The sequence below is a fragment of the Brachyistius frenatus genome, unplaced genomic scaffold (genome assembly GCF_029030835.1).
Source record: "Brachyistius frenatus isolate BFR_SWC_R1_liver_20210118 unplaced genomic scaffold, ASM2903083v1 Contig_22, whole genome shotgun sequence".
NCBI classification, from domain to species: Eukaryota; Metazoa; Chordata; class Actinopteri; family Embiotocidae; genus Brachyistius; species Brachyistius frenatus.
In genome coordinates, this window is record NW_027210621.1 from 4787580 (window position 1) to 4889311 (window position 101732).

Below are 101732 nucleotides of genomic sequence, written 5' to 3' on the forward strand. Positions count from 1 at the left end.
AGTGGTACCAGTGGTGGATGATTCAGTTGCATAAAGGTTATCAGTTCCCGCAATCAGGGAGTTACTTTTATTGTCTGTCCCTCACTTCATCACAACAGTGACATATTAAGCATATAAAATGCTGTGAATCATTTTCCACTTACTTTCATTGTCAACATATTTGTTATATATTACAGAAAAACAGTCATGCTCTAAGAAGGCCTTCTTTTGATCAATTATCTTTCTCACCCCCACTAAGATGTTGTTTACTGTCCTTACAATTATATTATTGTGATACCATTGTGAGATCATAATAACATTAACATTTGTAACACAGAAGACATGTGTGATGGTCCGTATTAATGTACTGATACTGGATGTGTGCTTTTAAAATGTGACTATCTTGAATGTCAAATTAAGGTAACACTGACTGAATGCTCAGACAGTGTGATATACAGTACGTGTGAAGTAGCTTCTGCGGAGAAGCAGGCCTCGCTGTTTAGTTCAAATAACGTTGTTAAGCAGCACGTCGTTGCCAATAAGTTATTATTTGTACACAGAGAACAAACACAAGACATCTGCTGTTTCCCATTACTTGATATGACTTCACAGAAACTCGTATCACTGATTTTGCTTCTGTGATGTGCAACCAATTAAACCTAATTACCTTAGCACACAATCTGCAGCTCATGAGCTGTTTCTATTGGGACTTGTTGAATAAGACTGAACAGCATGTTTCGTGTGTGAACCATGTAGATGTTCATGGACACTTTAGACTTGGGAGAATCAAGGGTTTTTTACAGAATAAATGTACAGTAAAGTAAAGATATTAAATTGGTCTTGATGGAAAGTGAAATAAGTTATAAATGTGTAAGTGTGTTGAATAATTTTGGGGCTGTGTGTTTTATATTCTGAATCTTGCTAAGGGCCCCAAAATACAGCTTCTTCCTGCCAAAGTGATCAGTGCCTTACAGCCCAAATAGCAACCAAGTGTGTTTTAATGGTGCTAAAATTTGTGCTACATATGGTTCACAAGTAACAACCAGAAACAGGAGCGGAGGTGCAGTGGAGGGGGAGCTTTGTGCTCCCTAAAAGAAAAATGGTGCACCGTCATGTTACAGTGGCTCCTTGTGAACATGGGGAATACATCTCGCTGAGAGTCGAGTGTTTGTTGCACACCGTGAGGCCAAACATGCTAACGAGGCTTTATCGATTCAGTAATGACATTCTTGTCCACTCTATCTCCACAGGGTGCCCCACCCTAACTCAATCCAGATGAGCTCCATCATGTCATACTTGGAGGGGAACCAATCTTACATGACAGAAGTGGGTGGGTATTTCTGTACTTCTGATAAAAATGGGGAGAGTAGGAAAAACATTTCTAAAGGGACACTCTATTAAAGAAAAGGCATGAGGCCTTTTCCACAGCTGTTTTGCACATTGGCCTGAGTGGAGCAGCTTGGCTGGTAATGGAGTGATAGGCAGTGTGGAGGCTCGCTCCACTGAGGGCCATTTTATGGCTTTCAGGGTGTTGAAGAAGTACACGAGGAGGACCGCACACACTCGCACAGCTTTTTCTGTTTGTTTCACACACAAACACACAAAGAGTGCCGAAGTGTTCATAGTTAAATAATTAAGACATTATGAAATTAATAATCATATGAATACATACTAACATAAAACATAACCATGACTTTGTGTAATGAAACAGTCAGCTCATTATTGTAACATTTTATTTCATCATGCTTATTTTCACAATGATAATAATATATTGCTGATCTCTTTTTATTCAACTCCAGCAGTTTTATGTCAAACTGTCATTTTTCTCAACGTGCTTTGATTTCACATTGCCACTTTTCATCACAATGAATTAGTCTGTCAGTCAACATCAGATTGTGGGATGTGACCAAATTGGCAGATCCTTTGATATCAATTAGTTTTCCTGAATTGTGTGAATCAAGACCTCTTCTGTTGACTGCCAGCTTTCACATACTAGGTCAAGAAGACTCAAAAAGAGCTGGCAGACTGGAATGAGCTCCATACACCTCATAGACAAACTGCTGTACTAACTTTTCTCAACCTGAATGACAGGCGGGTCGCTGCTGAAAGTCAAGTGAGCCCAGAGCACCAATGGAAAGGTAAACCAGCCGATATCAGGTGTTAACTAGCACCTACAACTGATTTTTACATCAGAGTAATGACATCTTAACAGTAATTTAATAAAGTAGTTGCCTGGCCATCTTGCTGTGTCGATGGGACCATCAGGTGGCAGAGGCATCCTGTGACTTGACAAAACACAAAACACATTTGTGGCTGAACTTGAGAATTAATTAGCTAATTAGGACAAAATTACAAACAAATGTCAAATAGGATGAAAGGATTGAGACATTTTATTACCATAAAGTCATAGGTCAACTTCCCTCAGGAACAGAAGGAGAGATTGTGACCATATTTCACATTTGGTTCTCATACTGGATACTGAACTGGTAGTCTCGCATAGCCACACCAGTCTCCCTATCTCTGGGATTAAAATGGCTAAATCACTGCAAAACACCAAAAACAACCAAGAAGCACTGCCTTATTCATCAAAATCATTGTCTCAAAAAATAACTTGTAGTCCCTGTCGATTCAAAAAGGGGCTTTGCTTGTTACTTCTCTTAAAAAGCTGTAAATTCGACAACATTAATTCGCAGTTGTGTTGATGACCACCAGACAAAAGTCCAATATTCTTTTTCTTGAAGCTCTGCTTTCCTCTCCACCAGCTGCTAAATGCTAAACTATGTTCATCAGATATTTCCTACTTTGTCTGACATTTGATGCTGAGCAGGAAGTGTACAATGACTTTTTAGGGTTTTTTGGCTGAAAACAGTCAGGAGATGATTCTTTTAGGCTTCATTCCTTCAAGCGGATTCTCTAACGTTGCGCATTGTTACATGATCTGTTGTTAATATTAAAAAAATAACGATCACAGTTGTTGTAAGTTCAGCCTTTAAGATCACTTTTGGTCTAAAGTCAGAGATGTAAACTGAAGCAGAGAGTTGAAAATGACACAATTACAACAAGAACCTCATGTTTACGGCTGACAATAAAAAAAACAATGTTATTCGGGGAGCCAGCTGTTGTGACTGTCATCACTGTTCAGAGATCAGGAACAGTTTTCTTTTCCAGTAACGAAGCAGCACGCCTCGAACAGCTCAAACACCTCAGACAGCCGGCCGCGTCAACTCTCTCTGTCCACCAGTTCCCACAATTTAACTGCCTGGCATGCAAGAAAACTCATTACACAAATGTGCACTTCAAAGTTCATTTGGATTCGTGAGCTTCATGCGCACTGATTGCCTCACTCGTACATTTGAGTCAAGAGCAATACTAAAACAGGCTGTAAAATTACAATGTGACTGTAATGTTTAATGCCGTTTCTGATGTTTGTGGTGCAGCACAAGACTTAATGTTTCCTTTCCCCACAGCCAAGCTTTATTTCAGTGCATGCTCCAGTAATCACTTTGCATTTACACTCAGCAGTGCTTCAGTCCAAATACAGACAGAATCATCTGCGTCGCGTGTGATTAAGTGAGCAGATGGAGGCAGACAATGTAAAATTTGTACCAAAACTATAAAGAGATGAAAGCAGGGAAATGGGAAAATCAATCAACAACATATAAAAGGGCCCAGGCTAAAGCAACAGAGCTGCTGACTTTACCCCAGGATCCCAGTAAACCTTTGTTGGCACTTCACCAAATTCTGCAGCTGACATTTCTCTCTGAATGAACTAAAATATTTGCTTGTCTCTCTCTGACTGTCTATGTTGTTTGTTTTGCTCAAAGCTCTCTCTCTTCTTCTTCACTCTTGTTACAGGGTCTATAGTGTTAAAACAAATATATAGTTTTTCCCTCTTAAAAGAACAAAGTTGAGAGATCAGTGTCATGTGATCATACAATCCTGATGAAGGCTACAACCCAGAACATATTGGATTCACACCAAGGTTGGTCATTAATTCTTCATACTACAACTGTTGCAGGAGTTTTCTCCCTTCAAGGCCCAAACTGTGTTGTGTTCATTTGAATATCGAGAAGGTGTACATCCTCTTCCTGTTGTGCACTTTTATCTCAAAGGGTTATGACTTATAAAACTGAACACCTTTACAGCCCAAAGCCCAGAACCTCAACTAGCCCACCATGACCATGATCATAAGCTTTATTAATGGTAAATAAATATTTATTCATGTTTTATAGCGCAACAATTTTTGTGTAGCCAGATTGTGGACAACTTTCAGCCAGCATGACACCATCCTTGTATTTTAGTTAACTCTCTAATTAATTAGAAATACCACTTAAGTAGACTCAGTAGGCTACATTAAGCTAAATAAATGATAAGTTGTTGATAAATTTATTTTTCTAGCCTAACAGTTAACTTAAGAGGTCTCTTCAGTGGATGAGTTCATTGAAAGGGCAAACCAAGTGTCACACAGGAAGAGGATGTTCCACAACCTGGCAACCAAGAGGTTGTTTTGAGAAACTGTTGATCTACAAAAAATGACTTTAAGTAATTTATTGACTATCAATAATGTAATTTGATACAGCTCATAAAACCTTTATAAAGGGAACTTTATCAGAAAGTAGCACTAAAAATATATATTTATCATCTGGAGCATTTAAAATGGTTGGAAACTGGTTTTGTCCCTCGGAAAACAATGAGTCTGTCAATTAAATCAAAGGTGTAAAATCATACCAACTGGACAAAGAAGGTTTATAGTATATTCATGGAGAAGCTTTTCTTACTATCTCTCTCTTTCTCTCTCTGTGTCTCCTCTGTTGTTTCCAGGACATTAAATTCTGCTGTTTTATCAAAGCTGTTGGCGTCGGAGAGATACGGTTACCTTCAGTCTTTGGCACTGTGACGAGCCAGGTTGAAGAAGGAAGTCATGGGACGAAGTACAAAGGGTGATAAAGTCCGTGAATGGAGGAGTCTGGATGGAACAAATGCAGAACTTTTAGCCGGGAGACGAGTGTTCGAGTCCAGGAGAAAGCAAACATCAACGTGGGTTTATTTTAAGTAACACAAATTACTTACATTACGTAACGTATTTAATTTCCGCATCATATATAACATTACTCACATTAAATGACTTATTTCAACTCAAACCATATTTTTTTTAATAAACCTAACCAAGTAGTTTTTGTTGCCTAAACCTAAGGTACCTCATGCGTATACGAGACAGCAGCGGCAGTATTTGATGCCCTGAGATTAGAACAGGTTGATTTCATTTTCTCAGACACACACGCACACACACACACACACACACGCACACGCACACGCACACACACACACACACACACACACACACACACACACACACACACACACACACACACACACACAGACAGGTTCACACAAATCCAACAATAAAAACAGCATGTATCTGAGGTTTCTTATTGTCTTTGTATTCACCTCTTGGTGATGGAGGGTTTGAACAACTGTGGGTATTTAATTTGACTTTATGGAGTCTGTGGGACCACTTACAGTCAATTAATATACGGAACAATAAACGGCTTCACACATGTATTTAAAAGAAGTCTACGCCAATGCCCTTCCTCAGTCCAGCACATAAAATACCTAAACAGTAGGTTTCATAAACCTGTGACTTCTCCTGAGTAAAAGCAAAATCCCAGACAATTATCTTTTTAAAGTCCAAGGATTCACTTCCAGCTTTCTCTGCTGCCAAACACTAAGACCCTATTAGTTCACACCTTGTAGTGCAATGAAACATGCTTGTGCTAGTTTTATGGGTTTTGGCCAGTGGTGTTTGTATCCGCACTGACCAGTAAAAACCTCAGCGTGCACAGTGGAAAGTTAAGGTAGTTGGCCTGCGTGTGCAATCAGACAAAGACAGTCAGGATGGGAGAGATACAGGCCCTTGCGGCTTACACAATAATGTCACAGAGTGGAGAAATGAATCCATGGAAAAGACACATAATCCTCATTACAAAGGGTTTGGCGTCTCTTTTTATGACACATGTGACTGGAGAACAATTATGTATTCTCTAATCCCATCAACCAGTCAGCAGCCAGCCTTCTGGAGGCTTAACCTTTGCAGTTATAATGGAATCCCCCGATCAAAACAGGAATATGTCAGGTTCCTCTCTCTTTCTCCCTCTCACACTTCCACACTCCTCCTTATGTTACACCAAGTACCAGCCGGACAAATTTGCACATGCATAGACCAGTATGAGGGGAACAACTCATGCGTCTATCTAAATGCACTTGAACAGGATAATAGTTTGGAAATATTTAGTTTGAGGTTGTCTTGCAGCTGTTTTTATTATTTTTGGGGTTTCCATGGCCACAGATTATTTGAGATATTACTTGTAACAAGGCTCTCTGCTTTGTTGTAAGTTGGAGGAGGAGTGAAGAAGTGTAGTGGAAAGAATACGCGGTAAACAATAACACACTGATGAGCTTCTCTACTCTGCACATGTACATGTAGCAAATATAATCAGTACCAAAATACATGAGCGCGCGCATGAGGTGCACGAGGTGCATGCGTGAGTTGTCTTCCAGAGTCATAGGGGATGGGGTTCGCTCGGTGACCCCGTGCGGGGCTCCTCCAGCAGCTTGTCAGGGTTGGCGGCTCCTTCGGACCACTGGCTCTCTTATCCAAATTGCAGTCAAGCTTCAAAAATAAAGAGCCCCTGAGACCCATTCGCCAGAGCAGGCAAACCCTGCACCGACAATGCGTCACGAACTCCACATTGACACTTTCATGGCCGATTCTTTTCTCCCTTTGTTCATTTTTCTTTCTCATGTATATATATATATATATATATATATATATATATACATATATACAGTGTATATCTACACCAGTGCTTTGACCTTTGGAGAATTTTCACAATTGTTTCCTGTCTCATTCCCTGTTTTCTTCTGCTACATTTCCCCCCATTATAGTTTTTTTTCTCCTCCTTGTCTGTTGTGTTGTTTTTCTGTTTTTCACTCCTGATTTCTATGGTGACAGTGCACTTCCCAGGAATAATGGAGGCTGGGGGATTAGGAGGCGTGAAGGCGGATGGATGGCTTTCTCATAAATAGGTAGGAAACTCCAGGAGCCGGGTGGATGGGATCAGCAGATGTGTGACTTGAGCTCAGGATCTAATTGGAGACTTTTCAATCACTTGGAGGTACAGCGAACCAGGAAATATGTGTACAGGGGAAAGACAGACACCCACTTGTACAGACCTTCATCTCATCTAAACTGAGGGGCCACTCTGAAACACCACTTAATCCCTGCCATAACCACACATGAGGCGTGCACACGCCACACGCACATACTGTAGGCACACGTGTAAATACACATCTCCTGTGCTCCGACAAGGTAATGACATCATCAGATGCCACTTGCAGACTTCATCACAGCGAGGCTCCATGCTGACAGGATCCCATCCAGTGGAGCTCTGAATGGCATGAGAACCACACACACACACACACACACACACACACACACACACACACACACACACACACACACACACACACACACACACACACACACACACTGCAAGCGCCTCAAGTCAAAACACATCAAACATACAGAAGGGCAGCAGGACGGGAGGTCGAACAGAAACAAGCTCCGTGTGTTTACAGAAGGTTCGTAGTGGATGTTTCGCTGCAGCGTGCAGTAATTGTAACACAGCGTAATGAGGGAGTTGAATTTCATCAACTGGTTATGTCAAAGGAAATGCCAACCTCTGTGGTGCAGTACTCCTGGCCTTTAGAGAGAGAGAGACACAGAGAGTGAAGTAGCTGGGTGTGTGTGTGTGTGTGTGTGTGTGTGTGTGTGTGTGTGTGTGTGTGTGTGTGTGTGTGTGTGTGTGTGTGTGTGTGTGTGTGTGTGTGTGTGTGTGTGTGTGTGTGTGTGTGTGTGTGTGTGTGTTTCTTAGAGAGTGTGTTAGAGAGTCTAAAACATCCAGTGGCTGCTGCACTCCATATTTGCCTGACCGCACTAACCACAGGCGAGCCACAGCTAAGCCTCCAAAGCCAATTAAAATGTTATGAAGTGGAGTTTGCTTTATTTATTTATTTATTCCTCCTGGCTGGGAATAGCCAGACAGTTACTGTAACTACACAAAACTGTCTGCGAGTGTCAGGTCTCCTCCTCCTCCTCCTCCTGCTGCTGTCTGTGGGAAACCTGTGAGTGGAGGTCCCTCTGAGCCCAGGCGGGACAGACTGAACCTCCAGATTTTTTGAACAAGCCTCCCGACAGGCTGACAGCAGAGGGGAGAAGGCGTGCGAGCCGGTTTGCCATGAAGCAGACATCAGACAGAGGCTACAGGAAAGGCCCCGTCGCTGCACTGAGACTGGCCTACTCGCCGCATACCGAACATATTGCGCAGTGACGCATGGTGCACTGACCACATAACCCTGCGCCATCAGAGCTAAAGCCTGTAAGCACCTGTGTGTGCGCGCGCGCGTGTGTGTGTGTGTGGATTGTGCAGGAGTGGGATCGCCTCCCTTACAAAAACATCCTGCAGGTCCAGCTGAACACACACCGCAGTCCCCAGCAGCCCTCAGCTCCACACACTGTGCCGCATGGCAAACACCCCAGGAACACTTCTTCAGGCCTCACAGACACATCCCCACCCGCATCCCCAGCTTCCCCAAGGGTGCCACAACCATGCTTTTCCCAGGCTGTGCTCATATTGTGTGTCACACGTGTTTAAGTACAAAAAAAAAAAAGAGAGAGAGAGAGAGAGAGAGAGAGAGAGAGAGAGAGAGAGAGAGAGAGAGAGAGAGAGAGAGAGAGAGAGAGAGAGAGAGAGAGAGAGAGAGAGAGAGAGAGAGAGAGAGAGAGAGAGAGAGAGAAACAGCGGCGAAGCTTCGGAAATACTCCTGCTGCAGACGCTGTGGCAGGCGTGAGAGAACACGCTTGATATTGCCTTGGCAACATGTTTATTTCTTTGCTGTTTTGCCTTCGCCCCGACAAAATCACTGCATAAGTCCATGCACAATGCCAACACCCTGCAGATGACAAGGCATCACCTGAAGTAATACCCAACTCCTGATGTAATCCACCTGGCCTCGCTCTGCAGAACAAGTGTGCCTCTGCTCCTTGTGTTAGTATGTGTGTGTGAAGAGGAAGAGGTCTCTCTTATTTCTTACCCTTTGGTTGACTGTGTGTGTGTGTGTGTGTGTGTGTGTGTGTGTGTGTGTGTGTGTGTGTGTGTGTGTGTGTGTGTGTGTGTGTGTGTGTGTGTGTGTGTGTGTGTGTGTGTGTGTGTGTGTGTGTGTGTGTGTGTGTGTAATCTTGCACTGCAAAAGGGAGGATTACAGCAGATTCTGTCCACCGTCTTGTTGAGGAAAACTGCCATGAAATGACTCCTTTGTCTTACTGGTTCCTCTCTCTCTTTCTCTTACAGACACACACACACACACACACACACACACACACACACACACACACACACACACACACACACACACACACACACACACACACACACACACACACACACACACACACACACACACAATCCTTCAGGGCACCTCCACCTCCTGATTGAGGAATGTTTTTCTCGCTCAGCCATCAACATAGGGGGAAATTGTTTGTGCATGCGCGTGTGTGCCGGGTTCAGGAGAGACAGCTCATAGAATACCTGTGAGTAGTAAGACAATATCTCATGTCTTAGCAGGTTGAGGAGACAAAGTAAACAGCAAGCAAGCACAGAAGGAACATGACAGGCTGTTCCTGAATCAGGCGGAAAGTTCCACTGCACACATTGTTTTCCATCAATTCATTTCTATTTTGCTATCAAAGGAGATCAAAATTTTTGTAATTACTATTCATAGTGATATGGAAGATGTGTAGCATTGAAAGACAGAATTACTGCCTCACAGTTGTACACCTCTGCCAACCAGTCAGGCTGCTGTTTTGATCAACGTCTTTCCAGATTCATAAAATGCATGTAGTGAAGACTTAAAAGGAATTCGGCCAATAAAGAAGAAGCCATGTTGTTAGACGATGCTTCAAATAAGGATGTCGCCACGAAAAAAGTTGCAAATTCTAAAACATAGATCAACCTTCATGCTTCAACCTGACAGCATGAACGTCTATACATTCAGCACAGATCAGTGTCACCAATTCAGTATCTGACCAAATGCAAAATATGGACACAATCTCCTCCTCTGTTCCTCAATTATGGCTTTGAATAATGGCTAGAAAAGTGTTTTTTAGACAATAATTGGGTCACAGTAAAGTTGACCTTTGAACTTTTGGGTATAAAATGTCATCACTTCCTCATTTTATCCTATTAGGCTTTTTTGTGAAATTTCATGTGGTAATATGGTACTTTATATTCATAATTACCATATGAATTCTTGAGTTATGGCCACAAACATGTTGTGTGCAGGTCACAATGACCTTTAACCTTTGACCACCAAAATCCAATTGATTTATTGTTGAGTCCAAAAAGGCATTTGTGCCAAATTTGAAGAAATTCCCTCAAGGCGCTCATGACATATCACGGTCACGAGTCCAGAACAGGCAACCCGAAAACATCATGACTGAAGCTACGACTGTCGCGGCTCGTCGTGTCATGATCAGCTACAAACCAAATTTCAGTGCAACAGAAAATATTTATTCCACATAACTGCTGAAAAGACATCTTTCACCTTTTCAGTTTCATATGGAAGTGTGTTTTCTGGTAAACACAAGTGGCTGCAGTTATCCCTGAGGGACAAATAAATAACAAACACCCATGGATGAGGTTCTAGGATGCTGTGAAAGGAATGCAGGAATTCAGTTTGCATGTTCTAGAGAGAGAAATTAAACTTGAGTGAGATGCTCTGTCTGCCACGAGATGAAGAATGACGACGTTAATGGTGCTCTTGTGGGATGATGAATGTGTGAAGACTTGTGTTTCTCCGGGGCCTTCGAGTTGTGCTACCTCACTCTCCAGATCCTCCCCATCCCTTTGATATCACGACTTCCCTGCAGCGTGGTCGACTCTGGCAACAACACCAACACTTATCCTCCCCTCTGGAAAGAGTGGGAATATTTGTATTCGTCAAAAATGGCTTAAAAAAATGTAAACCAGAGATTTTGACCACAGATCTGAGGTGCAACATAAAAGAAACAGATTTGCAACAGCTAAAACCAGAGTGGATGACTGAATACTAATGGCCCACAAACGACGTATACAGTATTTGAATATCAAAGAAGATGAAAAACTGTGTCAAGAAAAAGTCAGAAAAATCCTGATGCTTGAAAAAGGAGGGAGTTTTTCAGACGTTGGGAGAAATTCTAAGAGACTCAAGTCCTCCAAAAACAGCTAACAGTAAGATCCAGGAAATACCGCAAAGACATAAAGTTGTGTGAGGAGCTGAAAGGCTTCATGTATAATTTGCTCTGGCTGTCAATGTTCAACTTTTGATTTAAAGTTGTTGGACATGCACTGCATTTAAAACAGCAAGCAGCTTTTTTTAAATTTTAATATGGAGCTGAACCTTACACCTGAACTTTGACTTATTTTCCGTAAACAAACACAAATACCTGTGAAAGGCAAGTAGCTCAGTTCAGATTTATTTGCAGACTGCACCGGGGAACAGGCGGTCTAATTCCTTTCGAAGCGACGCATGCATACCATCTCATATCACAAAACCTCTTTCATCTCCCTCGGTAAAAGAAGAGAGGAAGAGAGTTTTTTTTCCTTTTCTCGAGAAAACAAACAGTGGCATTCTTTCCAATCGACTCCGCTGTATGTGCCGGCGCATATTTGTTTTCCCTTTTCACCCTTTTTTTTTTTCTCCCTATAATTCCAATCAATTCCTGATGGAATTACTGCATTATTCCATGGAAACTGCCTAACATGAGCAGGTGTTTCAGGCTCGCGAGCTGATTGCCAGACGGAGCCGGCCGGGGTGCAGCTGACTGTTAGGACTAATGTGAAGTGACAGGGCCTCCGAAGCAGGGAAGAACAGAGGATCAGTCTACTTTCCAGAGCCGCTTTCAGAGTTATCAGGTTAACTGCAGGTTAAACACAAATCAGAGAAAAATACTTAGATCCAACATTAATTGTTTTGTTGCTTGACGAGTTCAACTATCAAGCAATGTATTTAAAGAGAACTGACTTTCAGTGCTAAATGTACTTCAAACACATGATGCTGTGCTAAATCATAAGCAGATAAAAGCTCATTTTTTGGGGGGATAAGACTACCATAATAAAGCAATAACATACATTCATGATATTTCATCTTTGAGTACACTGAAGTGAATAATTTGTCAAGATGACACTTTTTATAGAGCATAAGTGATGGATGCTGCTCCTACTTTGATTATAATGTAGCCTCTACAGCACGCATTTATCTGTTTTATGAGAATTAGAAAATATCTATATATAAATTATGTCAACCCAAGTTATTTTTCATTTCAAAGGCTTCCCCATTATTTATTTTCAGTTTCAGAGAGGATCGACTTTGATTTGACATCCACCCCAACGCAGCAGGTGTTATGAAGGCAGAGACACACTCCATAAATCCAATGAAGAACATGTTCACAGGCAAACAAAATGTCATCAATCCCACCGACTACCAGCTTTTCGATCGAAAACAGAAACCAGCAGGAATCTTGCTCACATCTGTTTCTTGTGACGCCAACAGACAAAAGTCATGAAATCACTCACTCGCGAGGCGGGGAGGGATGGAGGGACGAAACAGAGAGAGAGAGAGAGAGAGAGAGAGAGAAACAAGAGTCAAGGTGGTTCCAATAAGAGAGCTATAGATAACCCTTCATTTATCTGAGACTTGGCCTTGAAGAACAAACGCTAAATTCACACCATTGGTGATTAGAGTCTTCTTTAATGAAAGCAGATACCGCTATCAGTCCTGGACATCATCATCTGCTGGCTGTTTTTAGCTAGTATCCAGCCGTGCTGACAGCATGAAAGGTAAACACTGGGGAGGGCGCACGCAAGGCCCGAACCTGTACTCCCTGAGCTGAACCTCTGACTGAGAATAACTGAACAACTGCCACGGCAGCCTGGACGAGGAACAGAGAGAGGAGCACATCTGTTAGGCTCATGACTGGGCCGGTCCACACCGAGTCTGTGCCCCTACGCCAGAGTCACAGCCACCATCAGACTTCTTCTACACCTCGCCCCCTCAGCACAGCCCGTCCAGCTCAAATAAACCTGCATTCATCCCCCAAAACATGATATCCCCCAATAAAGAACATGCTGTTTTTGAATCTCACTGTCCTCACAATAGCACCTAATACGGCACCACAGAGCAGCCTGCAAGAAGATGACAGCACCACTCAGTTTAACTTCTTGTCAACGTTTTAATATTGCAAGGCGGAGGACATGTGAGTGAAACCTTATGGGCCAGGTGCATCCGCAGAACAGCGTCAGACTCTGATTGAGGCACAGAGAGGAGGCAGACAAAAGACGGGCTTTGTGAGGACAATGAAAAAGCCATGTGTCCGTGGGTAGTTTCAGATCCCCTGGTCAGAGATGTAAAGTTTCATAATGCAGTGATCACTCTGCAAAACCTAAACAAGCCTGTGATTTTAATATTTCTGCTCTCCACCTCCTCTGGAAAATGGCTCATGTCTGGCCCTCTGGAATGTGTTTATGGATGTCTGTCCACCTGACAAAACCATCGCCAGATATATGAACTACTGTCACAACTCACTTCAAAGGTTATGCTCATATCTTCCAAAGAAGCTGCCGCTGTGTGTGTTCTGTCTCCATCATCCCAATATTAAATTCAACAGACGGAAATGTACTTATTATCACAAATAGAAACCACCAGGCCTACCGCCCTTGTTTCCCACAACATGGTCAAATGACCCACTGCCAGGACTTCTCTTTCATGCAAACTCTCTTGTGGTTTAATTCCTCTGCTGAACAGCAAATGTCCAACTGTAGCTTATCAACTGCAACAAGCCCCAGCAGGCCTTTCAAGGTTCAAATCTGTGCATACAGTGGACTTATGTTCACGTCACTGTATCGGAGAGCTGCCATCTTTGTTCCAGAAGTAAAGCCGGACCTGGACGACAAATTCAGCCCGATTTTGAGACAATTTAAGTCATCCGCGACCAAGTTCCAGTGTCAGGCCCGAATATCAACGTCGACAAACAGGCCCTGTAGCGTGACAATGATGAGTGTGAAATGATAAAAAGTCAACCAGTTACAAACTCATTAGCGGAATGAGCTAGCTAGCTAAAGCTGATAACATCTGCCTGTGAAAACTAGGAAAGACAAAAGAAGTGGAAAAATTTGTCACCATCATCACTGTGATCCACTGTGATGCACTGAGGTCTGGTTAGGTCCCTTGTCCTGCACAGATAAGAAGATGTTAAAGAAACATCCATTTGGATGTTGATGCGATGTTTCTTCTTTGAGCCACTTCAGCTCGCTGATGAAATGGCAGTCTGTGAGCACCACATCACTCTGAGGCGCAAAGGTCTATTTCTGTCCCTCTCTTTACATACAAAGCGGCCTGCAAGTCCTCTATGAAATGCAGCTGCTGCCTTTACTAGAGCTGAGAGACCATGATAATTAATAACCTCACTTGTGCCTCACACGCAAAAGCCAATACTGAAAGTTTAAAGCCAAAAGACACACAATGCCACGACAAATAGATCCACATCTACATGTTGCTGTTTTGGTCTGTGCTGGCCAGCAGAGTCTCAGATCCAGTCTGCTGGGATTGGCAAGTGAGTCGATGTTGTGTACTGTATTGATTTGTTCTGAGTTTTTGGGAACGCAAAATGAAGTCGATGATATCAGAGGATGATTTAAGAGGGATGTTGTCAGACTTTCAGAACGTGAAAAGGGCGGAGAGACATTAAACCACTTGCGGACTTGAGTGTCTTTTTCAAGTTTAGGAAAAACAAATAGGCGCACATACATGCAAGGAAACACAAAAAGCAGAAAACATGCAGATGTACCTCTCTGTGCCTTAAATTAGAGTGTGTTCAAAGAAGCTGGCTGCTGTCTTTTCCCACTGACAGGTTTGAACCTGCGGCCCCTGAAACCTCAGAGGGCATTCGGAGTGACGGTTTGATTCCAGCTCTGGATTGTAAAATAGAATAAGATGTGAACAAAGACTCTTTTAACAGCAGAGAGGAGGCCAAGAGGGCAGCGCTGTTTAAAACAGGCACTCAGCACTTCACAGTCTAAAATAGTTGCCCACCAGAGTCACATCATGTCACAGTTTAGTTGTTTTTTTTAAAATTACACTTACCAAGAGTTAAATGAAAAGATCATTGGCATTCTCACACTTGGTTATCTTAGCTTAGCATAAAAACTGGAACCGCAGGGAAACAGCTGGCCCTGCTTTTGTTCAAAGGTAGCACTTATCTTGTTTTTGTGAAGGCATTGATCGAAATCTATTTTGGGATATACCTGTATTCGCTCCCTGGCAAAAAGTCAGATGAAAAGATGGTCTAACATCTGTGCAGTAAAATTTAATACAGTGAGCAACCGGTTAGCTTAGCTTAGACTGGAAGAAGGGGCAAATGGCTCTATCCAAAATGAAAGAAAACCACCTTCCAGCATCTTGAAAGCTCACAGATTACACTTTCTCCTGCAAAACCACACTAAACTTCGCCTGGCCGTTCATATTTATCAGACAGGTATCAAAGTGACACTGATTTTCTCAGCTAACTGTTAAAGTATATTTGAGTTCCCAAAATAACGACCTATTCCTTTGAAAACATTAAAAAAAAAGTGATGATTGCAAATTCTTCTTACTATTGTCATGGATTTATGTATATTTTTGTGCGATGCCCTGACAACAACAAGTGCTCCAGCTCATACGACCGTATAGGACGCTTGTTCCGACCCGTAGATACAACCCACAGGAGTGGTTCCTAAATTAGCACCCCTGGTTGAGGTTTAGCACAGAAACCACTTGGTTAGGGAAAGACAACAGTTTGGGGTAAAACGATCACTTAAAACGTATTCTGCGTTAAAGTTAACGCTTCCAAGGTATGCAATCTTTATCGTCGCGGTAACAGTAAATGCACTACTATGAATCGTAGTTTAAAACAGGAAGCGAACGTCATTCTCCTGCGTCGAAGTCCGCTGCTTTATCAAACTAAAAACTCACATGATGTTGACATAAACCTCTCAAGCTCACATTCGTGTGGCTACTACAACGAGGTGCCTTTTCATTGGCATAGTTTCTGTGGGTCTTGTCACAGGTTATTTTAGAAACCAGATTGTCGTTATCAAACGTCAAAGTCATATTAAGCTGCTTGCTTATGGGGTCGTTGTTTGGAGGACAATCTCCTTGATAATCTCATTTTGTTTTGGTTTTATCTCACAAAAGGGTATTTTTCTAGTTCTGCTATCTTCAGAAGTAAATTGACTACTTTGGAAAAGATTTATTAATAGTTTTTTTTTTTAACTCCTCATGTCTTCCTTCCTAAATTCCATCAACAAATCTAAACATCTTGAACCGTCAACCAAATAGAAGGTTCACCATTAAGACATTGTTCAAAGTGAAATGGAAAATCTGAATGAACCAAAGAGGCTTTGTTCCACCACCATGTGTCTGATAACTACTTTTATCTTTGCCCACATTTTTCCCCTTTCTAATCCCCTGCACGTCGACTCAAACAAGGAAATGAAAACTACTATTTGATTCCATAAATCCATTTGGCACGTAAACAAAGCCCCCTCTCAGTGTGTGTGATCCCAAAGATAGGCAGCGCCTCATCAAATTACCACAGCTATTCATATCTGCCTCCGCTCTACTGGAAAGACTTAGGTAGAAACCAATCCCATCTTTCCTCAGCAATCTTCAGTCTCTCTTAATTGTTCACTGTTTAACGAATGGATTAAATAGCATCAGACATACAGCCAGTGATAGCGAGATGAGGCTCTCTTGGAGTAAATTAACTTAACATAAAATGTATTTTAAATTTTCTTTTTCTACAAAGGACTAACTGCATGCTTTAAATTTGAAACTTTTGTTTTCATCTCTGATTTGCTGCCTAATTCTTATCGCTGTTGTTTTGCAGTTGCGTTGTATGAAAACTTGTTTAGGCCAGTCACAAGTAAGGAAAATGTATTTGTATCTCAATGTACGAAGTTTAACTGTGGTTTACAACCGGCTGTTTGCTGAGATAAATGTTTCTGATGAAAGCAGAAGATTTAAACTTATAATATCATTTTCCAAATGACAATTTTCGAATCTTTAAGGTACCCCAAACTCATTGTGACATTTACAAAGTGTATGTAATCAATGTTGTTCCATTTAAACCAAACAAAAGATCAAATTTGGGTTAAGTTAGTTCATCTTGAATGAATCAATTGAATTGCCGTCCTTCACAAGCTGACAAAATTTAGCTGCTGCTCCTCCGTGTAGAAACCCGATCAGCCTCTGTTGTCCACAGATAATCAATAAAATGACTAAACATTTCTTATAACAGTAAGCAGTGGGACAGGTACAACTCTACAGCATCTCTGCTGCATTTCAGTTTGCCTGGTGACTCAGAAATATACTTCCCACTTTGTTACGACATTGTTTCCAACACAAATGGGGTCAAACGGGTCCGTTCAGTTTAAATATATAAATTAATAAAAATTCGCTTTTGGTGGCTATTTTTCTCAGTTCTGACACGTCCGCAGCTCCACAGCAGGGACGGAGGAGCCTGAAGGTTTTGGAAAAGTCCTTTTCTCTGGGAGTTGGACAACGTCCCTGAGAGTCTAAGGGCAGCAAGTACATTCTGGTGTCCTGCAGGGCTGAAGTTTCCTCTTTATTTATTACCTTACAAGAGGCAACATGCAGCTTAACACTGCATTACTGTCTTATTCAGACTGACAGAGCATGGAAAATCATATCTGGTTCAAAATGCATTACAGCCTGACAGTGACAACTGGTTGTAATCAGTGCTTTTGCATCCAGTCGCATCAACTGGCCATGTGCAGAACATATTTTTTTGTTTGTTTTTAATCACATGAAGTTTAACAAACTGAATGCAAAATTGCATTGGTGTTTGTTTGACTACAAACACCTAGATTGATTAAGCCTTTGACTGAGAGTCGAACAACAGGTGTCTTTATGCGTAGAAGGCTGCAGCGAGTGGAGAACGGCCAGCGCTTAGGGTTTCATTCTTTGAAAGTGATATGGGTGAGCTGCTTTTCTCAGGCCTAACCCCAGATCTGCCGTTGATGGACAGACCACCCAACTCTCAGCTCTTATAGGCACACAGTGGGGCCGCTCGCTGCAAAGGCAGTCCCCTGTCATTCTCCTTTGGGAAGGAAATGGATCAGCCGACTGTTTGTCAAGTACGCTGTCAGGGTCTCCCTCAGAATCAAACGGTCAGTGTTACACTAATGGATAACACTGGAACGCATTCAGTGCTTTACCAACCCCTTTACATTAGTCTCTCGACATGGTTGAAAATGTGACGGCAGAAAGGAGTTCACTCTTTCGCTTTGAAAAAAGGTATCTTGTAGGAAAAAGCGGAAAGTGTGATCAAGTAGAATCCCCAAAGATAAATGACATTTTTATGGTGATCTGTCCCCTTCGCTCTGCAGCACAGTCCACGGCTTCTCCGTTTCCCTTTATTGTGGGAATTTATGGGAGGTTTCTTTCTGCCCCGTATTCTGATCAGAGTAAAGATCCCCTCGGGACGTCGCTGTGCCAGAGCAGAGGATGCCAGAGCCATTGGTCAGAGGCGGAGGGCCGGGGCTCGGCCTCCCTGGGCTGCTCAACTGACAGCATGTTGTGGCCAAGAGTGGACTCAGACTGAGACAAAAGATTCACACCCATCCTCTCCCCTCCAGAAACATCTCTTCCCTTCAGCCGTCCTGATCTGCCACAAGGCGAACAAAGCCACTAAAACACCCTTCATTCTTTATTCTCTGTGATCCTGAAATATCTTACATTTGCAGCCAATGGTCACAAGATTGACTGAGGCACAATTTTTTATTATTATGCTGGAGGTGGGAACTCGGTTCTTCTTCCCCCAATAACAAAAGGAAAAGCCTGAGAACAGCCAAATGTTGCGTCAAATCTTGAGCCAGAACGAGCTGCTCTCCCTCTTGTCCTGGCACATCAGGCCACACTATCTCCTTAGACACAACCCCGCCATCTATCTTCCTCCCAGATCTTTTTTCTGTCGGAGGACATGTTCATAAATACATACTCGCACTGAGCGCCCAGTCAGCGAAAAGATACAAGTTGTGTTTGGCTGGCGAAGGGGGCAACCCTGTAATTCCAAATCCTAAACACATGTCCCCCCCCAGCCTCCGCGCTGTATAAGATCTGAGATACTGATAATTACTTTCATGGCTTTTCTGGGGTGAGCTCTTATGAGGGAACCCCTCCCCAATTAAACTGGGGCCCCATGTGTCTCTCCAATGAATAAAATGCGAACTGGATTGAAAAGTTTGGCCAACAAACAACACTATGTGAGCCACACAAATTAAAACCTACCCTCACAAGGAGAAAAAAAACAAAAAAAAACCCAATAGTTGGCCTTTGTCCGATGCGGTTTATGTCAACATAAGTATATAATCCATATGCTTATGAAAGCGTGAAATGTTACAAATATTTCAAGAACTTGAGCTGAGCTTTCAATTGGTGACTTGCCTGCAGTAATCCAGCGTCCTGCCCTGAAATAAATCAATCTACTGCCACATAAATCATAACAGCATATTAAACAACGGGGTTGAGAATAAATTAAGGCCGTGATTAATTTTTCTTTGGACATTTTTGTCAAAACGCTTACTTCATCCTATACTTTATTCATTACTCAAACACATCTGGCTGACAGGTGCCCCATCTGCTAAAAGTTGAGTAATTTCATTCCAGCAAAGAGGAGCAAATGGAGAGCAGTGGAGGATAAGGTACTCTATCTTCTATCTGTGATGACATCAGGGCTCTGAGAGCTTGTTAGAGATGGAGAGCTACAGCGGCGTTGCTCGGTTTTTATAGACAGTAATCCAGCCCACCGCTGTCAGTGCCCTTTCAAAGCACTGATTACTCCATTTCCAAGGGCCTAATCTCTGTAAACAATCTCTGTTTTCATTATCTTTTAAACTGATTAGCCCGATGAATATAACTTTCCAGCGCTGGGCTCAGACAGAAAAAAGCCTTGCCATATTGATGCCAGCTGTAGCTGCATGACCTTACAAGAGAAACAAAGCTGTGATACAAACACAGATAGAGGAGTGGACGGGGGAGGAACACACGTGACTAAGACATGCTTGAAAAGTATGACAGACGCCGGATAAAAAAAGATTTCCTGAGGGAAAATCCTTAACCTGCTTGTGGTTTTGCACAATTTGCAGCTGGATATTATAGTCAAACCTGGGAGTAAACACAGTCTCAACCATTTTCTCTCACACTTGATTGACAGCTAAAATGCCAGCGCATAAAAAAATGTTGTGCTCACTCTGACTGTTACAGGTATTCAGCTGCAATGCTTGGACAGGCGTATATTAAAATAAAATTTTGATTGATTTCTCTGTTATCTTCCCCCTTTGTTTCCATCTCCACGTTCTTCGTGCCATTGGAAATTAAAAGTTCCTTTCCACCCCATCCTTTTTCTCTCCCCTCTTTCTGGACAAAGTGAGGTAACGTTTGCCAGCACATGTCTCCATCTGTTAACAAACACTTCCAATATGTTGAGAACAACATCTTGGCCCTCAGTCTCCTCCATCAGGATGTGATGAACGTGGTGCACCTGTCTCAGCCTCCAGCCTTGTTTCTGGCAGCGGAGAGACTGTCTCAACCGAACAACTATTCGCCCCCATAACATCAAAGACAGAGACATTGAAGACTTCGGATGAAAACAGTGGGATTCTTTGCTTTCTTTTTCATTTTAACCTCCATAAGCAAATCATCAACAGTGAACCCACAGCCCCTATTAGTTCCTTCAGCGTTTTCTCATTTGCCAAAAAAACACTTAAAGTCAATTAAAATGTCTCTGCGACAGGAACGGTTTAATGTCTACGAGCACGCAAAAGACATGTCTCTGTTAATCTTATCAGGTAAACAAGCTATGCGTTCTCAGGCACGTGCAGGCAAACACAATCACCCTGAACTGTAAATCACTCGGAACAGTAAATTACCTCCACTAATATACCAGATCAGTGTGTTCACTTGAGTCAACAACCAGCCCAACAACAGAGGGGAGAATAACAGCAAAACGACGTCAGAAGCTGAAGCGGCCTTGATTACAGAAACTGAGAGAACTCAACCAATCACGCCAGGAGAGTCAGAGAGTTGGACTCGGTTCTGCTTCTGCATCATGACATGGAGGAATGTTTAAGAATGAAAGCAAAATAAAAGGAAAAAAAAAAAAAAAGATATGACCTGCGTCACCTCACACTGAACTCCCCACTTTAATTAACTAATGTATCTCCATTTGTCATAGCGTGACATTGCATGATTCTGAGGCAATCTGAGATGTTGGCTGGACTCTGGAAGGGGAAAACATCAGCACCCTCTACTGACGAGCCGGCCAGCTTCAGGGCCCCAGTGGACTTTGATTTCATTTCCTTTCATTTACATGAAGGTTGCTTGTCTAATTATCATCTTATGATAATGCTGCCACTGAGCTGCCTGCTAATGAGGACCAGATCCATCACGGAGTTACAAAACTCTGTGCTGTTTTGCGTCATTTAAATCATTGTGACTGTTATTAAACCTGAAGGATTATGAAAATGACAATAATGCCGTTAAATGTCAGAACCACACGAGGGAAACACGCTCAGGAATTGGTCCCAAATACATGAATAAACAGAATCTATCCACACTTATTTCACCGTTTCTAGCGACCGCAGTTTGGCCGTAGAATCATGGGAAAGGAGGGAGTTATGCATCTGTTATAGTGTAATTTCTTGGACAACAGGAGAAGGCTTTTTAACTTGTTCTTATCACAGTTTTGAGTTTATTTTATTCTCCTCTTGATGTGTTGATGCAAAAGGTCATTTGGCCTTCTGACAACACTGCTGTCAAAATGTTTACCTGTTGCAAAAATTACTATTCTATTGACATATTTATCTAGGTTTTACCATCCATCCATCATCTATACCCGCTTTATCCTGAACAGGGTCACAGGGGAGCTGGAGCCTATCTCAGCTCACTCTGGGCGAAGGCAGGGTACACCCTGGACAGGTCGGGTTTCACCATTCTATATTCCTAATTTACTTTAGCTATTAATGATGGAAATACCTGTATTGTTTTGCACTATTATTATTATTGTTATTTTAGATATTGAGTTTGTTGTAATGTTTCTCTTAATCAAGGGGAAGGGTCCAAAGAAAGAGTTATTAACGCTGGTGATTGACTGTTTTTTTTATACAGGGAAACACAAGGTTCAGCCCGTACTGCAATAATTTTTGCACACAACTGTGGACGTTATAGATGAGTTGTATAAAACTGAATAACTCACTTTACAAATGGCACCGCGAAGGCCATGCCGGCTAAAACAGAAGTGGAAGGCATTTTATATCACCTCAGAAGATTAGTGAGAAAGAAAATCGAAAGTTTGATTCCAGGACTGATTATCATTATAAATCCTCCTCTCCAACATCTGCTCAGACTAGACGGGACAATAAGTCATCGGAGCAGGTAGAAATTTTGGAGAAATATTTGGCTTTTCTGTGAAGGGGACTGACTAAATATAAAGTGCGGGGTAAAGGTTTGCGTCACCTCCGAGATATTCTGAGATACGGGACGCCTGGCCTTTTTCATCTCTGTGTAACTGAACCTGCATCAGTATGTCACTGTCTCCCCAGCTAAACAAATTAGTGTGTTTGATTGATCAAAGTTTATGAGAGCAGGTATTTGATTTCAAACAGTTAGGGGGAGAGAAGGAAGGAGGGCATGGACACAGAGAGGCAATGTAAATGTATAGACGCAGGCAGAGTGGGGGGGGGAGCAAAGCAGGGGTGAAAGACGGAGAGAAGAAGAAGAAGAAAAAGAGAGAGACTGAGCAGCTGGATTGCCATGTAAATAGCTCCGCAGATAGGTAGGGTTGGGCTGCGTGCCAAAGGCTCTACAAAGGGCTCCTAACATCTGTTTGAGGGTAGATTCCTGCTCTGTGTTGTAGTAAGAATAATAGTCTCGCTCTGAGGGCCTGTTCCCTCATCAGACAGGATCATGATCACGCATATTCACTCTCTAACATCAGACCTCAGCCCTGTAGAGCTGAGAAACAGTTGAGCTGTTATTACTGTTGCTCTACTGCACCTCGGCCCGCAGCAGGGATGGACAGGTGGAACATCACTTTGAGGGCTTAAAGCAGGAGGAGACTAATGTGAGACCTTAATTAGTATGAGTCGCCAGCCCACATCACTGCCATAAATGTCCATTTATTGCTCAATCAGTGGTTGTTGTTTTTTGTTTTTTTTAAAGTGACCAGAAGAATTGAGGCGAAGAGCATCCAAGAATCATGAAAGAAAAAAGTTTAAAAACCGCAGTTAAGTAGGAAGTTTACACCGTGAAATACGGCTTTCAGAGTTCCAGCTTATATTAAAGTCAGCCGTCTATTGAAAACAGCAAAACCACAGGTTTGGAGTATGGATAATTAACTGCTAAACCAAAATATTGGAGACAAAGTTAAAATATTCCTACCATGGTTTTCCCTTTGAGTTAAATAATAATAATTTTTTTTTAAATAGCGGGACATCTCTGTTGGTGTCATGACAAGGATCTTTTTTCCTCTCCCAGGAACATATGCAAGCAATTTGTACAACAAATGTTGGTTTTAGACTGTGTTCCTTGCATACTAGTGGCTTCTCAAAACCTAGAGGGCTCCATTCGTTAGTGCTTTAAAGCAAAGCAAACAAATTAATTAACACTATCTTTACATGGGTTGGCCAGGGAAAGCAGGCGCTGAAATGTTACACCATTACCTAAATTCGCATGCATCTGTCTGTCTGTCTCTCCCTCCCCCTCTCACCCCCCCCCCCCCTCCTGCCTACCCTCCCAACCCTGCCCCAGCGCACACAGCGCCCTTGAACAAGGCCGAAGGACCACCTGCGTGAAAGAGGAGACCCTCTCTGTTATGTCTCTGCTAGGGAATGAAATAACATGGAATCCAGCTCTGCAAATAACTCACAGTGAAGATCATTTTCCACATGCTGCTTGACAAAAGGTAAAATAAGAACAGATGATATCCTCGCTCTCGAGGAGTTTGTAGTTCTGCTCTGCAGCTACACTCAGCAGTCTTTACACTTAGCTGTGCAGCTCTGCTAGCAGGCAGACATGAGGGTGGGTGGGGGGGGTTGACCCCTTTAGTGGCCTTGTTAACAGTTGTACGAGATGCAAGCCCTCGTTCCTCGTAGCCGCTGACACCGAGTCAGACATTTTTTTCATACCCTCGCTGGGTTGAGGTTAAGAGGGGTTTGAGGAACCTGATCACAGATCTGATGATTTTGTGAGCCGGCAGGAGCAGCAGGAGGTCTGCTCCTAAACTGGGCATCCATCACAGGAAAGAGAGAGGCCGCAAACAGATAATCAGGAAGAAAGGAGCGGGACAGAGGCCGGCAGGAAGGTAGCGGCTTCGGCCAAGAAATAGTGTTGCATAAAACCTTTGTGTTGTTTTTAAACTTAGCTTTCAGGAAGAAAGAAAAAAAAAAAAGATATATAAGGCGGACAGGGCCAGGCGAGCTGCTTTTCCCTGTTTCCAGCTAACCAGCTGCTGACTCTACCTTCATATTTACTGTACAGACATGAGAACTGAATCAATCTTCATACCTAACTCTTGGCAAGAAAGCGCATTTCCCAAAATGTTAAGCTGTTTCTTTAACTTCAACCACGAAATACAGACAAGCAACTCTGACGTGTTTTTTTTTTTTTTATCATCGAATCAAACACCAGTCTGTACCACATACTGGCTTTATTTGTCCAAGAAGACCTTTGCTCACCCCTCTGAGGAGGACACATATGAAGTTTGTGTAATCCAAATAAACAGGTGAGGCACTTATTAGCCCCCAGTTCCCAACGCAAGTGTAACTTCATTTTCAATTTCGACTCTCGCTGTGACTCTTGGGAGAGCAACTTCAAAGCTGCAGCCCTGCACTTGAGGTCATTATCTTCATTTCTATATCCTCTGCAGGTTCTCAGCATATGGGAACATTTTAACTCTGGATTTTTTTTTTTTTTTTTGTCTGCAGCCATAAATCTGCCATGTCAACTATAAAATATGGCTGACCAGCAACAGATGTAGCTCTAATAGCTACCAAAAAAAAAAAAAAAAAAAAAAAAAAAAAAAAAAGATATCAAAATTTACCACCATGAGATTTTTATTCTAACACAAGATTGATTTCAGTTTTGTGTAGAGCGGATGGACGGTGAGCGAAAGTCAAAACAAGCTCTCAAGGAGGGAAGAAAAGAGGATTGGGTGTTTCCTTTCCATTTTACTCAGTTTCACTTGCTCCATCTCTTTCTTCCTCCTCTCCTCTCCTCTCCTCTCCTCCCTTTAATCCCTCTCCTTCCACCCTTTAGCTGAGACGAATTCTCCTTTCATCCTCTTCTGCAGCGAGGGCCCTGATGTCTGTTCACACAAAGCCCGGCCATCAGTGACTCCTCGTCAACCCCTTGCCCAATTCATCAAGCAAGAGGCCCATGGGCATTCATCACCCCCACCACCTTTCATATCCCGCACCAGCTGAAAGCCACTGTCCCTCCTCTGACTTCAATGCAGCCGTGACACACCCGTAAGATTTATAGTGGCATAATTAGTAGCAGTGAAAAAGGCCCTCGTGCTTTGGAAGGTCAATCATACTGTATCCCACTCGGAGCAACTCTCAAAGCCAGCAACATCTGCTTCAAAATAAATTGCGCCATCACCACAAAAGTTGATAAATTAGCCAAAAACAAGAAGCCAAGAAATTCATCTAAAAGCCTGACGGTGACATCAAAACAATCATGCACACTTTGGGTAATTTCAACACACTATTTGTCGCCATTCGTTGGGAGCGAGACGCTGTCATGAATCCCATTTCCCTGCAGGAAAGCTGCTGCTTGCTGCCTGTGATGAGCAGCTCTGAGGTGAGAACTCCCCCTCAGGACGGGGCTTTCTCAAAGCAGCTCGAAGGAGGTCTAAAATAACATGCCTAATAGTTAAATGGTGTTATTGATGTAATCATGCCCTCCCCTCCCAACCATCCCGCTGTCACTGATATCTCAAGAACAGTGAACTAATTAAAACACTCCTGGAGTTTGTTTTCATTTCGGTCTTCACACAGAAATAAAGTCCTCACCAAACAGCTGTGTTTTTTTTCTTTCTTTTTTTTCCTGCAGCAGCCACGAGTTGGGACCTGCTGTCCCATTGTGCACAGAAAAGATGCAAAATCCCCATTCAGTCATAAGTTACATTTATTATTCATTAGTCCTGTTGTGGCTTTCTCTGTTTGATCTGTGCCATCAAGCACAGATCAGAACATATTGTACTTCTGCTCCACTGGATGTATTTGACAGCTGTATTTATTGGTTACTTTTCAGATTAGGATTTCACAAATAAAACATGTGGTTGTACTTAAAACTCATATAAACAAACGGCACCATCCCGACTAAGTACAACAAAAACAATAATGTGCAATAATTTAAGTCACGTTTCCTACTACTTTAGTAAAACTTATAACAGTATTTTTACAAGAGTATTGGCACTTTTACTTAAACAAAAGCTGTGAATATGTATTCCTTCACTGCACTGATGCTAATTCAGTGTGAATATATATATTTTTGGTATAAATTATGAGGGTAAAATAGTCAGTTTAATCTCGGAGAATTAAAAAAACATCTAAAACATTTTTTTTTATCTCATTCCCTCTGATCACTCCACATCTTCATCTCTGCACCAGTGCACCAGTCAGATTGAATACTACACGTCATCAACATTTGGATTTTCCTTTTTTTTTCCTTCCTTGCCAGTAGTACAAGTGGTTAAGCTGCTGGTTTGCTGGAGCACATTGCAAACGTTTTGCAGAAGGGCGAGGAAGCACCTGCTTCCAACAGGGAGGTGGAGAAAATGCTCTCATGAAAAGCTCCAAGTGCAGTGGTTGGCACTGAAACTTGTGCATGAAGGTTGGATTACTCTGCGATTATACACAGGTTATTTTGATAATCTTGTGTGGTACATTTTGCTTTGCGGTTTTCCTTTTTTCTTTCCAGGAGTCTGTGGTGTGACCAAAAACCAGCCAGTGTACATTATGGATTGGCTTTGTGGTGAAGTGCTTGTTACAGTTTAGTTTTTCGGCTTTATGTCAGCTGACATTTGAGTTTTAACAATGACGGTCTTTGCTGCATCTGCGTCGCATTTCAATGCACTACAAACTGTTGCCAGAGTTCCCTGCCCTAGGATAGGCAATGCGGTTTTATCAGACAGCCACGGACCGCAAACAGGAGCACGGGAGCAATGCGAAGACACCTCTGGACTTGGATTTATTTGATCGGAAGATAGATAGAGCTTTCTGAGAGAGCAGTGACATAAACGTGTAAGACAGCGGCAGCATCAGTGGTGAAAGTTGGACTGAAAGTGCACATTAAGCAAAGCAAACTGATGCGCGTAAGAAGGGATGCCAGCCAGGCGTGGCTTGTGTCTGAGTATCCAATGTGAGAATGCGTGGGGAGTATGTATATAATAGAGTCGTGTCGTTTGATAAACAGAGTTATCAAACTCATGTCTTTAGCAAAGGACTATCAATAAACTGAGAGGACTCCGCTGATTTGGAGGAGCACGGCGCGCTGGGTTCGCTTTTGGCGTGCATGGACCGGACTTGTGTGTAAACTTTTCTCCCTCCTTAACTCACCGCGCATCCTAAATGCCTTCGCTTAATTTGACAGCTGTGCACACAATGGCAGAGGTCGGGAGTTTTCTGGGGACGATCGACTTGGATTTACAAACCTTTCCTGCACTGGGGAATATGCCCTTACCAGAGTCTCCGGTCGGCTTGAATGAGCGGCTGGGGCAGATTGAAGGCAGGCTACAGCGGGGGTCGCCGACAGACTTCGGGCACCTCAAAGGGATCCTGAGGCGGCGGCAGCTCTACTGCAGGACCGGCTTTCAGCTGGAGATATTCCCCAATGGCACAGTGCACGGGACAAGACAGGACCACAGCAGATTTGGTGAGCATGTTTCTTTATCCTTTAACTTTTTGCAGCTAGAAACGGAAAATATTTCAGATTTGGATCATTTCTGTCTTAGTTAACGGCCTGCTCTTTGATTTACTGCCACCAGTTCGCATAATGACAGAGAAGCCCCAATGAAAGAGGATGAACTTTGACCTGCCGTAATTCTTGAAGCATGCGCAATTGTCAATATTATCACATTTTATTTAATGTGTTGATTTACGAGGTTTCTGTTTTGTATTATGTCATCTGGTAAATTTTCCTGTGCTGTAGGCCTAAACTTTAAAACGGGGAGAACTGAGTTTAATTAATAGGCTTTTTTTTTTTTTTTCCTGTCGCGCATCCCTAGTGAATTCTTATTCGTGCGTCACCGTCACCTGGTGCGCAGGAAAGCACAGCGACACACCTTTTTCTGGCAATCCCCGCTGCGCGTGGGGCCCAGGTGTCTCGGCCGAAAACAAGCGGCGCGTGCGCGTCTGGCGGCCATAGCAATAAACAACGAGTTCGCACATGCACGTGCGTCCGTCTGAAGTTTAATGGGCCCTTTTTTTTTTTTTTTTTTCACTTGTTGGCCTGTCACAGCAGGAACGGCACGTGTGAAACTGATTAAAATGGCTTTTGATTTAATTCAGGTGAGCTAGTATCACTTGTCTTTCGTGAGCCGAAGCTGCGAGAAAGCTTCGCGATACACGGAGCGATGTGCGGCTCGTGGGAGAACGACAGGCCAAACAAACGGGGTCAAAGGGCAACCACGGAAATGTCTCGCGCCTCATATCCATGCAGTCATGTCACAGGTGCAGCCCGGCCGGATCGCTCGCTCGCTGCGGAAAAAGCGAAATAACTCCAACTTAAAGCGTGACCACTGCGGAATTCAGAGAAGGTTTAATGTTCAAGTCCACAGCCAAAACAAGCCAGTTTACAGGGATGGGTGGTCCGCGTGTTTGTTCTCTGGCTTCACTAAAAATGCAAGGTCTTTTGTCAAGAGCTGAGAGGAAGACGTGGCTTTGATTAGAGGGATATGAAACACACTCTTCACCCCACAAAAAAATTAGAGGGATCTTCTCTGTCATCCTCTGGCATCGGATAAGGAAGATGGGGACCAGGTGGCTGGAAGCTGGCCTCTCTGCCAGTCAGCACATGGCCAGCTGGATCCTCTCTGACTAACCCCTGCATCACAACAGCCACTGGCTTTTAATTTGACCAGTTGTTTGCCTAACTTTGAAGTTCACTTTATTGTAACTTCCTGTAAGTCAGCGGTTCACTGAACAAGTTCCCCACATCCCAGCTTCATAAGTTTGAGTGTTTATTAGTAGTCAGTGGGGAACTCCCAAAGACAGGATGAACACATTTATAGACGACCACAAGTCATTATGATAGACTAGAATGATGTGTGTTACCAGGCAGATAAAAGGGAACATGTTCCTCTCCTTGTTCAGTCGGCATTATTGTTATATGTTATTTGGTGTCCTTAAAACATCCAGGAAGAAGAGGTAACTTGTGTAGCTGTGCTCCGGCTGTTCCCTCTGAGGGTGTTTACAGCGTGTATGTGGGCTTCCCTGACCGGTTTGTGTGTTTGACTTCAGGTATCCTGGAGTTCATCAGTCTGGCGGTGGGCCTGGTCAGCATCAGAGGGGTGGACGCAGGACTCTACCTCGGCATGAATGAGAAAGGAGAGCTCTTTGGGTCGGTGAGTCAAAAAAAAAAAAAAAAAAAAAAAACTCCTTTCATTTTACGACCCCGCCTTCATCGTCAGGGTCTCATTCACAACAAGTCCGGCACTTTATACGCACGACTTGTTTTAAAGTATGCACCATCTCCTTGTCTTTTTTTTTTTTACATCAGCAGTGAGCTATCAAAAAGTGTTATCAAGGTTCCCGTACACGGCAGATGGGAAAACCAAAGTGAGACAAAACAACTCATGTGTTTCCTAATCTTTCCACTTGTTTTCGGTGTGAGGGGGTTCAAGGAAAAGCAGCTTTCAGAGAGACAGGCAGCCTCTTCATTCAGTGTTGAGATGTGCAGAAATATTGACATATATTCCCAAAGTGAATGCAGGAAAGTTTTAAGTCACTTTGGTAAGCTATTGATCGAGATTGGGCCTTTTTGCATTCAATTTAAACTGCAGTGATTATATATATATATATATATGCATATATACACAAACTTTGCTTTTCCTCAGCCAGTGTAGTTTCTAGAGAACATTTTCTCACATGTGGTGGGTACCTGGAGACGGAGAGAGAGAGAGAGGAAAGGGAAGAGATAAGACAATGAAGGGGAAGTATGTGAGGGTTACCTGTATCAGGTGTCCCAGGGCATTACCTGAGGGCCTCTTCCAGCCCGGACCCCATCCCCCCCACCCCCCCGGGCTCTGAACATTTTGAACAGAGGCTACTTTTAAGTCATTATGTTGAAAGTGCAGATATTGTTACCGCATGCTATCAGAGTCTGGCATCCTGGAGCTTTGACCTCTGGGGGAAGTGGGCGGATGGTGGTGGGAGGCAGTGATTTTTGGGAGCGTGGGGGTAATTGCACACCTGATTCAGTCACCTGACCGACAGAAGGAGCGATGTAGACACGTCTGTCTGAGTCTGAGAGGCCAGGAGGTGGAGGGGGGAGGATAACAGGTAGAAGGGTGCTTCCATCCCACAATCACCAGACCGTGACCAGCTTCTTTTTTTTCTTCTTTTTTTTTTTATCCGATGAGGTGTGTGAGAGAGAGAGAGAGAGAGAGAGAGAGAGAGAGAATGGAGCTCGCCCAGTCATGTGCCCTTCAGGCTGTGTTTACAGACAACAGCTTCACCACACAGCCGCAGCCAAGCGCAGCCTGACAGCCAATCAACAAAATTGCTTCTGGAATTAAAACACAACATTCTTACACAAACACTTGCTCGAGCTGTAAAGTGTGTTGAAGGTAGAGATTGACACACACACACACACACACACACACACACACACACACACACACACACACACACACACACATTTTTATCTTGTTGTGTAGATGTCTTCTTTGCCAAAAAAAAAATAAGAGAGTGAGGGTAGGAGGGAGAGCGTCGGATAGCGACTGTCTGGGACACCCTTTAAAAGCGGTTTTCATCTGGGCTCTCGGGCTTCGGTAATACCCTGATACTTGACCCGGGGTTCGGCCCTCTGGCAGAGCAGCAGAGGCTGACTGGTCTTGGCAGGAAAGTAGCTCGAACCCTGATGTGTCTTATTGTTCCCACACGCTCACTCAGCCAGCAACGCTCTCACCTGCTGAACCCGCAGCCATCGCTCATGCTGTTCTGTCAGTGAAGGCTGAGGCTTTGAGAGCTTCTCTCTCTCTGTGTGTGTGTGTGTGTGTGTGTGTGTGTGTGTGTGTGTGTGTGTGTGTGTGTGTGTGTGTGTGTGTGTGTGTGTGTCAGAGGGAGAGGTGGGGGGGGGGGGGTGAAGACGGTATGCCCACTTACTGTTCTTGTTGCATCACAGGGAGGGAAATAATTCTTCATGCACGACGAGAGGCTAACAGGTCTGAGGAGGGAGTGTGGAGCGTAAAGTGAAAAGCCGCCCGTAATGACTTCCCCTCTTTTGTCATAATGAGCACCTGCCTCAATGAGTTTCTACTGGTTCATTTCAGCTTTTAACTGCGGTCCAAAACAGTTAATGACAGACATAAGCTATTACATGTGGGCCGGCATCATCAATCTTGGCTGCATTTTTTTCTCCCCCCCCCCATTTCTTTTATCTGATCGCTTGTTGTGTGTGTGTTTGTGGTTTTTTTTCTCAGACCAATATGTTGTTTTCTCTCCCGCAGAAGAAGCTGACAGCAGAATGCGTGTTCAGGGAGCAGTTCGAGGAGAACTGGTACAACACCTACGCTTCAACCCTGTACAAGCACACGGACACGGGACGCTTCTACTACGTGGCTTTAAACAAGGACGGCTCGCCCAGGGAAGGGGCCAGGACTAAAAAACACCAGAAACTCACCCACTTCTTACCCCGGCCGGTGGAGATTGAAAAGATCCCTCAGGCGTACAGGGACTTATTCCAGTACAGGTGACCAGTGCTGACACTGGGAGAACTGGTTACACTCGGATGCACAGAAATAAACAAAGAGGAGGGGGGTGGGAGGGGGGGGGGGGGGTGGATTGGACCTGGTACAGAACCGTTTACCCTCGTCTCCCCCCGCCCCCCTCCCCGCCCTCCCCGAGGTCACTGCGTTTGCACCTCCGCCCGCCGCCGAGCACGTACAGCAGCGACACAGACGATGTGCCGTGTTCCCGGATGTCGCCTCTTTGCCTCTGCAGAGGACTCGCGACATCCGCAAGGAGGGAAAGCTTTCTCCTGCTAAACCACTGTGGACACGGACGAAAGGAGGCCCTCATGACTGCCCAGCTCGCAAGGTCGATCAGGAAAATCAAATCAGGTGCCGTGTTTTTCTCGCCAGCCGCTCTTTAGAGGTTACTGTGCAGATACCGAAGTGTCATTCGACGACCGATGGGACTCGTGTCTCTGCGGTTTTGAGCAACACTTAAGTTGTCGGGGAACAGCGAACGGTTCGACGTCACGACAACGCCAAGGAGAGACTTTAAGGAGCTCCGAAATGACAGAAAGCAATGCGGACGTCATACGATGCATTTGTCACGCACTACACAGTTGTGGTACCATTTTAAATGTACGAGAGAGCACATCCCACATGGATAGGTAGGTAGAAGGTAAAAGGGTCAGGAACTATGTGTACACGTGCATGAAGTGGTGGTTTGGGGATTGTCAGGTACTACTGTACAGAAGAAAGGCGAGGATGAACTGGTAGAAGAAAAAAAAAGTTCTCTTCAAAATAAAAGAGGAAAGAGGAGAATAATATCTCTAGAGTGACTGTGGGATCGATGACAGAGCACTTACTACACATCCCGACTCCCAGCTGTCGGCTCACTTGGTCTAAACATCACATTCATCACATTTAAATAAAATATCGAGCAGCATCTTGTAGGAATTATATGCAGGACAAGCGACTATTCTCGGGATGACTGTAGCCGTAAAGAATTAGCGATGGGCTTTTTTTTTGTTGTTAAAAAAGGATGGTGACTTGTAATGTTCAGAGTGTCAGGAACATTATTAAAAATGCAAGCAGCTGAAGTGTACATATGGGTGATCCTATTTATGAGATGTACAATATATTTATTTTCTACATATTAAGTATAAATGTAAATCTATATATTTATTTATTGCAAAGACTTTATTTTGTAATGAACTTGAAGTTATCTGGACTGCAGATTCTACTGAAATGACACCAAAAAAAAAAAAAAAAAAAAATAAAAATGAAGAACTGCAATGAACATGACAATAAAATTGTCCTGCTATTGAGAACTCATTGTGAGAGACTATTTTTGCTTGGATTAAAGTCTGATGTACTAATTAAAACCAGATATGTAATATATGTGAATGTTGCACGTCTTTCCTTTTATTTTCAGCCAATGCCAGTGGCGTGGTGATATAAGTCGCAACGAGTTAAGACTAAAATATGTCACGGATTGATGAATTTTCATGACATTTTTGTGCGGACGTCCCTGGTCCCCACAGGACTGTGGTGATCCGCTGAATTAGCAGACCATAAAAAGCACCCTTCCTTCGTCCGGACAAAAATGATTCTGGCTTTGATGACGTAAGACGGCAATTCTGAAAAACTATTGTTATGCAGCATGTTTGTTTATATTAAAACAACAACAAAAAAACAACCTCAAATGTCTTTAAAAGCGGTGACCACGTGGCATTTCGTCAGGCTTTCCAAAACAAGAGGGGAAAGTTAGATAAAACGTTACAGCGGATTCTTTCCCAGAGGAGAACACCCATACAATACCGTGCTAATTTGCTCTCATAAACCCCTTACCAAGTACGGGTTACATTATCAAGTAATGTGCGCAGGCTCTCTGTCTCCACGAGGTCTTAGTCTGCCTACATCCACCGTACAAAATCAGATTCCTTATGCAACTGGATCCCGACTTCTAATTGGCTTTACACACCAGCATGGATTAGGAGCGGTGATTGGCTGTTCACTGCGGGGGCCCTCACAGACTCTATAGTGTAGTCTGCAGCGGGTCCTTTCAATGGACAGAAACAGCTGCCCGGTGCACAGAGAACCAGCGGGGATGTGCTGCAAACCTGGAGTGGTGGTAATCTGGGGCTAAGAGGGGATGGGATCAACATTTCAACATCTGCAATAGTTGTAATGTTTCTCCACTGGCAGATATCTGTAAGCTGTGAGAGCAAGCTCCCCTGGGGGGAGGGAATGGAAAAGTCAAAGACATGCAGGGGGAAAACCCTGGCAGACTGAGAAATGAAAACAATACCGGGAGAGGGAAAAATAGATGAAAGATTGAAGGGAGAAGAAGAGTGTGGGACAAAAAGGCACTTAGTGCTGCGGGTGTGAAAAAGCAGGGACGCTGCAGCGGGATGGATCAACTGTCTGTTTCTGTCTCTTAAAGGAACAGTCGGAAATTTGAGGAAACACGGATATTTCCGTTCTCGCGAAGAAAGATTGGCTTTATTAGAATGTTTAAAAAAAAAAAAAAAAGAAAAGAAGAAGCCGCCTCAAAATATGCGAAAAACGAACTGGTTTATTGAGGCTGGCCGTTTCCCTCCGTTTCTTGGCTTTTTGCTAAGCTTTGCTAACCAACCGCTCGCTGTAGGTTACTTTTTTTTTTTTTTTTTTTTTTAACCGTGGAGACATGCAGAGCTTGAAGTGGAAAAACATAAAGCACCAGAAACCCCCCCTCCCCCCGTAACTCAGGTCGGCGTGTGCACTAGCTGGTATCGGCAAATCACTACGTAACATTCTGATTCCCCACGATGAATAAAAGATAGCAGGAGATACATTTCTTTAATGAATCAAGGGGACAGTCATTTCACTTACTGGAGACCGTGGACCGTGTAAAGAAACACCGGAGGGCTTTTAATTTGAAACAGATACAGGAAGTTGCAACATTCAATCCACCGAAGGCGACTTCAGCCGTTTTCTCGCACGAAGTGGTTATGTTATGATTTAACGAACAACACTATTATTCAGAACGAGAAAGCTTGGGTTGGGAAGGATTCGACTTTTGAAGTTGCGCTCTTTCATTGTCCCGACTGTTCAAGCGCTCTCTGGTGGAGCCGGGGCCAACGTTGTCGTACGGTTAATGCTGACGTTACTCGGTGAGCATGACAGAGTGCACCCTGGGTAATGGAAGTCCCACTCAGGGCAATTATAAATCACACAGATAACTTGATACGGAGAGGGCAGAAAAGAGAACCGGTCACTTGTGAGAGGTGCCGATTCAGGGAGGAGAAGTCGTGGTATACCAAAGAGCACCGTTTTGAACTGCTGGGTAGCGGAGAGGACAGGAGACATCGTAGTGTCAATTCTCTCATCCAACTCTTGGCATAAAAGCAAAGATTGACAAAAATGTACAACTAGTCCCTTAACTGTACGCAAGCTATTTTCCCTTTTATGGCTCGTGGGGAATTCCTCGCATGTTATCACTCCGTTTCCATTTCTTTTCAGTTATCTGTCTAATAAAGGCATAAAAACTCATTCAGAAAGATTTCAGCAGAAGGACCGAAGGTCCTACCAACCAACAATCTGCTTCAGGAGTTCAGTCGGTGCAAAGAGAGGTTCATCATCGGTCCGTATTTCACTCCCTAACAAATGACTCAAACACAGAAGTTGCTCATCCTTTTGGTCACTTTATTAAATGTTATATTAAATACTTATCAAGATAATAGCAGATCAGATTCATGGCAAATCAAGTCGGTGTATTTGCTAACATAAGAACATTCTTGGAGGAGGGCAAAAAAAACAACAACTTTCTCTACGTTTATGAAATACACCTTGTGCAAACACAGGAGTCAACCAGAGACAACTCTGTGAGAAATGTTCCTATTCCTCATGTTTGACAGCAACACCAGTTTAAGCATTTAGAAGCAAGAATGTGCCAAAGTAGAATACAAGTAGTCTGGGGGCCTGTCTGGTGAGACAGCAAGTGTCCAGGAGAGAATTTCTCACAGAGCAGAGGACGCAAATCAGCCGGATGCGATACGATTTCCAGCCTTTACGCTTTCTGTCGGCTTTCAAGCGGTGAAAGGCGAGAAAAAGGGTGAAGTTTTGGGCCCCGTGACACCTGGCTGAAGTGGCTGTGCTCTGGGAGACCCAGTCCCTCACCCAGGCTTGGGATCAACACAAGTGGAATATAAACAATGAACAGGACGCACAGTGCTATGCTAGACGACACGTGACGAAGAGAATGATGTTACAAAAAGGTCATAGGAACCGGCAGGCAGTTTTGAACAACACAAGCATTCTATTACCATGGTCAGCGACAACTAATGTAAACACTTGAAAGCATATTAGAAAAGATTCTCAACAATCTCAAATCTTTACAGATCGTGGTTTGTTTTTTTTAGGAAATAAGATAAGGCCATATTTTTTTTTGAATATTTTTTTCTGTTTTTTTGTTGACTAACCCGTTCCCTATATCTCCCAAAAAGAGCAGGACTTTGCAGCACCAACCGTCTGCTTTGCTAGATAGTGGTGGAGGAATCTACTGGGGCTAATAATCATGTGGAGCTTTACATTAGAGAGTCCTGTCATCAATGATACTGGTCCCACTCAGGTGTAGTTAGGAATTTAAAACAGTATAAAAGTTGAGTCTAAATAATAAGGAAACCCTTTTTTAAGGGGAAAACGATACAATGCTATAGAGCATCGGGGGTAAAACTTGTCTTTAAATACATGAAAAAATGAAGATATAGAACTTGAATAACATTAAGGCGGTATATACATTTTTTTTTTTTTTTTTTTTTCCTGTTGAAATTCCTAACAGACCTTTCACACAGTCATTTATACATTATATTCCACCTTCTCTCAGCGAACTACGGAGTAAAGGACTGAGAGTCTATCCCACTTGAGGCCTCAGTGGGCAGCAGTCTAGTCTACTCTACCCTCTGCTTGGTGCACCGGTGTGTTTTGGGCTCTGAGGGGTTATCACAGTGCCTTTGTTACAGAGGGCTGGGCCTCGCTTGGACTGGGCCACTGGGAGCCGGCTAGCTGAGTGGGAGGGGTGAGAAGGAGTCCGTCTGACCTACAGGCCCTGGGAGGGACCCGGATTCTTGCCCATGCCCTGATGGCCGCCCATGCCGTGGAGCTGCTGGTAGATCCCGAGCAGGTCCATCTGGCTGAGGCCGCCGCCTCCCATCATGCCATTCTGCAGGGCCAGCTGGTTCAGGTAGCCGACCTGGTTAGCCATGGCCCGCTGCTGCTCCTGCACCTTCCTGTTGGTGATCAGCTTCTGCACGTACATCATCAGCTGGGCAGACACAAACACAGACATATTTAAAACTACGTATTTATCGAACAGCTTAACGTTTAAGACGTCACGTGTCCCAAAGTACGCGTGAAGAAAACAAGACAAAAAGATCAAATTCATCACCAAGAAATAAGTCATTAGAAGATGAAATCAGATTTAAGTGGGATGTAAAGAGAAGTTGATAAACACTGCAATAACTTGGGATACTGAAAAAATGTGAAATTACATGCAACTGTTATTACCCAGATTTCTCCCGAGTTCCACACAATATTTCTGTTCATGTTTTTTTCCTGTGGTCTGGATTCTCCTCTTTCAGTTTCAGTTTTAGTCAGACACCTAATCATTCCTCTCCCTGTGCAGGGCAGCAAGCCGGCACTACAGCTGACGTTAGAGGTCACGTATTGTGGTGTCTCAGAGATGCAATCAAGGTTAAATCACAGCTTGTAGGGAGGTCAGACTGAGCTGCATGCTTCCATAACTACTGATGGAAAACACTGATACCGCTGCCACAGTGGCACATTTTTTTAATTTTTTTTTTTATAGAAGCTTTTACTGGTAAACTGATCCAGTTTGGACATGACGATACAGAGTGGATATCTGCCATATCTTGGGTCTGACTGCATTAAATTTGGATTAAACAACTTTCGGACTCTCCTGAAGAGGGAAGAGAACGCTTTCTATCTGCTTGGTCATGATATTCACATTACCGGTACAAATGATCACGTAATTCAATAATGTGTACATTATCTCCTTTGAGGACCACAAGTACAAAATTGTCATTGAAAGATACACTGATGATCGATTTTGTCAGTTTGGCTCAGTTTAGTTTACATAATAAAACAAAGCCAAGTTTCTAAGTAAAACGGTGATTAGATATGTTTTTTTTATGATCAGTCAGGGTGGTTTGTACACAGAACACTTCTTACCGTCTGCTGCCTGGTGAGAACGTCCCTGTAAACGGCTTCCCTGCGCTTGAGCTCAAGTTCCACGCTGGCCTGTTGCCCCAGAGCCATCGCCTGGACCTGGCTCTCTGTGAGTGCCGGGTTCTCCTTCCACTGTGAAGAGGTCACAGTTCACACTTTAACTAAAAGTTCTTCCTCTCGAAGAAAAACTATTCTTGTTCATGCAGCGTATCGTCACGATCTGAAGACTGGTTTAGAAGCCGTGTTGACACTCACCACTCTGGCGATTATGTCTTCCAGTGACTCCCGTGATAAAGTTTTCAAAGCATTTGTGGCTTCAATGACTTTCTGCCGTCCCTGGTTTATGAGGTCCTGAAGAAAAAAAAGATGACAAGAGAACATGAAAGAAGAGGCTAAAAAAAAAAAAAATCTAATAAAATCACAGATAGTGACAAACCCACAGTGAATTATCTCCACCTGCGCAGCCCTACAGACTTTCTTGTAGCTCATTATTTACTTTTTACAGGCTGCATATTTACCGTATTGTTCAGTCCCACCACTTCCAGCAACTACCAACAAAAAAAAGCTGTGACTGATTAACTCTGCTCGGAACAAATAGCAGACAGATTATGTTGGCGACGAGTTGATGGAGGAGTAGGTGAGCTAAAAGGACTTTAAATAGGAGATTTTCACCAGGTGTTCAAAGACATGAGTCCAAATGAACGCTCTCCGCGTGAGCTGGATGTGGAAGCGGACGACGTGTGAGCACTTTGATTTTTACCTCCAAGATCTGCTGTCTGCCAGAGCCTGTCTGCTGACAAAAGATATTGTGGCAACAACATAAAATCTCACACATAATAACACGGAAAGTATGCAGTACTCCTACACTCATCTCATTGTAAAACACTAACTGCCTTTTGTACCGTCTGTCCTCTCCCTCAGTCACATGGAGTATTTGCTTGGTGGAGGACGGGGCGAGCCGGGCTCGTCCACTACTAGACTGTTGTCACAATTAGCAGTGGGGTCTGAGGAATGTGGGGCGCCATGCCGTGGGGGAAGGAGGGGGAGGAGTGCGAGGAAGGAGAGGGGCATGTGGAGCTCATTACTTACCTCCAGCTGCTGGTTGTTCATGGAGGCCAAAGCCGCCATGTTGAATGAGAAGTAGCTGGAGTTGCCCATGTCCACATGGGCGTACGACGACTGGTAGTTGTTCCTCATGGACAGACCCTGAGAGATGAAAGACAGAGGAGGGAGAGGCCAATTAGGCAGGTGTTAAGAGCCACCGAGGGCATCATGGGAGAGACTGTAAACAATCACCGTGGTTGAACAGAGACACGACAGTTCCCTTCACACGGTGACTGGACCAGCTATTTACTTCATGTCCTGTCACCTTGACAACAAGGCCTTGCACATATAGATTGTTTCATTCTGCAAGAGCAACAAGTCGTCCGGTATCAGTTTGTTGTACCGTGTGTGCGTTTGTGTGTGTGTGTGAGAGAGTTGTGACCTGAAGTAAACAGTCTTCTCCCAGTAAAGGGCAGCAGGATGCCGATGTTTGTATGTAATTGAGTCTCTGCTGCAGATGGTTTTCCCGTGCCCTGTAATCTGGCCATTCGGTGTGTGTGTGTGTGTGTGTGTGTGTGTGTGTGTGTGTGTGTGTGTGTGTGTGTGTGTGTGTGTGTGTGTGTGTGTGTGTGTGTGTGTGTGTGTGTGTGTGTGTGTGTGTGTGTGCGTGTGCGTGCGTGTGTGCTGGAGCGCCAGGGGATGTCTTTGGACCAGGTCAGAGACAGGTGTGCAAACCTAAACAGCACAAAACCTCCAAACAACCACAACGCCACAATGCAGACACGCATTCCTCACTTTTGCTATTAACAAGCCGTCACTCTTGAACTTCAGCTGCATCCTCAGATGCTCTGCAGCTTTCTCACACGATCAGACACAAAATATAGACTTTTGACTTCATTTCCAAAACTAAGCGTCTGAAATCAAAATTTATGACATGGGCCTTGCTAAAAGCTTTGTACCGAGCTGAAGTCATCCCAGTGAGACCGAAGGCTCTTGGGTTCTATTTGGTTTCGGGCACCTGATCACGGTCTCAGTTTTTCCCATTTCCCCGAGTTGCAAATCTGATATTCATACACAGCTTTGCCTGGGCCAGCCCTTAAGTTGTGAAGACATTAGCAGAGGTTGGGTTACGTTCCAGTTGTTTCTCCTACAAAGCACAAAGTATACAATATGATGCTGAAAGGCCTCTTCTGGGTGAAAGAGGCTATTTTTGCATCTTTACGGAAAGACAGGTTGCAGTGATGTGAACACAGTTGAAATCCCCACATTTGACCTCGGCGCTGCTGTTTTTCCTGCGACTGGGAACCCTCTGTTCTCTTGAAAAGCAGAAGAGCTTGGAGGGAAAAGCCGCTTAAGATACAGAGGGCAGGGGAGGGAGAGTGTGTTGGAAAAATAATCATTAGAGTGAATTAGAATCTAGGATTACACGGGAGGGAGAGGGGGGATGGGGGGGGGAAGAGAAGACCTGCTCCTGCTCTCTTACAACACCCTGCCCCTTTCTCTCCATACACTTCTCCAAATAAACCCCACTAATTGCCCGATAAGAAATAAAGAGGGAAAAGGCGGTGATAATTATGTGTGCGCAGAAGAGGAGTCCCTAACCCTCCGGGGACCCACACTTGCAGTAAGTGGCCGGGACACTGCTCAAGACAGCCTCGGTGATTCGAATAGCAGAGCACCAGTCTGATGGCGGGCCAAAATGACCATCACTGCAGTCGGAGGGAAGCCCAGTCATCTGCTTACTCTTAAGATTCTACAGATCCCGCTGTAACTCGCACATCTTGACAAACAAACGCGGGACCTCGCTCAGCTCCGCTTGCACTTTGATGTCACAGAGTTTTGGAGAATGATGGACGCAAGTGCAAAGTGCTGCACACGTGTGCTTTCGATTTTGGATCCGGTAGATGTGCCAGTGCGTAGCAGTCGTGCCCGTGTTTTTCTTCTTGCCTACCTTCTTCTCTGCTTCGTATTCGGCCCAAGCCGCCTTGCGATCCTCTTCGCTCAGGGCTTCCTCCTCCTTGTGGTCCAGCAAGGAGTCGTGTTCATGGTAGCACACAATCTGGTCCTTGTTGTTCTGTAGGATCTCAGCCAGGATGGGATCCTAAAAAAATAATAAAATAAAAATAAAAAAAAGTTAGAGAGGGTCAGAGTGGGTTTCATGTCATCGGTAGAGGGGAGAGGAGGAGTTCTCTAGAGGAGCTGAAGGAGGAGCTGCTGGACTCCTCAGTAGTAAAGGTTGCTCTTTATTCAGAGTACCACAAACTCTTTTTCTGGCGTATTCACATGGAAAGTAGATTGCATTTCAAAACATTTCATTCACTGAAAAGCATGCAGCAAAAATACTTATAAACAGAGATAGAGCTTTACTGGATCAAAACTATGCTGTGAGCTGCAGCAAACAGAATTATTAAGAATTTTAACCAAAAACTATTATTGGCAGCTTTTTGAATTCACCTGATCCACAAGGCCATTCATAACCTTCTTACATTTGAAACTGATTTTAGCTGAATACAAAGGTGGAGTGAAATCCAATTCAAGACATATGCCACAGTAGTTTTTAGAGGGTTTTTTTTTGGGCAGTTTTGCATTTATGTAGAAATCACCAGCAGAGATGACAGAACCATTTGGCCACCAAGATGCCCCTAAATTATTAAAACGCAACAACTAACACAAACATTGACTTGAAAGCGAAGTTACTTTGCTTGCAACAAAAGTAGTAACAGAGGATCTACACTGACGAGGCTTTATTTTGAAGAGCAACAGGATACATCATCATAGCCTGCAGCTTGCCATTCTGTATTCATACGGGGAAACCACAGCCTCAGTTAGCATGTGACCACATGTCAAAACAATACAAATGGGTCAATGAGACCTGCACACACACACACACACACACACACACACACACACACACACACACACACACACACACACACACACACACACACACACACACACACACACACACACACACACAATTTCAACCACATCTTCGTCAGAAACGATGTGGACAGACACTTCTAACAATAAAATTAATGCATAAATATATTAGGCTTCTTTGAGACTCTGGTTTCCATGGCTACATTGTTATTGAAAACAATACCTGAGTAAAATTAAGAGAGCTGGGCCAGGCTTCACTCACACAAACATGGTTTAAATTACTCTCTCTGCAGCACGTTTGCTTTTCTTTGTCTCGACTTAGCTTTACATTAAACTGGAACTTTGCAATCTGGAAACAACGTCATACAGCAGTTGCATCATTTACGTCCACAGGGGCCAATTCACAGAGGGGCTCTGCTCTCCAGCCCCGTCTCACTTTGAACAGTGACAACGGGTGTGAAGGTGCAAACAAAATTAATCATAGATGTCATTGGCATTAAGGATAGGGGGAAAAAAAACAAACAGAAACATCAAACTATGAAATTAGGCAGTGATTGCAAACCTGTATTGAATAAACTGAAAATAAACACCAGACCAGACGCAGTGAAACTGGATCCATCAAAAGGGGAAGAAGTGAGCTGCATGAAAACTACACAAGAACTATTTTTCAGGCTTTTACAACTGCAGACAGTGACAGACGAGGTGGCTGAAACAGGTAGGAAGCGAACAAGACACGGAGCTCTTCACCCGCACACACCACAGCCGCTGATACTTGGACCCTGAACCCAATTGTGCTCCTCACTGACATGTGTTTATGTTTCCCAGCCATCACACTCAATCAGGACAAAACCAGGCCACCCCTGAACAACCAGACGTTTCAGAGCAGCGGCACAGCCAGCGATTCAACCGCTGCTTTACTCTCTAATTAGGACATAAAAGCACAGAAGAGCCTGTTGGCCTGACTCGGATAAAAGGCACCCATTGGAGTTTGTTCTGCCAAAGTAGGTGAGCACCAGGTCAAATAAAGGTCACAGTCAATGCCACCACAGGCTCTTTCGTTTGGATGGCAGGTACTTCTTACTATGACACAAAAACAAAAGTAGTCCTCTGATTTGTTTTATGATGACAATTCAACTCAATATTTTGCACAGCTTGCTGCTGATTTCCAAACAATCAGCTTGATCAGGATTTTATTTAAAAGTCTAATATTGTATAGATCCATATTTCCAATTTTTCAGATTATAAAGGAGGTCTGGTTGCTGTATAAATACTGTGAGAGCGTCAAAACGCTCACGCCCAAAGAAACGCGAGCAGTCTATGTTCTGCAACTTCTGTGATGTCACAAACAGTTATGTCATGTGTCCTCCATCAGCATGGACCGCTGTCGAGCCTTTTATGTGGAAGAAAACACTGTGCAGTCACGCCATCGCAGAAAGCTACAAGACCAAGACGAGCAAGCTATTATGGTTGGCCTGGGCATGCACAACTCAGAAAAGAGGAAACTAATCAGATGAGAGAGTCACTTCTATCAACACACCCTGAAGACACAGACACAAAACAGTCTGTGGTTGGTAGAGCTCCACAGAGAAGGTTGGGAGACAATGTTTTATAGTTTTTAAAACCTCAAACAATATGTTTATGGATGTCAAGACTGCAGATAAAACACGAGAGAAGTGGAAAGCATGGGACCTTTCAGATGATGACAACTACAGCAAACGGACACAAAATCCACAGCAGCAGCTTCTTGTGTACTGGATAAAACACCCAACTGTATAAAAACAACTGTGCTAAACAAATATCAGAATTAGTTTTTGTTTATGGTTACTAGTGTATTCTAGTTTACTATTTAAGCTTCAGCAAATTCTGGGGGGGGGAAAGCAGCAATCTGTTGAGTATTTAGGAGTTGTGTGGTATTTTTATTCAAATGCCTGAAAGAGGAGCATTTCTGACTGTCGACCGGGTAACGGGTCAGTAGAGCTGCAGGTCAAATGACAGCACAGACGTTCCCACTAGAGCAGAGTGCATTCTGGGATACCCAAGTAATCCCCACCAGCAATGGCTCTGGGGTGGTCCGGTCCATCTCCCATCCTGGTGTGGTGTGTGTGTGTGTGTGTGTGTGTGTGTGTGTGTGTGTGTGTGTGTGTGTGTGTGTGTGTGTGTGTGTGTGTGTGTGTGTGTGTGTGTGTGTGTGTCCTAAGGCAGCACTAATGATTGTAGGTAACCTGACCTACGCTATTGTCATCCTTATGGAGCTGCATGGGGAAGCCTATCACTTTACTGCAGGGGAAAAGAGAAAGGAAAAGACGCTGGGTGGGCAGATGCTCAGAGAGAATGCAGTAAACCACCCAACTCAACTCGTCTTGTACAGTTTTTGCCTTCGAGAACAAATATGGGGAGCGCGGTGAGGTGGCGGGCCATGTCTGAGGACAACCTTAAGACTTTCTTCAGATCAGACAAAACGACCTCAACAGTCTCAAGAAGAGCCTAATCATCTACCTTTTTTTTTATACTTCTCAAACAAGGCATCAAACATGCACTACATTTACTTCTATACAAAATCCTTCCTGTTTGTTTCTAATGAGAACAATTTATGCACCCTTTAAGCCAATTTTTTACAGATGAATATATTATGGCTATCCCGCCAGCAGTCCATGATATAAAGCAGTTTCCAATCTCAGCAGCTCTCGCATCACAAAGATGAAAACCACACAAAAAGTGGGCCTCATGCAGTTTATTACTTGGCACAAGCTCCTACATGTACTTCACCAATAGATTTTAGGTGGCGCTTAACTGTAAAAGGTATGATGCAGTTAAACACCCGCCTGCATTAATAGGCAGGATTTTTTTTGGCCACGTCTTCAGATACTTTCCCGAACCGTGAACATTCTCAACCATGTTAACCCAATTTCCTGCACCTTAAACGGCCAAAGAAAGTGTTGAGAATGTGTTAACCATGCTTCGACAGTCTCAGTTTTATTTTATTTCTGTCATTGCCACAACAGTAAACCTCCACTTAACAGAGAAACACATCACACAGGAGGCAATAAATGTGGAGGGAGACAGATGAAAGTTGGGAAAACAGACTTGTCATTGCCTGCCACTGCCCCCCAAAAAAAAAAACCCCAACAACTTTGAAGCGACAAAGTGACAGAACTTCTTAGTTGTTCGATGACAGTAACTGTTTTCAAGTTGTCTGTTTTTTTTGTGTGTTTGAAATGTAATCAAATGGCAGAAACCACTTTTGACACACAGGTGCGTTAACCATAGCAACCAAGGGAGGCCAGGACAGGATCCCGACAGCAGGAATGCAAGCATCCGAGATATTTGTAATATCTAACCATATCTAGTCAAAACTCTCTCTGCCCCAGCTGCACACCAATGATACACATAACTCTAGTGGCCTGCTCTAAACAGTCCCTCTGCAGAAATGCACTTAACAACGGGCGCTGTGCCTGACGTCAGGAGGCCACCCCGGCCCTCACAACCACGTTGTCTTTACACCCTGCAGGACCGGCGTACAAGTCAAAGGGTTTATCTAGCTGTCAGTCAATTAACAAAGAAACAAAATCATGCATGTCACAAAGGGCTAAAACAAGACAATAAACATACCACATTCCTATAAAAACAAGCCTCAGCTAGCAGCGGTAGGGGGGTCTATTTCTACACGAGTTAGCCAGCCGGAGCTGGGGGAAGGTCAGGAGGGATTCACAAGGAGTCCGTGAGAGTTTGATGGCAGAACTGTACTGTAGTTTCTGGTCAGTGCAGCTTTTGTAGCTCGGTTATAAAGTGGGCATGTGGAGCGGCGGCAAAGTGTCGCACACATTGAACAGATTCATTGGCTTTAAAAGGACCGGTTAGAGGAATATACTTCAATCAAACTGCTTGTCGGACAGTTGAACAGCTTCGGTAACCCCCACACCTTTTGGAAAGTCGCGACTGCATGTGACAATTTCACTGAAAGCAACTAATGCTAACTTTAACGCAGCGACTGGCCGACTGTGTGGCGGTGAGAAAGTAAGCAGGGTTGGACCTTCGCTCTCGAGCCGTCTTTACTTTTACAACTATTTCTGTCCCTTTTTGCGCATACAACCAAGTACAACTCTATGAATTATTTTGAGGAGTCTAAAAAGGTGCAGCCTGATTCTCATATTTCCATGATTATCAGTAGTTTGCCTTTAAATCTGTCGACAGCCAGTGTCTTATGAGTCCGTTTTTTATTTTTTTTTATCTGGTCATAGGTTTTGTACCCACTGATTGCCAATGTAGCATCAATGCCGCACTAAAACACAAACCATCAGTTGTACATGTAAGCTTTTCAGTGTTGTCACCAACCTGTAGTAAAGACTCGTGTCTCAACCCCTCAACCATAGAGAGAGATTCATTATAGAAGAGGTGGTACATCAGTGTCTCCACAGACCAGAGTGTAACTAATGAGGGTTAAGGCCCGTCGATGCCTATTGTCTTTTCTCACCTGCGATGACTGGGTTTCCTGCCATTACTATCATTAGAGCTCTCTCCACCTGCATTACAACAAGCTTAGGCATGTTTTCTGAAAGCTGGCAAAAAACACTTACCCACGTAGAACTAGACGGGGCTAGCTGACGGTGGGTACACGAAAAAATGATTTACAACACCACCCTGACAGACTTACTCCTGTAATCTGCTGATCGCTGATAAAATGTTTAGAGAGGATTTTCCTTTAAAGGTCAAAGTGACTTACTACCCCTAATGAGACAAGCATGGTCTGTTTTATTGCTCCAGTCTGCTCCTGTCTATACTGTTGTTCGAGTGCAGCCTGCTCACAGCCGTTCAGGGTTCCTGTCAGAGCCTAATGACCACTGCAGCCATCACCTGCTGAGAGCAAAACACACGAGGCACGCCCACAGTGCGCCTGCCTGACCGACGCAGCACAACACAGGAACATTTGCAGAGAGCGCTGTAGAGTTGTATAAAACTGTCCACAGACTTCCACCACAACTTCTAATTGTACAAGTGGCAACATGTCAGATGGAGGAGTGTGATGAACAGGAAGTAGGTAAGAGTATCTCAGGATGGGTGGGTGGGGAGTCAAAATCTCATGTCTGGGCTGCGAGGCCCTTCTTTGTCATTAGCGGGAAGTGCGCCTGCTTCCTTTGTCTCCAATTAGTTTTTCTGAAGAGCAGAGAGACATCTTTAAGAGAGGGGTTTAAATAATGACCCTTCATCATGCAGCGGAGGCCAGAGGGAGGAAAAGAAAAACAACTTTACTGAGTGCGCTTTGAACATTTGGAGGCAGAGTGGCGAGTCATGGCAACAGATGGTGGCGATGATGGCAGGGAAAAGACGGAGTGGGGTGATGGTGGTCGGGTGAGAGAGTGGGAAAAGTAAGGAAAAGCAGGAGGAAAGTGAAACTAAAGGTAGAATATGAGAGGGAGGGCGGTGCAGAAATAAGCATAGAGAGATCATGACAAAGAGGAGGACAGCAGAGAAAAAGCAAATCTGTAGTCACAAATGCAAAAAATGGGACAAAAATAAGGTGCCTAGGCACAAATATCGACCTCTGTGACCTGAGTTTCGGATCAATATGCCTCTCTGGCTGAGAAAACTTCTCGGTGAAGATTGAGGAGTAGACGTACAAACCTCAAATCTATCTCTCCTTCTGTGCAAAGCGTTGTTGGCTGAGAGTGATGGAGGGTTTCTGACTCATCTTCACATCATTCCAGACGGCAAATTCCTTCCATAATACAGCAGTCCTGCTGCCACATCATAGTTAACCCCCTGGCCAAACAGGTCGGCTTGTTAAAGAGCTTGTCAGCCTCTCCGTCTTTAATACTGTGTCACATAAATGTCACTGGGCTCATTAAAGATCATACAAGACTAACAGGCCGCAGCTCAATGAACACATCTTTCCTCTTCAAATCTCCAACTGTGCTCCGCTACTAACGCTTTAGAGAAAGATGGAGAGTGAGAGCAATGATATCAGCTGTCTCGTGAGTGGGTTCACACAGCGCTCCTACCTGTTAATACCCACGAGGGGAATAGCAACATCTTTTGACGGCATGAATTAAAAGCAGATTTTTCCATAAAGGTGCACTGAAAGGTCTCTTGATTGTCCAATGAAACAGCAAGCAAGCTGCATATACAGTGTTTCTTTTCTCCAGTCTGTTTACCGATTTCTGCAGGTCAAACCAAAACAAAGAGCTAAAAACACTTAAGAAACAGATCTGAATAAACCCAGAGACTGCAGGAGTGGGAAAGATCAACAGAGAAGAGAAAGATAGAAAGGAATAAATGAAAAAAAGAAGCTTGCAGGTTTATAGCAGGGCAGCAGCAGTGTTGCAATGAGAAGACTATTTAGTAAATAGCTGTAAACAGAGAGATCTGTGCAGCTGTGCTGGGTTGGATGGCCCATCTAAGGGCTGTGTGTTCTTATTAAACCCCGGTTGGCCCAAATAGTGACACAGCACCTGCATTAAGAGGAGAGGAGGCGAGTGCAGGATTATGAAAGGAAACGAGAAGAAATAGAAAGACCCTGGAAAGGCTAAACAGGATACAAGCTGGCATTGGATCTAAATAGTTTATCACTAATGTGCTAAACTTCAAAAGGAAGAATATACTACTCGCTGCAAGTCAGGAAAAACAAGTTTGGCATTTAAAATGGCTTTGTGTGCCATGTTTGTTGGAGGACAGAAAAAAGAGAGACTATTTTACTACCGTTAATAGGTTTCAGCTTGATTTTCTACATTTCCTTCAGGGATTGGTCTAAAGAAAACCATGAAATCTCAGTCAATGGTTCTTCAAAGCCCAATTACATGTCTGAGTTCATCTAAATTTAATTTCTAAAAAGCTGCTTAGCTCGGCATTTAAGTTAAGTTTATGTTAAAAATCTAAATGCATACATACAGTATAAGCATGTTTACCTTAGGGAGCATGGGTGTGGCTTTCTTGCTCTTCTTTTCTGAAGGATCATCCAGCATGTCGGGCTCAAAGGTGTAGAGCTCGGCCAGCTCGTTCATTGTAAAGTGCCTCTCAATCTGCTGCTGGTCCACAACACGGAATGACAGAGACTGCTTGGTTACCTGCCGCTCGTAAATCTTCTCCTCCATTGTACCCTGAAAGAAGAGAATGAAATAAGGAGATCAAATTACACGGTTACATGAAGTTCCTCTCGTGGCATTGATGAAGCCACTAAAAACTCTCTGCCCGTCAAAATTACATATTTTTTTTACAAACAAAACAACAATAAAAAAACACAGCTCAGATGTAACTCTTCACATTTGCCTTCATTCAGTACGTGCGGATCTATGAATATGCAACTAGTACCCTCCCCTTGTCTCACAGCGATGTGAGAATGCTGACCAAACATCATAATTGTTAGACATCTACTTTATGTCAATAAAAACAGGTATTACAGTTTAGTGTGGAAGTTGCTGGTATATTGAATAATTGAGGTGGGCCACAACTTATATCAAGCAGTTCATTGACATCCACTTACTTATTATATCTATTTGCTGGTCATTAGTGGCCAGTCAAATTGTAAAGTTACACACACAAAGACACGTGCACAAAGACTAAAGCTCACCTGGGCCAGGAACCGGTAGACATAGACAGTCTTAACCTGGCCAAAGCGGTACACCCTGAAGATACTCTGGACGTCGTAGGACGGGTTCCAGGACGCGTCAAAGATGATGACCCTGTTGGATGCCACCAGGTTGATGCCGAGTGAACCAGCTCGTGTTGAAATGAGAAACAAGCGACCTCTGTGTTGGAAAGTGGCAGAGGGAGGGAAGCAACTTTAAGTACTATTTATGTCCAACAATATTTGTACTTGAAGACGTATTAGGAAACCATTTAAACTTGAGATGTTTGAGAAACTTGGTCTCGTAGTGTTGTATTTTATTGAAGAGAGTGAAGGCAGTTCACCTTATGTTAGTAGTGTCGTTAAACTCCTCAGCCCACTTCTTCCTGGTGGTGGCATTGGTGGAGCCGTCCAGGCGATAGTAGTCGATGTTCCTGAACCACTTGCCTTCACCTTCACAAACACATCACAGTTAAGAAATCTGTTTTGACTATTTGTCACCATCTATGCCCCACAAAATCTTCAAAAGCACACGTGTCACCATCAACTGGACCTTTTCCTTGCCATAAGGACTTACTTTGGGTATTATCAGACAGCAGATAGATGGCTGTGTTGGTTACAGGCCAGCCGTGTATAGCCTTCAAGATGGTAACCCCCCCCCCCACCAGCCTTTTCATAACCAACATTTCAGTATGTTTCCAATTATGGCACTGTGATCTTTTCTTTACAAATTACAAACCCTTGAGCAAACATTTTTTGTGGAATAAAAAGTCAAGGTCTAATCATTTTCAAAATGAAAGCAAAAACAGCTGCTGAAGTTTAATTAGGAACATGACCTTACACCAGCGGCAATGTGTATGTGTGTGTCTGTGTGTGTTTAAGGGTAATAAGCACACTAGCGTGTACAAGAATACATGTTGCATGTGGGCTGTGTTACGAGTCTGAAACTTGCATCTCTGTCAAAACACGTCAGCCTTCTCCAAAGTTACTCTTAACATTTTTTTTTTTTGTTGCTCTCACACAGTTCGGTCAGTTTAAAGATACAATGCAAAACCAGAAAAATGAACCTTGAGACGACAACACGGCTCCTTAGCTCTGTGAGGGGACGGGTTAAATTATTGTACATTGCTCGGCAATTTTAGGATAACATGAAACCAAGAGCCGACTTTGAAATCCTAACATTAAGAAGGAAGCTGTTCAAAGACGCACAAAAGGTCAACACAGTTAGAGCGTCCTCAATAAAAGAATGAAAAACATACCTTTGTACAGAGAAGGTTTGTCTTCCTCTTTAGCTCTGGAAGCCAGCTCCAGGAAATCCTCAATCAGGTCCAGAGAGATGAGGGACTGACTGAACACCAACCTGAGGACAAACATAAAGATACAGTCATGTCAGTCTGATTAATCCCAAACACTTTCCAGTAAAACTGCAAACCGAGAGAGAAAGGTTCTACTTGCAGAAAGTACGGTCACACTTACACTTTGTCATCTATTTCCTCGGCCATGCGCAGGATCTCAAACAGGAGCATTATCTTGCTGGAGTGCTCCAGGATCTCTGCATCTGCGTCGGTGACAAAGTCCCGGTGCCAGTCAGCCCCGGGACTCCCGGGTGCAGAGCTAGAGGCCCGAGCTGTTTGAGATGCACAAAAGGTACAGATTAGTGTTCATAGTCTCACAACGTCGAGCCTGTGAAAAAAAAATACATCAAGCCTCACTATTAAATGATTATCTGCTACATCACAGCAACAGTGTGCAAAAATGTCATAAAATGTGTTTTTCCTGTGTCCATATGCTCAATCAAAATCCTGATCCTTGATAATCTATTTATTGAATTACATTTTTTCCTCAACTTATATTAACATAATAATACAATGACATCTAACATACAGCGACCCCTGAAGCATCACAAAGTCAGCTCAGGTTTGTTTTGCTTTACTTTAGTGGGTGATTATTGCACACAACCCAAAAACACTTTTCCATTGACTGAATCACCTTTAACCAATCAGTTAGAACCACAAAAACTGAATACTGTACTGAGTTCAAACTATGCTGCTTAAGTTGCTATCTAATGCCAGCCATCCAAATCTGCAAGATCTGTCCAATTTCCAGCTGCTAGTATCAGTCAACACTAACTCGATGTTTTTCAGACAATTCAGGAACAAAAACGGAGCTACAAGGCTACTAACATTCAGAATAACATGTGGAAATAAGTGGTAAAGAGCACCATTGGTTTTTTCAAAAACGGGTGTAACTAGTCTTGTGTTTCAGTGCCAAAAACAGTCCAGATATTCCCACATACAGCTCTAGTCCCTCTTTCATCCAGCCAACGACCCAAAATGCCCACGTGACAAACTTACGTTCCTCAACAACCTCAGGTCTGCTTCGACCTTCTCCGTTCTTGCCACGAGAGCTGCTGTTCCACTCCTTGATGACCTCCACATCATCACTGTCCGAGTCATCGGAGCCCTTCTTTTTTCCTTTACCTTTCTTCTTTTTCCTATCAGGACGGAGGAACGCAGTAGAAGACGGGATCAGTGACAGTAACATATGCAGGAGAGAGGGGCCAGTTAAATGAGCTCGTATCGGTGTAAATGTAGAAAGAAACAAAGAAATGGATGTGATTTTACTTTTTTTTCTCGTCCTCAGAGGTCATACTCATGGAGGATTCATCTGTTTCTGAAGCGATGAATTCGTCCATACTGTCCTCGTCGAAGAAACCCTGCAAGAGAGTGCACTTTGTGTGAGGCTCGACTGTGCGGTGATATAGGTCAACCAAACACAGAGCGGGATCGTGGGCAGCAGAAATGATGCATAAGGGGAAAATTCTGCTGCGGCGGCAATATGTGTGTTGTTCTCCCCCGGTGCATGACCTGTCAGCAGTACGTTTCTATTGTTTTCCCACAGTGTATGTGTGATTTGTGCTAATGTATTCCCAGTTTTTCAGTTGGTGTTTAGTGTGGTTTAGTTTCGTCTTCCCCAGCCCTACCCTGTTTTCTTTACTGATGTAGTCCAGCTGAAGGCACCAGGGATGGGTCCAGATTCTGCTGAGCATCTGGAAATCCTGGAAGAGTTTGGTCCCCGCGCGGCCACGGCCCCCCTCAAAAGCATTCCCAACACCTGCACGCAAGGGAAAGAGAATGAGAAGGAAGATGGCTGTGTGTTTGCAGTATGCTCTCAATCTCTGTACACATACAGACAATAAAACACAGAGTAACAAAACTTAAACCTTCACGTCTGCCCCTAAACCTGACCCGTCTATTATTTACACAAATCAAATTGACAAGCAAATGCGGAAGCAATGTGGAAACTTAAAAAGAATCTATGGAGGTCAGTATTTAAATGTCTAATCTCAGTCGTCTAATATGTTCAATCAGCTGCTTCCCAAAGTGAGCGGCAGCATGTTGGCCTGCACTGACCCCACGAAGTCAGAAGTTACTGCGAGTATCAAACAAGCAGCAGCAAAAGGAGTCACCCTGCAGACTGACTGGTGGTCCAAAGACACCACTGTGGAGGTCCAGAGCCAAAGTCACAACATCAGCAGTGTGCACTGTGGACAACCCGGCCTAATGAGCCACAGCACCCCCCCCCACACCACTCCTGCTCTAACATACCAGCTCTCCTGTTCTTTGTTTTTGGTTTTGGTGTAAAACCTCCGGCCCCTACTGCCTCTAAATTTCTTTTCCTTTTCCTTTATGCCCCCACACCCCCCACCCCACCCCCTTTTACCCTACACCCTCTGCTCCCTCTCTCCCAGAGCTCTTCATTAGGGAGACGTGGGAAACTGGGCTTAAACCCTGCCTGCGGCACTGTGCCAGCTGCCACGCACACACACGCACGCACGCACACATTCTTGAGAGGAAAGTCCACTAAACGACTTAACAAAGCTCCACCAAAAAGGCCTTCCATTTATCCAAAAACCTTGTCTGAGTAAGCGACATCCAGTAAAGAGAGCACTTTTAGGAGAAACAGGACTCCTGCAGCGGCTTTAGCCTCGTCCTGGACTACACAGTTTCCAGTGGAATTCTCAAATGAATTATATTTTGGTCTGAGCGTAGGCTGAATATTTGTCTGTGCAATCAGACTTGACATGGAAAAAGCCCTGCTAGCCGCTGCTGACACCCAAAAAGTTCACAATTGTTTGAACCAAGTAGGTCAAGTGACCGCCGCCATTCTCCAGACCCGGAGCTCCACAAAGCTTCATGAGATCATGGCTCTCACCTGTGAAGTGCTCCAGGTAGTATCTGTAAAGTTTACACTGGATCGGAGTTATTCTGACCGACAACACGTACTCGTGTTTGGGAGGCAGGAACTTGGTGAGTGCTGTGTAATCTTTCCTCTGTGGAGAGCAGAAAGAAATTATTCTCTTTAGGAGGCAGAAATAAATAAATCAAACAGAGGCTGAATTAACAGTTTTACACATTTAGTTTTACCTGGACACAGCCAGCCAGCATCTCATAGAGAATGTGAGCCCTCTTCTTCATGATCCGGACATCGTGAAGCGTGGAGTCGGCGCACTGACCGTTCTGGATGGGGTTGATGAAGCGGTTCCTGAACTCCTTAACTGACCCGAGCAGGTTTTCCTTGATGAAGTTCACCATGCAGTGGTCTGGTAAGACGGAGGTAAAAATGTACATTTTGACAGGCACACAAAATCTTAACCTACCATCCTCTGAATAAAACCAGTTTGTCAATTACAGAACCTTTTTAATATATGGACCACACAGAAACAAGGAAGTCTCACATTCAATGAGGTTGTTTTGGAGAGGCGTTCCCGTCAGCACAACCCTCCTCCTCGTCCTGATAGAATTCATCGCTTTGGACACGGCAGAAGCTTCATTCTTCAGGATGTGACCTTCATCGCAGATCACCAAGTCTGGACCTGATGAGAAGGAACAAGGACATTTTTAATTTGGACAATTTTAGGTCTGTCACAACAATAACATCCCACAATAAAAGTTAAAAAAAAGAAAAGAAAAAAAAGAATACAGTAGAGGTCTTTTTCAGCCTGAGATCTAGTGTCAGAGATTTTAGCCTCATTTAATGTTAAAAGCTGGCTTATTTGAGCCACATATAACTGATGTTATCTGTCTGGGTGTAAACAAAGCTAAAAGGTCAGCAGGTTAAAACACTGGCACTGCTCATGCTCAGGGGTTTTGTAGTTTGGCCTTAACAATGTGTAGTTTACCAATTAATGGAGTGTTTTTATTGCAATTTCCAGCACTTTATCTACTTATTTTTGGTCAAAAGAAGTTAAGCACTGCAATCTTCCAGTATTAGCTGTGTGTTTGCCAAAAAGCAAACTTCACATTTGAAAAAATAAAAATCAATAACATTAAGTTTTCTGTTACATGTATTTTGTAAAGAATTTTACGTCATCAAAACAACCGTAAAGTTTCCCTGGAGTGCCAACTCTGAAATTGAGATGTCTATAAAAGGTGGATTGGATGTCAGCTGGGAATTTGTATTAAAAATCCAAATTTATGTTTGTCAAGTGTATGAATGTAATCTTGAAGTGATTAAAAGCTGCATTAATTAAAGATACGACTGTCCGGGCTGGGGCCGCTCTGCCAATACACAGATCATTTTACAGACAGCAAAGAGAAAGGTGGCCCAAAAAGGAGTTTGTTTTTTTCTGCATTATTTTTTACAATTGTGTTTTCTTAAGCTTTAATAAAACTTAACAAAACGCCGTACCTGGATCTACCAGCGTCTTCTGAAAGGTCTCTTTGAGTTTCTTGCTCTTGATGTTCCGGCCCTGCGTCAGGTTGCGGTACATCTCGTAGCCCATGATCATAACCCCACCTGACTCTTGCCACTGCTGGAGGGCATACGAGCGCTCCTGCGGCCTCTTTACTGTGGCCAGCTCAGTCACCTGTCAAACGCACCAAGGATCAGTATGCTAAGCGGCGCACTGCTGTCAAACAGAAACAGTTTGAACGGTTACAAGAGCGACGTCTTACCTCTAAACTCTCCTCATCCTTCATTCCTACTTGCCACTTCTCAAACTCGGTGAGCCAGTTGAGGACAGTGTTCAGCGGACAAACCACCAATGCTGTGGTGAAATCGACTTTATCACAAAGCAGCAACGTGTGAAGGAAGGTCACCACCTACAGGGCAAAATGAGAACTACAGTTAAACACAGGGACAGCAAACCGCTTTGAAAACATTGATTCACAAAGGATCTGACAAGTACACAGAGTATTACAAAGTATTAGAGTCACATCAGGAAAATAAACGAGAGGAAGATGTTTTATTATTTTGCATTTTGAGAACATGTCAAACTTGCGGTGTTAGTGCCAGGCAAACAACATTTTGACTTTAATCTCAACATTTCCACTGTATTTACAGCATTCAAAACAAAGTCAAATAATCTTCCTCTTCTTATTCCTTTGCTTGATGTGAAAGAAGTTGATCTGATGAAAGTAACTGTTAAAAGTTCTTCCAAAGTGAACTGTGTTTTATTTATGTCAAAACAAAATAACATTTCATGCAACTTCAGTTTCTTTTATTCCTATTGCACAGCTTCAGTGGTATTTATAGCCCAGACAACAGAGACATGCTGTGTGTGTTCCTCACCTGCAGAGTTTTTCCCAGACCCATGCAGTGAGCGAGGATGCAGCCAGAGCCGACAGATTTCTCAATCTTCTTCATGGACTCACAGCAGCAGTCCCACATAAACTGCACCCCTGAAACACAACACAAAGACAGAGGGGCCGACATTAGTCTGAAGCATCTTACCCTTGTTCCACTGATATTGCTGTCAGATACAAATGTTTTTAGCGACTGAATTCACTTCTTCCTTACCATCGACCTGGTGAGGTTTGAGCTTCGTGACGAGGTTCCTGTGCACCTGCAACAGCGGCTCCTTGGTCTCTTCATCCTCATCCAGCACCAGCTTGGTGGTGATGGGACAGGTCACCTGGGAAGACTCCTCCACCACAAGCACCTGAACACGGTTTAGAGGCAGGGAAAAGAGGGACACACAAAAAGATGGAATTTGCTGAAGTCAATCATGTATAACCTGAAAGGAAAATACAAGCTCATATCCTGCAATCTGATCATTGAACTGTAATTCTGCAAGAGTGCTAATGGACAGCTTTCATCTTTCTAACACAACTAAATATCTGCTGTTTTATCTCTGACCAGATACATTTACATCCGCACATCTTTATACGAGAAGAAAGACGAATTACACTAATGGATCATCATGCACTGTATTTACCTTTCTGAAAAAACAAACGACCCTGCATGGTATGAGGGTAGTTATGCCATACTCTAACTCTACTAAAATATTTTATTATTTTTAAAAACAAAAACCTAGCTGCTAATTATGTTGTTGGCACACTGGTGCCACTGAATCATGAGCGTGCTGCTCTTGGCTCATTAATGTTCGCAGGAAAATTGAACCACTCCAACTTGACTTCTCCACAGAGTTGACTGAGTCTTCTATGAAGCCAACTTGACCCGAACACACACCCACAAACAAATACACGCAGACAAAGCTGGTGTGACCATCAGGTTGAACAAACTGAGGCAACGATGGCAAATAAGGGTTGGCGTGAGAGGGCGCAAGAGTTAAAAAGATAGCTGTGTCCTTATCAGTCGCATCAAACAGCTGCACAGCCAGCTGTGGCTCTGTGTGGCCATCATCTCCCTCCCGTGATTCCCTCCAGATAACGATGTTTGGTTTGGTCGCACGGCTCTGCCCACCCACTAACTGCTTATGTGCTGTTATCTACATCACCGTTTAAATACAGAGGAAGCTTTTTGTGCACCGTTACAGACTTGTTTTACATGAACACCGAGGTTTAAAAAAAAAAGAAAAAAAAAAGAAAGGTAAAAGCGTGGCTGCAAAGCTCAATGTATCCTGAAAAAGATGTCACTAATTGTATTAAAATTGCGATCTTGATTCATGCCACTGCTGCATTTTCATTAAGGACAATAGCTGAATAAAAACCAAGTGCTCCTACTTTCTGCAAAGCAGCAGAAACCCACATTGAGGAAAATAAACCCAGTGAGAGTGAGTGAGAGACACTGGAGAAAAGACAACACTCGTCCAAAGGTTGTGTAAGCAACAGAAGAGACTGAAGTTTATGGTTTGTATGTTCAGTGTCAGATTCAGGAAGCTGCTGCATTTAAGCTAAAAACAAGAGTGCTTCCTTTCTGTTGTCCAGTTGATTTACAGGTCCAACATCAGGCACCATGTTTTTTGTTGCGTTTCCTTCCGTACCAGTTAAATGAGGGCAATAATCAACTATAATGAGAACAAATTAGAGCGCGAGAATTGTGATCTCAATTCCAAGCAAGAAAAGTGATATTTATTCAATCTGGAGTCGTGCAGCCCTCGTGTGCAGGTGTTCCTTCGAGTGTACCATTTAAAAGCATCATAATTTCACCTGTTTGCTGCATGAATGTGACCCGAACCCCATGTGATGGTGAACTGCTGATTGGATAGTCAGGCAGCTTAAGAAATATCGGGTAAAAAGAGTTGGTTTCCAGTCGTTCCTGTGAGCTCCCAAACCGGCATTAGCAACCACATCATGCTGTGATGAGATGTGAGAGGAGCTGTTTTTGGCCGACACGTCGTACTTGCAGGCCATGTGACACTTATGTTTCTCACACTTTGGAGGAGTAGATTTGGAGTTTAATCATTTTAAGAGTGTTACAAACCCGCCCGACTTGCAGTGGTTCTTATTAAAACCTCGCTCTGTATCTGGCTGAATTTTCAGAGAACCGGTGTTACCCTGGCAACCAAATGTTACACCCAATTCACTTGGGTATATGATTTGGTTTAGTGAGTATACAGTGTACACGTTCCACTGCTGCACGGCTCATCATTAGCTCCTCTAACACATTTCCACGTAAAGGACTAAAATGTCCTCACAGTATCGAATGAGGCCTTGAACATTTAACCTGGTATTCAGTGTTACTGGGTCACTACTCCACCGACGTGGTGACGATGCAACAGCTCTGGGCTTTGAAGTCTGCATTTCCAATAACAGCAGGACATTTCATCGGTACCTCTCTGAGTTTCTCCCTGAGTGCCTCTCTCTCAGCAATACGTTTCCTCCTGTCCTCCTCTTCCTTCAGAGCATCTCTCGTCTCCGTCCGCAGACTGTTGACCTTCAGGATTTTGCGAATCTTTTTGCGGCCTTTGCGCGCTTCATCTTGGTCGTCTTCATCTTCCTCTCCACTCTGTGGAAATGAACATTAAGTTGAGCCCTCTGATCTTTAGCCCTTAGGAAACATTTTTATCAGAGCAACCCTGAGATTCATTTGTGCCCTCAATAATCCTCACAACACACTCCAGGGTAAATTGTAATTACATTTTATGCGTCATGCATGACTGGACTAGCAAACTTCATGCGGGTCCATCACCTCCACCAAGGAAAAAATAAAGTCTGGGACAGTTCAAGAGTGCATCGCATTTAAAACACCTTCTCATTGCTGGAAGAGGAATCCTGAACTTTGATCCTGCGTCGCTTCTTCTTCTGCTTGTAACTTCTCTGTTTCTCGTCATCCTTCTTCTTTGAGGATCTGCACATACAGAGCACAATTTAACTGAGCAAGAGCAGCACTACGTGAATCCAGATCCACTGGCATTAGAGGAAACTGCTGTCACTGATTGGACGGGAGATCGATCTTCTCACCTGGTCTTTCGACGCTTCTCATCTTTATCTGATTCGCTGACCTCCTCACTGATCCCCGACTCTTCACTGGACTCGGACTTTTCAAAGTCGGAGTCTGCAGAGTCGTCGCTGCTCACTGACAGACAAATAAAGAACCAAGAAAGAGAGTCACTTTACGGTTTATGATTTGAAAATATTTGTAAACAGAGTTAGACAAATTAAAGATGAAGAAATTGACCTTTCTGCCCTGACTTCTTCTTGCCCCCTTTGCTCTTCTTCTCAGCTTTCTCGTCTCCTGATTCACCCTCACTCAGGGAGAGTTTATGACGAAGCAGTTTGTGGCGTCTGCCTCTCTTCTTCACTTCAACATCAGAACCAGAGTCTTCTGAATCGTCATCGTCTTGACGGAGAGAAACAAATACTTTGAGCCCAATCACAGTTCGGCAGACTTGTTAGAAATTGACAGGTTATATTTAGTAAATATGGAACCTTGCTGCTCTTCTTCTTCATTTTCTTTTTTGACTTTCTTGGAGTTCTCGTCCTTATCTCCTTCATCATCAGAGGAGCTCTCTGCTCCCGAAGAATAGTTAGATTTGATTTGGGCGAGAAGCATTTTCTTAGCAATCCTTTAGGAAAAGAAAATACAGACAGACAAAACAGGAATGTTTAACATGAAGCACACAATATAAAGGTGCTTTTACAAAATGAGTTTAATTAAAAGAGTCTGAGCAAAAACATTTCAAGTGTTTCAGTCTTACCATGTAAAGCTCCCTGACATGACTTATGTTGTAAATTAACGCTATAGAATTATAACTAATTTCATAGTGAATGCTGCCCAGTGGACACGTTGTGAAGTACTTCAAATGAAAACTTTCTTCCGTGTTCTTCGCTTAGCGAGTCAAGTATCGAGTATACTACCTCATCAATACATTTAAGCCTTTCTACCCAATAGATATGTAGATGTTTTCATCGCTGACCTTGAATGATGACGACAAATTGAAACTTGACGTTTTCTAAATACCTGTTTTCAGGATCATCGTCGTCATCTTCACAAACTGGAGCGCCTTCCTCTTTTGTGTCCCCTTCATCTCCTGTACAATAAAACATGCAATCAATGGAAGAGCATTCACGTCATCAACATGGCTCTGTCCTGCAGTAACGGTGCAATTTGTAACGATAAAACATATTCATATGATGATAATAGCAACATTTAGACTTATTGACGCAGCATAGTATTATGAATCGAGCAACCTGCGCAAAGCAACAAGCTCAAAGCAGCTGTTTTCTACATAATCTGAATCTCACCGAGTTACTGTTGTTGTTGTTCATAAACTAAAGAACTGAGAAAGTGTTACAGTTAAATGTTTTACTGAATATTTGAAGACAAACTGTTAACTTTACACTGACATATAAAAATATATTTTGTTACAACTATATGTTCTTGAAATTGATTACAAAATATTTTTCAGTATTTTGTGATATTGTCAAGAACATCCTCGTCGCAAAAACACCGTGAAAGGTCTTAAGATGATTCCATCCATCATTATTACCCGCTGTATTCTGAACAGGGTCACGGCCTATCACAGCCCGATATGTACGTACAAACACGGAAGTGTGAATACATGTGCCAGATGAGTAACTTCCCGTAGCTATAGCAACTATACACACTATATATAATCTCCTGTGACTTCTGACAAGAAGCCAAATGACTGAAGTTTGCAAAATATAAAACCCTTCTTTTCATGCCTGGATTTAAAAATTACCTGAGGATTGACGGAAGGGTCCGCTGCCTCCCACCAAGTCATCCTCCACAATGGGTTTGATCTTTTGCGCGTCGCTGTCCTCTCCGGAGTCACCTTCAGCCTGCTGCTCCTCCTCATCCTCACTGGAGGACGACTGCAGCTTGGAGGCTGCTTTGGAGCCCTTTGCTTTGCGCTTCTTCTCATAAGACCGCTTCCGATCTGCCCCCTTCCTTTCAGGTGAGTTTGTGTCTTCCTCTTTTGCGTCATCTTGCTTCTTCACACGGCTAGATCTCCTCTTCGCTGTGCTCGCTTTACTCTTTTTCTCCTTCTCCTGGTTGGAGTCGGAGTCTGAGGAGTCAGAGTCTTTCTGCTTCTTTTCAGAAGACTTCTTTCGACTGGCCGTCTTTCTCTCAGGTGAGTTTTTGTCTTCTTTAGCTTCCTCCTGTTTCTTCACACGGCTCGATCTCCTCTTCGCTGTGGCTACTTTACTCTTTGACTCCTGGTCAGAGTCGGAGTTTGAGGAGCCTGAGCCGTTCTGTTTCTTCTTCTTGGATGTCTTCTTTCCTTTATTCTCTTGGTCTGAATCAGAGCTGTCAGATTTCCTTTTGCGTTTGGCCGAACTTTCTTCATCATGTGTGGATGCATTTTCTTTGAATAAGCATTTTTTAGCAGTTGCACTTCCCTGTTCCTCATCTGTGCTCTGGCCTGCTGCAGCCTTCTCTAGCAGTACGTGAGGAACTTCATCGGAGTCGGAGTCTTCTGTCTGTTTCACCGAAGCCTCGGTCTGCTTCCCATCCTCTTGTTTGGTGCTACTTGATCTCTTGGACGATTTGGCCTTCTCCTTGTCCTTACCGTCTTCCTCTGACTCAGACTCAGAGGACTCATTCTCACCCTTCTCAGCCTTCTCAGCTTGCTTCCTCAAAGGAGTGGTCTTCACTCTACTAGAGCGGCGGCTGGGTGGTGGGCTGTCTGTCCCATCTACTGTATCCGAGGCAGCACTTTTCTCCTCCTCGTGTTCTTCTTTACCCTCTTTCTCTTTCTCTTTTTTTTTGGACCTGGAGGAACGTGACCCACAAGTTGTCACGACTGGCACAGGAGTCAGTTTGACAATGAGGTTCTTGACCTTGGGTTGAGGGGATTGAGAGTCTGTTGTGTTTTCATTTGACTTTGTTTCAGTGTCTGTGTCCAAATTGGTGTCAGTCTGTGAGAGCATGGAGGAATCTGCAAGACTCTCCACCATCTGAAAGAGCTCTTCTGGAACAGAAGGAGGCACAGACATAATGTCGTGATCTAAGGACATTTCACCAGTTGGCACTAGCCCCTCATCACACACTTCAGTTTTAATGATCTTTTTGGTTACATCAGTTTCTGTTTGGTGGTCGGTCATTTCCGGCTCATTCGACACTTGATCATTTTTCATGTCCTGCTCATTAGGTGGCTCCGTCTCCATCTCTTGAGCAACCTCAGCCTCTTCAACTGAATCCGCCACATTGTCCGGGTGATCGTTTTCTGCAGGTGCCGCAGCATTTGTGCTCTTTCTCACAACATGTTGCCCTTCGTTACCATTCTGCAACTCCATGCTTTTGAACTCGGGATCCAGAGCCTCCTCCAAAGCACTGTGGGCTTTTTGCAAATCAGAAAGGACGGCCTTGAAGGCCTTCAAATGCCGATACCTGATAGACTTCTCTCCCTGGTCCTCGGCTGCCTGCTGGATGAACTGGATGAACGTATTGTTCAAACCTGTTGTAGTTTCAACAAGCTTTTTTGCTTTCTTTATAAGTTCTTTGGGTAGCTGCAGTTTTTTGTAGGAGAACGTCATGGTCCCAGAGCCTTCACTGTGTTCTTTTCCATTGACGACTGCTTTGTGCTCTTTGGCCGCTTTGTTCTTGTGCTTCTTGCTCTCGCACTCCTCGGTTTTATCCGTTTTCCGTTGCTTGAGTTGCACAAGTTCCTGCTTCTCCATGACGCGATTGCATTTGGAGACCAGATCCTGGAGGGGCTCGGATCTGCAGACATAGCAGTGCCACTTAGAGTTCTCGTCAGTGATGTCCGACAGCTCCTTCCTGCCCAGGTTACGCAGAATGCACTTCTTGCAGAAGGCGTTGTTGCAGTAGTCACAGCAGATGAGCTTGCCGCCTTCAGCGCACCACCTGGGGAGAAGAAGTTCAATAGTGTTTGAGGTCAATTAGAAAATCTTCAAAATAGGAAAAATATGACTAAAAATAATTGGCACATAAAACAAAAATTGATTTGAAAGAAATGAATGATGATAAAATAAACATTTTCAATATTTCATTAGATGGACATTCAAGTAGTTACGCTCCTATACATTTTCATTGTGAATCCTATTATACACAAACAATATTAAAGTCATATAGCTAGATAGATCGATAGTTACTTTATTAATCCCACAAGGGGACATTTTTTATAAATGTTGTGCTCTTTTGAGACGCCCAACAAAACCCACAATGTTACAACTCATATCTTTTTAATTCTGTTGTGTATCTTCTAGTCACTTTAGTTTGACAAATAAATCATAATGTTTTGTTGGTCGAGAGTGAAATTTTGTACCTGCACTGCTCATCCATCCCATCAGAGTCTCGGCTGATGTCATCACTTGTGTAGTAATTGTAGCATGACTAGAGGAAGAGGAAATAATGCGATCACTCGTACATCAAGATCGTAAAAAAACTGAAAGATATCATTGTAGATCATCACAGAAATGGTCATGAAAATATGTGAAATAGGTAAATGGGGTTTCTTACCTTACAAATGAGCACTTTGAGCGCGGGATGCACAAACACAGAGTTGCGCTGAAACTGGTTTACTTGTTTACCGCAGGCGGTGCAGTTTACCTTCTTCTGCAGGGTATCATCTGTGATAAAAGAAATCAATAATTGTCACTTTTGCCCTCATTCACTTTGATCTCCCTCATTAAATTATTTATCATTTTCAGGAGATCCAGTTCATTGGCTCTAAATATCTATGCATGCTCACTTGTGAACATCAACATAGCAAACACATGTTTTGTTTCTAAATAGGGAAATTAAATTACCTTTTTTCTTCTGTTTGAAATCCACTCGGAGCTTCATGGCCCCTTTATTTTCATTCCCAGCTGGTCTTATCACTAAAGTGCCTGAAAAACGAAACAGCAACGTTTCCAAATATCAGTATTAACACTGTCTTAATCAAAACCAACAAGCAGCTTCCTATAGTTCATACCTTTAGATGCGCTGCCTGTGTTACTGTCGGAGGGATTGTCAGATGTTGCACCTTCATTCTCACTTTCGGCTGAGGCCTCAGATTCATTTGGTCCAGTGTGCTTCGCCACAGTGGCGGGCTTCCTAAAATCAGGTTAACATTTCAAGCTGATGTCTGTGTGAACTCTTCTGATAACACCCCACTGCAAAATACTGGCACATCTAAGAAATCTGCTCACCTCTTGCTGCGAGAAGAAGAGGGCTTCATAGTTTCTGCTGAGCTGCCAGGCTGACGAGGATACGAGATTTATTTTAATAGCTCGACAATTAAGTTCGTAACATTCAAAGTCAAAACATATCGACAGCCAAGGCGGTAATGTACTTACCTCCTCTTCTTTTTCTGCCATTTGGTCTAAGTGTGGTTCAGAAGAAGCCAGACTCATTTTACCTGCAGAGACATTTGAAAGTTTGTTTCTGGTTGAACATATTGGTGAACTAACATATTTTTCCATGAAATATGATGATGTATTACAGCAAATTTAGTCTGAAATAAAAAAAAATTCAACCTGTATTTACTGCTGTAATACAAGACAAAAATCGAGCATGGCAAGTTTTATTACTGTCCAGGGAATGATCAGTACTTCATATTGTGTTTTTGTGATCATTTCTAAACAATTCAAAACTTCTAAAATGCGATGTTTAGATGTTTTCATTTCTCCAGGTGTTGTACAAGATGTAAGAGACAGCATAGCATGAATACAAATATAACAGGGAAACAGGAAATAAACAACAGCGGTAGGCAAAGTTAATATAAACAAATGTACAGATTTCAATTTTATCTTTCATATTCAGTTGTGTTTTTAACAATATTTTGTAATATTCAAATTCCTATGGTTTAAATTTCACCTTTACTGGACAATTGCATCACCCAGACCTAGATATGTAAACATTTGTTATATGATTAAGAAGTCAAGAATATTTAAGAGCTGCAATGATTCGTAGATTAATTGATTGACAGGAAATTAATTGCAAATTAGTTCAATAATTATTTAATCATTTTGAAAAACTATTTCATGAAAAAAAAAGTAATACAACTCTGTTTCCGGCTGCTTTAAATGTTAATATTTTCTGCTTCTGCTTCCTTCAGTCCCGCATGATATATATCCTTTGGTTGTGGACTGTTGGTCGGACAAAACAAGACAGTTTAGGCTGCACCTTTGGCTTGAGAAACACTTGTCAACATTTTCTAACATTTAAAAAGACCAAACAGCAAATCAATTAATTGGGAAAGTACTGAAATAAACAGATTAATCAATAATGAAAATAATTGTTAGCTGGAGTGCTAAAATATTTACTGACGACAATCACACAGCATTACATAGAGTTAGGCTTCTGGGAAGGTGGTGCCAAGTGCACATGGTGTCTGCAGATAGTTTGTGGAAATATCAAATGTTTTTGTTGTTGTTGTCTGTCAAAAAAAAAATACAAAAAAAATAAAAAATATACAAAAGCAAAACTGCACGTAACGTCGCTTAAACATCTTTAATTAAAAGCACACTTACAGCATTGTTTGCGATGATGCGTTCATACTGAATCTGTGCGTTACCAACATGCTGTTACCTGCATTTCTTGGCACGACGAGACAGAGACAGAGACAGACAGAGACACCGCTGTTTATTTTTGCGTCATCATCATGTGCTGATTAGATAGCTACGAGCTATGATAACTATCACTCAGCCCTGCCGGCAGCGACCGGCGGACACATTTGAGCAAAATTCAGTGACAGTGCAAGAAAAAAAAAAAGAGCCCGATATCCCAAACAAGCAGTGCAGCAGTGCACGTTTCTGCATTTAAAGCCACTTTCTTTATTCTCCACGACGCCTTTTCCGTGTTTTCACGACACCGGAACTCCAGGGGATGCCAAGGTGTAGACAAGCTAACGTTAGCGGGCGCCGTCGATGCATAACCGCCTCTTTTAATTGCCCCCCCCCTCCTCCTCCTCCTCCTCCTCCCATGTTGCCCCTGGCAACCTTGCCACCTTTGGCTGTGCATGCAGAGGTCCAATGCATGGGGGGCATGCACCGCTGCATGCGCGCAGGCCTTCCCTCGAGCTAACGACGCCGTGGCGCGAACCAGCCTGGCGCTGCGCGTGTAGCATCCAAAGTAGCAGAACAACACATCGCCGGCTTGTACCCGTCAAACAAAACGGCACTTTCGCAGTCAAGTCACATTTTTTATTTTTATTTTTATTTTACATTTGAATTACGTAAACAAAACATCCCGCACTCCCGCGTGCGTCCTGCGTATGTGCGGACCCTCGAGCATCGCCGGCTGCGCAGCTTATAGTAGCTGAGCTCGGCTAGCCTTAGCGCGCTTACCTAGCTCGCTTGGCCCGGCTCGCCGCTAGTGAAGGTAGCACGGCGATCAATGCGAAACCGACCCGTCCAAACAAACACACTAAAAGAGCGCTCCTACCTGCTTTTCACCGTCTTCATTTCTCGACTGACAGACGCGCGTTTAGTTTACGGTGCGGCTAGTCCAGTTCGATCCGAAATGCCGATTTGTTTTTTAATGGCAGGGAAGCCAGAAGAAGCGCTTGGATACCGAAGCAACTCCGGTCAGGGGAGACAAAGCAAGGGGACCATCTTGCCGGATGGCTGTGGACGCAGTAAAATGGCGCACCTAGCCTCGATCCTTGTGCGCGCTCCTATTGGCTGAGCGCCTCAGCCGCTCCGCAGCTCTGAGTGGTCCTTAATCAAAGCACACATTTTCTACAAGTCTGCAAGAAGAGTTGGACGGCGAGCAGATTCCGTTCAAGTTCAACGTGATGCAGCTTTTACTGTAAAGTACACGTATCTGAAGTATGACATGTAAAAGTCACTCGTGCTGATGTAAAGGGTAACACCCACGTTAAATGTCGAATGGTGACAAGAAATAAGAAACAACAATATTATATTATATAAATATTTAAAAAAAAAAAAAATGTTTTGGACTTTGAGATGAAATGTTTGATTTCTCGGTGAAATGTTGGATTTTTTTTTTTTTTTTTTTTCTTCCACTTTTTGCCTCAAAGACTTCTAAACCCTGGGCTCTAAATAAAACCTGAGAGGTTTCAATGATGGAAGGTAAAACAAGGACCCACACACCCCCAAAATGATGAAACATTTTCATGTTTCTTCAGCAATAGAATTGGTAAATTTCTAATTTATAAACGTATCACACAGTTTTATAAAAAACTATTAAAGTTTGACTTGACAACTTTCCAATTAGGGAACTAAATTAAAATACTTGGAGCATCTCTGCCTGTCTAGTGCCTCAGTTATCTCTCAAAATAAACTGCACTGGTGTTGAATATGTTGAGTGTTAAGTTACAGAATATTACCTGAAGATGGGGCTCATAATCAAAGATTATCAGGTAGTGGTGTAGGGTGGTGAATGAGGTCATCACTTCAGTAAAAATACAAATATAGAAAGGTAAAAAAATACTCCTTCACAAGCAGAAGTATTGCATGAAAAAAATGCTACTTAAGTAAAAGAACAGTATTAGCAGCAAATAGTTAACATATATAAGTTAAAGAACTGGCTTGGTCCCTCTGACTGATATTATCTATGACCTCATTACATTATGAATACTGATGCAACAGTAGCATGTTACTGTTGTAGCTGCTGCAGGTGGAGCTAGCTTGAACAACTTTACATTCAGTTTTATAAACAGAGACAGCAGGTAAATCAAAGGGTCGTCAGGTGATTACTGGGGGAGGAAAGCAGAAAAAACAAAGTTTCTGATTCCCAAATTTGTTTTCAACTTTTGGACTTTTTCTCTATTCTTTAATTTTTGTTGAGATATTGGATCATTTGAACATTAATTGAGATAAAACCAAGTGAGAAATTTAGAGGTGGAGCGGTTAAAAGTTCACATTATCTGAAATGATCCCAACCACACTGAAATGATCCCAACCACACTGTTTGCAAGACGTAAGAAGCCAAAAAGGTTGGAAACCTGTGGTTTTATCTTTAACCGTGTGTGGTATATTGAAAGCCTGTTATATCATCCATTGAGTCAAATCTTCACCTTCTGACGTTTGGAGTGGAGAAGAGAGTGTGATATTTCCCTTGAAACAATGAGTAGTGGAAGTATAAAGTTCCATTAAATACAAATACTCAAGTAAAGTACAAGTCCCTAAAATTGCAGTACAATAGTACAGTACTTGAGTAAATGTAATTATTGTCAGACACTGGTGCAATAGTGCAAGTATATTACAGTCGAGGTGGTAATTGGAAAATGTGGAGTTGTGAATGTGTTGGACTGTGCAGAGATGTGAACTCAAGTTAAGCTTCAGGTTTCATGAAGTTTATACTGAGCCTTTTTTTCCAAGTCACTGACTTCCCCTGCAAATAACTTTTCACACAATAAACCAAAGGTGTTGCAGTTTGAGTGAAGAACCTTCTGATAGTGTTGATCACTGGTGGCCATGAGCAAGTCTATGTTGGTTGATTTTGGTTCAATTATTTTTTATCTTTAGTGATATTTGAACAACACTTTTTTTTTCTGTTTCAAGAACAATAATGCAAGGTAAAGCTCAATATTGCATTAGTTTTATTTGAATAATAACAGTGTAATCATTCTGTAGTCTCCAAAAAGGACAGGTGGGCAGGTATATCTGTCTGTCATATTTTCCTCTTCCTAATGTGTGGGATGGAGTTTTAAAGCTTGACTCAAAATATTTCCCATGTGCCTACACCCACCTAATTTTGAGATGTCATTATGGAAAGATGCAGGTATTACTATAATACGAGTAATACAACTAAAAATGTATGAAAAAAGTCCATTAGGATCTCAATTTCACAACTATGAGGACCCAGTCTTTATGAAAATAAAGTTAAGACATATATACATGGTGATGGCCAGCAATTCTTGGTGAGAGTTGTGCAGATAAGATATCAACAGAGAATTTCTAAGAAATAGATATGTCTCTGCACCTTGCGGAACATTTGTTTAATAGTAAATCAGATACACATCAATCTTCAGTCCTTATTTGGTGTCCTCCCCTTCTGACGTGTCTGTTTTGTGGTCGCAGTGTCGGCATGATGATGTATATAAGTGACAACAGAGTTGTAGGGATTTCAACTTTTCTGCTCACCCTGACAGTGCTGACTCACAGTCTCTCTCAAAGACATGAACAACTTCAGTATTCAAAACCTGACCCTGATGATGATGTTGATTGTGTTGGTCAACACATTACGAGAACCAAGTCCTAAAGAAAAACTGAAGGAGATTGGAAAAGATGCCAGGAATTTGTCCAAGGACGTCGTAAGAAAACTACAAACTACATGTTGTTTCTTTGTTTGTTTGTTTGATAACACACTGACATTCTTCTCTTGCCATTTCAGGAGAAGATATTGGTGGAAATAATGCCAAGAGAAACTAAAATATGTGTGGTATGTTGGGAACCTTTTATTTATTTATTTATTTATTGAGATTATTGTGGTCTTTCACATCTGTCAGATGAAATAGATAAAATTTCACAAAAGTTTTCTCTTGGCAAATGATGTCCTGACTCTGGCTTTTTGGATACCATTACTAATTACAATTTAAAAAAAAAATTCCCCTCGGGGATTAATAAAGTATATACCTACCTACCTAATTGTGTCTTTCTCTTTCACAGGACAATTTCTTCTGCTTTGCTGAGAAGATTCTGAGACGCGCTCCAAATGTCACAAATGAGCAACAAAGTCACAATCTAAAAAAACTCATCAATCATTTGCATGTGTACAACAATATGGTAATGAGGAATTCATGTATTTCAACAAGTTCTTTGTAGACTGAAACCAAACCAAAATTCGTTAAAAAAAAAAAATTCGAACACCTCGCAGCGACACTGAATAGGCTTTTGTTGTAACTATTATTAAGACCTTTAATGTTAAACTTGTTTTGTTCTAATTTAGTTCCGTGGTCAGCAAGATTATGTTTGCATTGAAATGGTAAATTGTCAATTTGATTTTCTTTCAGACAAATGCCAGTTGCAGCTCCCCAACCAACAATCACCAGGAACTCTCAGCATTTCTGAAGGAGATCTGGACTTGTGTAGACCACAAAATACACAATACACACACAGAGTGATGGCATTATTATTTTTTTTGTTGTTGCATATTTTATATACATAAGTTATTATTTATTGCAAAATGTTCTATTTATTTTCTTACACATTATTTTTGTAGGATTTGGATTTATACATGAATAAATTATAATTTGACAATGGTTTGTCTTTCAAGTCTTTTATTTTTTACAGCATGCCTGCTTATATTCTATGAAGTATCAGCCATTAATCTTTATCATTACAAGTAAAACTGTTCAGTAAACAGCTGTTTCACACTGAGGAACAATAATTTTGAAGATCAACTCTCTTTTTTAAGGCATCAATTTGTTCAGAAAGTCGGAAGGCAACCAGAAATGAGTTGTTTCTAGGGGTTGCGTGCCATCGTAATTTCTTCTACAGGCTCGTTACAGCCACAAAGAACGAGGAATATCACTGATTTCATAATGAAAGAAAGAGGAAGAACAAGAACGTAAGATAAAACATGTGAAATAATTTAATAAATAAAATTCAGGGGTTTGGTGGATGTAAACATTTGACATACATTATGATACAAAATAAAAGTCAGTTTGCCTCCACTACAGACCATCATACAATTTTATGATCTCCACAAAACCTTATACTAGTGCATTATACTAAGGCATACTGTATGTATGGTGTATCTCTATGACTCAGGGTGTCATTTGAAAAAAAAAAGAAAAGAAAAAGACTTGCTTAGATTAGCAAATGGCACTAACATAAGAGCTGACTGGCATGCATGCCCCTGACCTAAAGTAAAGAGTAAAGCACACTTATCATTTACATACTTGATTCACACACTTTTATCTCCTTGATTTTCTGTATACAATTGAATAAAACACTAAGACTTTTTGCTTGTTTTAAGAGTATAATTTGGTTTAATCTAAGAGGAAATGCAATTTAACTGAATTATAATGTGTTCATATCAGAGCAGGCCATTTAATACCAGTTTGTTACGTCGCAGGAAATCAGTAAAACAGAGGTCAAGACTTCCATGTGGTGTTAAATTTGTGTCAAATACACTCAGCAATGTTTAGAAGATGTGAGTGCTTTGTAGTTTGTAGGTCATGAACACAATTCTCTTTTCAACATCCTGACAAATCTGGAGCTTCTTTCCGGTTGTTGGTCATTTTCAAAAAGATGCAATTCATATTGTTATGGCGGATTTCCTCTTGAGTGCTAGTAGTGTTTAATGCAAACAGCTGCTGCCACTTAAATGTGTTTCAAAGCAACATGAAAACATGAGAAAACCCTCAGAGAAGTCTTACAATACAATACATATAACAGGTCTCTTATAAGAGGTCTTAATCCAATCACAGGTGCAGCTTCACATTTAAAACCTTACCAGCAATACAGTGTATGCAGATCATCTTTTAAATAATGCTCAACCATAAACTGGACTAACGACTGCTGAAAGTTGCAATGAAATGTTCCCCTCAGCTCTGTCATCACTGCAGGAGGGATTCGATCACAGTGTCCGGCTTTGCAGATCTTTTCCTGTGTGGAGATTTGTACATGATAAGTACAAAGGTTTCTGAGAGTTTTCAGAAATCTCATTTCTCAGAACAACTGTGCAGCATGAAAACGGTAACCGTAACGCTCCATATCGGCTAATTATATGTGGCAGCCAAATATTTGAGTCCACAACCATGGCAGTATTTTTATGTAGTGCATAAAGAACAAATAAAAAAGTAATTTAAAACACCAGTGGAAATGGCAGTGGGCTAGAATTCTACTAGCAAGTAAAGATATGTTGCAGAATACCAGCTAAGATATTACCAAATTTCTCTGGAACATGTTTATAGTTTTCAGAAATTCACCATTTACACATTTCACTTCATGTGTGTGGTATGAAAAAGGAATAAAAAGTATAAATACCACAAAATCATAGTAGAACTATATTGAAATCTGACTGCTCAAACTAACTCAGGACGTGGTGGTTTGAGCACTCTAATCAGACGTTCAAAAAGGTGTGAAAGCAGAACGTAAGCACAATGATTACCCTCCCTGTGTGTAACTTGGCAAACATTTTCAAGATCTTCCCCTGTCATTGTGGCAGCTGATGGGACATCGAAATTATGCTGAAAACAGCCGTCTTGGTCCCTTTCACACCATAAACAACAGGAAGAGAAGAGCTCACAATTTCAACATGTACAGTCAAACAGAAGACGCCAATGTTTATCAGATTTCTGGAGGATCTGTATGGATAAAGGGATGGCATGATGACAACCTGTGAAGAGACGTGGATGTGTTTGTGTTCGTTTGATCAATTAGTAGAGATGTCAAGCAAACGTATACTTTGGTAGCAAGTGGATTTGTGAAATTCAGAAAACGTGATTTTAGACGCCGTAGATATTGGACAATAAAACAACATAAGGGATAACAGCCGCTGCAGCCACAGCAACAATTCTACTGTGGCGTGTGGAAATATTAATGTATTGAAACATTTCATGTTTGAGTCGATGATCAGGGACAACTAATCGGCCCCAGAATGTAAACGTTGTCAGAGCATTTGGAGAGGAGGAAACACTTTAAACTTACGAAGCAGCACAAAGACACACATTCGGATCTGAAGACAGAATTCAAGGAGAGCGAGCGCCACTTGTAACGGAAGTGTTATTGTCATTGTTTGTGAACTGTGTTCACACACTGAGTGCAGCGGCCTTTGTGGTTTGCTTTGCTTTCTAAGCAATACTTGTCTTTTCACCGGTATAAAATAGACAAAAACTCAACCACAAAAAAATTTTGAAAAAACTTTGAAACTGGATGAGTGTTAAAAGACCATATTATTTGTTTTAAATACTTGAAGGCTACGTGCCACAGTTCTTTGTGATATAAGCACATATATTTTATTATTCTCACTCTTTTTTTTAATTTTTGTGGCAGCTGGGCACTGCTATAGAAATGCTCAGCCACCATGGAAAACTTGTTTTTTTATCCTCTGGTACAATTTTGTTTCTTTTGTTTTTTCAAAATAACGGTAATGGCTTTGGCATTAGATGAAGACTATCCCAATATTATTCCTGGATTGAAATTTTTTTGAAGAGTTCATGTTGAATCACGTTCATTTCATTGGATTATAACATTTCTGCTGTGGTGTCAAAATTGGTATCAATAATCAGAAAAGTTCAGTGGTATTGCAACCGATTGCCAAATCTTTGGTATTGTGACATCCCTATTAGCTGGCCTGCTAAACAGTTACTCTTACTCTTACTGAGCTAGTTGATGTTATTATTTTTTCTCCATTCTGTTATCCTGTGGACAAAAGGCAGATCAACCCTGATTTACATCCAACCCATATTAATTTACAACCCCACTTCCAAAAAACTCGGGACGCTTTGTAAAGTGTACCTAAGAACAGAATGTAATAATTTGCAAATCACATAAACCAATATTCAATTGCAGACAGAGTAAAGAGAACATATCAAATGTTGACACTGAGAAATGTTATTGTTTTATAAAAGAAAAAAGTATGCTTATTTTGAATTTGATGCCAACAACACATCTCAAAAAAGTTGGGACAGGAACATGTTTATCACCGTTTTGTATCACTTCTTCTTTTTACAACAGCTGGAGTCTTCTATAACGGAGCCATGCAGTTGAAATACGTGCAGAATGTGGTTTAGCATTGTTTTGCTGGAATAAGTAAGGCCTTCCCTGAAAGAGAAGTTGTCTGGGCGGCAGCATATGCTGCTCCAAAACCTCTATATATCATTCGGCATTGATGGTTCTTTCCCAGATGTGCAAGCTACCCGTGCCATGTGCACACATGCATCCCTGTACCGTCACAGATGCTGTCTTTTTAACCAAGCGCTGATAACAACTCGGGTCGTCCCTCTGCTCTTTGGCCCAGAGGATGTGATGTCCATGTTTTCCAAAAAGAATCTCACATTTTGATTCATCAGAGCACAGAACTGTTTTCCACTTTGCCTCAGTCCATCTTAAATGCGCTCAGGCCCAGGGAAAGCGGCGGCGCTTTTGGATCATGTTTATATCTGGTTTCTTTTTTGTCTGGTAGAGTTTGAATCAGCATTTGTGGATGCAGTGATGAACTGTTCACAGACACGGGTATTCTGAAGTTCTTCTTAGCCTAGACAAAGATTTCCATTACAGATTTGTGTCTGTTTTTAATGCAGTGCCGCCTGAGGGCCTGAAGATCACAGCCATCCAATAATGGTTTTCAGCCTTGTCTCTTGCATACAGAGATTTCTCCAGATTCTCAGAATCTTTTAATGAAATTATGTGCCATAGATGGTGAAATCCACAAATGTTTTCCAATTTTATGTTAAGGAACATTATTCTTAAATTTTTGAACGAGTTTTTCACGCAGTCTTTCACAGAGTGATGAACCTCTCCCCATCTTCACTGCTGAAAGACTCTTGCCAAATAACCTAAAATTGTTTGAGATGTTCAACCAGGTTTTTAAAAAAAAATTCTTTAGTCTTTTGTTGCCCCTATCTCAACTTTTTTGAGACATGTTGTTGGCATCAAATTCAAAATAAGTATATATTTTTTATAAAATAATAAAATTTCTCCTTTTCAAAATTGTATATGTTGCAAGACTTAAAAACAAATGCAAATCCAAAGAAAAAGAAACAACTTCACACGGGTGACCCTATTTGGATCTCTGGGAAGTGAAGTCCAAAAACACAGGTGTAATTACTAGTTATCACCATAGAGGGCCACCAATGAGAACAAAGCAAAGGTCTTTGAGAATGTAACTTTGAATCTCAAATTCAGATATAAGATCATTGAAATGACAATTTCTATGGGGCCAAATGTAACTGATGCCAACAACTGATGAAAGAAACCATAGAAACTACAGGCTGGACTGATATATCAGAAATGCTCAACAGGACGTGGAGCTTCAGGCTGTCTGCCGTCTGTGTAGAAAGTACTTTACCTTCGCCCAGTCTTAGGTCGGCCACTCTTGCTACTTTTAGAAGTTCTGGGCCGCTCTAGTTTCATCAGGGACTGCCGCATGCTCTCCTCTGTGTAGGCCAGATACACGTGGGACAGATCCACCTCGAATGGCTACCGGTGGCGCGAACAAAAGAAGAGGGAGGTCAATATTACATTGTCAAGGAAGAACATCATTCATTACACAACAACTCTGTACAACTCACGTCTTTTTCTTTTTTATCTGGAGCAGGAGTTTGTTTTCTCATATTGTTGCCAGTGTAAGCCACACATTTCTGAAAGGCATAACATAAAACAGACAGACACAAAGAAGTCATTGACATTGCACCTTTAAATTGATGTTAATCGAACTGACCACTAGTGCGTGTGGATCAGCTCTGCAAAGTGAGCTCACCAGTTGCCATTCTCCAATGTCTTCATTCCAGTGCACGTAATTCTCTATCATCTCCTAAAAGGAAAACATGAGACAAGATGAAAAGACACCAAAACCAAAATATCAAGCCCCTGCAGAGCTGCACCGCCAACAGGTTTATGCAGGTGGAGATTTGTTCATGTGTGCCACCTTCAGGTTTAAGTCTATTTGTTATTTCACAGTATCTGCAGCCTGCATGTTAATGTTTGGTAGATATGTGAGGTTGTGAGAGATGTACAAGCAAATTCCATGTGGTTCTTTACATCAGACCTAAACTAACAGTATGGTACTAGATGAATGTTATAATGCATCACTTCCTTTGTAATGACTGTCAGTGGGTGAACAGTATTAGCTGGTGATCAAGCCATTTTTTAATCTTATGCCTCTTTTTTGCATGTATAGATGTAATTGAACAAGTCATATATATTAGGCAAAATAAAATATTAAAAAAAAAGAGCTGTGGTGCTGCAAGCTAAAGATGTCTCAAGCCAATCCCAAGGGTTCGTGTATCTGGGCCAATGCAAACAAATATCAATGGAGCAGAGTTGGTCAAGTCCTTAATAACGGTCGTCAACTCCCTAAAAAAGGTCAAAGTTTATTTTGAGAAAAAATACAGGAGATTTCTTTGAAACCTAAATACATTTGATCTTTTATTCTTTTCAATGAATAGCCCTATTCGGTTATATAGGGGGTTAAAGGACCCAGATTAGGCCGGCATTTTTTTAAATCAAAATCTTTCTAAAATAAACACACACTGACCTGGTATTCCTGGGGAATAAAGTTGTCTATGATAAGCATCTGGAGCCGGAGTTCTCGGCTCAGCTGGCGGATGTTCTCCAGGAGGCCCTCGATCTCTCTATGATGCTCTTGCTGTAGATCCGCCATCTATCAGTCAAAACACAGCGACCGCAGAGGATCAAATTCCAACTTGATCAATCACAGCTAGTTACAAATGTTGCTCTAGTTCAGAGAATTATCAGTTTAATATCTGGCTTAAGTAACATTTATTAAATTATGCACTGTATATGGGTATTTAAATCTTTTCTGTGTCTCCTAACAGTCCGAGACAAATTATCCCATGTACTCTATAACTATCCCCACACACCTTATTACCCTGCTGCTCTCTCAGTGTTACTCTTTTTTGATATGCTTACTTCTGCTTTGGCAGCCATCAGCATGGTCCATACTTTCTTCAGCTTCTTGGTCTTTCCTTGAGCCTCTTCCTGCAGACTAGTGTACTTCTCCTCAATGTCCAGACGCTCTTGCTGTTTTTAGAGGGAGAGGAGTCAGTGACAACACAGAAGCAAGATCCTTAAGCAAGCAAGAACATATGCAGACAAAGGGCAGAAGTCAAAATGTTTTAAAACCGTGTATCATTTAATAAATTGTTTACAGATCTCATGCACAACGTCAAACTGAAAGGATGTGGGTCCCTTTGGCTTTTATCTCAAGATGTATTATCTGATGAAAGTGAGTGATTGAGTACGAGCCTCTCCCCATATTTCCAACCACGATGCAGTTTTTTTTAGATTAAGTTCAAGCAATGTGGTATCCGGTAGCACATCCTGTCACTGACTGTGCAGCCTGGCCGGGTGGTAGAGAGCGAATATGTATGTATGCACATGGTAGTGTTTCAATATCAGAAGCGAATTGTTGCCTATGAAAACACATCATCTTATTTTGTCAAATTGTTCATTCAGTTGTTTAGCAGAGGCAAACAAACAAGCATTTACTCCAGCATAAGTGGCAGATGTGATTTGGTTACAAGTTTAAACTGACTACAGTTACAGCATGATAATGGTTGATGGAGATTTTTCAGTATGGTGTCACTGACTCATTAGAAAGGCAGAAGCATGAGCAGTCAATAACTGACTGACTTAGTGAAGCCTTGGATCGCTGGAGAACATGACATTGTGTGGATCTAACCATACTGTCTTTTATCGTCACCTCTTTCTCCTCCAGCTCCTTACGCAGCTGCTCTGCCCTCCTGCGACGTTCTTCAAGCTCGTTGTTGGACTCCTGCAAGAGCTTCTCCTGTTCCTCAGCCTTGGCTAAGAGGTCTACGCCACCCACAATCACCTTCTTCTCCAAGGCCGACAATTTCTCCAGCAGGAGGTGATGCTCCTGCCTAAGAGGTACATCAGTTATCAAGCGAGAGGTTTACAACATTTTACTCGAGTTAATACCACATTTTAAGAGTTAATCAAAAATGTTATTCTTTTCATGGACTTACTGGGCTTTAAGAAGGTCCTTCTCCCTCTTCTCCAGCTCTGCTCTTGCCTTGTTCCTCTCCTCCTCCTCCATGTCCAGCTTGGCCTCCAAAGCCTTTCTTTCCTCTTCAATCTTTGCCTGCATCTCCACCATCTTGTCTGGGGAAACCTTCTTTCTTCCTGAACAGAGACAGGGGATACCACAATGTCTAAGAGGTTGTTTAAGATGTATCCTATAATACAGAGTACTTGTCACTGCTTAGGTATACAATGATTGAGATGCAGATTAGTTCATTTTATTTTAAGGGGTTTTAATCAGCATTAGTATTATTTAATCTGTGCAGTTTAAGTTAATACATTTTTTAACTTTGTGGGTCTTCTGAAGGACCCATAGATCAACAAGGGAGGGCAAGTGATAATGAACAGTATTAAATAATTATTGTTAGTGGAGGCAAAATTAGAAAATAAGGGAAACTATATTGAATGCATGGTTCTAACCAAATACGTGATAAGATGGTGCTTATGAAAATGTAGAGCATGAGAACCATGGGTGGGAGTCAGACATGTACAGACAGAAAAATTCTAACAGTGATTACAGAATCATCCGATATCCAATTAGTCAGTGAGTGAAATAGCTGAAGAAGCACATGGTGGCTATCTTGATCATTTATGTGAGTAGACACACTGCTGCTAAAGCACAGCAGGACCATGTGGATTCTTACACCAACCTCTTTCTTCTTGAATTAAGAGGTGTATAGCAAGTCAGACAGGCGTCATTTGCACCAGGAAGAGGAAGAGAGAGAAAGAGCAACACATTACAGAGTGATCTTGAAAGTCTTATGACTCTATAGAGTGGAACATCAAAGAGAAAGACGACAAAATGACAGCCAACAAACGAGGAACAATAACCACAGAATAACAATCACGTCACATGATAAGACATGATGTTGGTGAATTGCTTCTTTGAGGTGGAGGACATACAAATCACACAATAAAGGATGTGAGGGGTGCAAGCTAAAACTGTCATGCAGATACAGTCTATTATGTTGACATGGTCATTTAGGTAATGCTTGGAAATAAGTAGAAGGATCAGTTGTACTGGGCAGCTAAATTAAATTAATTTAGTGAATTCAGAAATCTGTCTTAAAACAACCTCAACAACCTTTGCACACCAGGAACCTTGCAATCACTTGCATGTAAATTGTAACAATATTTGGGACACGAAAATGCAGGAGTGTGGTCGGCAACAGTGGGGAAACCTGCACTGTGAGCCTGAAGGAGTGGTGGAGACACAAGGGAAGTATAAAGCCCCTTTCACACACGTACTGTAATCCATAAATCCACTCTGCCCAATTGCCAACTCAGGATCTTTAACAGTTTAAACAGTCAAAGAGACAATAAGGATCCTTCTTTTTTGGCAATAAAATTCAGTTTTTTTAATAACTGAAAATATGCATCAATTTTAATCTGCAGTTGGATCCTGAACTATATTATAACACACACTGACAGATAGTGATAGACAATGATGGGATACATCTAATAAACAGAAAAAAATAAACATGTTGATGACATCCTTTCGAGGTTAATGCGCTTCCTAGTTCACATCCAACCAGGTAACTTTGTTGGATATCATCCCCCATTTGTGATCCCGCATTTCATCACCCGCAATTGACTGTTGCGATTTAAACTAGGCATAAAATACTTAGAAAGAAAATAAAAATATAAACTATTTTGATTAAAAAAAAATATATAAAAAAAAAAATCCAGATTCCACACTTGATCCGAGTCTGCACCAAAAAGGGATCCTGTCCTACTTGTCCAATATGTCCAAAACAACTTTTTACCAACTATAACTAAAATAGGGATTTCTGATACTAAATAAAAAAAAATTATGGAAGCATGCTTTATTATAATGTGCATATATTATAATGTAAATCCTGTGCACCCTTCTCAGAAAATCTCACATCCAGCACTATCTTATGTGTTCAAAGGTGAAAAATTAGGTTAGCAGACCACTTTAGAAAGGAAATACTACAGAAGTAAATACTATGTAAGACTCAAGCATTAGAAGAGGAATCAAGCCTTCAGGTAGTTCCCCCAAGAAAACCACCTATATGCACAACAGGAAAAAATAAAATACTCCTCATCAAACATGACGTCAAGACTTATATATCTTGCCAGCTTCTTGCCTAATATTAACAAGAAAAATGCAAGCAAAGAAACAAAAAAACATAAAATAGTTTCTATTTTTCAACTAAAACAGTACACTGTCTGACTATGAGGTAGACTAAAGAATTCTAGGACATATCTAATTTATGACAAAATTGCATGACAACAACAGCTACAGTGTTGGTAACACTAAAGTGGGGACAAGTCCCCAAAAGCACTGCTTGAGATTATCATGAGGATAAATTAGATGTAAACTTGGTTTTCTAATCATTCAAAAAGCCTGTACAGTTTGGGGACAGACACACTCTTCATCCTTGGTTCAATTTCTGCAGCTTGGTATCTTCTAGCTGGGATTCCACCATGATGAGCTGAAAGTCTGGATTGATCACTAATTGCCAACTCAACACTGTATTTTCCAGTACAGAGAAGTTTGGGATACACAGCGAAAATATTTTTTTTTTTTAAATCGGAAAACAGGAAGTTTATGGGTTCCATGTGTGAAAAGGGCTTATATTGGTGGACAGGTGGGTTGGTGAGCAGAGTTGTGCTCCAACTCACTATTCTGAGGTTTGTCCTCAGTGGACGGAGGCACCGAGGAGGTGCAGGCAAATTCTGAACTATTACTGCTGCTGTTGCTGTCTGGAAAAGAAGCAGAGGACGCACCGTACCCAACAAAGTCCACGGTGAGACATGAGAAAAGTGGGAGATAAACAGCTGTAGGAGCCTTTGGTTTGCAGCTGAAGGCAAAATGTAGGTGCTTTATGTGGGTCTAACAGCTGTGAGTGCACACATGCAAATTGCAGATACAGCAGAACACCATACTCACAGAGGCCAGATGTTTTGGTTATTATTAATTCAAAGGGGCCTACTATTAAAGTATTGAAAGAACAATTATGAAAACAGGAACGTGTAAAGAACGTCCACCACCATGGCCTCTTAGCAACATTAGTGCCCAGTGTTGCAACATGACTATGATCGTTCTACTTGCAGTTAAGAATAGAAGGTGTTAAGACCAGGGGAACTCCAAAATGAGCAACGTGTCATTTTTCTGGAAGTTTGTAACTGAGAATAATGCCCCACCAGTAATTTCAAAGCAACTTCAGCTTGATTAATATCTTAACTGAATGCTTACTCATATTACAATTGACATACCAATAAGAGACTAACCTGAATGTGCATGTATGCAGACCTAGGCATTACTGCATACCATCAACAGATTTTCACTTCACATCATCCACAGTATTTTCTTACCTCTTCTTCTCCTGCGGCCGTCTCCTGCCTCTCCGCCTTCATCATCACCTTCATCCATCTCCTCCGATCCACTGCCCTCTGAGCCAGAGATCTCTTCGCCTGCAAATTTACAAAACAACATTTTACAAAGACATGTGGTTGTCTGTAAAAACAAATGCGTGCAATCCAAAAGGTATGACTATATTTCTTTAATACCTAGCTCCTTACCTTCTTCCAGTTTCTTTTTCAGCTCCTCAATCTCTTTCTGAAACTGGCGCAGTAGAGCATCCTTAGGATCCTCATTGATCCTGGCTTTGTTTTTGATGTTTTTAGCCCTATTAGCATAGCGCAGGGTACTGATGGTCTCGTCATAGTTGTAGTCTGCAGGGCCTATATTTGCACACTGGTGGGGAGAAGTTTGTCATTTTAAAAGCAATGTAAAAACTATAATGTCAACAGTGAGCACGATTGAATGCTTAGAAAATGTCAATTATGGGTGTTCCTGCACCTAACCCATTTGGTTCCCTTAAAATGTACTCTGGTCTGTTAGCTCAGTTAGTGTGATCCATTTGGATAAATGAAAAAGTTGACAATTAAACCCTGGTGCAGTGTGTCTATAGTGTAAAAATAAATGTACCAACCACGGTATTTTATGATAGTCGCAGAAATTTAAGAGCTGAAGTATTAATAAATGAATCTGCTTCTAATCAATCTGGATAAGCAAAGGGAATATAAATCATTTGGTAACCACGTTAAGACATGCATGTCCAGATCAAGTGAACCAGATATGCTCTTAGACATGTGCGGCTCCCTGAAGCAACCTGCTCCTTAGAGGAACACGTGAGCTTTGTGTAGCACTATAACACGGTCTTCTCGCACTGCTCAAGCTTTAGCTGTACCATCATGGTCTTGGAGTTTCCTCCGAGTGAGTCCTGCAGCAGACGGGTCAGTTTTGAATTCCTGTAGGGAACATGTGTGCTCTTGCCGTCCACCAGGGCGGAGATGACGTTCCCCAGTGTGGAGAGAGAAAGATTGATCTTTGTTGCTTCCTTTAAACGCTGACCTGTGGCTCCAGTCTTGCCCTGTCTTTCTGAACCCTGAGGGAAGAAAAAGTGGTGGTCTGTTTAGCGATGGCCGGGCGGATCATGGGTGAAAAGGCAGATACAGTATACTAGTTACAGCAGAATCATTTCAATAAACAATTTCCTCGGATACATACTGCCAGATCAACCAGATGAAGTTTTCCCATTCGCACATGCTGGTTTCCATCCACACCCTTCTCACTGCACTCAATGGTGATGGTGAAGATAGCATGAGAACGGGAGCTGTGCTCATTCATGTTTGTGGCACCGACAGACCCTAAAAAAAATACACAACAGGAAAACAAGGTTTGCTCAGGAAATTTCACTGTGATTACATACTTACTAACTTTAAAAAGTTAACTCAAATGATACTTTATAAGTATTATCTTTGCAGTTTATGAAATTTCATTCAGGATGTTATGTTCATCCATTTTTCTATTTCTTGCAAGCAGGAGGTTCCTTTTTGTCTGGTGTGTGTGGTTTTCTCACATGTCACAGAGAAATGTCTCAGTGGAGCAAAATAAAGATCAACGTTTGACCTTGTGTGTATCTATTTCCGTGTTAATGCTATCAGTTTTCCTACTTACGGTTTTTGTGCCCCAGCGTCATTATCCTGTCCATATCATCAGCATTGTTCACAACGTAACCAGAGAGGTCTTTTATGTACACACCAACATCTGGCCTTTCTTTCACCTGTCATAAAAAACAAGAAAGAAATCATCATGGAAATCCGCTGTTAGCAACAAATGGTTAACACAAGAAAATATATGATGTCATCTTCTGTATGTTTTCCGACTAAAAATGACTACGGTGCCCTTTATAGCAACTCCTACAAGTCAGTTCTGTTATTAGTCATTGATTTAAATATCCAGTTACCTCTAGTCTCTGCATCTGGTCCTTTCCCAACAAGTCCCGCACTTCCTCATTGTAAATCTCCAGGTAAGAAACACGAACTAAAAATCTGCAGAAGGTAAGTTTGTATACAAAGTCAGATAAATTCTGAAATTTAAAATTGCAAATTGTAAATGTTTTGCTGAGAACACTTGTGTCGATGTATAATTATTATATTATATTCCGCTAATAAGATTTCAGTTAAAAAGAAAACAGCAAAAAAGAAGCCATCTAATCAGTAATAAACTCTATCTAATAAATTCCAATAACTAGACTTTAATAATATATATATTACGGATCAAAATGTGTTCTTTAAGTGTTTTACTCAAATATTTTGTAATTTCAAAATCTGCACAAGCTCCCTTGTCTCCAGTAAGATTGGATCCTCCTCGTGGCTCTGACAGGTAGTGGCCCCTTAGTGTTTCTCTGCTTGCAAGACATGCTATTAACTAGGACAGGGTCCAATTTCCCGGTTTGTTTTCAGGACAGGTCAGCAGCAGTAAATCTGTCTGAGGATAGTTGTTGAGCAACTACATTGTACTGTTTTAGTTTTGATTCATTTTCTGTAATTACATCCACCAAGGAGGTCATGACCTTGTCTGTTTTGAAAAAGAATTGTTTTTTTTTTGCTAACCTCCCACTTTATTTCTGTAAGAGCGGTTGCCACTGAGGAGCCACTACCTGCCAGTGCCACTCTAAGGATCCTGGCGTGCACAACTTTTCCACCATGACTTCTCATTCACAAGTGTTTTTTGATTAGTTTGTCTTCCTCAAGGACACCCTTTTTTAAAAAAAAAAAAATAGGTGTAATTCCTTGCACGGTGATGAACAAAAGGCTCGCACAGCAGCATTGATAACTGTAAATCGAGATGAAAACCTTGGCAGTGCACCAATACAACTGTTCATTGTCAGTGCTTCAGTGGTGACCTTTGCGCTCTTACCTGGTGTCACCCTCTGCCTTGGCAATGTGACCAAAAATATGAGCAAAGGAATTTGGGATTATCCCTCTGAGTTCTGGCACTGCTCTCACACCCTCCATGGTGAATGTTTTTCCTGTGCCAGTTTGCCCGTATGCAAAAATTGTGCCTGAAATGGATGACAGAATAAAATCCCATCATCAGCGTAAATATGGAAAGTGACAATTAAAGATGACCAGCAATTGTAAATTGCATTACTGATAATACAGACACAACAATGATAGTGATATCATGTTTCCAGCTGATGATCGAACATGTCACATGTTTGGTATAGTCACATTAAATGTACCATTGTATCCCTCTAATACTGAGTCAACGATGGGGCGGGCAGTGAGATTGTAGACATCCAGCTGTTTACTGTCTGGTCCAAACACGGTGTCGAAGGTGAAGGTCTTGGGGGGCTCCTGGAGAGTCTCCAGCTTGTTGACCGTGATGGTCCCACGTATCTCGTCCACCGTGACGGCCCGCTTGTGGCCCATCATGGTCTCTTTCTGGTTGAGTGGTCGACATCTCACCACCACCTTGACATTGTCGCTGACCTCCTGTTTCTCGTGCTTATTGCTCTGAAAACAACGAACCGTAAAGAAGAGACAGGTGATGTCCTACGGTGTCGCGTCACGATAGGACGGAGGGACAATTTCACTTTCACCCGACGTGGACGTAAGAGCACAAGCCGGCAGGTTGTTTAAGGGAAATAACGCCAAGCTTTTATTTGGTTTATTGAGCTAAACCAGGTGAATCGGTGGGAATGGTTTTTTAAAAATTTTTTTTTATATAAATTAGCTCACGTTAGCTTCAGGAGGCTCGGACATTATCTGCGCCGTTTCGCCGGGTTGCTAAGCAGGAACAAACATGGACGATAACGTTAAACGACAGGCGCCAAAAACACGGGACAGCTAATCTTTGGAGAAAGGTGAAACACAACTTCTGAAACGATTACAATCCCTTCTTATACCCACACGAACAAGACACGGCATGCTAACGATGCTAACCGGCGAACATCACATCGGTAGAGGAAGGGAGGAACCCAGTTAGCAAACAAAACAACAACAACAAAAAAACGCAAACAGGCGTGGCGACTTACCGGCATAGCGACAACGCAGTTATTGTATATTTATGGTGACGGTGAAATGCTCGTAAGGCTTCGTTCATTTGACTGTAGGTTATCCGAGGAATTCAAATACCACCGCTGTGCACATAACATCAAAAGCTCGCATCCGATAGCGTGTTGTCAGGTCGGTGTCAGTGTGCGCATGCGCCGCAGGAGAAAGTCTCCAGTTGACGGGTCGCAGTAATTGCTGCAACGTTAAACGCCATCATTGTGTTCACGTATTGAATGCAAACGGGGACACATTGAGGCGGAGGTGGGAAGTAGCAACATGCATTCACTGTAGGTGGAATAAATGTACAGCATGTCCGGGTTCATAACAGCACTAAAGGCCGGATCAAGCTGCTGGACCCCTAGTAACCCCCCCCCCCATGTCTCCCACACAGCATTGTGGATGATGTTCCTTTGCTAGAATACTGTTTGTCCCCAAATTGGATGTTTTGTTTGATTTAATTATACACACATTAATATAAGCCATATACACAAGCCAAGAATGGCTGTGATTCCAATTTTTCTTTATGTCATTATGTCGAGATTGCAGGTTAATTATTTCACTGCCCTAAAAAAATGAGATGATCAACCATTTATCACAAGAAAACACTTTAGTCTTTTTACCATTATTTGTCATATTTGTTGATAAAAGTGAGTTATGGACCAAAAGTATCTGCATGCTATGTGGAGATGCTGTCTGGTCAGTGTGTCTACAGTAGGACGGGCTTGCCTCCTTGACAGTCATGACTGCAATGTTGAGATCTGAAATCAGGCGAGATCAAATGAAACACATGCTCCATTTTAAAGTTCTTAATAACTATTTCTGTGATCTCGAGACAACAAATGTCTTCTTATAATAAATGATGTTGATGAGAAATTGGACTTTTGTTCTCATGATAACTACATAAATGAACCTCCTATATATACACACATATAATTTTTTAAACTATTGCTATTTTAAATAGCATTAGCCTAGTAAATAAGCAGATAATAAACTCTGCTAAGTTTACACACAGTGTAGTAGGGGGCCCCAAGAGAATTGTAAGTAAAATCCAGCTTTGCCAAAGATGCAGAATAAGGTATGTGTAAAGCTCAGGGTCACTCCCAACATGCTAAAAGATATGGTATTGTTATTAATTATAGTTTACACCAGAAATAAGACACCAAACTACTAATGTCCTAGGAGTATACTTTATTACCACATAAGCAGTACAGATATTTTACCTCATAATTTCTCTAAATATATTCAAATATAGTTTTGTTTCCTTCGCGGGTTTTTACAAAGGCACTCAACAATGCGTGTAGCATGGGTATGAAACAAGGAACAGTCATTAAGTGGGTTTTTGTGCAAAATCTTATAAGAGTACATGTGTCACTAACATGCACACACTTTGAAGGGCGCAAAATATATCTCCAGATAATTGAACCACACTCTCAGATGCACTCGGGACAAAAATAAACACCATTCACAGGATTGTCATTTGGCAGTATTAACCCTATGGACATCAGCACGCATCTTGTTCAGCAGGTCAATCGAGTCATTTGGCAGTTTGAACACACCAGAGTATAGAAATATATACTTGTGGAGTAGAAATACGCAGTCAGCTGAGCCGCTCGAGGACTTGAAGAACATTGCTGTGGAACAAGCCAGTCTGCCCACTCTTCTCCTGAGTAACAAGAACCCGCCCATCAAGTCGAGGTCTGTGGACGAGGACGAGCTCTCCTTGAAGCAGACTGAGCTCGGAGTCCATTTGGGCTAAATGCGTTGTGGTCACTCTGTGTCTGGAAAAAGGAAAAGTAGAAGATGCCCGAGGGTTTTGTAAATTTTTCATAGTCATAACATAGCATAACATTGTCTGTCTGATAATCAATCACTGCTTTTTATTTACATGCCTGCTGGGGCTGAACTGAGCTGACACGGCCGAGAGCGACGGCTGTGAAGATATTGGTTTGTGCAGGTTAGAATTTAAATCATAGATCGATGTTTCGATGCCTTTCCTGAGGATAGGACCCTTTCCCTCTTTGAGTATGATTCCTGGTCCGTCTCTTCCTAGGGTGAGGGACGGGGCCCACACTTCTAAAGGAGTTGGCCCGGGATGGCAGTTGGGGGGAACCTGATTTCCTGACGACCAAGAGGAGGTCTGATGCTTTGGAGGAGGGGAGTCCTCATGTGTGAGGAACCGCACTGATTTTGCAGGCTGTGAATGTAAAACATTTACTGTGACTCATGCAGAATGGTGAATACAGTGTCAATAACTAAAATAAAAGCTCATGACTCTCACAAGAAATCATTAGCGTGACATTACCTTGTCCATGCTGCTCTTGTGTGTTTCAGGTCTGACTAAAATTGAGGGCGGCCGATTGGTAAGCTGTCTGTCATGCTGAAATGATGCTTCATGTAAAGCAGTGAATTCCCTGTCCTTCATGACTGCAGCAGCAGAGGGCGCTGCTGGCTTAGTCATCCACCCCAGAGGTCTGCCAGCATTTGATAAGATGCTGCTGTGTTTCTTCCTCTGCAGGGCAGGTGAGTAGCCAGACGCCTGAACTTGAGCAAAGTGTTGCGAGTTTGACGGCACATTGAAATTGGAAATATGGGAGAGATGGTTTGAGCCTGAGAAAAAAAATTACAAATTAAAAGATATGAGTTAAGCGCCACGAAAAAAATCTTGAATTTAATTTAAGTTGCAAGAATACAGTTGATGAACACTAACCTCTATGTGGGTTAAAAATACGTCTCACTGTCTCCCAACCTTGTGAGCCCCCATAGAAGGATGCTTTACCAGCGCCAGTGGATGACATTGCATGCTGTGCTCCATTTGGCACAGACGGGACTTGTCCTGTTGAGTGTATCGTTCCATCAGCGCTCACCCTATCAAGTGCAAGGACCACAGTAGGATTCTTGGCAGCTGTGGGTTTCTTTCCAGCCACTGTGTTGTACTGCGAGGACGCATTAGCTGCTTTGGTCTCCAAAAGTCTGGCTGAGGTCCTGAAGTTGGGTAATGAGACACATTATCATAAACTGAATGTCTATTTACATCATGTTATACTGTTAAGAAAGTTTGAACCTAAAACCAAGCACCTGCCCTGATATATTTCTGTTTAATGAATCTTTAAAATGTGTTCATGATCTTCCAGCCCACATTAAATTACTGTCTGAATTCAAATGTAATTTGTCTGCCTCTTCCTGCAGTCAGGGATCACAGCCTCTCACCTGAGCACAGGTGTAATGTAGTTGCTCGGCAGAATGCCCACTTTGCCCGTTCGGAGCGATAACCCACGCAGCCAGCCTTCTTTGAACTTTCCATACACTCCCACCATCTCTCCTTTCCTCAGCTCCAGCTCCTCTGGCCGTCGGGGTTTGTAGGAGTACAGGACAGCACACCTGAGGAGCCACACAGAAGGTTTACTTTCGTACTTGCTAAAAACATGTATCCAGATTGAGCTGGCTTTTTTATGGCTGATTCTGTGTTTCTTATTTTATTCATATCTTGCACATATGATCCGACATTATCATACCATTAATATAATGTTTCAAACAGTGACTCACACGCTGATGGAAAGCTGCTGTGTGGAGGAGTTTTTACTGTCTGCAGAGGCAGAGGGCATTTGGGGGTTCACCAGAGCCATAGATATGGTGGGCGGAGTCTCACTGGTCATCCTCTCACTCTGAAACAGGATGAATTCATCATATAATCATCATATAAGATTAAAAGGGTGAAGCATTGCACATTATTTAAGCACAATGTGAAAACAAGGCTCTAGCTTTTCTAGCAGTTCTGTGGGATGTCACTTGATTTTTAGGTCATGAACCAACATTAGATTCTGAACTTATGGTTGCTTTACATGAAAAGTCAGGGTATCATTAGCATTCATCCTCTGGGCACCATGACTGTCTGTATAAAATTTATTTTATTCCATGAAATAGCTTAGTCTTAGACCAAAGTGGAGGACTGACTGCTAAAAAGACAATATTTAAAGCAGATATCCACTTGATTTGTGTGACTCAGACTCCTGACACCCCATTAACTTCAGAAAAACTTTGGAATATAATTTTCTATGGAACAAGGTCTGTGGATTTTGGCCTCCATGATTTCCAATGACAGCATGTTCAGAAAGGATCTCATAATGGCTCTTATGAACAGGTGGATTACACCAAGTAAAAACTGTTTCAGAGGGAATGTGTGTATTATTTTAAGACAGACATGACAACATGTGAACCTTATCATAGGTCAAATAAATGAAATTAAACTAAATGTTCCCCTATTTGGTGTTTTGATGATGGCGGTGCAGTGTTGTTTAACCCGCTGGTTCAAAGGCTTTCACAAGCGTACAGTCTGTGATTACAGAAGCCGCAGCATATGATTACATAATTTACATTATCCTCATAAAACCACTCACTGAACCTTTCTGTCTTGTTTGGAAGCATCTACAGTCTCTAAAAATCTCATATATTCAAATTTTTCTTTTTAATTTGCCACTTGTCTGTATATTAGATGTGATTTGTTGGATTTTCTTTTGAAAAGCGTGGCCTTACTTTCAACTCGCTGATGAAAGAATGATGGATACATTTAAAGCTACTTAAAATACAGCAAACAATAAAAAATATAAAGACAAGTATTATTTTGTATGTTATCTTCATGGATCAAAGATGGTCTGTTTAACGCTAAGAAACAGATGGAGTCAGGCCTGACAGTCAGTGAGTAACAGGGAGTGACACTGAGGTGTGTCTTCTAACCGTTAAGGATACAGTATGAATCTTAATCCCTAATTACCCTACCTCCTGAGGGACTTTATGAGGTCTTTTCTGTATACGTTTTATTTTCTCCTTTGACTTAACAGGCCTCACACAAACACACACTAATGTTTTTGTATTATTGTCATTTATAAAGAGGCGTAAATAACTTTCTCGGTGCCCATTTTCTTTGCCGTGACGTCCGTAGATGTTTGCTTCTATTTACAGCACCACCACTCAACTGCTTCAAGTACTAATGCTGGCCTGTGAGCCCAGGGTTGCCTGTATACAGTATGTGCCTGCATCCTACAGCGCTCCCACTATAACGCTGCACTGCATTCACACGACAACACAAAAGCACAAAGACGGTCATATTTAAGATGCATCCAGTGCAATGACCACACTCTCACTTTTCAAAGTCAGTGCTTTGAGGCAGAAGTATAAAGAGATAACGTTATTCAAATGATGTTTATACCAAAAGCAGCCACGACCAGTAGAAAGTAAGAACTCCCTGTCCTTTCTAAAATCATATCACATTTCTCCCGTAGTGTTAAGACAAAGGGGTGAAAGTAGTAAACGTCTTTTTACGTGCAATTTATCACTATTATTTAAACACCAGCATTGCAATCTTCAGAAAAATGTTGTGTAATGCAACAGCAAAAAAAACCCCAGAAACTTCTCCATGTATTACATTATTTAGTTATTTTCATTACTCTGTATCCTTTTTTCCATTTTTGGTTTGTGTTTTTACAGGATACAAAGAGTCTGCTTCCGATGTGCTGCAGTCACGCAATGGTCAGGTGCATTGAGCCATATTTACATGAGGAGAGTAACTCTGTTATTAGTCAGACAGTAAAAAAAAGTCCTATTTGAAGTAAAATGTTGTCAAGTTCCTGCAGTCACAATCCCCACTAGCATAAATAAACCAATTCAAATAATATTAATGTCTATCTTTCGGTGTTCAGTCACCAGAAAAGAACAGTTAACACCTTTCACTTTCCACAATCACAGTAAGATAGTTTTGTATGGGAAATCAAAGTGTTCAGAATTAGATAAATATGTCATAATAAAAAAAAAAAGAAAAAAAAAAAAAAAAAAATCACCGATAAATATAGACAAATAAATGATAAAAGTCACATTGTGAAATAATCCTTTTTTTTTTTTTTTTTTTTTTTTTAAGATCTTTCTATTTGATCTTTTCATAATAAAAGAGTTTTCTACAGGTCATCTTTATTTAGCTTCAGCGGTTTTGTAAATGTCCCTTTCTAAGCTATTTTATATTCCACAACAGCAATTTCCCCGACTCCTCTATTTTATAACTGCAGTCCTAATCTGTCAGTAACAGCCAGTTACGTGCTCTTCGATCTGATTGCGAAAACTACTACTATTAGAAATCTATAGCTGCTGTTACATTTTCATAACTTATCCTGTCACACAAAGCCAGCAATATTTATTGTCTGTCAACAGTAGCTCATAGTGTGTGTGAAATTGTGACACATTAACATTGTGAAAATGTGGCAACATTAATTATTGATGTGAGGACCAACACACCCACACGTTTTCCGTTACTCTGGCTAATTATACATCAAGTCAGGTTGAAGTTGATTGGTGCCATGCTGGATTTTACATCATGCTACCATCCTCTATTAACTGCTAACACTGGCCTTGTTCGAGATGAGCCAGTCCTGCACGTAATCATCAAAAAGTGCATGACAGTGAGACTTCTGTCCAGTTTGATCTCGACTCACTGTGGCATCCCGCTGACATCATCAACGATGACCTTAGCGGACCACGGTGACTGCAGCTTCCTGCGTTTGTTCTCCACTGATTGCAAGACTTCAGGGTAATGTCGGGAAATGCCTGGCGGTCCCCTGATTTAACCTCTTATTGGCCCAGATGTTTGACCAGATACATTACTTTGTGGAGAAAGTCTTTATTTTCAGTTTGTTTGTCAACATTTTGATTTTATTAGTTATATTTGTCTGATGAAAGTGTATTTTTCTAACAGAATAAATGTGTATTTAATGTGTTTATGTGAGCTGAATATATTTGTTTCAAACATTCAAAATACATACACAAAAAAAAACGTGTTCTTATTAATATGAAATGACACAAAATGGTTGGTAACCAGAAGGATATGAAAAGATAACAGCTGTATAGACTGATGTCAGGCTATAACAGTCTAACTGTGGCTGACAGTTCCTGATTTTCCTCTCCCTGTGCCTGAAGACATTTGGACAATTAATCGGTTTTCTGAATTTCTTTATTTAGGGTTGTGAGTGGTTTTTACGTGGGCTGAATAAAATCTGTAGGTATAATAACTTATTAAATACCAAGGTTTAGGTTGTCAAGTCATTATCATTGATTGATAAGATGCATTTTAGATTGATACAAATACAAATTAATAGATTGGACACTTAAATAGCATTTTATTCAGGATCAGGATCTATTCTACATTAGATATATTCTGTCCACGCTCATGGAAACTACCACCTTGACTGCATCTTTTTTGCACATCCCCCGCATGCACCCGCCAGCTCATCCGCTTTTCAAATGCCTTTCAAAAATGGTGTAATTTGTCCACCCTAACAGGTGCAACAAAGCTAACAGTAGAGTGAGAGAGCTGCCAGTCAAACACAGCCTGCACATGCCCACACAGCACACCGATTTAAAGACGTCTGATCCCCGGTTTTTTTAAGGAAAATTCCAATAAAGCAACATAAAAGAAAACGTGTAGATTAGGCTGAAGCTTATACAGTCTGTTGTTTTCATTATTGATTCATTTGTCACTTTTCAAATGAATCAATGAATCCCTTGGTCTGTAAAATGATTTAAAAAAAATAGTAAGAAATGCCTCAACAATTTGTATCTATTTATATGTACTGTTTTTGTTTTTCTTGTATCAGTGAGGCACTTTGTGACACCCCACACATGAAAGCAGCTATAAAAAAAATAACCCAGTCTAATCGTTTCAGCTCTTTCATGCCGTCAGTTCACAGGCTTCAATCATTACTGATAACAATGCGGTCAGATACTCTGGTCAAACAGTGAAGTATGATATGGGATTGAACTTGTTTTTGCTTTTGGCTCATTTCTATCCTAAACCTTGCTCTTACATAACTAATGCCGATATTCACACTAATATGCATTCTTTTATCCATAGTGGGAGGGAAGCTGCAGCTCCCTGTCAAACAGTGGAGCCAGAGGTGAGAGCCGATGGGATGCGACACTAAGAATAGCACACATGCCGGCTCGGGCACCGGGGAGCTCAGCGTCAGCTTTAGGGACACGGCCCCCCGCTCCTTTAAAGAAGGGGAGTGCGTGGCTTGTCTGCCATAACTGGCCCACTGATGTGAAAGTGAGTGTTACCTGCTTAGTGAAGAGGAAGGAGTTTGAAGGCAGGGGAGAGAAGGGTCTGTTATGTAACCAACTTCACCAGTGACTCATCATCATCAGCATGAGAGCGATAAGCAGACACACTGAGGGACTCTCCAAGCCTCCCACTCTCTACATCTCTCATATTCCTCCTCTTTCTTCCGACTTCTTGTGTTTTGCCTTTTAGCAGCTTGCAGCTTTTGTTTTCTGTTGCTCTTCTCAGCTATATGCGGTCTTTTCGTTTTTTTTTTTTTTTTTTTTACCTCTCACATGTACCTCTTCCTGTCTTATCTCCCCCATTACCTCCTTTCTTATCTTGTTCTCAAGTCTCCAAAACCTCCCTTCCTGCTGTTTTTCTCCAACCTGCATGAAGTTTAGCATTTGTATGCTCTGACATATATAATTGCAGTGTAGAGCTGTGTCCAGCTCTTTGAAATATATCCATTGAAACTTTGAAGCGAGGGTGATAAAAATTAAAGAAAGCATTTTTTGTCATTTGCTATTTTCACAGTAGGCTCTGTCAATCATGTTGCATGTCATAGTCACCTAGCCATATTTAGAAAAATGAAAAGCCTTTTTGTGAACTGCCACATCAGTTTCCTGGGGAGGGAAGCATTGTAGTTTCACAATGCTCTTATTTTCTTTAAGAAAATAAAAATAGTCCTGCCTGTTCAAATGTTTGCCGTCCATCCCTCATCCTACCATGTTCTTTATAAAATATGCAGCAGATATTATGCTGATCACACAAAGAGAGTGAGTTAAAAATCCGCCTGATAGCTTGAGACACACAAGTTCCTAAATGATAATCAGTTTTTATTCAATTCATAGAGGCCACAAGATTGACCCAAAAAAACAAACAAAAAAAGAGTAAAAACCATCTAATTCAAGAATGTCAATGACATGCAAGTGTTAATGATGATAATGAATTTGGATAACACAATAACAGTAAAGGTGAGCTCGGTGTTTAAGTGCCATTGAGCGTCCTTGAAGTTAATAGAAGTATTTGAATTGGATCTCTATGCATCTTATTCATAGAAATGTTTAAACAAAAGGAGCTTTTCCTCTCTTCTCTCCAGCTATATTGCGAGAATAAGAAACTCCCACAACCTTAAGAACCACATCTCCCTGAACTAAAGAAAGAAAAAGGACAGCCTGTAAAACTGTTGTTCGTCTCTGAGGGGAAACCCTGGCTTATGTCCCAGGACTTTAATGATTGAAGATCTTTCAAAGTCACGGTCCACTCACCTCCAGTCCTCACTCCTTTCCTATCGAGCTCTTTTCCAACATCTGTGTTGTGTTAATGAGAGCCACTTAATCATGCCACAGCCAACAAAAGGGCGATCCCTCTTTCTCATTCATTCCTTCAGCCTAGTGTCATGGTTCCCTCCCTGCACTCCTGAGGCCAACTTGATCCCTTAGTGACTCAAATAATCACTTCTATTATCTCAGAGAAAAGCATTCTGCCTTTTGCCAACCACATGTTTTCTGTGAAAAGAAATCATTGCAAACAAAACAAAGCCAGACGTTTTACTCAGCCATTGAGAAAGAGGAATCTATTTGAAGCAAAAAAAAAAAAAAAAAAAGAGGCATGGATAAAGAGAGAGGCACCAGACTCACCTGTAACAGGTGTCTGTGCGAGTCAGAGTGGCGTCTAATTCGCTGAGAATTCACTCTGGAGGAGTGAGAGTGGCCCCGAGTAGCAGGGGGCACAGAGAGGAGCAGTGGCTGAACCTGACGGCTGAAGCTGTTAAAGGTGCTGGTGTTGGCCGTCCCTCCAGTTGTCCTCTGATAGAAGTTGCTGCTGCCTGCTGCAGGCTGTTTCCGCTGGTTGGAGAGGGGCAAAGCATTGACGATGGGTGTCTTTGCCGGGACTTGAGGGACTCCGTAATGGGCGGTCCTATTGGATGCGTCAGTGGCCTTGTCTTTGCCCCCGCTCCCAGTCGGAGGGTGAAATTCTGCTGAGTCACCCCCCCTCCGACTCTTTCCCTTTAGCAGTTTGGCAGCCGCCGAGTTTGGCTGGAATAGATGAATACATAAGGAGAAACCAGAGTAAAAATCAAGATAAATCCAAACACGGGGGACAGTCAATCCCCAGTCAAGAAAATCCTCTCCAACTCGCTCCTACCTGCCACTAGCGCCTGTCAACCTCTGCTCCTGCTGATCAGCAAAACAGCTGTCTACATACACCCACTTATCACTACTCAACTCACCCCTGCAACTTGTTGGACAGGCAGGCAGGGAGGCAGGCAGACAGGATGATAAGTACCAGCCAATAAGCCAGGAAGGGTTCACTGGTGCTGAGAAAAGGAGCTGCACAGACAGGCAGGCAGACAGGCATGGCAGGGTTAATGCTTTCACTCCCCACAGTGATGTGCTGTTATGCCACCCAAGCAGAGAAAGCATTACTGTGTCTTCACGCCTGGCTGCACGACAGGAGGAGAGGCAGGCTCGGAAAGGAGAGGGGAGAGGAGAGGAGGAAAGTGGAAGAAGAAAGGATAGAGCACAGAGGTAGAAAACGATAAAGAGCATCACTGAGGCAGCGCTTTAGGACAAGACACCGGTGAACAGGAGACAAAAGCAGGCGCAGGAGGAGGAGAAGACTGATAAGAAGACGGGATATATTGGGAAAAAACTACAGCAAAACAGATAAGTACTGATGGAAGTAAACAAGAGCTGAATGAGGCACCGCTGTGTGAACAAACACAATTTTCCCCGGCATGGATAAAGTTAACTCATGGAGACATAAAGTACAGAGGAAAACAAATGACAGTCAGCTTGCTAAGCAAGCCCTGCAAACCTGAGTAAGCCACAGTCGCACACTAATGAGCAGCTGCAGACACAGCAGGGCTTCACAGATTAGCTTTCTGCCTCAGCACTTTGCAGAACAGGGGGGACATTTACAGATGAATCAAAGATTTGAATGGAAATCGAGGTGGTGTCCTGGCAGCGAACTGGAATTAATGATATCCAGCAATGACATCCATGGTTCAATAGATTACAAGGGCAACACCATCAGACCAAAGTGCCAAATGGTGGGTGTCAAACTTGAGCCCACTGGAAAGGCCACAACCCACCATGTAAAGAGTGACAGAAGGAAAAAGAAAGAAAGAACTCACCTCTGTAAACTGCTGATGACAAACTCCAATTTTATCCCCGTGCCTGGCTTCGATCCAGTGTTCATCCACCCGTTTGATGACAGTGAGGATGTCTCCCTGTAAACCAGAAATAAGTAATACATACACAGAAAACTACAATGCAGGATGATTAGAACAGAGTGTGTCCGCCCTGGAGACTGAGCACTCAGCTCAGAAACTCTCCGAGCCCTGCGTATCTCCTGTAACATGTGACATCAGCTCCCTCTGTTTCTGCAGGCCTTGTCCTTTCTGCGGCCAGCCTCTAAAAACCATTTGACCACCCGCATTAAAAAAAAAAGGCGAGCTCAAGTGTGCTTTAATGGAGAGCACACAAGTACAGATGTCCTTATATAACTGCTTCAGAGATCCTTCAGGGGAAGAAACGACCACAGTAGCAGAAGTCTGAGCCTCCAGCTCCACAAGCCAATGACCATTATATATTAGTACTAACGGGAACTTCCTGTACTGTATTCATCCAAGACTGACGTTTCTCTAATATGGAGGCAGTGATTGTGCCGCTGATTTGCTGATCTGACGAGGACATCAACTATTAGAAGAGGCAGTAAACTATTACTTTAACAATTGGAGGATCTATTCATAACACATTTTGTAAATCAAAACATTAGTCAGTCCATTAAAAAAAATTCAATTCAATATAAAAGTGACCACAGCCCAAAGTGGCATCTATAATTTTCTCAAGAGTTCAGACTTGAAACTTCCCGTGAAGTTAATGTTTTACTTCATAAAACATTTTTAGTTTCTATTGTGTGTATGTGTGTGTGTGTGTGTGTGTGTGTGTGAGAGAGAGTATTAATTGAGGTGTACTCATTCTGTTAGTGGTCGTGGTCCATATATGCTATTAAACACTGCAAACCTTAATAGTATTTTAAAGAACATTTGCACACACACAAGTGACTGAGCCCAATAAAAATGAGCTTTTTCCTGCAGTTTCAGTGGCAGACTTTGAGGAAGCTGAAACAATATTTACTGTCTTCAAGATTCATCTCCTGTGGGTTAAAGTCACACAGCGGCCTGCAGAGGGCCGGCGGCTGGGCCTGCTGGAGGGGCTGCAGCTGAGGCGTCTGCAGCGCAGTGACAGAGGCAGCGCTACCATCACTTCGTACTGCCAGTTGTCATTCACTCCCTGTTTCGCAGTGATACTAGTACCAGGCGGGAGGACCAGCTCTCGTGACATAACATCTCGTTGGTTATAAACTGAGGCTCTGAGAGCAGCCTGAGGAGCAGGAGAAATCCAAATATCAGCGGCTGCATGTTCACAGGAAGTTGTGAATTCATGTAACGTAATGACATATGTTTCTGAAGAAATCATTGCCCTCAAAGATTTTAAGACACAGCACACTCTCTCTTTTAAAGATGATCAAATATAGCATATTGCCATACAAGGGGATACAAAAATTTGATTATTTTATCCTTAATTTTAACAAAGACAAACTGTGACCAGATACTTTTTGTTGGTTATATTGAAACAACCAGTGAACTTTTTTTTTTATCTAGGCCAAACATACATTATAGATAAAGGAGATAAGGGAAGTTTCAGTGTGACTAATTTGCCTCAAAGCACTCAGTGCAGAATAACAAAACTCAGCATGTTCCGAACAGATTTTGTGCTGAACAGACACCAATGCAGCATCTTTTTATCTAGATATACAGATGAGTTCGATATGACACATCCCGTGTCACTCTTAGGAAAATATCAGGTATTAATTACTTTACCGATACTTTTTACTTAAAAAAAAACAAAAAGAACAACAAAGAAACTAAGAAGCACAAAAAACTAATTCATATGCACTTCATCTCACACTGAAAGGATCATAACAATGTCACAGCTACAAAGTATAAATCTTAGTCGCACTAAATACATCCAAAGGCTCACTGGATAATACAAATAGTACATTTATAATTCATTCTAATTTTGCAGCATGTCGAACAAACAATATGATCATAAACTCTCCCTCGTGAACATGGCTGAGCTTTTTGAATTTTTTTTGACTGAACTCACGATGCAGATTAAATGTAAACTCTCGAACTCGCCGAGCAGTTTTCAAGCACAAAACTTTTGAAAAGGCCGGTCTGTGTTTCTCGTCACCTTGGAGAATTCAACATGTACTTTACTGTGAAGTAACTTTATGATCCTCAGATGTTAGGTTTAAATTTAAATGAAATAAAGGTGTGTGGGTGTGTTGCACAGACCTGTTTTATACAGACCAATGATTTCTAAACATGTATTCCTCTCTACTTTGTCTTTCTTTATTTTATTCATCAGGCATGATATAATTCAGTCTATTACTAACCACATTTAATTACTCCAATGACAAATAAACTCAAATCTGAGTGTGAGCACTGATTATGTGACCCCCTTATATTATTAATTTGATTTCTCTTGGTCATATGTTTAGGTCAAGTCGTTCATTAGTTCACATGTAATATTTTATTGATTTTCTTGTAGCACTCTAATTTGCCCCAATCATTTGTATCCATAATGAAGGACTTCTTTTGGGTGTTAATCTATCTGACTCACTCTTACTGTACGAGTTTAATTTATGCGAGGTATCTATCTTCGACATAACTTGGCTCTTTATTCATTTATACACACCTATCACGTTGTGTAGTAGGTATCTAAAGTTATAAAGCTATAATGCAGCTCTCCTCACTCTGATCTTGGGTTCGACTCAGGAGGATTGTCTTTTTTTTTTTTTACTGTGTTCTCTGTCACACAGGAAGATCATTTTGACTTTGATTTAAGGTGCAACTGTAGAGTAATTACATTTTTAATCACTTTAGGCCCACAGGAACACATCCTGACACGTCAGAGGAGATGTTCTGATAAGTCAGATCACACTGCAGCTCTTGTGAGCCACGTAGTCTCACACAGCTGTTGCGTTGTCAAGTGAAAAATCCTGCTCCACTTTTGTGAATATACAATGCTGAGTACGTGTGTGTCAGAGATGATATGTGTACTATGCCAATCAATAAATAAATAGGGCATCATAGGGTGGGATGGGTAACATGATTACTATTACAAGTGTACTTTGATTTATTAGCATATTTGAGTTGCTGGAACAGACAAAAACATTTCTAGTAGTTATATTATTCATAACAGTGTGTCAACTGATTTCCTAGGATTATTTCCTGATATGAAGAATTGTGATATAAACTCATATACAGTATGTTTACTATGATACATGATAGAGGCTATGATCTATATATACCACTGCTCTGGGACGTCATGTTTAAAATGACAACGCACTGTTAGAGACATTCAAAACCTTAAAACAAAATGTTAGGCTTTGGAAAATGGTCCATATTAATGCAAAGTATGTAAACAGACTAAGGACAAACAGGAAAAAAAATAAGAAAACAAATAGGAAACAACAGCTGACCAGCTAACTGTCACCCAAAGAGGAGTGGGAGTTGTTTAGGGTCATGTTGCTTCCTGTAGAATTGCAGAATAAGGCCAGGGTTGTTCACTGACCTCACTGTGCCCTTGCTTCTCTCTGTGTGGACTCTCCTGCTGCTGCTGATCATCTCTGACTGTCAAGCTGCCCCTGGCTAAGGGCACTGCATAGCGGGCCCTCTGTATGTTTCTGCCAGGCCCAGCGGGTCCCTGGAGCCCCTCCAGAAACTGCACTAACAGGGGGTTTGCAGGTAGCTCCTCCACCATCCTGGCCGGGACCGGAGCAAGACACTCTGGGCATACCAGCTGGGACTGGGCTGCCTCCTGCCTCTGCAGGCAGGGCATGCAGAAAGTGTGCTGGCAGGGCAGGACCTTGGCTGACACATCCAGCTGCTCCAGACACAGAGGACATTCCAGCAGGGCCATTAGAGCGAGCTCATCCATTTTGAAAGGGCCACCCTTGTTTGGGACTAGGGCTTCTGGTACGCCTGAAACAGTGTAATCTACCATACTGCGAGAGAGAGAGAGAGAGAGAGAGAGAGAGAGAGAGGAAGGAGATCAGTGACAGAAATTCTACAATGAAAGAGTTACAAGATTACTGACCAAAGTCCTCCTCTCGACATAACAACACACGGGGCTCAATGTTACACCATGTAACTTTAAATAATTAAGACTAATGTGGAATTAATAAGACAAAACTTTTAGTAAACACTTTGCGTGTGGGGCTCCTTGCTCAGGCTACAGGTTGTCATGTCGACCCACCTGGCCGCACAGGTAAGACAGCAACAGAAAGTAGCCTATCCGCAGAGATCGAAACATTTATTTAAATAACAAAGAGCCCAAAAAGCCGTGGTACTTACATGTGTATCTGCTGCCTGCCGGAGTGATATTCTATCCAATGAACTCCAATATTAGGAAATGCGTAACTTCCTCGCCGCCGTCGTTATGACGCAGTGCGCCGAAAAGCAGGACACCACGGCGCAGGATCAGAGAGGCGTGTGAGCTTTTACATTAGTGGGAACGACTTATCTCGCGTTAAAATTTAAGAGGAGATGAAACTCACCTGTGGTGTGGAAATAATTTTGAAACCTAACAGGCAACAAGGAGTCAACCACAGCCAGGCTCATCCATCAGCAACTGTATCGGATTTCAGTGACTCGGTTTAACCCTTAACAGCTCTTAATTTTCCAGCATCTAAAATGAAAGAAAAAATGTGCAATGTCATAAAACAAATAATGCACCTATACAAAATAATTATAAAAGTAATTACCGTCTAAAACAAACATTTTCGTAATTTCATAACAATTTCTTAACAATGTGTTAAGTTTGTGGTGTTATTTTGCTTTAAATAAACACAAACATTATTTGCTGATCTCTATTTCAGTCTGATAATAGTTCAGGCTTTTTATTTAATTATTTAAGTGGTTAGCTGTCTGACTATCTACACCTTTATTCATTATAATTTGTAGGAAACGGTAAAATAGGAGAGTAGAATTTGCAGCACTGTCGTGTGACATGATCTCCCTCTGCTGGTGCATTCACGGACCGGCTCTGGAGCTTTTCTTCATCACATCCAAGTGCCAGCAAAGTCCACATCAGCCCCACTGGA

General features: G+C 42.2%; 4 protein-coding genes and 2 long non-coding RNA genes across 8 annotated transcripts; 3 read left to right on the forward strand and 3 right to left on the reverse strand.

The window, feature by feature from the left end:
• Positions 1–27495: 27495 nt before the first annotated feature.
• Positions 27496–32140, forward strand: fgf16 (fibroblast growth factor 16). Its single transcript, XM_069696728.1, has 3 exons — positions 27496–28068; positions 29655–29758; positions 31865–32140. The coding sequence occupies exons 1-3, from the start codon at positions 27765–27767 to the stop codon at positions 32108–32110; spliced, it is 654 nt and encodes a 217-aa protein (XP_069552829.1). The 5' UTR covers positions 27496–27764; the 3' UTR covers positions 32111–32140.
• Positions 32141–35752: 3612 nt separating this feature from the next.
• On the reverse strand, positions 35753–67041 carry atrx (ATRX chromatin remodeler). Its single transcript, XM_069697039.1, has 34 exons — positions 66840–67041; positions 64751–64812; positions 64604–64653; positions 64387–64508; positions 64220–64300; positions 63930–64039; positions 63736–63803; positions 61186–63314; positions 60444–60513; positions 59912–60048; positions 59661–59822; positions 59444–59558; positions 59231–59330; positions 58815–58988; positions 56598–56739; positions 56370–56479; positions 55754–55900; positions 55488–55665; positions 54535–54672; positions 54224–54399; positions 54012–54129; positions 52780–52910; positions 52421–52512; positions 52151–52290; positions 51273–51423; positions 51056–51156; positions 50141–50249; positions 49800–49977; positions 49138–49329; positions 41310–41459; positions 39404–39520; positions 38570–38665; positions 38318–38446; positions 35753–37391 (listed from the first exon to the last, which is right to left on the reverse strand). Exons 2-34 carry the CDS (start codon positions 64805–64807, stop codon positions 37167–37169), a joined length of 6195 nt encoding a protein of 2064 aa, XP_069553140.1. The 5' UTR covers positions 64808–64812; positions 66840–67041; the 3' UTR covers positions 35753–37166.
• Positions 67042–69760: 2719 nt separating this feature from the next.
• LOC138620095 (uncharacterized) lies at positions 69761–70623 on the forward strand. The gene is made up of 3 exons (XR_011310850.1): positions 69761–69803; positions 70031–70147; positions 70375–70623. It is a non-coding gene; the product is annotated as an uncharacterized lncRNA (long non-coding RNA).
• A 528-nt stretch (positions 70624–71151) lies between these two features.
• On the reverse strand, positions 71152–85620 carry kif3a (kinesin family member 3A). Of its 2 annotated transcripts, XM_069697042.1 has the most exons (19): positions 85453–85620; positions 84658–84931; positions 84333–84477; positions 83377–83461; positions 83088–83193; positions 82638–82777; positions 82318–82515; positions 81647–81821; positions 81440–81538; positions 80747–80827; positions 78748–78756; positions 78043–78199; positions 77757–77937; positions 76964–77074; positions 76569–76694; positions 75792–75845; positions 75604–75672; positions 75381–75511; positions 71152–71974 (listed from the first exon to the last, which is right to left on the reverse strand). In XM_069697042.1, the coding sequence occupies exons 1-19, from the start codon at positions 85456–85458 to the stop codon at positions 71926–71928; spliced, it is 2196 nt and encodes a 731-aa protein (XP_069553143.1). In that variant the 5' UTR covers positions 85459–85620; the 3' UTR covers positions 71152–71925. The 2 variants fall into 2 exon arrangements, with proteins under 2 accessions (XP_069553143.1, XP_069553141.1); XM_069697040.1 differs by lacking the exons at positions 78748–78756; positions 80747–80827 and having other exon boundaries at positions 85453–85618.
• A 1024-nt stretch (positions 85621–86644) lies between these two features.
• On the reverse strand, positions 86645–101243 carry sh3rf2 (SH3 domain containing ring finger 2). Of its 2 annotated transcripts, none has more exons than XM_069697043.1 (10): positions 100984–101243; positions 100202–100634; positions 96691–96786; positions 95192–95590; positions 89015–89133; positions 88679–88849; positions 88179–88453; positions 87774–88078; positions 87361–87665; positions 86645–87249 (listed from the first exon to the last, which is right to left on the reverse strand). In XM_069697043.1, exons 2-10 carry the CDS (start codon positions 100631–100633, stop codon positions 87069–87071), a joined length of 2283 nt encoding a protein of 760 aa, XP_069553144.1. In that variant the 5' UTR covers position 100634; positions 100984–101243; the 3' UTR covers positions 86645–87068. The 2 variants fall into 2 exon arrangements, with proteins under 2 accessions (XP_069553144.1, XP_069553145.1); XM_069697044.1 differs by having other exon boundaries at positions 87157–87249; positions 87357–87665.
• LOC138620097 (uncharacterized) lies at positions 87620–88631 on the forward strand. The gene is made up of 2 exons (XR_011310851.1): positions 87620–87704; positions 87803–88631. It is a non-coding gene; the product is annotated as an uncharacterized lncRNA (long non-coding RNA).
• Positions 101244–101732: the final 489 nt, after the last annotated feature.

What these genes read in the sequence shown, in the direction of transcription:
- fgf16 (XM_069696728.1), top strand. Translation starts at nt 27,765, where the DNA reads ATGCCTTCGCTTAATTTGACAGCTGTGCACACAATGGCAGAGGTCGGG. An exon ending in ACAGGACCACAGCAGATTTG is followed by an intron (nt 28,069 to 29,654) that starts GTGAGCATGTTT and finishes GTTTGACTTCAG; the next exon opens with GTATCCTGGAGTTCATCAGT. An exon ending in AAGGAGAGCTCTTTGGGTCG is followed by an intron (nt 29,759 to 31,864) that starts GTGAGTCAAAAA and finishes TCTCTCCCGCAG; the next exon opens with AAGAAGCTGACAGCAGAATG.
- atrx (XM_069697039.1), bottom strand. Translation starts at nt 64,807, where the DNA reads ATGAGTCTGGCTTCTTCTGAACCACACTTAGACCAAATGGCAGAAAAA. An exon ending in TCAAAGTGCTCATTTGTAAG is followed by an intron (nt 63,804 to 63,929) that starts GTAAGAAACCCC and finishes CTCTTCCTCTAG; the next exon opens with TCATGCTACAATTACTACAC. An exon ending in ACATCAGTAAAGAAAACAGG is followed by an intron (nt 52,513 to 52,779) that starts GTAGGGCTGGGG and finishes ACTCTCTTGCAG; the next exon opens with GGTTTCTTCGACGAGGACAG.
- kif3a (XM_069697042.1), bottom strand. An exon ending in TGATGGCTGCCAAAGCAGAA is followed by an intron (nt 76,695 to 76,963) that starts GTAAGCATATCA and finishes TTTGACTGATAG; the next exon opens with ATGGCGGATCTACAGCAAGA. An exon ending in TTATTCCCCAGGAATACCAG is followed by an intron (nt 75,846 to 76,568) that starts GTCAGTGTGTGT and finishes TTTTCCTTTTAG; the next exon opens with GAGATGATAGAGAATTACGT.
- sh3rf2 (XM_069697043.1), bottom strand. Translation starts at nt 100,633, where the DNA reads ATGGTAGATTACACTGTTTCAGGCGTACCAGAAGCCCTAGTCCCAAAC. An exon ending in TATTTTTAACCCACATAGAG is followed by an intron (nt 88,079 to 88,178) that starts GTTAGTGTTCAT and finishes TTTTTTTCTCAG; the next exon opens with GCTCAAACCATCTCTCCCAT. An exon ending in ACAAGAGCAGCATGGACAAG is followed by an intron (nt 87,666 to 87,773) that starts GTAATGTCACGC and finishes TTACATTCACAG; the next exon opens with CCTGCAAAATCAGTGCGGTT.